The sequence below is a fragment of the Trichosurus vulpecula genome, chromosome 3 (assembly GCF_011100635.1).
Source record: "Trichosurus vulpecula isolate mTriVul1 chromosome 3, mTriVul1.pri, whole genome shotgun sequence".
Taxonomy (NCBI): Eukaryota; Metazoa; Chordata; class Mammalia; order Diprotodontia; family Phalangeridae; genus Trichosurus; species Trichosurus vulpecula.
In genome coordinates, this window is record NC_050575.1 from 414,079,755 (window position 1) to 414,223,933 (window position 144,179).

At 44.6% G+C, this 144,179-nt stretch overlaps 2 protein-coding genes across 2 annotated transcripts; both read left to right on the forward strand.

Annotated features, from left to right (window-relative positions):
- The first annotated feature begins 12,549 nt into the window (after positions 1 to 12,549).
- Positions 12,550 to 88,508, forward strand: NT5C1B (5'-nucleotidase, cytosolic IB). Its single transcript, XM_036750122.1, has 11 exons — positions 12,550 to 12,722; positions 14,078 to 14,177; positions 42,756 to 42,851; positions 43,158 to 43,346; positions 43,948 to 44,058; positions 46,262 to 46,582; positions 47,055 to 47,222; positions 61,589 to 61,718; positions 70,604 to 70,726; positions 81,759 to 81,943; positions 88,155 to 88,508. Exons 1-11 carry the CDS (start codon positions 12,550 to 12,552, stop codon positions 88,506 to 88,508), a joined length of 1,950 nt encoding a protein of 649 aa, XP_036606017.1.
- Positions 88,509 to 99,051: 10,543 nt separating this feature from the next.
- Positions 99,052 to 105,847, forward strand: LOC118844012 (retinol dehydrogenase 14-like). Its single transcript, XM_036751820.1, has 2 exons — positions 99,052 to 99,458; positions 104,895 to 105,847. Exons 1-2 carry the CDS (start codon positions 99,072 to 99,074, stop codon positions 105,510 to 105,512), a joined length of 1,005 nt encoding a protein of 334 aa, XP_036607715.1. The 5' UTR covers positions 99,052 to 99,071; the 3' UTR covers positions 105,513 to 105,847.
- The last annotated feature ends 38,332 nt before the right edge of the window (positions 105,848 to 144,179 follow it).

The following is a 144,179-nucleotide window of genomic DNA, read 5'->3' on the forward strand; positions in this document are numbered from 1 at the left end:
TCTGGGGCGTGGTGGAGGGCACTGGACTGGGAGCCCCAAGGCCTGGGAGTCCTAGCTCTGGCACTCTCCACCATTACGACCATTCTGGGCCTCAGTTTCCTCACCTGTCAAATGAAGACAAGATGACCTCTTCCAAGGTCTCTCTCAACTCTAATGATGCATGGGTATCTCTCATTTCATTCCTGCCGGAGCAAATTTAAAGATGCTGCCTTCCTTTCTCCCAGTGTCTTGCACTTTCCAGCATTGTGGACACAGATACCATTCCAAAGGGAGGTTCCACCTCAATTCAATTAATTCATTAACCATTTATTAGGCACCTATTATATACCCAACCCATCGAGTAGGGCAGAAAAATTTTAGATAAGACATGAAACTTAGCTGCTTGCAAAAGACGCCAACACAAACAGATAGAATACACAAGCAAATCCATTGCTTCTTCCACCTGTGAGGCCAGGGAGCGGGATTTGCTCCAACCTCCAGGGAGCCACGAAGAGAAAAGGGCTGGACCAGTGGGAAGAAGCCATTTGGACTTGGGCTCTCCTCCCTTCAGGGGTGTCCTCTCTTCTTCCATACAAAGAACGGATGGAGGCCTCACCAGGTAAAGTCCACAGGGATGGTTCTTCTTTGGTGTTTGCATCTCCAGTGTGGCAAAACATAGGCGTTTAATTAATGCTCACTGATTCACTGATGGAATGAAGCTGAATGGCCTTGACCAGGTGACGATTTAACTCAATTCCTTTTTCTTTGCAGGAATGCTCACTGGGCCTAAATCTTCAGAGATAACACTAGGGATTGTGTGGCCAACTCCGTTAAAATCTTACCCAGAAGCCTTTCCGTGGTGCTGAGGTGACTCAATGTTCTCGTGAGTTCTAGGAGCAGATCCCGAGGTTCTATCACCTGGGTTCTACCAAGCTGTAATTGCCTTCCTAGAATCAAGGCCATTTAGAGGTGGGAGGGAGATGGGGGACCAGCGAGGCCAGTTTATACCCCACCCCTAAAGTACTCCCCACAGCAAGAGAAGTGAGAGGTGGTGACCTGGTCTTTGAGCACTTCCAGTGAGGGGAAGCTATAGCTCCTGCCTGCCTCATCTGTAAAAGGGCAGGAGGTGAGGCTCATGACAGCCCCTGCCTTCCAGTTAAATAGTGTAATGTGCTCAGCACAGAGACTGGCACATAGTAGGTGTTATGTAAGTGTTAGTGATGACCATGGTACTTAGTGGTTAGTAAAAGTCACTGAGACAGTGTTTGAAGAACTTTCATTAACAAAAAGAGAAAAGACATTTTCTCTTCTCGGAGAGGCAGCAGGAGGAGGTGGCCGTGCAATCCCTTCCCAGGACAGGACAAGCACAGTGGTCTTGAGATATGAGTTTGCAGGACCCTGGGAACAGAGCAGGGTGATGCCGGAGACTCCTGTGGAGACTCCTGGTGATCTCACTTGGCAAGGGACCAGGAAACAACATATTAACGGCAGGGTCATCACTTGCCATGAAGCCATACTCTTCTTTCCCCTTACGACCAGGCTGTTGCAGGGTTATGGGGAAGGAGTGGGGGGGGGGGCTCCTATGCCCCTGGCCTCTGGGAACACTAACTCCCCAGAGTAGGGAGCCAAGACTCCACTGGAACTGGCAGGCAGCCAAAGTAGCCAGCTCCTTGGAAGTTTTTAATGCTGTATCTTTTAAAATTCCAACTTCATGTAGTCAATGCATTCTAAGCAGTAATATGAAGATGTTTTCATTTTGGGTCACACGAAGTTGACAAGGAGATAAGAAACTTAATGGGAAATGGTAGCGAATATCCATGAACTGGGATATATTAATGAACCTTTATGAGACTTTGCATTTTAAACCTTAGACCAAACTGAGATAGAAAACTGGTCCCAGGTGCACATGGGCAGGGACACGCTCACATTCTCATGAGGCTTCATTGGACTATTTAGGAGGGCCTGGGCCTGCCAGTGTCTTTGGGCTTGTCTACTATGGCAAAAATTATGGTTTCTTTTTAAAAGAGAGATTTGGGAGGGAAAGTTCTTGGGGAACTTCCAGACAAAAAGCACTGAGGTACAGAAGGGTCTGGAGATTGGACCACTGGAGGGTAAGTCCATTCAGGGTCTAGACTGGGAAAGAGAACTTGCAGGTCAAATCTGTGTTTCCTTCTCTCCAGTTTGGCCCAGGAAAGAGAGAACGAGCCTGTCTGCCTTGCCTCAAGGGCAGAGTTTGGGGGCAGGCACTGAAGAGAGACAGATTTCTACTCAGTGTATTTCAAAACAAACAAACTAAAAAGTTCCTAAAGTTTGAATCTGTCTGAGTGGAACAGACTGCCCTGGGAGGGGTGGGAGGTGGAGGCAGGGAGGGGGGTCTTCCTCAGCAGAGAGATCCTAGCAAAAGCAGGACAGCTCCTTGTCAGGTCCCCTGGAAGCTTCCTAGGTCTCTGCCAGTGCTGGCATCCTATGAAACAGAGACAGCCTGCTGACTGGGCAGCGTGAGAGTGTCACATGGCTGAAGAAGGCAGGGCACCTCCAAGCTGGAGTCTAAAGTCAGGCCTCCTGTCTGTGTATTCTGAATGCATGACTGCACCACAATGGATGGTGGCCAGCTGGGCAGTGGACAGGGCAATGGACCTGGAGTCCAAAGAACCAAGTTCCAATCCAGCCTCAGACACCAGTTAGCTGTGTGACCCTGGCCAAGTCCCTCTGCCTCTCCAAGCCTCCGTTTCCTCATCTGTAAAATGGGGATAGAAATGGCAGCTAGATCCCAGGGCTGCTGTGAGAATCGAATGAGTTAATACATGTCCATTTCTTTGCAAACACCAAAACAGCAGAGAAACGCCCGCTGTGATTACAGCTGAGATACAACGAGCATTTATTAATCACCTATGATATGCCAGATCCTATGCTGGGAACTGGGGTTGCATAGAAAAGCAAAAGGATGTCCTTGCTTATTGCCTAAGGGGAGACAGTACACAAACAAATTTATACAGGCAACAATGGGCAGGATAAAGCCAAGATAATGCGAGGAGGGGAAGGAAGGCACTGCCATGGAGGGGGGCCCAGAAAGGCTTCCTGTAGAAGGTGGGATTTTAGCTGGGACTGGAAGGACGCCAGGGTGGGCAGGAGCCATAGATGAGGAAGGGGAACCCTGGGCACAGGGCACAGCCATGCAGAAGGTGGGAGGCTGAGGAATCCTGGAAGGGGAGAACCTGGGGCTTCAAAACATCTGGACAAGCTATCTGGATTTTCCCAAAGCACATCCTGCTTCCTGAAATGCTAAAGTTGATATCAGTGAACACAGGAGCCCATTCTAGAGCAAGTCCTTTAAACCCCCTGTGGAGTGAACCATCACTTCAAGGAGGCTCCCTCTCCATCACCCCCCACATCCAGAAGATTTGGGTTAAAAGATGCCTCTGCATGCACTTCTTCCTGTCCCGGGGGCAGCCACTCAGTGGTCACGGCAACATCACTCGCAGAGCTGCCCAGGACAATGAGGAAGCTTCTTCATGACGTCCCTTGTGTCCTTGGGATGTTCTATCTCTGCTGCCAATCTCCAGATAGAGTCACCATCTGCTTCCCCCAAGTGTAGAGATGACCTCCAGTCTCTCATGACAGCTAAGGACAAGTTCTGCAAGGTCATACACAGATGGACGAACCTTGAATTTGTACTCAACAATGGACTGAAGTGGTTACTTGTCAGCCTGATAACAGGAACAGAGAGGTCTGGTGTCAGTCAGTTACTAAGCATTTATTAAGCAACTATTGTGTATAAGACGCTGTGCTAAGTGCTGAGGATACAAAAAGAGACAAAAGACAGTCTGTGCCCAGGAGGGGCTCTCAGCCTAGCCTTGTCTTCCCTGTATTCAAGAATAGAGAACCTCAAGACTCATCCAAACCAATGCCTATAGGCCAGTTCTGGTGATTCACATGGGCACAGACAACACTGCCAGGAGGTTCCAATGATGTCTTGGAAAAGAAACTGAAAATCACAGTGGTGTATTCCCCAGTGCTGCCCTTTAAAGGCAAAGGAAACAAGAAAACATGGATTTGGGAAGCTAGGAATGGATTGAGATGAGATTAGATTAGATCAGAAGACTCATCCTTCTGAGTTCAAATCTGGCCTCAGACACTTCCTGGCTGTGTGACCCTGGGCAAGTCACTTAAATGTTTGCCTCAGTTTCCTCATCTGTAAAATGATCTGAAGAAAAAAATAGAAAACTTCTCTAGTGTCTTTGCCAAGAAAACCACAAATGGGGTTACAAAGAGTAAGACATGACTGAATCGACTGAACAACAACTCTATTAAATATTATTATGCTAGGTATGAGTTTCAGGTTCAATCTAACTTCTGATAATTGTTCAGTACTAGGAGGAAGGAGGATCACAAAGCTTTATATCCAAGGACTGACCTCTTTCCCACCAAATGCCAGTTCCACAATGAACAGAGTAAAAGTATCAAAGAAACCCATTTGTGCAAAACAGAGATCAGAAAAAGTATGCATAGGAGAATACATGGCAGAGAATACAGGGTAGAGGGGTTCTCCCATTGGGAGGAAGGCAACTCAGTTCAACCAAGACAGAGAGACATCTTGCCCAAAAGGAAGTTTTCAGAAGTCTATGGGGTAGCAAGCTGCAGACAGGGGTATGATGGATACTGCCAGCTTCTCCAACATCAGTTTCTTCCCAGTCTTTTCCTTCAGCAACCTAAAATGGGATCTTCACCTTCCATCTTCTTTCTTGAAGCTGCAAGTCAGAAATACCCAAAGTCTAAAGACACTCAATAAGCCAAGGAACACTTGAAGGAGACTGAAGGGCGATCCTCTCTCTTCCTCTCACCAACTCCATTCCATCTCTTAGACAGGGATGGTGCATTACTCTCCCATTGGTATGGGGAAGTCCCATACCAATGAGTTTTGGGACTGGGGCTACACAAGAAATTATGCTTACTATCCAAGCCATACATGTTGATCTCAGAAACAGAATGTATGGAGACAAACTAAGGATCATAGGTCTCTCGAAAGAGCACAACAACAGACCTGAACAAGAGAATTGTTCTGAATTTCTGGACACAGAAAATGAAAAACCAATGGAATCCATTAATCAACTCCAGAATTTAAAAAATAAAAGGAAAAAAAAATACAACCCATGGTTAACTCCAAGACACGTAGTGGTTAAAAATATTTACATCAAGAAACAAGTTTTGTAAACAATCAGGAGAGAGACTTTCAAAGATAAAGGAAGGAAATTTGAATAACACATAGCATATGCCTAGTACGAGTTTGTTGATGGATTGTATCTTTATCTAATGAAAAATTATTTTTAAAATGCAAATAACCAGAAGTAAAATTTAAAATAGGACAGAAACAATAGTAGTGGGATGCTGTAGGATGGGCAGGTGCCATTGTGGCTGCCTGATTCCTCCCATCAAGGCCATCATGTGGCCACACAATACGGTGGCACCTATTTTCTGTCTCTGTTGTGTATACTCATTCATGAGCTCAGGTAAATCAAGAACAGAGACAGAAAGACTAATATATGGAGTTCAAAATGTCACAAAAGCCATCACTTCACCTACTGGAGCCAGCAGCCTCAGCCTGATTCCAGTGAGACGCCATCTCTAAGGAGCTGTCTGTGTGACCCAACACAGTAGGGACACCGGGTCCTGCAAGTAACGTTGGCTCTGTCCCACCCAAAAGCAAACTGAAGGGTAGGGGGACGGGACGTTTAATAGTCACATCTGAAGGCCTGAGGCTTCTGGTTTTAGAGGTTATGCTTTGGATCTTGCTGTATTTTCCCCGTAAACATCTCTTTCTAAAAGCTCATCAATACTACCGTTTCAGTTGATGGTAGAAAGTATTAACTGGCAATCAGTAGTAGGAGAATGCACCAGATGGGGGCTCATGCTCATAAGCAATACTAGAAGCCCCCCTCCCCACCAACACCCAGGGTCATGTCTTGAACCCTGTGAGTAGCAAGAGCTTTGCTCTGTGGACTTCAAAGTTGCTTGTCCTAGAAAAGCAAAATTAAGAGGCCCTGTCTCCCCGGGGTTCTCAATGATCAGTGTCCTGTGCCTCCCAAGCCAATGTCCCTTCCTGTCTCTGCCCTTACTCCTTCCCATCCAACTAAAAATCCAACAAATCTAAGACATTTGGTTCCCTTAGCCCCTGTTTCCAGTATCGGACCATTCTGGTTTTTAGCAGCTGGACTGGATAGCTGCTATCCCTTCCCATTGTATAATAATCAGGATAATCATAGCGGCCAGCATTGATATGGCTCTTTCATGTTGGCAAAGCTCGTGCAATCCTCACAGTATTATTCCCATTTCACAGTTGAGAAACCGAGGCACGTGGAGGTTATAAGTGACTTGTAAGCATCTGAGGCAGCATTTAACTCAACACTCCAGACTTCACCCTGCCCTCCATCCACTGTGCACTGAATTGCCTGCAATTCTCTGTTTTTTTTTCAAGCTCTGTTACTCTGGATCCCCTTTCCCAAGGTCTCCACCTCCCTGCTCTGACAATTCTTGGGTTTGCTGCAATGAGATAAGCAAGCCAGACTTCTAAAAAACCACCTCTCTCTCAGGTTGTGGGAGAAGCCTTTCCTTTGACCCTCTCTCTACCTGTCTCTGGCTGCTCCTATGGGAGCATTTTTCCTGGACTTGTGCATGTTTTTAAGTTTACATTATGCCTTCCTCTGATGAGCACTGCATGCCCTTCAAACCCAGATGTGGCCAGAGGAAAGAAAATGTCTGGCCCAAGCCTTGTTTCACAAAAACAAGCGCAGGCGGTGTTTATGCTGGACAACAAACTGAGTGTTTCAGTTTGGGTCTTACCAGTGGCCAGGGCAGTGCAATGAGTCACCTTGTCCCAGCTGAAGAGAGTGTGTATACACTTCCCTGTTTAAATTTCTGAAAGATGATGAGAGTGTGGGGGGGGAGACTCAGGAAGGAGCCTGACCAGCGCCCAGCGGGTAAGTGAGGACAACATAGGTTTTGGACGAGGGTACTGAGAACCTTGTGCGCTAGCAGATGAGTGGATGCCTCGGCCCTTTGTACAGAACCAGGACACTTGACGGACTGGGGATATCTCATCTATGATTGGTTGGTTTTCTCCATGGCAGTACCCCTTACTACTCCTCCTGATCCATAAATCACAGCTGTTTGCTCTCATTTTTGGAGATGAGGAAAGTAGAGACAGGAAAATCCTGTTCTGCAAGCTGGTTTTGAGTAAGCTGGTCTTGTGGTGGATAGAGAGCTGACCTCAGAGGCAGAAGCCCAGGTTCGAGTCCTGCTACTGACTGGTCCTGACTGTGGTAGCCTGGGCCAGTAACTGCCCTCAGGAAACTGTCTCAGATTCAGCTGCAGAGAAAGGGCCAGTCTGGTGGGAGGCAGAGGGAGCTTGCTTACTGGGAGCTCCCTTTATCCACGAAGCAGAGGTACAGAGTCTGCCTCCCCAAACACACACACACACACACACACACACACACACACACACACACACGCACACACATAAGCACAGAGTGAACAAGCTCTGATAGCAAACTCAAGTTATTGTCTCATGTTTCTTCAAAGAATCTGTCATCTTGTGAAAATTCCTGCAGACTCCAGCCGATCGACACCTTCTCAATGCCATGGATCTCTCACCTGTGTCCTCCCGTAGAGCGTGCACAGACAGTCCATGCAGTCTCCCTCCCCTATTGTGTGGCTCGTGAGGAAGCCCCAGGCTCCCCCCACATCCCACCAGGCCAGGCCACTGCTTTTCAGATCACGCTTCCCCTTCCACTATCATGCTCACAAGTCTTCACGGGAACCCGCCTGCTCGAGCCTGCCATGTGTCCCCAGTGCCCTTTGGATCACCCGCTACTTTGACTCTTGTTTGAACAAGAAAAATGGAACTAAATATTTCAAAGAAATACCAATGTGTGTGCATGGGAGGGTCTTCTCGAGTGATGAATGAGCTGTTATCACAGGGAGCCAAGTGGGAATTTGAAAAAGACTTCCAAGGAGACACATGGATTCAATTCAATGCATTTTCCCCCAGCAAGTACCACCTTCACAGCTGTGTGCTGGGAGCTGGAGGATGGGCAGAATGTGAGATCAGGCCTTGTGCAGCAGAAGGTCTGAGGCTGATTCTCTGGGCCATGTCCCCAGACCCCAGAGGACCTGGCCATGCATGGGAATGATGCTCAGCCCTGCCTCCCCTCCTAGACTTCCTTTTGTGTTAGCAGAGGCTTTCTCCTAAGCAGAGGCCACACAAACCAAGAAGGAAGGAGGCTGTGGCCTGATTTCTCAAAACTTCACATCCTTACGATGGGTCATCCACCCTTTGCTTGAGGCTTCAGGTATGGATTGGTCTAGCTCAGAGTCTTCACCTGGGGCATACAGATTCTCAGGGAGCCTAGGGATATATTTCAGGGGGTCCATTAACTTATATGGTAACCATATATATGTGTATAAATATTTGTACACATATGTATATCATATACATATGTGTGTATAAAAGTACACACATGTATATTTTTATTTCTGTATTGTTGGTTCCTTTTGTGGTCCTTTGTGTTTTATTTTATGTGATATGGAACCCAAAAACTTTCCCAGCCCTTCAAAGACGTCCAAGCCGCTAGAAAATGAAGAATCCCTGGACAAGATGGACACTGGGGCCCTCTCCAGATCTCAATCACTGTGATGCTCCAGATTCTAGGAAAGGAGGCTAGAAGGGAAGCTGGTGGGCACCAGGAGGCAAGCTGCTGAACAGTGGGAAGCAAGAGGCCACACATGATGGCCTGATGGCCACAGAGATGGGGACTCACAGCCAGACCGGGAGACTCAGACAACGTGATCCTTCTGGGCCTATTCCAGGTGGCAGGGGCAAGATGTCTGAAGTGACCAGATCTTTCTCTTGATGTGTGTGTCGGGGGGAGGGGGAGGCAAGGATAATAATGATTATGATCATGACAATAATAATGACTAATTAATCTATCAGCAAGCATTCGTCTATCAGCAAGCATATAGTACCTGTATACCAGGTACTGTGGTAAGTATGGGCTGATATTTGGCTGGGAGGTCCCCTCAGAAGGTGGTACTTGATGAAAAGAAAAGAAAAGAAAAGAAAAGACAAGAAAAGACAAGAAAAGAAAAGAAAAGAAAAACCTTCACCAAGAAGTTGAGAATGAGATGAAAATATCACTGACCAACCCCTATTTAAATATATAAATATATCATGCATGTGTGCACAAACACACTCACCAGGGCACATGGCATCAGAGCCTGGCTGACTGAGGGAAGGCCGAGGTTGACATCAGGAACACGTAGCCTCTCCATGTCTTGGGCACTGGGTGAGTCACTAACCCCTCTCCAAGACTCCAGCCAGCAGATGGCTTGTGACCACTAGCGCTAGAGGGAATATCCATATAGGGGCTGCCCTGTTTTGACAAAGGTTCTGATCTGCTGGTCCTTCAGATTTAGGTCACAGATACCCAAACACGGGGAGCTCACTCCCAATGGATGCGTTATATCCCATCTGGGGGCAGGTCTAACTGCTAAGATGCTTTTATTTGCATAGGGCTGAAATCTACCCCTTTGCAAATCCATCTAGGAATTGTAATTCTGCTTTCTGTGTCCAAACACAAAGAGTCTAATCCTCCTTTCCCATGATAGCCCTTCAAGACCTGAACACAGCTACAAGGCACCACCAAATCTCTTCTCCACCACCCTGATATGTGCAAACCATCCTCTTGTACCAAAAGAGCTGAGCCTGGGTGGGGCAGAAAGAGGAGGAGAGGCTTGCAAGGTAAGGGAGAGAATACCCAAAGACAGGAGAAGGTGGGAAAAGTCAAGTCAACAAGCAGTGATGGCAGAGAGGTCTGGCACAAAACTCCCCAGTTCTGCCAAACCCAGATAAAAATATCATTGGGCAAAAAATATGCCCCCAGATTTCTACCAGGAGCAAACTCTGCTCAGGCGGTACCCCTTCCTACAGCCCCTTCCTGGTCCCCGAAGCCTCCCCACCCAGGATGATTGCTGTCTTTCCTTCTAGAAACTTGTCTATCACTTTAAAATACTGTCTGTGTACCCACTTATGGACACTTGGATCTTCCTTTCTCTTCCTCCCCCTGCTCCGTTCCCCAAAGGCCAGATCCTGGAGGCCGGGGACGATTTCCTTCTTATCCTCTAGTCTTCATTTCACACTTCACCAATATTGGTAGCATTGATTTGTATGGTAGGGGATCAGAACCTAACACATTCTTGGCACGGCCCTCCCTGGCACACCTGTTGGTAATGGTCTCTGTCCCCTGCTTGGCAAAGGGAACCTGGTTTTGTGCCTCTCCAAGACAACTTATCTATCATATGATGCTGTGTGCCCTCTTTACCTGGGAGCTTTATGAGGGAGGACAAGAAATCCTTTTTCTCTAAATGGTGTATTCCCCTCTGGGCCTAGTACCGTACTGAGTATGTGAGAGATGCTGAAAATATCAATAAATGGTAGACTAGCCAGGAATGGAACAGAAGAGAGAGAAATCTGAGTGGGTGGTCATTATCACCTGAGGGGAGCACGAGGCTTCCCTGGAGGTCCCTTGGAGCTCTGACGGAAGGTGGACAGAAAACACTGTCTACCCCTCAATCAATTGATGGACCTTACCCCACCCTCTCTGCCCGAGGCCTTCTCCCATTTCTCCTATAAGAGCTCTTCCTTCTCCCACTCCCCATCTGCTATTACTCAGCCCTCTTCTTTCACTTGCCTCCTTCAGCCTTGTCTCACATGAAGAGGGGGCCTTTCTCCAATCAAATCCCTCAGCATAGGAGTCTGATCCTGCTCTGCCCTCCCCCCATCCCTCTGGCCTGCATCTCCTCAACCATCTCAACCTGCTCCTTTTATGCTTAACTCTCTCCCTACTTAAGGCCTCCCTCCAAGTGATGAACAATAAACACCCCACACTTGACCTCCAGCACCTCCAGCGGCCGAGGCCCTCAATCTCTTATGACCAAGCTCCTTGCAAAGGCCGTCTACACTAGGTGCCTCCGCTTATTTCCCTCTCATTCTGTCCTCATCATTCCACTGAAAATGCTCCTCCAAAGTCACCAGAGACCTCTTAATCATCACATCTCATGGGCTTTTCCCATTTCTCATCCTTCTGGACTTTTCGGAGGACTTTGACTCTCAATCACCCTGTTCTTGATATTCTCTCTCTCTCTCTCTCTCTCTCTCTCTCTCTCTCTCTCTCTCTCTCAATTTTCATAACATCACTTGCTTTTGGTTCTCCTGGGTCTCACTGACCTTTATCACTCTCCTTTTCTGATTCTTCATCCAGGTCATACCCTCTAACTAGGAGTAATGTCTTAAGCTTCTGCCTGGTGTTCAAAGCCCTTGATCCCCCGACACCCCTGCCCTACCCCACAATATATCTTTCCAGGCTTCTCATACCTCACACCTTATGCTCCTCTTGCCCACCCCCTACTCATTGATCCAGTAATTTAGCTAGAGAGCTAGAGCTAAGATATTATTCATCCAACTGCTTTATTTTACATATAAGGAAACAACCTCATAAAAGAACCTTCATAAAAGAAGCTTCTATTTCTGTAATGTGTTCAGCTTTGCAAGGTGCTTTTACATATACAAACATCCCTGAACTTGACAACAACCCTGTGAAGCAGCTGGTTTGGGCACCAGCTCCATCATTTTACAGATGAAGAAATTGAAGCGTAAATTAAGTGACAGTCACATGACCAGTGCATATCACAGGCAGGACTTAAATCAGTAATAGGAACATTGAGCACAGGAATGATTTGGGAGGAAGGGTAACACAGTTTGTGTGGGAGCATGTTGAGCTTAAGATGCCTACAGGACATCCACTTTGAGATGTCTAAAAGGCAGTTGGTGATTTTCGACTGAAATTTGGGAGATTAGGGCTAGATAAACAGGTGTGAGAATTATCTGCATAGAGATAAAAATTGAGTCCATGGGAGCTGTTGAGATCACCAAGTGTAACAGCGCAGAAAAGGAAGAGTCAGTCAATCAACATTCATTAACGTGTCTACTATGCACTGGGCTTGCTAAGTGCTGAGCGTAAAAAGACAGTGCCCTCCTCCCCTGGAGCCCACAGCCTATGGCAGCAGAGGGTGTGTGCACCACATGTGGTCAGAAGACTGGCTCCTCTTTGCAAGCATCACCAATTCCCTTAGCGAATCATTAACCAGTGTGGATTCCAGGCTCTTCACTCTCTCAATGGCCCTCCATGGCCTGTTCTCCTTCCCAAAACAGGGTGCTTGCAAGTGAACCCCACATTCCTGTGGTCACCTGACAAGGAAGAGTACAGAGGGCCCCTCCACTCCTAAGTCCCCAGGGTGACCCTGCATCACAGCAGGTTCCTGGCTGCCATCTCACACCATAAACCTTGGCTGGCTGGCAGGAACGAGCTGCTGCTCAGTCACACACCTCATACCACCATATACTAGAGAAGTTGGTCCTTCGGACCCAAGTGTCTGACTTTGGCCACTGCTCTACTGGATTCCATCTCAGCAGAGTCAGCTGAGCGGTCTTGCCTGGCTCTGACCACTCTAGTTGGTGCCATGCTCAGATTCCAGGAGTGTGCCCTCTACTATGAGATCCAAGAAAGTCCATCAGCAGGTGGTTATCGGGAGCTTGCCACGAAAGAAAAAACAAAAACTCCCAAACCACCCCTGCTCTCTAGCCGGGAGATGACACATCATCCCCAGGCACAGACGAAATATACCCAGTGCAGGTAGAAGATGATCTTGGAGGGAGGGAAGGCTCTGGATGGGTGGGAGGGGTGCATTGTATAAGGGAGGCAGGGTCCAGGCAGAATCTCTAGAGAAGCTTAGAGGCCAGAAGGCAGAAGGAAGGAGGGAGAGCATTCCTCATGGTGACATCTTACTTATTCAGCCTTCTCAGGAGGTTATGAATCACAGTTAGATGGTGCAGTGGATAGAGTGCCAGGCCCGAAGTCAGGAAGACTCTTCTTCTTGAGTTCAAATCCAGCCTCAGAGACTTAGTAGCTGTGTGACCCTTGGCGAGTCACTTCAACCTTTTTACCTCACCTGTAAAATGAGCTGGAGAAGGAAATGGTAAATTACTTTAGTATCTCTGCCAAGAAAACCCAAATGGGGTCATGGAGAATCAGACGGGACTGAAACAACTGAACAAGGACAAGTCACTGTGCATACATTGTCTCATGTGACCGTTTTTAAAAACCTGAGTCAGACATGGTAAGTGTTATTATCCCCATTCAACAGACGAGGGACTGAGGCTGAATCACACCATCAACCAGTGCCAGAGTTGGGGTGTGAGCCCGGGACCTCCAATGGCCAGTCCAGGGCTCCTTCCACTAGCTTGGACTTCCTCCCAAAGCTGAGGGTCTCTCCTCCTAGGCCCTCTCCTAACCAACAATCTACACAGCGCTGGCTTTAAGAAAGATTTGAAATTAGCACCCGATCACTGAGTTCTTGCCTGTGGTGACTTCCTGGGTATTGCTCTCGTCTGAGCCAGATCGGTCGGACACGGGAGAGGAAACAGTTCTTTTCAGGCTGGAGGAGAGAGCAGCCTAACACCTTGGGAAAAAACTGTGAAGAGCTGTTTTCATTAATGCCAGCAGGGCCTGATTTCATTGGGCTTCCATGGACTGCTTTCACATTTTACCAAGACATTGTCCAGATATAAATTGTTATGATGAGGAGCCACGGCAGGAGGGGAGAGGGAGGCAGACTCCAATTATAACTGAGGCACAAAGAAAATGATTTGCATATATTGGTGAAGGACGTACTAATAAAGACCGGTCTGGAACTTTTCTTTGCACGACGATTGACTTATCAGCCACAGCCACCAGAACAAAGCTGGAAATTACCTAATTGCGAGAAGCTGTGGATATTTGACTTGGCAAGAACCCCAGGCTTATCCCATTTATTTTTTTAAGAATCTGGCCCTGTGACTATTTAGAAATGTTTAATGAACGAACAGTAGAATGTAAACGGAACAAGCAGGGCCCTTTTCAAAGCCCGTGTTGCACAACATCGTCACTGTCGTGGTAACACAAATAAACTTGGAAAGAACCGGCCGCAGCCCAAGCCCCTTGGCCCTCAGGATGCTGGGAGCCCCAGCGCCTGGACAGCATCCTTGTCCCAGCCACTCTCACTCCATCTGTCCCCCCGGCACTTTCAAGGCTCTGAGGGCCTCAGGGAAGGTAAGATGGAAGGCATGATCCAGGTCGACCAATTCTCTGACCTTGGAAGGCCATCACTGGGGCCAACTATGGTCTGGGGACAGAAACATGAATCGGTGACTGAAATCAGAGAAGAAGCAAGAATGAAGTCTAGCCATGCAGTAATGTCCACACAGACACCTCAAAGAAGATGGAATAAACCTTAGAGGCTGTGAAGGCGAACCTCTTACTTGACAGAGAAAGGCCATCAGGGGGACTGTCATTGTTAACCGCTAGTGACTAGAGACCAATTCCATTTAATAACTCACTTCATTTTATGGAGATATTTACTTGGGAGGCATGGCCAGAACAAAGCACAAACACTCCCTTCTATCCCTTTAGAGGCACACTCTCCCCATCTGCCCTCACCATCAGCTCAGTTTCTGGTAGAAGGAGATTCAAAACTCAGTCTGGTCCCTGCAGCACTGGTCCCACCAAGTTCCATGACTGTCTCCTAAATCCTCACCTCATCTTCTCTGGCTGGGTTCCAGAAAGCCCTTTCTTCCTCAAGTTTGGTCCATACTCTTTGGGACATTGAGATGGGCTGGCTGTACAACCCAGCCTGAACTCCTGCTCCTGCATTTTTGTGGTTCATTTTCTTGGAATTTGGTTAGAATATCCTCCTTTCACCTGGAGAGACCAAGGACAGAGACCATTGGCCCAGATACATAGACTCAGAGGCAAGAAGGAACCATCGCTTCTGTCTCTCAGCAGATACTATGAGCCAAGAAGTCCAACAACCAAAAGGCCAGTTGAATGGCCTAAGGCAGAAAAGATGGTGGAAGCTGAACATACTTCCATAGACCAACCCATTCAATTCACCTTGTTGGCACCTGGAACCAGTTTTGGGATGTCTCCACTGCCCCACCACCATGACTCCTCCATGTGGGTGCAGGGCCCTGGCTGGGCAAGCAGATGGAGTCTGGGCCACACATCACATGCCTAGATGTGTAGGGCAAGTCACAGGATTGACCCTGGAAGGCACTGAATCCAAGCTGACCTTTTTACAGATGTGGAAATGGAGGCAAGAGATGGGAAGCAGCTCGCCCAGGATCCCCCAAGCAACATTTGAAAAGCCAAGGTTCACACCCAGATCTTCTGACTTTAAAACCACCCTATTTTGCTAAGCAGTCTTGAATCCTGGCTTCCTGGTTTGGTAGATGAACAAGCTTCTTGATGGTTAGGACCATTGTGGGCCATACTGCTAACTTTCTCTACCACAGCCCAAAAATCCCTCTGCCTTGGGAGTTTCCTCCAGCCTGGTGTTCACACATAGGATGGCCCTTTTCTTGTTGCAGCCCCTCTGCTTGGGGGCTCCTCCTCAGCCTCCCAGTGAAGGAGGATGCCCAGGCTAGCCCTGTCTCATTCTATGCCAGCTGGGCACCACTGTCAGGGACCTTGCTTTCCCTCCATATTTTCAGCTTCCTTTTATAGGCTTTCTTTGCCTCATTAGAATATAAACTTCTTGCACACAGAAGCTGTCTTTTTTTGCTTGTGTTTATATTCCCGGTAGTTAGCATAAGGCCTGGCACACAGTAAGCACTTAATAAATGCTTGTTTACTTAACTGACTGAGTGGTGGACTCTTCCTTACTGGACATCTCCAATGGAAGTATGGATGACTACTTGTCTTGTATGACGGACAACAGCCGTTCAGTCTGTAGCTCCTCTCCACCCTTTCAGCAGAGCCACTGGATTGGGGGAACAAGAGAAATGAGATGACAGAGAAAGTAAGAGTGGGGGTGAATGGTCTGCTCTCCATGAAGGGCTAGCTCTAGTCAGAAGAGGGTCCAGCTCTCTACCAGTGACCTCACACTCAAGACTGGTGGGTGGTGCCAACCCTCCTGAGCTCTAGTTCTCACAAGACCCTCCATTTTCTACTCTGGAATATAAATGAACCAAGAAAGCCTGATGTCACATCATCTGGACCTGAAGCTGATCCAGTGTCCCAAGGGAACCCAGCAGTTCTCACCTGGGGCTTCTCCAAGGAAGGCTCAAACTACATGGGCCCAAAGTCCATGGATGCGTTTTTGGATTAATAGCTTGATAACTGATTTTAAATATCATTGGTTTTCTTTGTAATCCATGTATTTTATTTTATGCACTTAAAAAGTATTATTCTGAAAGGGCAGCTAGGTAACACAGGGGATATAGCACAGGACTTAGAGTCAGGAAGATTCTTCTTTGTGAGTTCAAATCTGGCCTCAGACACTTAACAGCTGTGTGACACTGGGCAAGTCACTTCCCCTTGTTTGCTTCAGTTTCTTCATCTGTAAAAAGAGCTGGAGAAGGACCTGGCCAATCCCTCTAGTACTTTTATCAAGAAAACCTCAAAAGGGATCACGGAGAGGTGGACACAGCTGAAAATGACTGAACATCATTTTGAGAAGGTGTCCATAGACTTCATCATGCCAGAGGGGTCCATGACACAAGAAAAGTTTAGAACTCTTTGGTCTCTATATAATTTCTGTCTCAGGGAACCAGCAAGGTTTAGGAGAGGGGCAAGCTTGTGGGTGTTCCATTTATAAAACATATTTTATTATGTCTTGTATTCAATGATTACTAAATACTGTTTATAAATGATATATGCTTAGAGTTTTGCAAACATTTCAGTGCTATTTCAATGCTGGCAATTACTATTATTATTAGTAGTATTATTATGACTATGTTAAGAATATAAACACTCTGAAGCATTTCAACCCATGAGCCTGCTTCTGGGAGCATCTAACTACATTACACAAATCCTCTGACTGGTATGTGATAATGCAGTAGATACAGAGCAGGGTTAGCCAATGGTTGGGGGCTCAGAGCTAATTCTAACTGGGCTGATCTGTAAATTTACACACCCTTAGAGAGCAAGTGCCCTCACCTGGATCTCTAGTGAGATGCAGATTTGAGGAATTAAGGTTGTTAACTCTCTGATAATGATGATGATGATGACTATGAAGTTTTCCAAGGTGCCTTACATGTGTTTTCTCACTTGATCTTTACAATGACTCTGAATTAGAGACTGTTATTGTCTCTCTTTTGCAGATGAGGAAATTAAGGGTTGAAAGAGCTTAAGTGACTTACCCAGAGTCACCTAGTGAGTGTCCAAGGCAGGATTTGAATTCAGGTCTTCTCCATTCCAAATCCAGAGAGCCCCAGCCAACTTGGTGCTCCCACTCCCTGAGGCATAGGCAAACAGCCCAGTCAAGGCCATGTGATACATACTGGCCAGTAAGAGGCTATCAGTGCCACCTAATGGTCAAAGTTGCAGAGGGGATTTTCCTTCAGATTCAGGCTGGATTACAGTAGAGGGCCAGGAGGCTCCCTTCAGTCACTGACATGCTTTCTTTGGCTCCAGAAGGCAGAATTAGGAGGCTGGGGACAGGGGGAAAGTTGCAGGCAGAGAGACCTTCCCAAGGATTAGCTGCCCTACCTCCTGACACAGTCATTCCCCATTGCTGGAGGTCATGCTCTTCATACTGAAGAGTTCAGACAAAAGGTGATCCACTGGAGAAGAAAATGGCAAACACTTCCCTTATCTTTGCCATGTCAGGAGTATGGTGGCCCATGGACAGTAGCAGAAGACAGAAGGGCTCGGGTCCTCGGTGTCATGAAAAGTCAGACATGACTAAATAACAACAAAACTGAAGCAGAAACTCCCCAAGGAAGAGACAGAGATTCGACATTGAGGGTTTTGTTTTTTCCTCAAAGTTCTATCTTTGTATGGGGGCTCAGAGATGAGAGAGAGAAAGAGACAGAGACACAGAGACAGAGAGAGACAGGAGGGAGGGAGAGAGGGAGAGAGAGACGGAGACAGAGAGAGAGAGAGGGGGAGGCAGAGAGACAAAAATATAGACAGAGAGAGAGACAGAAACAGAAAGAGACACAGAAAGATACAGACAGAGAGACACAGAAAAACACAGAGACAGAGACAGACACACACATACAGAGAGAGAGAGAGAGAGAGCAAGAATTACACATTCTTTAATTCTACATCCCAGAGGGAAGAAGGGACCCATATCAAGAAACCTATATAAACAAGTCAGTTGTAGGGTGAGAGGCAAATAGGAGTAGCTGAAAAATGCTGACCACCACAATCCCCCTAACTACTTCTATAGAAGGAACTGTGGATAGTTAATTTGAGGAAGAAAAAAACGAAAGAGGAACATGATCACTGCCTCCAGGTATTTGAAGGACTACCACATGGAAGAGGAATTAGGCATTCTGTCTTCGGCTCCAGAGGGCAGAATTAGGAGGCTGGGGACAGGGGCAAAGTTGCAGCAGAGACACCTTCCCAAGGATTAGCTGCCCTACCTCCTGACACAGTCATTCCCCACTGCTGGAGGTCATGCTCTGACACACTGAAGAAGTTCAGGTTGGACTCAGTGGTCTCTGAGGTCCCTGCCACATCGAAGGTTCTATGAAAGGGGTTCACAACCTTGGTAAGAAAGCACTTACTCAACAAGAAATAGTGACCGGCAGGACATTTGAGGACCGTGATTTCTTTAAGAATCTGGATGCTGTACCATTTGGTACATATGTTTAGCATTGATATCATTGCATTGTTGGGGTACCTTTTGACGAGATGTAGTTTCCCTTGCTTATCACTTTTACCTAGGTCTATTTTTGCTTTTGTTTTGCCTGAGATCAGGATTGCTGCCCCGACCTTTTTTACTTCAGCTGAAATATAACAGATGCTGTTCCAGCCCCTTATTTTAACTCTCTGGGTCTCTGTTTCAAGTGTGTTTTTTGTAGAAAACATATTGTTGGATTCTGCTTTCTAATCCATCCTGTAGCTTCTGTCTTATGGGTGAGTCCATCCCATTCACACTCATAGTTGCAATTCCTAAGTCTGTATTCTATTTTCTTCCATTTAGCCTTCTTTTTCTCTTATTTTATCCTATCTCTCCTCCAAAATATTTTGCTTCTGACCCCTGCCTTCTTTTATCTGCCTTCCCTTTTATCATGTTCTCCTTTCTTTATCTCCTTCCCCTCCTACACCCCATTGGGTAACATAGATTCCCATTACCAACTGAATGTGTGTGTGTATTTCCCTCTTTTAAACCACTTTAGATATGAGTGAGATTCAAGCACTGTCTCCCCTCCTTTTCCCTTCCACTGCAAAAGTTCTTCCTTGCACCCCTATTTTATGTGAGATAATTTCCCCCATTCTTTTTCTCCCTTCCCCTTTCTCCCAGGGCATCCCTAGTTGTCATCTTTCCATTATGTTTTATATCATCCCAACATAATTGACTTACTCCCACATCCTCTTTTTATGTAGAATCCTAATTGTCCTAATAGTGATAAAGTTCTTAGAAGTTACATGTATCATCTTCCCATAGAGAAAGGTAAACAGTTTAACCCTAATGAGCCCCTCATGATTTCTCTCTCATGTTTAACTTTTTATGTTTCTCTGAGTCTTATGTTATGGAAAATTTCCTATTCAGCTCTAATCTTTTCATCAGGAATGCTTCAAAGTCCTCTATTTCACTAAAATATCCATTTTCCCTTGAAGAATTATACTAAGTTTTGCTTGGTACATGATTCCTTGTTGTAATTCCAGCTCTCTGGCCTTCTGGAATCTCATATTGCAAGTGCTCCACTCCTTCAACATGGTAGCTGCTAAATAGTGTGTGATCCTAACTGAAGTATGTTTTATCTCTTTGATCTGGGAACTCTGGAATTTGGCTATAACATTTCTGGGATTTTGGGAATCTTTTTTGGGTAGTGATTGGTGAATTCTTTTAATTTCTATTACCCTCTGGTTTGAAGATATGGGTCAGTTTTCCAGATAATTTCTTGAAATAGGATGTCATGGATTTCAAGTGACGTAATAATTCTTAAATTATTTCTCCTCAATCTATTTTCCAGGTCAATTGTTTTTTCAATGAGATATCTCACATTTTCTTCCATTTTCTCATTCTTTTGACTTTATTGTTTCTTGATTTCTCACAGGGACATTAGCTTCCACTTACCCAATTATAATTTTTAAATAATTATTTTCTCCAGTCAATTTTTGTATCTCTCTTTTTTTCATTTGGCCAATCCTGTTTTATAAGATGTTTTTCTTTTCAGTATTTTTGTGCCTCATTTACCAAGCTGTTAATTGTCTTTTCATATTTTTTTCCTTTGCTTTCATTTCTTTGTCTCTTTTTTCCTCTACCACTCCAATTTTGAAAATAGTTTTTAAGCTCTTCCAAGAATTCTTGTTGGGCTTGTGTCCAATTCATATTTTTCTTTAAGGCTTTGCATTTGTTTTGACTTCATTATCTTTTTCTCAGTTTGTATCTTCATCTTCCCTGTCATCATAATAGTTTTTATGGTCAGGTCAGATTCTTTCACTACTATTGTTGTTTGATCATTTTTCCATCATCTTTCTTGATTTTGAACTTTATGTTAAAGTTGGGCTCTTTTCCCATTGTGAGGAGAGTAGGGGTACTGTCTGTCTCAAGATTTAGACTTTTTCACACTTCTGTTTTCAGTGACAGTTCAGGGAATTTGGAAGTGTTCAGTGCTTCCAGTGTAGTGTGATCTGCGGAAAGATGTGGTTATTGCTCTCCTGGTATGTACTCTGATCCTTACCCAGGAAGGGACCCTAATCCCTTGGGATTGCAATTGATCCTGCTCTTCAGGGACCCCTCTCCCATGGGACTGGAAATGATTGAGGCCATTTTTTCAATCATATTTAGGGATAAGTGTATAGAAGCCAGAGACTTTTTTCCCATAGCCTGGGTCTTGGGGGTGGAGTGGGGTGGGGAGTGGGTTGAGATGAGAGGGATCTTGGAGCATTTCCAAGGCACTTGGTTCAGTCCATCTCCTAGATCCTTGCATGATACTGATCCCTAGAGAAGCCTAATGACTTTCTCTTCCAAATGTTTTTAGTAGTTTTAAAGTTAGTTCCAAGGGAAAAAAAGACATGGCAGAGGGAGGAAAAGAGTCACAAAGTGGTGATCAGCTCTGACAAAACACAGAGCTGGTCCCCAGAGGAGGCAGGCTGCTCCCTGTCAAATTGAATGTCAATGTCCAAGCAATGGGTACATCCTGCCCATGACTCACACACTGACAGGGTTTGCCAAAAAACACAATAAAAGAATGACCTGAAACTTTCACTGACTGGCTTCCTAAAATGCCCTGAAAATCTTTCTAATGAAGTATATGCATTTTTTGGATATCTGCTTTATATTTCACCAGAAGTGAGAACTGAGCATGATAATTCCATTATCAAAACTAATTTGAACCTGTCCATGGGTTGGTCATAACAACACAGAGCCTTAGCTTCTTTTGAGAACCAGATGTCAAAGAGACAAGAATGGAAAACAAATCAATCTTCTATGTGTTTTTTGAGGGATGCAATGAGGGGGATAGTCGAGGTTCTTGGTTTTTATTTCTTCTCTTTTCATAGACTAAACTAGGATTTGTGAAAAAAAAACTTGAAAAAAAACTCGAAAATACTCCTTGTCTCCCTCCTCAGTCCCCATTACGTATATAAATGTGCCAGAGTTCTGTTGACCCGTCAATGAATAATAAATGATAGACTGCTATAACTGCTCTTTGCTTCATGGCGGGATCTTAGGATCTTCCGGAAGTCCCTTTCCTTCATTGGACTCTGTTTCTTCCTTTGTACAACAAAGGGTTTGGACCAGAGGCTTTCCAAGTTTGCGGTCGTCTCCAGTACCCATGGTGTGACAGTCCAACAATCCATAGAACTCAACCTTTGACCAGGCTAGTCCAGGAAAATTAAGCTTTCTCTTCCCAACTCCTGCTGGGAACCATCAGTCTCCCTCACCACAGCTGTTGCTATGATATGGCTTCCTCTACAGGTGTCTTCTCTCCCCCTAAAGACTTAGGGAAGGTACTCCAGGACAGAGGCCATATTGTAGGTCCTCCTGCCCCTTGCCCCCAGTCATGCCCAGCACATAACCAACTCACAGTAAGAACTCAGTAAATATTGATCAAGTTAAATTCAACACATTCCAGCGCTATGGTCCTTTGACTCCAAACCTGAGATCTGAAACTAGATGATCTGACTTCATTGTACTCATACATTTGTTTAGGACTTAAAAATCTTCAAAGACATTTAGAGCCTCAAAATACCTTCCTATCAGCTCTATTTTATAGGTGAAGAAGCTGAACCCCAAAGAAGATCAGTGATTTTTCTGGGATCATGTCAGAGGCTAGATCTGAAGCCATCCACTGCCATAGTACTCTGTCCACGTAGATACCACAGTGCCTTATAGAAAGTGGATTGGAAAGGACCTGGCCACTTATGGAGAAGTGAAGCCTAGAAGAAAAGGGTGCTGAGCCAGGAGAAGTGAAGACTTGGAGTGAGGGAATGGAATCTGCTCCTAGTTCAAGGACTCTCTCCCATGGAAGAGGGATCAGGCTTTTCCTGCTTCCCACCAGATGACAGAACTTGGAGCCTTGGGCAGAAATTGCAGAGAGACAAATTGTTGGGGAAAATTTCCCAACGTGGAGAGCTGTCTAAAACGGGCTAGTGAGCAACATCTCACTTTAGGGCCTGAGCTGGTCTGTCAGAACATCATGGAGATGCTTGTCCAGGGACAGGCTGGACTTTGACAGCATGTAAAATTCCCTCCAACCTGTGATTCTAAGATTCAAGTTGGAGCCTGGTCAGACTCAAAACCAATTATCAAGCCCGTATCAATCACCTACTATGTGGCATGCACAGTGGATACAGAGACAAAAGGGAGATAACTCCTGACCTCTACAGGTTGACCTTTTACAGGTAAGTCAGTCTAGGAGATGTTTATAAAAATGCATGCGGGAGGGGGTGGTGGGAATGAGAATAAAGGAAATTGAGCAGGGCTTCTTGAAGGTACCCATGTTATTCCACTCCTCAAAATCATTTTGCGGCACCCCACAAAACATACATTACTGACTACGAAATCCAAAGCCCTTTGTTGTGGTTGAGTCATTTTAGTAGCGTCTGACGCTCCATGACCCGATCTAGGGTTTTCTTGGCAGAGGTACTGGTGTGATTTGCCATTTCCTTCTCCAGCTCATTTTACAGATGAGGAAACTGAGGCAAACAGGGTTAAGTGACTTGTCTAGGGTCACACAGATAGAAACTGAGGCTGGATTTGAATTCAGGTTCTTCTGACTCCAGGGCCAACGTTCTATCCACTGTGCTATCCAGCTGCCCTCAAAGCCCTTTGTGGGCTGACTTTGAGCTACCTTTCCAAACCATGAGAGCTCAGAGGTGGAAGGGACACTAGAGTGCTTTCTAGCTCCACCTGTACCTGATTAAGAATGGTCTCCACAAAGCCAACAAGCTGTGTAGCCTCTGCTCAGATGCTCTCAGCAATGGGGAGCCCACTATTTCTGCTCTTTTCTTTGTCTCTGCCTTCTGCTCTCTATCTCTCAGACTTGTCCTGACCTCTCTGGGCCTCTGATCAGAGCTCACCTCATGCTTGGAAAGGCTGCCACCTCATCTCCATCTTCTCCCTTTTCTATAAAGACTGAGCCTAGGGCCAGCGCCTCCAAGAAGCCTCCCCTGACCACCGCAGATGAAAGGGGTCTCTTCTTCCTTGGATCCCTCTGGTCTCTCTCTGCCTAGGCCTCTCCTTTGCACCCATTTCCTTCTGTTGTGCTGTAGCTATGGGTGTACTTACCTTCCTCTCAATGCATTGTAATCTTCTAGAAAGCAGGGCTTGGGTCTCTCACTGTGTCCTCTGGATCAAGCACCTCAGGACCTCCCACCTAGCAGGTGCTTCATAATAATCATGAAAAATCCTGTTGAACTTAACTGAATCATTTCTATATGAGGAGAGTAACCAGGGAATGCCCAGATCTGTTGGATTGAGGGGGAGCATCCCCTTCTCTCTTTAGAACTTCAGATTCAAAGGATCCTGGGTCATCCTTGTGACATATTTTGATGGTTTTAAATTTGATGAAAAACTCTTGCTCAAACAGCCCAACCCAGACACTTGTAAAATGCACAGCCATCTATAGGCAGTCTGTTGCCATGGAATCCTACGTGATGTCACAAATTTAGCATTCCAAGTACCATCAAGCTGGAGAAGAAATATACGATGGGTGTGGGAAGAAGCAAACATCTATTTAAACAAACCATCTTCAGCCTTTAGGAGATGAGTCAAGAGAGCATCTCAAAGAGGAAGAAGGTGAGTGTCCTAAGCAGGCAGGCTCCCAGGCCAGGGAGCCGCTGCTACCAGGGCCCAGTTATGGCCTTAGCCTTGGTTGCCTGTGGAAGGGGAGAGGGAGGAGGAAAGGAAGGAAGCAGCAAAGGACAGAGGACAGGGTGCAGACAGAGGCAGTTGTACGGCCATGCCAGGTCTCCCCAGACTTCTCTTCGTGAGCCTGACTGTGACAGGGTCTCTGGAGAGGAAGGATTCTCCAGCAGCATAACATGAGCTTAGGAAGGATTCTTGTCTCCTTGTGTAAAGGGGCCCAAAGTGTTTGAAACTTGGGGGCCCAGGGAAGACAAATTCAAATGGGGTCCTTTGCCTAAGGACCAAGGAGCCCAAGTAAGCCATGGCTAGACCCCAGGAGAAGTGGTGCTAGGAGGGCAGGGGCCACTGTGATCCAAGCAGCACCAGGACAAGCCCTACAGGCCAAGCACCAAGAAGGCTGAAGCTTTCTTTTGACAAGCCCTGGGAATAGTCAACCCAAGGGGTGACCCTGCCCACTGCCCTGGGGTCCAGAAACTCACAGATGACTCCTCTGGTAACTTACTCATCCTGGCTCACTCACTCATTCCTCCAGAAGCCTCTCTCAAGCAGGTGCTAAGCCCTTAAGTAAACTTCAAGAAGAAACCTTGGCTTGCTTCCCCCCTAGATAATAAAAGACTCGGGCTCACCCCCTTAAATGGGTGTTTCTACCAGCTCTGTTACTGTGTCTTCCACGATTATTGAATCATAGAATCATGGAATGTTAGGGGCAAGGAGGCTTCTAATATGGATGAAAAAGAAAAAAACTGAGGCCTACCCCAAAGAGGAAGTAATTCTCCAGAGTATTAATACATTTGTGGAGACAGAGATGCCTGAAAAAGCTGATCTCTGTCAAGGCCAAGGTAGGGAACAGTGATGGAGGAAAGGAACCCTGGAATGAGAGCAGCTAGGGCACCTGGGCCAAGCCTCTGTTGAAGCATCTGTACTGGGAGGCCGTTGGGCTGGAGCCCAGAATAAATAAAAGGGCTTTTGGTCTGGGTACTTAGACATTGGAGTAGCTGGTGTTCCAGATGATTGTCACAGGTTCATCTCGTTTCTTTAATCAGATTGTGACGTCCTTCAGGCAGGGCCCACTCCTACTTTTTTGTATCCCCAAGAGTGCCTAACACAAGGATAGGCACTCAATAAATATTTTTATAATTATTGAGTCAATGACAGATCATTCAACTTCCCCTTCCCTCCTCCACTCCAAAATATCACTTGTATTTTAATAATTCAGACAATTGTCTTAATTCTTCAAGATGAAATTCGCCATGGGTGACAGTCTGGGAGGCTGTATCTGACCAGACACAGACTTGGAGCCCGGTGGCCACTGTTCATGCAATGTCCCACCCCAAGCAGTCTGGTGTATAAGGATCACACATCATTTGAAAATTGAAGGGGAGATGAAATCACACTGGGGACTTATCCCCTGAGACTGATCAGGATGGGTCAGATGTCAGTGCAAGGCCCACTAAACCATGCATGATCATCCCTGCCAGTGTATAGTAATTTAGAAAACTACATATTAACATCATCTGTTTTGTTTTATTGATTTTGTTGAATATTTCCCAATTAACTTCAATCTGGTTTGGTTGGTATGTCTGACATCTCTGATCTAACTCACCATCTGTTATTGAGACATTCCAAAGAATCCTGGCTCTTTAGCAGTATCTGTGTGAGGTGGTGTGGGGTGGTCCTCACAAGGCACCCTATCCGTGTCTCCTAACTAGGCTGCAATGCACCTAAGGGCTAAGTACCCCTCTCCTGCCTCCGGCCCAACCCCCTAGATACATCAACATCCATTGAGGACAGATGAATGTAATTGGGGCCTCCTGGTGCCTTGACTTCTGCTCGCATTCAGGTTAGGCAAGTTTAACAAAGGACATCCCCTTCTCCTGAGAAGAGAGTAGCTGCCCTACTGGGGGAAGCAAAGAGAAGAAACCAAATACCAATTCTGTTTGCCAGAAGAGACGTTCTCCTGTTCACCAGCTAACTCCTTCCCTCCCAACCCAAAGCAGGACAATTCACCTCAAGATGTTCTCTGATGGGAATTTCCTTCATAGAAACGTTAATGGAGTCAGTCCTGTACGATCAGATAGACCAGTCAAAAGCAATAGGTAAACAGCTGCTTTCTCTTGTTCATTTACCAGGCAATTCTCATCAATAAAGAAAAACAAATTATTACTATTTATGAATCAAATTAGCAAACATTTCTAGGCACCTACCGTACTTCAGGAATTGTGCTCAGTTCTGGGGATACATGGAATGGGAGAAGGCAGCCCCTGCCTTTGAGGGGCTCATGGACTAACAGGGGAGACAACACACAAACAACAGGGTAGAAACAAGCCTTAGAAACAGGGCTGCCCACAGGGGATAGGGGAAAGATCTGCCAATTATCAATGATCAGGAACAACAGGTAAAATCCAATGACCTTGATGGGGTCTACCATTCCCATGAAGCCCTGCTCACTTTGGGGGCTTTCAAACAGAAATGCTCCAGCTCCTGCCCCGAAGCTGTCCTTGCCTCTGGTACTCCAAGGAGAAGATGAGCTCCCCCTCGGCTCTCTGTGCCTGATTTCCTTGGTATCTTTCCTTTAATTCAATATAATCATCATTTTGAAAGCCTTTACTCTTTCCTGACCCTATGGAGGCAAAACAGAAAACAGTTTCTGCCCTCAGGCAGCGGAGTTCACTAGGTGGAGACAACAACAATCCACAAAATGCAATCAACACAGAGTGTACCTAAGCCTGGAGAAACTGGAGAAGGCAAGAACAGGGTCCTGCCTTCAGGAAGCAGAGTCTAATGGGGGAGAGGATAGGTAAACAAGAGTGCATAAGCAAGATCTATACTGGGAGGTAAACAACAGGGAAAGCTCTGAGCAGAGAGTGCGCTGACCCAAGAAAGGCATCTTGCAGAAGGTGAGATTTGAGCTAAGCCTTGGAAGCTCAGATATTGAGATGAGGAGGGAGGATGTTCTGGGCATGTTGAGATGGGGTGGGGGTGTTGTGGGCACAGCAAGGGAAAGAGAGCACAGGGATGGAGGAAGGGATGCATGTGAGGAACTTGTGGAGGAGGCCAGCGTCCCTGAACTGAAAAGTCTGTGAGGGAAGAAGGGATAAGAAGGCTGGTGGGGCACAAACAGGCCAGGTTGTGAGGAGCTTTAGAAGCCAGGATTTTCTATTTGATTCTAGAGACAGTGTGTTTAACCACTGGCATTTGTTGAGAAATCTCTTTGGTAGCTGAATGGAGAGAGGCTTGCAGAGGGGGAACCGCAGGCAGGCAGAGCCCCCAGCAGACCATGAAAGTGGTCTAGGTAGGAGGCGATGATGCCTGCCCCAGGGTGGGGCACTGCCAGAGGAGAGAAGGGCACCCAGAGGAGAGGTACAGCTAAACAGATACACACATCAAAATATATTTTATATACATATAATGTGTGTGTGTGATATTTGTATCAGAGGAGGAAAGAGAGGCCACACAATCAATTAAAGGGATCCAGATTCCTTCCCAAAGGAGTTCGCTCCTACAGGAGCCTGAAGCTCTGGATTCTAGAAGGGAGAGATCAGGAAAGGGTCCATTGCAGGCCCAGGGAAAGCCCAGCCAAGGCAAGGACGTAGGTAGTCCAGTCTGGCTGGAAGGGGTAGAGCCCTATAAAGGAGTGATCTAGGACAAGCCTGGAAAGAGAGGCCGGAGTCAGGCTTGAGGTGACTGAGGAGCTACTGTGTCATCCTAGGACACACAGAGAGCCATTGGATGATCCTGAACAAAGTGTGAACATGGAACATGGTCAGACTTGGGTTTTCAGGAAATTATTCTGGCTGCTGCACAAACAGATGACAGATGGGAGAGTGAGGAGACTGGAAGCTGGAAAACCAATGAAGGTTGTGGTGGTAAGAGAGGTGAGGGGTGTTGAGGTGCTGGACATGTGAGTGGAGAGAAGGTGACAGGTACAAGAGAGGTTATGGAAGTAGAACTGATGAGATAGAGGTTGGGGATGGGAGGGAAGAGGAAAAGTCAAAAATGGAGACTCAGTAACCACAAGCTCTTCTTGACTCATTACAAAATAACTTCTGACTTCATCATTCCATCAAAACTGTTCTCTCCAAAGTTACCAGTGATCTCTTAGTTGCCCAGTCCAATGGTCTTTTCTCAGTCCTCATTCTCCTTGACCTCTCTGCAGCCATGGATACCATTGATCATTCTCTCTTCCTTTTTAATCTCTTCTGCCTAGGTTTTGGGGACAGCCCTCTCTCTCGGTTCTCCCTCAGATATTCTTCTGTCTCCTTGGCTGGATCCTCCTCTGGATTACATCCTCCAACCATAGGTTCCCATCAGGATTTTGTCTGGGCCCTCTTTCTCTTTCTCTCCATCCTACTTCATCCAGTGATCTCAGCAGCTCCCACGGATTTAATGACTGTCTTTATACTGATTCTCAAATCTACCTTCCATGCTCCAGTTTCTCTGCTGACCTCCAATCTCCCATCTCCAGCTGCCTTTAAGATATCTCAGACTGGATGTTCAGTAGACATCTGAAGCTCAGTATGTCCAAAATAGAACTCATGATCTTTCCCACTAAACCTTCCTCTCCCCTCTCTTCCCTGTTACTGTCGAGGGCACCCCCATCCTCTGATGCTCTCAGGCTCTCAGTCTCAAAATCTAGGAGTCATCCTGGACTGTCTTATGCCCCATATCCAAGCTGTGGGCAAAGTCTTTCAATTTTATTTCTGTGGCATCTCCCTAATCTGCCCCTTTCTCTCTTCTGACACTGCCACACATCATTGGTGCAGGCCTTCATTCCCTCATACCTGGATTAGAAGCAGTACCTTCCATGTTGGCCTTTTTTTTTATTATTATTTATTTTTTTTAATTTAAATTTATTTATTTAACATATTTGGTTTTCAGCATTGATTTTCACAACAGTTTGAATTACAAATTTTCTCCCCATTTCTACCCTCCCCCCCACTCCAAGATGGCTTATATTCTGGTTGCCCTGTTCCCCAGTCAGCCCTCCCCTCTATCACCCCCCTCCCCTCTCATCCCCTTTTCCCTTCCTTTTTTTGTAGGGCAAGATAAATTTCTATGCCCCCATTGCCTGTGTATCTTATTTTTTAGTTGCATGCAAAAACTTTTTTTTTTGTTTTTGAACATCTGTTTTTAAAACTTTGAGTTCCAAATTCTCTCCCTTCTTCCCTTCCCACCCACCCTCCCTAAGAAGTCAAGCACATCAACCTAGGCCACGAGTGTATCATTATGTATAACCCTTCCACAATACTCATGTTGTGAAAGGCTCATGTTGGCCTTTTAATGCTTCTTTTGAGCCTTGTATTTGATAGTCAACTTTTCTGTTTAGCTCTGGTCTTTTCATCAGGAGTACTTGAAAGTCTCCTATTTCATCGAACATTCATTTTTCCCCTTGAAGCATCTTATCCATTTTTGCTAGGTAGGTTATTCTTGATTGTAGTTCTAGCCCCCTTGCCTTCTGGACTATCATATGCCAAATCCTCTGCTCTTATAACATAGTAGCTATTAAATCTTGGCTGATCCTGACTGTAGTTCTACAGTATTTGAATGGTCTATTTCTGGCTTGTGAAGTATTTTCTCTTTGACCTGGATATTCTGGAATTTGGCTGTAATGTTGTTTGGTGTTTTCATTTTAGGATGTCTTTCAGGAGTTGATAGGTGGATGCTTTTAATTTCCACTTTACCCTCTGATTCTAAAATATCGAGGCATTTTCCTTCCTAATTTCTTGAAATATAATATCTAGGCTCTTTTTTATCATAGTTTTTCATAGGTAGTCCAAAATTCTTAAATTATCTCTCCTCAATCTATTTTTCAGGTCGATTGTTTTTCTGAAGAAATTTTTCATGTTTTCTTCTAATTTTTGAAACTTTGTTTTATTTTTTTCTTGATAGCACATGGAATCACTAGCTTTGACTTGCCTAATTCTTATTGTTAAGGAATTATTTCCATTAATAAGCCTTTATACCTCTTTATCCATTTGGCCAATTCTATTTTTAAAGGAGTCATTTTCATCAGTGAATTTCTAGACCTCATTTATCATGTAGCCAATTCTGTTTTTTAAGGCATTATCTTCTTCAGTATTTTTGTGCCTCTTTTATTGTCATTGCTCAGTCATTGTTCACTCTTCCTGAGGGCATTTGGGATTTTCTTGGCAAAGATACTGGAATGATCCATGATTTCTTTTTTCTGCTCATTTTACAGATGAGAAAACTGAGACAAACAGGGTTAAGTGATTTGCCCAGGGTGACACACCTAGTTAAGTGTCTGAGGCTGGATTTGAACTTACAAAGATGATTCTTCCTGACTCCAGGCCTGGCACTCTATCCCCTGTGCCACCTAGCCTCTTTTACCAAGTTGTTAATTGTTATTATATGATTTTCTTGCTTTGTTCTCATTTCTTTTTCCAAATTTTACTCTATCGTTCTTATTTAATTTTTTAAAATCTTTTTTTTGCTCTTTCTATACCTCTTCCACAAATTCCTTTTGGGTTTTTGTACAATTTTCATTTTTCTTTGAGGCTTTACTTGTAGCTATTTTCCCACTGATATCTTTTTCTGAATTTTTCTCTTTATCTTCTCTATAATCCTAATAACTTTTAATAATCAGGTTCTTTTTGTTGTTGTTGTTGTTGTTTTTATTTGCTGATTTTTCCAGCCTGTACCTTGACTTGGGCCTTTATGTTAAAGTTGGGCTCTGCTCACCTAGGGTGGAGGGATACAGCACCATCCCAAGCTTCAGGCTTTTTAACGCTGCTATTTTTCGAAGCTAATTCTGGGAATTTGGAAGTTTCTCTTGTTTCCAAGGTGGCATAATCTTAGACAAAGTATAATCATTGCTTTCCTGGTCTGTACCCTGGTTCTTAACCTGGGCTATTGCTTCTCAGAGCCCCTGCTTCTTTGTGACTACAAGCACTCCACTTTACCCTGGAACTAAAGTTTCTACTCTTCTTTCACCTTACACTCCTTTCAGTACCGTGTGGTCTATTGAATTGGCCTCTATTCTGTTCCTTGAATGAGACATTCAATCTTTTGACCCTGGAGCGTTTTCTCTAGTGATCCTCTAGTATTAGAATTCTCTCCTTCCTCATCTCTGCCTGCTGACTTCCCTGAATGCCAAGTTAAAACACCACCTTCTACTGGCTAAGAAATAGAGTGGTGGATCAGTGGAAAAGGTTAGGTACACAAGATGCAGTAGTCAATGACTATAGCAATCTACTTTTTGATAAACCCAAAGAGTCCAACTTCTGGGTTAAGAATTCACTATATCACAAAAACTCCTGGGAAAACTGGAAAACAGTATGGCAGAAACTGGGCATAGACTAATATCTTACACCATTTACCAAAATAAAGTCAAAATGGGTTCATGATTTAGGAATAAAGGCTGATACTATAAGCAATTTGGGAGAACAAGGAATAGTTTACCTGTCAGATTTATGGAGAAGGGAAGAATTTGTGACCAAACAAGAGATAGAGAGTGTTATGAAATGCAAAATGAATAACTTTGATTACATCAAATTGAAAAGTTTTTGTACAAACAAAGCTAATGCAACCAAGATTAGGAGGGAAGAGGAAAACTGGGAAAAAATATCTTTGCAACCAGTGTCTCTGATAAAGGCCTTGTTTCTAAAATATTCAGGGAACTGAGTCAAATTTATAAGAATACAAGTCATTCCCCAAATGACAAATGGTCAAAGAACAGGCAGTTTTCAGAGGAAGAAATTAAAGATATCTATAGTCATATAAAAATGCTCTAAATCACTGTTGATTAGAGAAATGCAAATCAAAATAATTCTTAGGTACCACATCTCTCCTGCCAGATTGGCTAACATGACAAAACAGGAAAATTATAAATGCTAGAGAAGATGTCGGGAAATTGGAACATTGTTACATTGTTGGTGGAGTTATGAACTGATCCAGTCATTCTTTTTTTAAATTATATTTATTTTTAGTTTACAACATTCAGTTCCACAGGTTTTTGAGTTCCAAAATTTCTCTCCCTCCCTCTCCTTCCCCCTCCCCCCTAAGATGGCATGTAATCCAATGTGGGTTCTAAATTTACCGTCACATTCAACTTATTTACATAATAGTCCAGTTGTAAAGAAGAATTATATCCGATGAAATGAATCATGAGAAAGAAGAAACGAAACCAGAAAAGAAGGAAAAAAAAGACAGTAAATAGTTTGCCTCCATCTGCATTCAGACTCCATAATTCCTCCTCTGAAATGTGCATAGCTTTTTCCATCATGAGTCTTTTGGGGCTGCCTTTGAACCTTGCATTGATGAGAAGAGCCAAATCTATCAAAATTAGTCCTTACAGATAGCATGTGTCTGTAATTGTGTATATTGATCTCCTGGTTCTGCTCCCCTCATTCAGGATCAGTTCATATAAGCCTTTCCAGATTACAATGAAGTCCATATCTTCCCCATTTCTTATAGCGCAATAGTATTCCATTACATTCATGTACCACAATTTGTTTAGCAATTCCCCAATTGATGGGCATCCTTTTGATTTCCAATTCTTTGCCATCACAAAAAGAGCTGCAATAAATATTTTTGCACATATGGATCTCTTTCCCACTTGTATGGTCTCTTTGGGATATAGCCCTAGAAACAGTATTGCTGCATCAAAGGGTATACACATTTTATAGCCCTTTGAGCATAGTTCCAAATTGCTCTCCAGAATGGATGGATCAGTTCACAACTTCACCAACAATATAACAATGTTCCAATTTTCCCACATCCTCTCCAACATTTATCATTTTCCTGTTTTGGCATGTTAGCCAATCTGACAGGAGAGATGTGGTACCTAATAATTGTTTTGATTTGCATTTCTCTAATCAATAGTGATTTAGAGCATTTTTTTCATATGACCACAGATATCTTTAATTTCTTCTTCAGAAAACTGCCTGTTCATATCCAGTAACCATTTCTCAATTGGGGAATGACTTGTATTCCTATAAATTTCATTCAGTTCCCTGTATATTTTAGGAACAAGGCCTTTATCAGAGACACTGGTTGTAAAGATTTTTTCCCAATTTTCTGCTTCCCTCCTAACCTTTGTTGCATTGGATTTGTTTATACCAAACTTTTCAATTTAATGTAGTCATAATTATCCATTTTCCATTTTGTAGCACTCTCTATCTCTTATTGGGTCATGAATTCTTCCCTTTCCCACAAATCTGACAAGTAAACTATTCCTTGCTCCCCCAAATTGCTTATATTATCAGCCTTCATTCCCAAATCATGAACCCATTTTGACTTTATTTTGGTATTCAGTGTAATATATTAGTCTATGCACAGTTTCCTTTACTATTTTCCATACTATTTTCCAGTGTTCCCAGTAGTTTTTGTCAAATGGTGAATTCTTAACCAAGGAGCTAGATTTTTTGGGTTTATTAAAGAGTAGATTGCTATAGTCAGTGACTGCTGTGTCTTATGTACCTAACCTATTCTACTGATCCACCACTCTGTTTCTTAGCCAGTACCAAGTAGTTTTGATGACTTCTGCTTTATAATACAGTTTAATATCTGGTATGGTTAAGCCACCTTCCCTAGCATTTCTTTTCATTAATTCCCTTGATATTCTGGACCTTTTGTTCTTCCAGATGAGTTTTGTTATTATTTTATCCAGCTCTGTAAAATAATTTCTGGTAGTTTGATTGGTATGGCACTTAATAAGCAAATTAGTTTAGATAAAATTGTCATTTTTATTATATTATCTTGGCCTAACCATGAACAACTAGTGTTTTTCCATTTATTTAGATCTGATTTTATTTGTGTGAAATGTGTTTCATAATTGTGTTTATATAGGCCCTGGGTTTGTCTTGGTAGGTAGACTCCCAAATATTTTATAGTGTCTAGAGTAACTTTAAATGGAATTTCTCTGTCTGTTGCTTGTTGGACTTTGTTAGTAATGTATAGGAATGCCAAGGATTTATGTGGGGTTGTTTTATATTCTGCAACTTTGCTAAAGTTGTTTATTATTTCGAGTAGTGTTTTCACTTGATTCTCTAGGATTCTCTAAGTAAACCATCATATCAACTTCAAAAAGTGACAATTTAGTTTCTCCTTTGCCTATTTGAATTCCTTCAATTTCTTTTTCTTATCTTATTGCTAAAGCTAACATTTCTAGTACCAAATTGAATAATAGGGGTGATACTGGACATCCTTTTTTCACCCCTAATCTTACTGGGAATGCATGTAGATTAACCCCATTGCATATAATGCTTGCTGATGGTTTTAGGTAGATGCTACTTATCATTTTAAGGAAGACTCTGTTTATTCCTATGTTTTCTAGTGTTTTTAATAGGAATGGGTGTTGTATCTTTTCAAAAGCTTTTTCTGCATCTATTTCTGCATCTCTGCTAGTTCTGTTGTTGATATGATCAATTATGCTGATAATTTTCCTAATATTGAACCAGTCATGCATTCCTGGAATAAATCTTACCTGGTCATAGTGCACTATTCTCATGATGAGTTGCTGTAATCTTTTTGCTTATATTTTATTTAAAATTTTTGCATCAATATTCATTAGTGAAATCGGTGTATAATTTTCTTTCTCTGTTTTGACTCTTCCTGGTTTGGGTATTAGTACCATATTTGTGTCATAAAAAGAATTTGGTAGGACTCCTTCATCTATTTTCCCAAATAGTCTATGAAGTATGGGAATTAATTGTTCTTTAAATGTTTGAGAGAATTCACATGTAAAACCATCTGGCTCTGGAGAATTTTTCCTGGGGAGTTCATTGATAGTTTGCTAAATTTCCTTTTCTGAGATGGGGTTATTTAGATATTTCACTACCTGTTCTGTTAGCCTGGGCAATTTTTATTTTTGTAAATATTCATCCATTTCCCTAAGGTTGTCAAATTTATGGGTATACAATTGGGCAAAATAATTTCTAATTATTGTTTCAATTTCCTCTTCATTGGAGGTGAATTCTCCCTTTTCATTTTTGATACTGGTAATTTGGTTTTCTTCTTTCTTTTTTTTTAATCAAATTGACCAAAGGTTTATCAATTTTATTGTTTTTTTTTCATACAATCAGCTCTTAGTTTTATTTATTAGTTCAATAGTCTTCTTGATTTCAATTTTATTAATCTCTCCTTTGGTTTTCAGTATTTCTAATTTGGTTTTTAATTGGGGATTTTCAATTTATTCTTTTTCTAGCTTCTTCAGTTGCATGCCCAATTCATTGATCTCCTTTTTCTCTATTTTATTCATGTAAGCATTTAGAGATATAAAACTTCCCCTAAGAACTGCTTTTGCTGCATTCCATAAGTTTTGGAATGTTTTCTCATTATTGTCATTTTCTTGAATGAAGTTATTGTTTCTATAATTTGTTCTTTGGTCCACTCATTCTTTAGAATTATATTGCTTAGTTTCCAATTAATTTTTAGTTTACCTTTCCATGGTCCTTTATTAAAATTTTATTGCATCATGACCTGAAAAGTATGAATTGACTATTTCTACCTTTCTCCACTGGATTGTGAGCATGGGTGGTATCAGCTGTTGTCTGTCCTGGTGTCAGCCACTTCCCCTAACTGTTTGATGGCACCTCTGGGTTCCTGGTGTTGACCCTTGCTGTCTCCCCCCCACCCCCGGGGTTCAGGAACTCCCACTGTTTGGCTACTGAAGCCCTACTTCTGGCTCCTCTATTTCAGGGTTTCTCCTGAGGGAGTATTATCTGGGTGTGGAAGGGAGGGATGAGGGTTGTTTTACCTGGTCATCATGCCTACTGGAAGTTCAAGAAGGTGAGTTTCAAATCTTTAGGCTATGGGCTGCAAGCCTCAGGAGTAGATGCTCTCACGGCTGCAGGTGCCACGCTACTGCCTCACATAGCTCCAACAGATGCCCATCCTGGGCTGGGAGGCCTGGGGATCACCACAAGTTTCATGCGCTGAGAGTTCTCTCAGCCTAGATCGCTGGCTGAGTTCCGCAGCTGCTTCAGTTTTGGTGTGATCTGATGCAGCTCCATATGCCAGGTGCTCCCCCAGCCTACAAATCTGTCCTGTCGACCCTGCAGATTCTCCTGGCTTGGAAATTTGCCACACTCAGTCTACTAGTGACTTCTAACTCTCAAATCTGTTCAGACTCACTTTTTTAGAGGTATCTGATAGAATTTGTGAGAGAGCTCAGGTTAGATATTGTTTTCACATGGCTATCTTGGCTCTGCCCCCAATCCGGCCATTCTGGAGAGCAATTTGGAACTATGCCCAAAGGGCTATAAAAATGTGCATACCCTTTGACCCAGCCTATATCCCAAAGAGATCACACAAGTGGGAAATGGACCAGTATGTACAAAAATATTTAGAGCAGCTCTTTTCGTGGTGATAAAGAACAGGCAATGAAGCAGATGTCCATCAATTGGGGAGTGGCTAAACAAACTATGGTCTATGAATGTAATGGAATACTATTGTGCTATAAGAAATGAGGAGCAATAGGCTTCATTATAACCCAGAAAGACTTATATGAACTGATGCTGAGTGAGGGAAGCAGAACCAGGAGAACATTATACACGATTACAGGCACACAGTATATGTAAGGACTAACTGATAGACTTGGCTCTTCTCATTAATGCAAGGTTCAAACACAGCTCCAAAAGACTAATGATGGAAAAAGCTATTCATATCCAGAGAAAGAATTATGGAGTCTGAATGCAGATTGAGGCAAACTATTTGCTCTCTTTTTTCCTTCTTTTTTGGATTCATTTCTTCTTTCTCATGATTCATTCCATTGGTTATAATTCTTCTCTACAACTTGACTATTATGTAAATAAGTTTAATGTGAAGGCATATGTAGAACCTATATTGGATTATATTCCATCTTGGGGGGGTGAGGATGGAGGAAAGGGAGGGAGAGAAAATTTGGAATTCAAAAACTTGTGGAACTGAGTGTTGAAAACTAAAAATAATTTTTTTAAAAAAGGAAAAAAAAATAAAACACCATCTTTTACAGGAATCCTTCCCCTATCCATCTTAATTCTAGTACCTTCCAAGGGACAGAACCAAGATGGTAGAATAAAGGCAGGGACTTTCCTGAGCTTTCCCAAATTTCCCTTCAAGTAACTTTGACCAGTGCCTCAAAACAAATTCTGGAGCAGCATAACCCAAAAAAGGATAGGGTGAAACAATTTTCTAGCTCAAGACAACCTAGAAGTTCAGCAAGAAAGGTCTGTGGCACTGGAGTGAAGAGTGAAGCTCAGTCTGGCACAGGCTAGCCAGCAGTAGGCCCTGGAGACAACTGAAATGGCTGTAAATCCCAGAGCTCTGAGGCCACAGATGGGAAGGGGTCAGACAATTGGTCAGAAGGAGATTGCAGAGGTCCCTTTGCAGGCACTGGAAGTGTGACTTTGTTGCATTACCCATGTGCGTATCTGGATCACAGTCTTGGATTGTAACACCAACATGAGGAGGGGCACTAGAATGCTAGAGATTGCAGCTGCTGGGAAGCAGGGACCTGGATTAAAGATTCAGGGCAAAAAAGACCACATGTAGCCACTCCCAGACCAGAGCAAATCAGGAAAACAGTGACCATACCTATCCTTAGATCTGAAGACCCTCAGCCCTTGCCCTGAAAGCAGTCGCACAAAAATCCTGAAACTTGGGACAGTGCCTCCTCCTCTCCAGGAGCAGAGCCCAACTTTAACATAAAGTTAAAAGTCAAGAAATAGTCTGGAAAAATGAGCAATCAAGAAGAAGAAGAACATAAGCATATAAAATTACTAGAGTGACAGGGGAAATCAAAACACAGACTCAGGAGAAGACAACAAAATCAAAACTGCTATATCAAAGCCTCAAAGAAAAAATGTGAATTGGTCTCAGGCCTGAAAAGAATTAGTAGAAGAGCTCAAAAAGGATTTTTAAAATCAAATAAGAGAGGTAGAGGGAAAATTGGTGGAAAATGAGAGTGATACAAGAAAATAGTGAGAAAAGAACCAACAACTTGGTAAAAGAGGCATAAAACATACTGAAGAAAATAACACCTTAAAAAACAGAATAGACCAAATGGTAAAAGAGAAACAAAAATCTACTGAAGAGAAGAACTCCTTCAAAAACAGAATTGGACACATGGAAAAAGATGTACAAAATTTCACTAAAGAAAATAACTCCTTAAAATGTAGAGGTGGCTAAGTCGAAAAAGATATGCAAAGCTCACTGAAGAAAATAGTTCCTTAACAATTAGAATTGGGCAAATGGAGGCTAATGACTATGCAAAACATCAAGAAACAATCAAACAGAATCAAAAGAATGAAAAAATAAAACAAAATATGAAATATCTCATTGGAAAAACAACTGACGTGGAAAATCGATCAAGGAGAGATCATATAAGAATTATTAGACTACCAGAAAGACATGATTTTAAAAAAGAGCCTAGACATCATCTGTCAAGAAATTATCAAGGAAAACTACTCCAATATTCTAGAACTAGAAAGTAAAATAGAAATTGAAAGAATCCACTCATCATTGAAAACTCTCAGGAATACTATAGTCAAATTCCTGAGCTCCCAAGTCAAGAAAAAAGTATTGCAAGTAACCAGAAAGAATTAGTTTAAATATCATGGAGAGACAGTCGGGATAACACAAGTTTTAGTAGCTTCTACATCAAGGGATCAGAGAGCATGAAATATGATATTCTGGAGGGCAAAGGACCTAGCCTAGTCAGAAACACTGAGTATTATCCTTCAGAGGACAAAATGGGTATCTAATGAAATAGAAGACTTTCAAGTGGTCCTGATGAGAAGACCAGAGCTGAATAAAAAAAATGACTTTCAAATAGAAGATCCAAGAGAAGCATAAAAAGGTAAACAGGCAAGAGAAATCATAAAGGATTCAATAAGGTTAAACTTTATATTCCTACCTGGGAGGATAATACTTGTAACTCCTAAGAATTTCATCATTATTAGGACAGTTAGAAAAATTATGTATAGACAGAGGGCACAGATCTAAATTGAATATGATGGGATAAAATTAAGGGGTTAGAAAAGGAAATGCACTGGAAGAAGGGGAAAGGAAGATGTAGAATGGGGCAAATTATTTTGCATAAAACAGGCATACAAAGAAGAGCTGTTATACTAGAGGGGGAGATGGACAAAGGTGAAGTGAAGTGCTTGAACCTCTTACTGGAATTGGCTCAAAGAGGAAGTAACACACCCATTTAGTTGCATACAGAAATCTCTTACCCTACAGGAAAGTAGGAGGGGAAGAGGATAAGAGAAGTGGGGTGGTGATAAAAGGGAGGGCAGATGGGGGGAAGCAGTAGTCAGAAACAAAACACTTTTGAGGACAGACATGGGGAAGGGAGAGAGACAGACAGACAGAGACAGACAGACAGAGACAGAGATAGAGAGTCAGACAGAGAAACAGAGCTGGGGAGAGGGAGAGGGAGAGACAGAGGGGGAGAGAGAAAGAGAGAGAGAGAGAGAGAGAGAGAGAGAGAGAGAGAGAGAGAGAGAGAGACAGCAAATTTCCCTGAAAGAGCCCTAATTTCTCAAACATATAGAGACCTGATTCAAATTTATAAAAATAAGAGCCATTGCTCAAATAATATGGTCAAAGGATATGGACAGGTAGTTTTCAGATGAAGTAATAAAAGCTATCTATAGTTTTATAAAAATTTTTCTAAATCATTATTAGAGAAATACAAATTAAAACAACTCTGAGGTACCACTCCATGCCTATCAGAATAGCTAATATGACAGAAAAGGAAAATGACAAATGTTGGCAGGGAAATGTCCCTGCCAACTACTGATCCAACTACTCTGTAGAATAATTGGGAACTATGCCCAAAGGGCTATGAAACTGTGCATACCTTTTGACCCAATAGCACTATTAGGTCTGTATCTCAAAGAGATGAAAGGAAAGGGGAAAGAACTTATATGTACAAACATCTTTATAGTCACTTTTTATGATGCCAAAGAATTGAAAATTGAGGGGATGCCCATCAATTGGAGGACAGCTAAATAAGTTGTGATGTATGATTGTGATGAGATACTATTGTACTATGGAAATGATGAGCAGGATGCTCTCAGAAAAACCTGGAAAGACTTACATGAACTGATACAAAGTGAAATGAGCAGAACCAGGAGAATATTGTACATTATAAAAGGAATATTGTACAATGATCAACTGTGAATGACTTAGCTATTTTTAGCAGTACAATGACCAGACAATTCCTAAGGACTTATGATGAAAATGCTATCCACATCCAGATTAAAAACTGATGGAGTCTGAATGCAGATCAAAGCCTACTTTTTCTTAATTTTATTTTTCTTGGTTTTTTGGGGCGGGAGGGTCTTTCTTTTTCAACATGACTAATATGGAAATACATTTTGCATAACCCAACATGTATAACCTATATCAAGTTGTTTGCCTTCTCAATGAGGGGTGAGAGGAAGAAAGGAAGGAGATAACTACTTGAATTTTAAAAAAAAATAATGTTAAAAAATGTTTTTACATGCAATTGGGAAAAACATTAAATAAATATATTTTTAAAAATTTTAATGCCTTCCCTCTGTTGTTTATTTCCTATAAAAAGCTTTCTTGTCCCTAGGTGTTTGCATGATGCCTCTCCCATCATGAGCTTCTCAAGGGCAGGAAGTGTTTTTTGCCTTTCCCTGTATCCCTGTGTCTGGTGCATATCAAGTATTTCATAACTGCTTACTAACTAACATAGTAGGAACCTAATAAATGTTGACTGACTGACTGGCATGGTTCAGTGCAAGCACTGCCTTGTACCCCTTGCATTTTCTGAGCCCCCTGCCCCAAACATTTAGTTTTAGCTCTCCCTCTTAAAGCACCTTGTATTGACCCATATTGTGTTATCTGAATCATGCTCTTTATCTTGATTGTGTATATGCTCATTTGTGTCCTTTTTGGTCTTCTCTCTTTAACGGAGGCACTGATCTTTGTCCTCATATCCTTGGCCCAAACAGGTGTTTCATAAATGCTTGTGGGTGGATTGCTTCCCACATCTTTTCTCTTCTCCATCCTTGGCTTTCAATACACAATAAAGATGGAAGCATCACTTATGTCTGATGGTCTTTGACCCATTGTGATATCCATCAGGGCTTCCCTGGGTTCCTTCAAGCTGTATAACTTGTGACCTGAGCATCACCAAAAGTGGGTGCAAGTAATCCTCATGGAATCATTAAGCTCCTAGTTTATGCTGGGGACAGTGTGAGCAGCTGGGGAAGCACACACAAAAGTGACATCATCTCTGACGAGAGCTTACATTTTAACAGACCACTCATCTGGTGGACCTCATCGCTGCTGTGGTCAGGAGATGAGTCACTGCTTCCAGATCCCTAAGCAGGGAAGCAACTACCACCACTCCTCCTCCTTCTACTCTTCCTTCTCCTCTTCCCCTTCTCTCTCTTCTCCTTTTTCAGCAAAGGGAAAAATGAATACAATAAAAATATAATTCTGGCTAGAGAAAAAAAATGAGATAGAATGAAGACTAAAGGGTCAAGACCACCTAGAACAAAGGTGGGGAACCTGCAGCCTCGAGGTCACATGTGGCCCTCTGGGTCCTCAAGTGTGACCCCTTGACTAAATCCAAACTTCATAAAATAAGAGGATTTGTTATGTAAACTTTGGATTCAGTCAAAGGGCCACACTTGAGGACCCAGAGGGCCACATGTGGCTGCGAGGACTCAGGGAGGCCACAGGTTCCTCACCCTTGGCCTCAAGTCAGGGAGACCTGAGTTTAAATCTGGCCTCAGACACTTAACTAGCTATGTGACCCTGATTAAGGCACCTACCCTCTGCCTCAGTTTCCTCAGCTGTAAAACAGGGACAATAACAACACCTACCACCCAGGTTGTTGTGAAGATCAAAAAATAAAACAATTGTAAAGCATTCAGCACAGTGGCCAGCACATAGTAGGAGCTATAAAGGTTAGCTATTAAGTTGAAATCCTCGCTCTGATAGTTGCTGGCTATTTGACCTCTCACTCCGCTTCTGTCTGCCTCAGCTTCTGCATTGCTAACATAGGGATCATCATCTCAGGGTTGTCATCAGGACATGGAGATATTGGTGAAGTGCCTTGCAAACGTTTAGGTGCTGTCTAAATGCTGCTTCATCCTGCTGGGATCCTGCCAGTTCTTAAGCCTCTCTGGCCCCAGCTCCTGCCCTCTGCTAAATGAAGGGGCTATGCCAGGAGACCCCAAGGGCCTTGGAGCTCCACAAAGCAGCATCACACAGGCAGTGGCTAGATCTGGAACAGAACCCCAGGCTGCACTCATTTGACCGAAGTGGTTTGGTTTGCTAAAGGATGTGGGTGGTTTTGTCCATTTATTCAAGCCCAGGTTTGACGACTTCAAGTCTGAACCAAATAAACTTCATTTGTCTCTTTTTTCTACATTAAGAGTGAAGGGGCCATGAAAGTTACCAGAGAAATCAGTGACTTGGACAAGAAGACCATGAGGGACGTGGAGAGAAGCAGCACTCGCCAGAGTGCGCAGGTGAGCCGACTGGCCTGGGGCTGCAGACGAGTCAGGTGTGAAGACATTAGGTAGGGGGAGGGAGGCTGCAAGGACAGGAGGACAGGGCTGGGCCCAGCTGCCCAGACAGGTTCTTAGGGGAGAAGTAGGAGCAGCACGTCCCTGCTCCCCCTTCAGTCCGCAGTCCCTAGATCCCAGGTAGGCCCACTGGAGACAACTCCAGGTCTGACGTGCTCAGCCTAGAGGAGGAGGCTGCCTTAGGGGGCCGATCGGGAGGGGGCAGGGCATCTGGCCATTGCAATGACCAATTTCTGCACAATCTTTCAGATGAGGCGTGCAGTCAACCCGATTCACTCACTAAGGCGTTGTTCGATGTGGTGTTTTTCGTCGTATAGACGCTGCCTTGGCCTGGGTGCTGTGGAGGGAGCATTGCTTCTTGGCCCCTTCCGCAGCCTGAGTATTTATTTATATGTGTGCCTGTTGTGGGAGCAGGGACATCAGGCCATCATAATCAGGGTGAGCAGAGAGCACACTACCCAATTTCCAAGGGAGCCAGAGGCATTGTGGTGGGGAGGGAAGGACACAGGGCAGAGCATATTGCCAGCAGGACCGGGGGCTGCCTGTTACACTTGGTCTTCCCCCTACCCCACCCCCACCAGGTTCACTCATATCAGAAGCTGAAAGTTAGGTTTGAACCCTCCTGACCACAGAGCAGACCAGCCGTCTTGTGCTGCTGTTTCTCATAGGGCATTGTTGGACATGCATTTGACCCTTGGCACCTGGTCCAGGAGAAGAAAAGACCCATGCTGGGCTGGGGTGGGGCGGCAGGGAGCCAGGGGGCTCTAGGCCACAAGGTTTCTTCGACTCTTGGTTCTGAACATCCTATTTCATGCCCCACCCTGGGCAGTGAATCTAGGTCCAGGAGGAATTGAGGATAGGGGTAGGGGGATAGAGGGCTATGGATGGGGGGGAGGTGGAGATGAGCAGATAGTCAGCAAGGAAGGGAAGGGTACAAGGGGGTACAGTTGTCCAAGCAAGGCTGGCTCATGGACAGGTTGTGTGTGTGGAGCAGCCAGGTAGTAGACAAATGCTCCTGCTTCTCATCTCTCCTCCACAGAGCATAACCCAGGAGTATGTCATGCTGAAAAACGACTCTCAGAAAAGCCTCCGGCAAAGCCGAACTTCACGGGTTTCTGTCACAGAGGATACCAAAGGCCGGAATGTGAGGGTATGAATGAGGAAAGGAGAAGGGATGAGGGGTAGAGGAGCGATGTGAACGCTGAGGGACACATGTTAGAACGTGGGAGACTAGGAGCCCAGGCCACCTGAGCAAGGGGAATGGGCAGAGACAGGAGAACTCATTGGGATCCTGGGATAAGGAGCCTGAGGGTCATTCACAACCAAAAGGCAGGAAACAAGCATCATTAAGTCCCCACTATGTGCCAGGCACTGTGCTAAGCATTTTATAAAAGTTATCTCATTGGTTCGTCACAACAGTCATGGAAGGTGGGTGCTGTTATCACCCCCATATTATGGACGAGGAAATGGAGAGAAGCAGAGGTTGCATGATTTGTCCAGGGTCACTCAGCTAGCAAGTGTCTGAAGCTGAATTTGAGCTTGGGGCTTCCTAAGGCCTTGCCCAGGGCCCTGGGCAGTCTGGCAGCCCCTAACTGCCCCCACCAAAGACCATCAGGTCTATGCACCCCTCAGGTCAGAGCCCCCCCCCCCCCCCCCCCCCCCCGCCTTCCTCTTCCCACCCCCTGCTGCCTCACCATCCCACTCTGGAGCATCTCTTCAGGCCCTTTGCTGGGGTCTTTTTGTTCTTGGTGTTTGTTTCAGCTACTGGTGGTGAAAGGTGGGGTCCAAGATGCTCAAGTGTCTTTGCTTAGGGTGGTGGGGGCATCAGTAATAAAAGACACAGCTGATTTGGCTTTTGTCTTTGATGCCAAGAGCCCAATCTCTGGCCCAGAGAGGGCAGAACAAGTGGCTCGTGGGGAGCCACTCCCAACCTAAGGAAGGCAATAGATAGGAAGAAGCCATCAACTGACCCGCAGTGATGGGCCCAGGGGAGTGGTGGCATTGGCCACTAAGAAGCCTGCTGGGTCGGACTGGGGAGGACAGGTGGACGTCCCAGGAGGGGACAAGGGCAGGCAAGAGAATGGAACCTGCCACAGCTAGGCCGGGATGCTCACTGGACAGGAGGGTCACACGTGCTGAGAAAGGTCGACAGAGACCAGGGCACTTTGTTAAGAGCAAGTCATCTTGGAGGAAGCTGATTTCCTGGTCTGATGAGAACACGAGTGAAAAAAGATGAGGAAAAGGCCCAAAGAAAACACTGGGCATCCTTGGAGCAGGACCAAGAGGCAAGGGGCGCAGCTGGTATTTCCATTGCCCTTTACAGATGACGATTTCATCAGATCCCATCTGTAGAGGTCCATGTTTAGAGCACCAGCCCCAGAGTCAGGAAGACCTCAGTTTAAATCCAGCTTCAGGCACTTACTAGGTGTGGAACCTGTCTGCCTCAGTTTCCTTATCTGTAAACTGGTGATAACAATAGCACCTGCATCCCAGGGTTTTTGTGAGGTCCAGAGGAGAACGTTGATGAGGCCCTCTGCAGGCCTTAAAATGCCATAGAGATGTCAGCGACGATTATCACTGCTACTGCTATGACAGACGATCGCCACAGGCCTGGGCAGTGAAGTCCATCAGTCCAAGTTACTACCATGTTACAAATGAGGAAATGGGCCGAAAGAAACAGAGACACACTCAGCATCCTGCCAGCAGTGCCAGGCTGGGGGGGGCAGGGCCTCAGAGTCTCAAAGGCCACATTTGGAGCACGAAGATTTACTGGCTTCAAAGCTCCCCCTACCTCTCTCTCTCTCCCTCTGTCTGTCTCTATTACACACATGCACACGCACACGCACATGCACACCACACACATACATATACACGCACACACACATACCACACACATGCACACACACCACACACATACATACACATGCACATACACACCACACACACGCGCACACACATGCACACACACACCACACATGCACACGTACCTGCACACACACACGCACACGCATACAGCACTACATAGGGTTGTCTTATCCACAGACTGGGTGTCCTCAGTAATACACCTTACTCCAGAAGAAGGTTAGAAATGAGGGGTGCAGGTTTGGGGGTAGGGGATAGGAGTGGCACATATAAGGCTGTGAACATTCTGCCAATGAATGAGGCATCATCAGATTGAATCAGGAATGTTACATCTGGGAGCCTGTAAGGGCACCATGTTCTGTGCTCAGGGGAGTGTGTGCTGAGTCAGGGACTGAGGCTGTGCACAGATGTGCTTGTGTTGGGGGAGGAGGAAGAAGAGGGGCCTCAGGTCAGGATGCATCACTAACTCAGCCCATTGCTCCTGTCTCCAGCAGTCCAACACCAGTATGACTTCTCGAGTCTCCTTCGTGGAGCCTGGAGAGAAGCCATCTCATCCTTCTTCGCCTGCTATACAGACCCCTGAGAAAGCACCCACCCCTCCCCGGGAGCCAGAACAGCCTGCCACGCCACCTCCAACTCCACCCCCACCCCCAACCCCTCCTCCAACTCCATCTCCAAGCTCAGAGGTGTTTAAGGCCTGGTCATCCCTGGAATGGAAGAGCTCGAAGTCCTCACTCACCCTAAACTCCAAGGACACAAGTGAAGACACCGATGAGGATGTTTCCAACTGGACTCCCGGCAGACCCAGGCCAGTAAGCACCATTTACTTCCTGCTTCCCCAGCTTCCAGTGTTTGGTGTATGCCTTGGCCCTCCCCTTCCCCTCTGCAGCCAGCCAGACTCTGACACCCTGGTTTATTTTCTTCCTCCAAACTCTGACTCCCCCTTCTCCTCTCATCCTTCACCCTCCTTCATGTGTCCCTTTGTCCATCCTCTCTACTTGCCCCCTCATTGCTCCTCCCTTCCTCCACCAGCCCTGTCTATCCCTCCATCTTTCCACTTGTCTCCACTGATCCATTTACCCCCCATTCGTCTTTCCTTCCCTTATCTGCAATCAACCATATTCCATCCATCCAACCAACCAACCCACCAAGAGCTGTCCCTTCCCCTATCCTATACCATTCTGCATTTTATTCCCCTCTTCAGGTGTGTCTTTCTGTCTGTCCCACATTTCTTCCTCTAGAAATTCCTGACCCACACATCTTTCTGTCCACCCCTTCCTGCAGCCCAAACCTAAGAATGCTATCACCATTGCTGTCTCTTCCCGGGCACTCTTCAATATGGAGGAAGACAGTAAAATCTTTGAGAAGGAAGGACTGGAGAAGTACATGGCGTACCAGATCACCAATGAGAATGTCATTCTGAGACCTGGACCCGCCTTTGGCTTTGTGAAGGTACCAGTCTAAGGGCAACCTGAGAAAAGCCTGAGCCAAATACTTGGCACTCTCTAGGCTTGTGTCTTCCTCTGCTCAATGAGGGGGTGAGGTTTGATGATCTCTTGGGGCCCTTCCTGGTCTGATAGTCTATGGCCATGAGACTCTCCACCATCCACTCACCCCAGCCTAGATCAAGTAGATCTGAAAGTTTTCAGCACAGAGATGAGTGAAGCCAGGGGAGCTGACGTGATCCCCAAAAGAACAACAGAGAAGGTGAAAGTAAAAACAACCAGGGACATTGGGAAAGTCTCAGTTAAGAAGTGGTGCCTTGAACTGTGCTTGTAAGTAAACTAGGGATTCTATTAGGAGAGGAGGCAAGGAGGGAGTGCACTCTAGACACTGGGGCCGCTCTTGAGAAGACATGGGAGGTGGTAAATTGAATATTGTGTATGGGAAGCATCCAGCAGCCCAGTCTGATGCAAACATATACTATGGAAACTCTTATGGAAATGCAAATAATATGAAATGTGACTGAAAAGATAAATGGATATTAGACTTTGTGGGGGGGGACGAGCATTTATTTAGTGCCTGCTGTGTACCAGGCACTGTGCTAAGCACCGCACAAATGTTATCACCTTGGATCCTCACAGCAGCCCTGAGAAGTGGGTGCTATTATTATCCCCATTTGACAGATGAGAGGGGCAGACAGAGGTTAAGTGATTTGCCCAAGATCACAGAGAGAATAAATATCTGAGGTTGGATTCGAATTCATATCTTCCAGATTCTGGGCCCAATGCTCATTTTGGTGGAGTTTGGGAAGGCTTTAAATGCAGCAATGGGAAGTTTGATAATAGGGAACCATCAAAGTCTTTTGAGTAGGAGAGTGACATCATGAAATCTTCATTTTAATAATATCAATTTGGCAAGACTGTGGAGAGAGACTAGACGAGTAGGAAAACCAGTTAGAAGTTGATTGCAATAGTGTAGGATGAGAGGGGATGAGGGCCTGACCTAGGATCATGGTTATGAGAGTAGAGAGAAGGGAGCAAATGGATGGACAGGACTTGGTTTGGTGGATGAAGGGAGAGTAGGAAAGAATCTTTATTTGTCTTTTGCATGTGTTGATTTTAGATGACAGCATGTTATCCAAGTGCAGTTATTCCATAATCAGTTTTAAAATACGGTCCTGGAGGTTGGGAGAGGGCCTGAGGCTTAATAAATGGGTTTAAGAATCATCTGCTTAGTGATGAGAGAAAGTAGAGAGAGGAGGGAAAAGAACTCAGGACAGAGCCTTGGTGAGCACCCACAGATGGGGGTCATGATATGGGTGAGAAACCCACAAAGGGGCCTGAGAAAAAGAAGTCATTCAGGAGAACCAGGAGAGATCAGTGTTACAGAAGCCAAAAAGGAGAGTGTCCAAAGGAAGGGAGTGGTCGATGGTGTCAAAGCTACAGAGAAGTCAAGGTCAAGAACCTGATGAGAAAAGGAGGCCACTGAACTGCATAGTTAAGAGATCACTGGTACCATGAAGAGAGTAGTTTCACTTGAGTGATGGAGCAAAGGACCAAAAGTGAGTGAGATCTCTGGAGGTGCAGGTTCTGACTGACAACAAGCTTTCCAAGGGTGTGCGCTATATAAGTGGATCTGGCCTATGGAAGTTTTTAAGGATGGGTAAGACCTGACTGTAGGGAGTGGGGAAAGGGCCACCCAAGAGGGAGAGGGGGGAATAAAAAAGGGCAGCAACTGGGGTCAAAAACACCAATAGAAGGGTTCACTTTACCAGGTCTTCACTAAAGGAAAAGAGAATAATGGATAATGCGAAAGGATTGTGACTGGTGGGACGAGAGAGACTTCTTGTAGTAGCTAATTTTGGAGATATACACACAGTCTTCTCTGTCCTTGATTTTGTTTAGATTTTAAAAAAAATTATATCCCAGCATACTTTTGAGTCACCAGCAATGACCTTGGAAAGATTTTAGAGACAGGGAGAGACAATGAAATATGTGCATAAAGTTCTTTGCTAATGATCAGTGCTAGGATATATTAGGAAGGCAGAATTTATGATTTCAAAGAGAATCTCATATGTGCCTAAAAGGTCCGGAACCGCAGGATATAAGGAATTCTCTAGGCAGAAGGCAGGAGAACTAAAGCACGTATTTACACTCCACAGTAACAATCCCACAAACCAGCGTCCCCATTTTGATATTTTCATCAAAAGCTTCCAGGCCCAATAAGTCCGCCTCACAAGGGTAACCAGTAGGCCACAGAGAAGCGAGATGGTATAAGGCAAAATCGTATACATGCTTCCCCTCTACGGTAAGAAGATTACCCACTAGCCTCCAGTCAGCTCTGCTACCAGCAGCTCAGCTTCGGCTGTAGGCGTCTCTGGCTCCAACCGGAAAAGGAAAGGAGGATCTTCAAGCTGTCCTCTCCCCTCTTATAGAGTTTTTGACATCATCAAGCGCCGCCTGAACGACCAGGGCCGATTGGTTCTTGACTTTGCCCCTCCCCCAGCGTAGACCACGTTAACACACCTCCCCTCAGCCAGCCCTATGACTCATCACACAGGAAGCTCTGGTCCTGCCCCGGAAGAGCAAGCCCCAGCGTCCAGGGAAGCTCAACGAGGCAAGCTGAGTCATTCAAAGAAAACAAAGTCCATTCTGGCTACATAGGAACACTTAGAATAGTGTTGGGGTAGTCAAGTACAACATAAGGCAGAAAGGCAAAAAATAAATAAATAAATTCAACTTTTTTTTAAGTTGGGAGGGATCATGAAAATTATAAGCCAATAACCTTGGCTCAGATTCCTGGGGGGGGGGGATGGAATTATAGAGTATATTATTAAAAGGATGGTCACTTTAGGCTGGGAGAGCGCCGAGCGCAATGGTCCACTCCCAATCATGGCAAAGTGGGAGCAGGCCCAGCGGTTTGAATAACCAGTGGCGGTGGTGATTACCAAACCTCTCAGCTCAGGACTCTTTCAGAGCTGGATGAGAGAAGCAGAGGGCCTGTGGCAGCAGCAGCAGCTACTCTTGGGGCTATCAACCCACAGAATAAATGTTTGAAAGCCACCTACTTGAACTTTCAGGAGAAATGATGGCAGAGTAAGCCATAAATACCATCACCACCCTCCCCTTTGTTCACCTTGAAAAACCCAGAGAATATTGCCCCAGGAAAAAATCCTGAAATAAGGGAGCCAGTAGAAGGGTACAGCAGTCTTTTAGCTCAGAAAGCTAGGGAGACAGGTCCCTCTTGCTGTAGTGAAAGGGGGTCACTGCAGAATGGGAGGAGTACCAGCAAGCTCTACCTCAGCAGGCCAGCAGGAGATTCTGAGCCTCAGGAGTGGAGCTGGCAAGTGCAAACACCAAGACCCCAACTATGCCTCTGCACAGCCAGGGGAATTGGCAGACACCAGCGTAGATGATGGCTGAGGACACCTGTGCTATACTGCAGCCCTAGGAGAAGAGACCTCCAGTAGCCAGACCACCTGTCTCCCACACCTCATGCTGTGAGCTTCAGTGTAATGCTGGGGAAACTCAGAACTTCACAGGGCCATGATCCTTGAAACACACCGGCCAGCTCCAGCTCAGCACCAGGTGAGCAGCAGCATTATATAGCTTCTAGCTGACAGAACCAGGGGACACAGGACACAAAGCCAGTATCCAGGCCCTTAGCTCCCAGCATAAGAAGCTTGGGACAGAGCCCCCTTTTCCCCAGAAGCAGAGATCCACTTTAAAAGCTAAGAAAAAACAATCACAATGAAGAAGCAAACTAGAAAAGCAAAGACCATAGAATCTTACTATGGGGACAGGGAAGATCAAAATAAAAATTCAGATGAGGACAGCATTGACTGAAGCCTCAAAAGGGAATATGAACTGGTCTCAAGCCAAAAAAGCATTCTTGGAAAAGCTCAAGAAGAATTTTAGAAGCCAAATTAGAGAGATAAAAGAAAAATTGACCAACTCTATTAAAAAATAAAATGGACAAAATGGGAAAAAAATTCACTGATGAGTACAGATCTTTAAAAAGTAAAATTGGAAAAATGAATAAGAAGGTACAGAATCTAATGGGAGAAAATAACTCCTTAAAAAGTAAAATTGGCCAAATGGAAAAGGAGGTACTGAAGATAACTGAAGAAAACAATTCATTAAAGATTAGAATTGGGTGAGTAGAAGCTAATGACTCCATGAGGCATCAAGAATCAGTCAAACAAAATCTAAAGAATGCAAAAATAGAAGAAAATGTAAAATATCTCGTTGGAAAAACAACTGATCTATAAAATAGATCCAGGAGAGATAGCCTAAGAATTATTGGTCTACTGGAAAGCCATGATGAAAAAAAAGAGCCTGGACAGTATTTTCAAAGAAATCATCAAGGAAAACTGCCCCAACGTCCTAGAACCAGAGGGTAAAGTAGTCATTGAAAGAATCCTCCGATCACCTCCTGAAAGAGATCCAAAATTGAATAGTCCAGGGAATATTGTAGGCAAATTCCAGAATTATCAGGTCAAGGGGAAAATGCTGCAGGAAGCCAGAAAGAAACAATTCAAATATTGTAGAACTATGGTCAGGATCACACAGGACTGTGCAGCTACTACATTAAAAAACTGGAGGGATTGCAATATGATATTCAGTAAGGCAAAGGAGCTTAGACTAAAACCAAGAATCAACTACCAAGCAAATCTGAGTATAATCTTTCAGGCAAGGAGATGGCTATTCAATGAAATAAGGGGCTTCCAGACCCTCCTGATGAAAAGGCCAGAGCTCAATGGAAAATTTAATCTTCAAATAAAAGACTCAAGAGAGGCATAGAAAGGTAAACAGGGGGAAAAAACTTGTTATTCAATAAGGGCAAGTTGTTTACATCCCTATATGGGAGGATGATACTTGTTAATCTTGAGAATGATATATTTATTACAACATTTAAAAGGGATATACATAGACAGAGGGTGTGGGTATAAATGAACTGAGGTGATGATAAAAAAAAATACTAATTAAGGGATCCAAAGGGATTGTAATGAGAGAAGAGCTAAGGAGGAGACAGAAAAAGGTAAACATCACATGAAGAGGCACAAAATCATATTATAGTGGAGGGAAAGAAGGGAGGGAGAAGAGCATTGTTTGAGCTATACCCTCATCAGATTAGCTTCAAAGAGTGAATAACATACTATTTTAAGTATAGAAATCTAACCTGCACTACAGGCAGTAGTAGAGGAAAGGGGAAAGAAAAGGGGGGGTGGTTAGAAGTGAGGGAAGAAATAGTGAAGAAAAAAGGGAAAGGTAAAGGAGGGGGATTAATAGGAAGGGAAAACTGAGGGAGGCGGTGGTCAAATGCAAAACTCTTTTAAGGAGGGGAAAGGAGAAAGGAGAAATAAAAGCATAAGTGGGGGGATAGGATGGAGAAAAAGACAGAGATAGTAATCATAACTGTGAATGTGAATGGGATGAACTCTCCCATAAAACAGAGGCAGATAGCAGAATGAATTAAAAACCATAATCCTACAGTATGTTGTTTACAAGAAACACATTTGAAACAAGGGGATACACACAGGGTAAAGGTAAAAGGCTGGAATAGAATATATTATGCTTCAGCTGAAATAAAACAGCAGGGATAGGAACCCTAAAAGCAAAGCAAAGATAGATTTAATTTAAAGAGATAAAGAAGGAAACTATATTCTGCTAAAAGGACCATAGACAATGAAGTAATATCATTACTTAACATATATGCACCAAGTGGTATAGCATCCAAATTCTTAGAGGAGAAGTTAAGAGAGTTACAGGAAGAAATAGACCACAAAATTATACTAATGGAGGGCCTCAATCTCCTTCTCTCTCCACTTGATAAATGTAAGTTCAAAATAAACAAGAAAGAAGTTAAGGAGCTGAATAGAATTTTAGAAAAGGTAGATATGGGGGGTAGAGCCAAGATGGCAGCTGGAAAGCAGTAACTGGCCTAAAGCTCTCCCCCAGGACCCTCCAAAAACCTATAAAAATGGCTCTGAACAAATTCTAGAACTGAAGAACCCATGAAATAGCAGAGGGAAGCAGGGCTCCAGCCCAGGACAGCCTAGATGGTTGCTGGTAGGGTCTATCACACAGAGCTGGAAGAGCAGTGGGGCAGAGGCCAGCATGGGCTGTACCCAGACCAACCAGACCAGGAGCTGGGTGGAACAGGCCCTAGTGCCCTGAATCAGTGAGCTGTGGCAGTTACCAGACTTCTCAATCCAAAAACACCAAAGACGACAGAGAAGGTTAGTGGGAAAAAAACTGGGGACAGAGTAAAAGGAGTTCGCATTTTGGCCACTGCCCTGGGGGCAACAGAGGTGGTACAGCTACTGAACTACAGCTCCAGTTGCTTCCAGCCCCAGGCCCACCTGGTGGGAGGAATTAAGTGGCAGATCAGAGCAGCAGTGCAGAGCCTGCTCAGATCTGAGTCGCGTCCAGCTTGGCGGTTCTTGGGGGAAGAGGAGCACTAGGGTTGCAGAGTTTGCTGTGTAGAAATAGCTCTGTAAACAACAGTGTAGCCCCTCAAGCTTGGGACAAAGTACTCTCTACTCTATAAGCAGTCATACCCCGACGAAAAACTCAAGGGTCAAGTAGTTGGCTGGGAACATGGCCAGGCAGCAAAAATGGACTCAGATTCAGACTCAGACTTTGGAATCTTTCTTTGGTAACAAAGAAGACCAAAACATACATCCAGGAAAAGTCAACAAAATCAAAGAGCCTACATCAAAAGCCTCCAAGAAAAACATGAACTGGTCTCAGGCCATGGAAGAGTTCAAAAAGGATTTGAAAAAGCAAGTTAGAGAAGTAGAGGAAAAATTGGGAAGAGAAATGAGAGTGATGTGGGGAAACCATGAAAAACAAGACAATGACTTGCTAAAGGAGACCCAAAAATACTGAAGAAAATAACATCTTAAAAAACAGACTAACTCAAATGATAAAAGAGCTCCAAAAAGCCAATGAGGAGAAGAATGCCTTGAAAGGCAGAATTAGCCAAATGGAAAAGGAGGTCCAAAAGACCACTGAAGAAAATACTACCTTAAAAATTAGATTGGAGCAAGTGGAAGCTAGTGACTTTATGAGAAATCAAGATATTATAAAACAGAACCAAAGGAATGAAAAAAACGGAAGACAATGTGAAATGTCTCATTGGAAAAACCACTGACCTGGAAAATAGATCCAGGAGAGATAATTTAAAAATTATTGGACTACCTGAAAGCCATGATCAAAAAAACAGCCTAGATATCATCTTTCAAGAAATTATCAAGGAGAATTGCCCTGATATTCTAGAGCCAAAGGGTAAAATAGAAATTGAAAGAATTCACCAATTGCCTCCATGAAAATGATCCCAAAGAGAAAACTTTTAGGAACATTGTTACCAAATTCCAGAGCTCCCAGATCAAGGAGAAAATATTGCAAGCAGCCAGAAAAAAAAAACAATTTGAGTATTGTGGAAACACAATCAGGATAACACAAGATCTAGCACCTTCTATATTAAGGGATCGGAGGGCTTGGAATATGATATTCTGGAGGTCAATGGAGCTAAAATTAAAACAAAGAATCACTTACCCAGCAAAACTGAGTATCATGCTCCAAGGCAAAATATGGATTTTTCAATAAAATAGAGGACTTTCAAGTTTTCTCAGTGAAAAGACCAGAGTTGAATAGAAAATTTGACTTTCAAACACAAGAATCAAGAGAAGCATGAAAAGGTAAACAAGAAAGAGAAATCATAAGGGACTTACTAAAGTTGAACTGTTTTGTTTACATTCCTACATGGAAAGATGATGTGTATAATTACTGAGACCTCAGTATTAGGGTAGCTGAAGGGAATATACATACATATACATATATATATGGACAGAGGGCACAGGGTAAGTTGAATATGAAGGGATGATATCTAAAAAAATAAAATCAAATTAAGGGATGAGAGAGGAGTATATTGAGAGAGGAAGAAAGGGAGAGATAGAATGGGGTAAATTATCTTGCATAACAGTGGCAAGAAAAAGCAGTTCTGTAGGAAGGGAAGAGGGAGCAGGTGAGGGCGAATGAGTCAATCTTGCTCTCATGGAAATTGACCTGAGGAGGAAGTAACATGCACACTCAGTTGGGTATCTTACCCCACAGGAAAGAATGAGGAAGGAGATAATAAATGGGGGATGATAGAAGGGAGGGCAGATGGGAGAGGAAGTAATCAAAAACAAACACTTTTGAAAAGGGACAGGGTCAAGGGAGAAAACTGAATAAAGGGGGATAGGACAGGAAGGAGCAAAATATAGTTAGTCTTTCACAACCTGAGTATTGTGGAAGGGTTTTACATAATGATACACATGTGGCCTATGTTGAAGTGCTTGCCTTCTTGGGGAGGGTGGGTGGGGAAGGAAGAGGGGAGAGAATTTGGAACTCAAAGTTTTAAAAGCAGGTGTTCAAAAAAAAAGTTTTTCCATGCAACTAAGAAATAAAATATACAGTTAATGGGGCATAGAAATCTATCTTGCCCTACAAGAAAGTAAGGGAAAAGGGATTGGGGGGGAGTGGGGTGACAGAAGGGAGGGTTGACTGGGGAATGGGGCAATCAGAATATATGCCATCTTGGAGTGAGAGGAGGGTAGAAATGGGGAGAAAATTTGTAATTCAAACTCCTGTGAAAATCAAGGCTGAAAACTAAAAATATTATATAAAATTGTTCCAAAAAAAAGAAAAAAAAAGAAAAGGTAGATATCATAGACTTCTGGAGAAAAGTAATGGGGATAAAAAGGAAAATACCTTTTTTCTCAGTGATACATGACACATACACAACAACTAACCATGTACTAGGGCATAAAAAACTCACAATCCAGTGTAGAAAGGCAGAAATAGTCAATGCATCCTTTTCAGAGCATGATGTAATAAAAATTATTTGTAATAAAGGACCATTGAAAGATAGACTAAAAATTAATTGGAAACTAAATGATATAATCCTACATAATGAGTGGGTCAGAAACCAAATCATAGAAATAATCAATAACATCATTCAAGAGAATGACAATAATGAGACAACATACCAAAATTTATGGGATGCAGTGAAAGTGGTTCTTAAGGGAAGTTTTATATATCTGAATGCTTACATGAATAAAATAGATAAAAAGGAGATTAATGAATTGGGAATGCAACCGAAAAAGCTAGAAAAAGGACAAATTGAGAATCCTAGATTAAATACCGAATTAGAAATACTGAAAATCAAAGGAGAGAGTAATAAAATTGAAATCAAGAAAACTACTGAACTAATAAATAAAACTAAGAGTTGGTTTTATGAAAAAACAATAAAATTGATAAACCTTTGATCAATTTGATTAAAAAAAGAAAGAATAAAACCAAATTATCAGTATCAAAAAATGAAAAGGATGAATTCACCTCCAATGAAGAGAAAATTAAAACAATAATTAGGAATTATTTTGCCCAATTTTATGCCCATAAATTTGACAATCTTAGTGAAATGGATGAATATCTGCAAAGAGTGATTACTTAGTTTCTTCTTTGCCACTTCTAATTCCTTTAATTTCTTTTTCTTCTTTTATTCCTAAAGCTAGCATTTCTAGTACTAAATTGAATAATAAGGGTGATAATGGACATCCTTGCCCATAAACTGCCCAGATTAACAGGAGAGGAAGTAAAATACTTAAATAACTCCATATCAGAAAAAGAAATTGAGCAAGCCATCAATGAACTCCCTAGGAAAAAAATCTCCAGGGCCAGATGGTTTCACATGTGAATTCTATCAAATATTTAAAGAACAACTAATCCCCATACTTTATAGACTATTTGGGAAAATAGGTGAAGAAGGGGTCCTACCAAATTAGTTTTATGAAACAAATATGGTACTAATACCCAAACCAGGAAGAGTCAAAACAGAGAAAATTATAGACAAATTTCCCTAATGAATAAAGATGCAAAAATTTTAAATAAAATATTAGCAAAAAGATTACCACAACTGATCATGAGAATAATAAAGTATGACCAGGTAGAATTTATTCCAGGAATGCAAGGCTGATTCAATATTAGGAAAACTATCAGCATAATTGATCATATCAACAACAAAACTAACAGAAGCCATACGATTACCTCAATAGATGCAGAAAAAGCTTTTGACAAAATACAAAACCCATTCATATTAAAACACTAGAAAGCATAGGAATAAGTAGAGTCTTCTTTAAGATGATAAGTAGCATCTACCTAAAACCCTCAGCAAGCATTATATGTAATGGCGATAAGCTAGATGCTTTACCAATAAGATCAGGGGTGAAACAAGGATCTCCATTATCACCCCCATTATTCAATTTAGTACTAGAAATGCTAGCTATAGCAATAAAAGAAGAAAAAGAAATTGAAGGAATTAGAAGAGGCAAAGAAGAAACAGTTATCACTCTTTGCAGATGATATGATGATTTACTTAGAGAATTCTAGAGAATCAACTAAAAGAACTACTTGAAATTATTTATTAATTAGCAAAGTTGTAGGATATAAAATAAACCCACATAAATCCTCGGCATTCATATATATTACTGACAAAGCCCAACAGCAAGAGATAAAAAGAAAAGTTCCAGTGCAGACACTATAAAATATGTGGGAGCCTACCTGCCAAAACAAACCCAGGGACTATATGAACACAATTACAAAACACTTCATACAAATAAAGTCAGATCTAAGTGATTGGAAAAACATGATTTGCTCATGATTAGGCTGAGCTAATATAATAAAAATGACAATTTTACCTAAATTAATCTATTTATTTAGTTTCATACCAATAAACTACCAAAAAATTACTTTGTAGAGCTAGATAAAATAGTAACAAAATTCATCTGGAAGAACTAAAGGTCCAGAATATTAAGGGAATTAATGAAAAGAAATGCTAGGGAAGGTGGCCTAGCAATACCAGATATTAACCTGTATTAAAGCAGCAATCATCAAAACTACCTGGTACTGGCTAAGAAATAGAGTGGTAGATCAGTGGAATAGGTTAGGTACACAAGATACAGTAGTCAATGACTAAAATTATCTACTCTTTGATAAACCCAAAGAATCCAACTTCTGGGATAAGAACTCACTATTTCACAAAAACTGCTGGGAAAAGTAGCAAATACTATGGCAGAAACTGGGCAGAGACCAATATCTTACACTGTATACCGAGTCAAAATCGATTCACAATTTAGAAAGCTGACACTATAAGCAACTTGGGAGAGCAAGGAATAGTTTACCTGTCAGATTTATGGAGAAGGGAAAAATTTGTGACCAAACAAGAGATAGAGAGTGTTATGAAATGCAAAATAAATAACTTTGATTACATTAAATTGAAAATGTTTTGTACAAACAAAGCCAATGCAACCAAGATTAGGAGGGAAGAAGAAAGTTGGGAAAGAATTTTTACAACCAGTGTCTCTGATAAAGGCTTCATCTCTACAATATACAGGGAACTGAGTCAAATTTATAAGAATACAAGTCATACCCCAAATGACAAATGGTCGAATGAAATGAACAGGCAATTTTCAGAGGACAAAATTAAAGGCATCTATAGTAACATGAAAAAAAATGCTCTAAATCACTACTGATTAGAGAAATGCAAATAAAAACAACTCTTAGGTACCACATCTCACCTGTCACATTGGCTAACATGACAAAACAGGAAAATGATAAATGGTGGAGAAGATGTGGGAAAACTGGAACACTATTGTATTGTTGGTGGAGCTGTGAACTGATCCACCCATTCTGGAGAGCAATTTGAAACTATGCCCAAAGGGCTATGAAGATGTGCATACCCTTTGATCCAGCAATGCCACTTCTAGGGCTGTATCCTAAAGAGATAATACAAATGGGAAAAGGACCCATATGTACAAAAATATTTATAGCGGCTCTTTTTGTCGTGGCAAAGAATTGGTAATCAGGGAGATGCCCATTAATTGGGGAATGGCTAAAGAAGTTGTGGTATATGAATGTAATGGAATACTATTGTGCTTTAAGAAATGGGGACCAGATAGATTTCATAATAACCTGGAAAGACGTATATGAACTGATGATGAGTGAGGGGAGCAGAACCAGGAGAACACTGTACACAATTACAGGCACATTGTATCTGTGATAACTAACTAATAGATTTAGCTCCTCTCAGCATTGCAAAGTTCTAAGACAACTCCAAAAGACTCATGATGGAAAAAGCTATGCACATCCAGAGAATGAATTACGGAGTCTGAATGCAGATGGAAGCAAACTATTTGCTCTCTTTTTATTTTATTTTCTTGTTTGCTTCTTCTTTCTTACGGTTCATTTCATTGGTTATAATTGTTCTTTACAACTTAACTATTGTGAAAATATGTTTAATGTGAAGGTACATGTAGAACCTTTATCAGATTACATGCCATCTTGGGTGGGGAGGGGGGAGGAGAGGAAGTGGGAGAAAATTTGGAATGCAAAAACTTCTGTAACTGAATGTTGTAAACTAAAAATAAATTTAAAAGGAAAAAAAAAGATGGTTACTGTAGGTTTCAAAAAGGAAGAAGTGATCACAAAAATCTATCATGTCTTCATCAATAGCAGGCTATGACAGATTATAAGGTTACTGTATAAATTAGTAAGTAAGCAATATTGTTTACCTGGGTTTTTGCAAAGCTAACGTCTCTCATTCTGCTCCTCTGGATCAGATAAAAAGATGGGTGCCACCTAACAGCACAGTCTGGTAAACTCAGAACTGCATGAGCAGACCCATTCCCTTCATTGTCAAACACATAGCCTGATAGCCAGCCTAGGCATTGATGTGTGGGTAGTTATGTGAAAGGAGGCCCCCAGCAAAATGTGGCAAGAAGCAGCAATGGCCTCTGGCATGTCTGACATTCTTATCTTTGCCTTGGGAGAGATGGCATGGTCATCTAATTGGCAGATGGCTCAAAGGAAGAATGAGTAGCTAGTTAATCAGATGATTGAGCTGGATCCAGAAAGATTTTGACAGAAGAGAACAATGGGCCAAACAGAGTAAGACTCACTTTAATAGAGACAGAAACAGCAAATTTCACAAGTATATAGGTGGGCAGAAGTTGCTGGAGAGAGACTCATCTGAAAACTAAGAGGATGATGATGATGATGGTGGTGGTGGTGGTGGTGATGATGAGAATGATGATGCTGGTTGTAGTGATGATGACAATTACAATGATAACGTTCATGATGGTGGTGATGATAATGGGGATGATGATTACTATATAGAGGGCTTTAAGGTTTGCAAAATGCTTTGTATGTATCATCTCATTTGATCCTCACAATCACCCTGTGAAGTAAGTGCTGTTACTATCCTCATTTTATATAAATATATGTATGTATGTATGTATATAAGAAAACAGGCTCAGTGAAATGAAGTGACTAGCCAGGGTAGAACTGTTATTCAATGTCAGGATTTGAACTCTCTTCATCAGCTTCAGGTCTGGCCCTTCCATCCACTGTATCACCTAGCAACTATAAAGGCTTTAAATATTGTTCAGTATTAGGACATGCTGAATGAACTGGGGATATTTAGCCTGTAGACATAGGTAAACTTAGGAAAGACATAATAGCTGTGTCAAATTATTGGGAAGCCTGAAGACACTTTAGACTTGTTTCCACTTGGCCCTAGAAGGCAAAACTTAGCCACAGAGAGTCGTTGTGCAGAGGCCATTTTAGGTTTTACATCAAGCCTACAGTTAGAGCTGCCCCAAAGGGAAAGGGATTGTCTATCTCAGAAGGCTTTGCTACCCAGGAATTCTTTGGGCAGGCGTGAGATGAGCCCTTGTCAAGTATATCATGAAGGGGGCTATTGTTCACATGCCAGCTGGAGGAAAGCACTTTTGAGGTATAATTCTGTAACTCATGTGTGCTAGAGAGTCAAGATTGAAGTCCAGGCCTGCTGTGACCCCATGCCCAGGGCTCTCTGGGTGACCCCCCATTCACTCTGGAAGTTCCTTGCCTAAGATCCTGGGGATAGTTTTTAGTGATAGAGCTGGGACCACAGCCCATCTACCTCTCAGTCCAGTGGATTTTTTCCCCACTGTACCACAGCTACCTGCCCCAGAGGACATCTCATCTCTGACCCATTCTGGCTCAGTGCCTCTCAGTACCTCCAGACAACATCATTGGAGGGAAGGGATTTTCTCACCTGGGATTTATTTATACTAGGGCAGTCACAGGCCCATTCCCTGACACCTACTCCCCCACAAAAGCAAATGTTTCCCACCTGTTTGTGATTTTTTTTTGACTAAAAGAGGTAGCCAAGGAGCCCAAGAAGCAGGTTTGGCCAGGTAGATGGGCCTGCTGTTCCCCTTCCTTGTCAGTGGCTGATCTCTGGGCCTACCAGGCTGACATATACACCTTGATGTTTGTAACCTACAGGCCCTGCAGAATGTCAATGCCAGACTGCGTAGTCTTTATCCCAGTGAACAGGACTTGTTTGATATTGTGCTGATGACTAATAACCATGCCCAAGTGGGGGTGAGGCTCATAAACAGCATCAATCACCATGGTAAGTAAGTCAAATAAACACCACGTGGAGGATGTGTCTGTGGCCCAGGCCGGGGGGGCTGGGGGACTCTGCTGCCTGTGACCTGACTGAATGCAGCCCCTTTGATGCGGACACACGGGCTGCACGGCAAGTGTTTATTTGCAAATGTCAGAACAAGAGCCGCCATGTGGGTTTCCAACTGCAGCAACAAGGCTTGGCCCAAAGCTCTGGACTTAAGCTGTCAAGTGTGAATTTCAAGGTCTTAATCCCAGGTCCTGCAATATATTTCTGTTTTCTGTTTTGTTTTGTTTTGTTTTAAACTTCTGAACTTGACATCAAGGAACTGTCAATCAAGAAGCATTCTTTCTATGATCAAACAATTTATTCACCAGTAAAACATGTTAAACTTGTTAAATATTTAACTACGTTCACCTCTTTTTTCCCACCCTTAGCAACTAGAATTTTAGAATCTCAGAGTTGGAAGTGACCTCAAATATCATCTAGCCCAACCCCTACCTAAAATTCAAATCTCTTCTAAAGTATGACTGACCAATAGTCATCCAGCCTCCCCTAGGGAACACCTAGTGAAAGAAACACTACTAAACCTGTATTTCCTTTCTCCTTCTCTTTAGCTCCTTTTGTCTTCTAAACCACCCCCCATACACACAGACACACACACACACACACACAGACACACACACACACACACATACACACACACACAGACACACACAGACACAGACACACACACACACACACACACCCCGAGTCCCATACCCTTATTTTAGATGGGACATTCTATTAATTAAATTCCACTGAAAAGTGTCATCATTGAGTTTAAATAATGCTTTGAAGAATCAAGGAAATGACCTTGATGTCTTTCTTTCTGCTTTAGGCAGGGACTAGGGAATAATATTAATGCCCTCTTTTTGACTCAGCCTATTGGCAAAAATTGAGTATAAGTCACTCAACCATTTGCTTGCTTTGATACAAAGGAAAAAAAAACACCCCCCCCCAAAAAATCTCTTGTCTTCTCTGCAAGTAATTCGTGCCCAATCAAAATTGCAGACTCATGAACCATAGTGTGGGAAGGGATCCCCAAGGCCATTTGCTGACTCTCACTCCTGAGTAGAAAGCCCCTCTGCAACATCCCCACTGAGTACTTCTCCAGACTTTGCTTGTAGACCTCTGGCGATGAGAGTCCACTCCCTATGGAGACAGATCAGTTCACCTTCGGCACAGCCTTCACTGTTAGGAAGTGTTTCCTTATGCCAAAAGACCAAATTGACCTTTGTGAAGCTTCTACTCCTTCCTCCTCATCTCTCCCTTTGAAGCCAAGCAGAGTAAGTGCTCTGCAATATCTTCTACCTGACAGCCCTTCAGATACTTGAAGACAGTTTGAATATCTCCTTCCCCTGCACCTCCTCTAGAGAAAACACTAGGGTTTCTCCAGTGGATCTTCATAGGGCATGGGGTCCAGTGTCCCATAATTCTGGTCACAACAGTCAACGAATTCTACGTAGTTTGTCATGATCCTCCCATAAGACTGCAAGTAGTCAGCCAAAGTCCCACTGGAAGAACAAGAGAAGTGATGGAGACAGACTGGAAGAGTCTAACTCAGGCCAGTACAAGCCCTTCCTCTACAACACACCAGACAAATGGTCATTCCTCCAGGACAGAGAATCTTCTATGTGCAGAAGAAGTGCTTCCTACATTTGTATAGCTTTAATTATTAGGAAGCATTCCCTGATACAGGAAGATGCTGCTGGAAGTGATACATAATAAAATAAGGATTTTGCAATGAAGGTTCTATACATACAGCCCTGCCAGATTCACTTTGCCCTTTTGTTCTTACCCCCAGGATCCAAGCTATTCCAAGGGTGTGTGTACATAGTGAGGAACTGAGAGCAGCCTCATCACCTTAGACAATCATGGCTCCTTGGTGGTTTTCTTGAGTAAAGTGTCCAAAAGGATTTGAGAGGATGCAGGCTGAGAGCCAGGGACTATACAAGAATTAAAGTTATTTGCTAACCCCAGGTCAGATAGCTGGTTGGGTCCAGGGATGCCCAGGATCATTGAAAGAAAAATTATCAAAAGAGCTTTAGCATGCATGTGCTGACTCCTTGGCTGGGTACAAACTGTAATGGCTTTAGGTTATGTGGACTAAAAGAGCTTCAGTCCTTCCGGTGTGGGAGAGGTTTACCAGCAGGTGGTAGCAGAAAGCAGCAGATGGACTGACTTGGCTGAAGACCATCAGATGCAGCAAGAAGCAACTCAGCAAGTACCCCACACAGCTAGAGACCAGCAAAGGTAATCAGCAGAGATGTGATACGCAAGAGCAAGAACATGATCCAAGAATACTGGCAGGGTCAGAGATGCATGGTGCTCCAGCCCTGCATGTACACTGGCCACATGTGCTCTATAATGCACGTCCCTGGACAGATAGCCAACCACAAGTGTTCCCTTCTGAGGGCATACCAGGAACACAGTCCTGGTGCAGGAATCAATTCGACAGTTACTGAATAAAGAACATCCAATAAACTTGCTGTGAGCAAGGCCCATTGCTAGGTGCTTTGGAGACAAAAGAGAGAGAACCACGCTGACTCTGTTGATGAGAGTAAAGAACATGAGATGTTCAGTTGGTTAATGTAGCCCAGGATGGTGCTAGTGTTTGGGGCTGCAAATGCGGAGAATCCTTTTTCAGGTTACAAAGCACTTTCACATCCACTGAATAATGTGACCTCATGACAGCTACTAAAGGAATGTAAGTCACAAATTATTTCTATTCTTCATAAGAAGAAAGCTCAGATTGGCTCACTAGTCATTCCCAGGCCACACAACTTACAGGTGGGAGAGCCAGTCCTTGAACAGACATCAGGCCTTTGCCCTTTCCACAACAGCAGGGAACCTTTTTGTATGGGATGGCTTGTATTGACATTGAGAGTCACACAGATTGGTTTCTCACTGATGTAAAAAAAATCCAACTTTACTTATTTTGGGAGGTCCTTGCTAGAAAGAGTTTCATCAGTGCATGAAGTTTAAATGGACTGGCAAGCAACACATCACCTAAGGGAACTGACAATAAGTGTCCGTGTATGTTTCTGTGTGTGTGTGTGTGTGTCCATGTCTATCTGCATGTGTGTGAGTATCTATGTATGTGTGTATTTATCTGCATCTGTGTGTATATTTGTGTGTCTATGTATGTCTGTGTGTCTGTGTATATGAGTGTTTCTGCATGTGTCTGTATGTATGTGTCTCAGCATACCTATATGTATATATCTGTATGTCTGTGTTTACATGTGTCTGTGTATGTATTTGTGTCTGTGTATCTATGTCTACATGCGTATAGGTGTGTCTCTCTGTGTCTGTATGTGTGAATGTTTCTGTGTGCATCTATATGTGTGTGTCTGTGTTCCCACCTTTAATGGACTGAAACACTCTAATGGTCAATAGTGAATTTCATGCCAAAAGGATTCAGGAAGAAAAAGTTTGATGCTTCATGGTTTCCTGAGCTCAGTCATTGGGAAGCGAGGCAGGTCCAATAAATGCTGCAAAGAGATACATTGAGAACATGCAGTGGGGAGCAGCAGGAAAGGGGGAGGGAAGAGAAGAAGCATTTAAACGCTGACTATGTGCCGGGTACTGTGCTAAGAGGTTTTTAATAAATATTCTCTAATTCAATCCTTACAACACCATTGGGAGATGGGTACTATTTTTATCCCATCTTAAATTTGAGGAAATGAGGCAGTCATAGGTCCAGTGATTTGCGCAGGGTCACCCAACTAGGAAGTGTCTGAGGCCACATCTGAACTCAGGTCTTCCAGACTCCAGGCCCAGTGTTCTAACCACTGGGCCACCAGCTGCCTCTGGGAAGAAACAACTTCTTAATAGTGGAAACTGTCCAGAATTGGAATGTGCTTTCTGATGAGGTGGTGTTCCTTTCTTCAGGTCTTCAAGTAGATTCTGAACAGCTGGCATGTATTGCAGGGCATTTCTTTCCAGTATTAGTTGGAATAGATAGTGACTACAGTTCCCTAACAATCAAATTCTAGGGTTCTGTGGGGTCAATTTTGTCTTGCCAGGCATTCCGGTAAGTGCTGGAAATACAAAGAAAAGCAAAAACAAAACAAAACAAAACAGTCTGTGTTCTCTAAGGAGCTTATAGTCTAACGGGGGAGACAACATACAAACATGATATACAAGCAAGCTAGAGGATCATCTCAGAGGAAGGCATTAGGGTCATGGGGTTTGGCATGAGATGAAACTGTAGCTGAGACCTGGAGAAAGCCAGGGAAGCCCAGAGGTGAAGATGAAAAGCAAGAGTATCCTAGGCCAGTGCCCAGCTGGAGAAGAGGCACTGGGTCAGTGAATGAGACAGGTGTGAGTGGTGAACAGCCAGGAAACTGATGACTGGATCATCTCCCAGGGGAAGGTGGGGAAGAAGCTGTAACAAAGATGACTAGTGAAAAGTCATTGAATGGGAATTAGAATATCTGGTTTCAAAAACTGGATCTGCAGCTCCCTATCTGTCTGACCTCGACAAGTCCTAACCTCCTTGGGCTTGAGAATATACTAGGGACAGAAATTTTTTTCACTAACAGGGAAATGCAGGGAAAGAGAGAAGGCAGCAGGAGGTTCTTCAGCTCTAAAGCTGCCTGGTTCTGCATTTCTCAAGGCAGTCCATCAAAGAGACACTCAGGAGGTTTTCTAGATTATAATGAGTGCCTGGAGTGGCGCTGGGAGTCAGCAGACAGGTGCAGGCAGAGTGGCCAGAACAAACACTCCACCTGAGGAACTAAGATCCCCAGGTCAAAGGCACCCACACACACTGGCAGCCCTGTGGTCCTGGGCAAGTCCTTTAAGCCCTTTTCATAATTATTGGAGCCCCACTCTACCCATGAAGCTGACTATGGATAAGTCACTTCCCTTTCTTGAGTTTTGGCATCCTCAACTTGAAAATGGCAACAACAGAACCTACCTTCTCTAAATCATAATGTTAATCTAACCCATTTGAACAAATATTAAGCATTTGTTGTATACATGTCACTATGCTGTGCTCTGACAAGAGAGGAAACAAAAGAGGTCCCACCCCCAAGGAACTTTACTCTATCAGGGTGGGAAAGGGTGAATTACAACATAGACACAAGGAAGATACAAGTAATTTTGAGAGAGAATGAGAGACACAGACAGAGGAAGAGACAGAGGAAGGCAGAGACAGTAAGAGAGAGATAAAAAGAGACACAGGAATGGAAAGAGGGGGTGAATGAAGGAGGGAGGAGAGAAGAAAGCATAGGAAATCAGGAAAGATCTCATGGGTGGTAGCTGAGCTGTAGCTTGAAGGAAACTAGGTATCGTAGACATAAGAGAGACCACTTGTGCAAAGGCAAAGAACAGGAAATACAGTGTGACTGGGGTACAACTAGATGGCTAGTCTGACTGGAATGGAGAGTTTGTGTGGGTGTGACATAAAATAAGCCTAGAAAATAGGTGGGAAGTCAAATTGTGGATGGCTCTGAAGGTTAGGCTGAAGGGTGTGCATTTGACTAGAGGCAATTGGGAATTGTTCAAGATCTGCTGTGAAGGGAGGTGAAGGAGCTAAAACATTTGATCTTTCTGAGCCACTATTTATTTCCTTGTTTAAAAGAAAAAGAGAGAGGAAGTAGACTTCTAACTTATCTTCCAACTTTAAATTCCAACATTTCTAAGATCAAATGAGCTAATATATAGTAAGTGTCCCACAGGGTTCTGTCCTGGGCCCTCTTCTCCCTCAACCCTACTTCACTTGGTGATCTCATCAATTCCCATGGATTTAATTACCATCTTTATGCTGATGAGGCAGCTAAGTGGAAGAGTACACTGGAGTCAGGAAGCCCTGAGTTAAAATCTGGTCTTAGACACTTACCAGTTGTGTGACCCTGGGCAAGTCACTTTACCCTGTTTGCCTCAGTTTCCTCATCTGTAAAATGAGCTGGAGAAAGAAATGGCAAACCACTCCAGTATCTTTGCAAAGAACCCAAATGGGGTCATGAAGAGCTGGACACAACTGAAACTGAGCAACAATTCATGCTGATGAGTCTTAAATCTACTTGTCCGACCCTAAGCTCTCTGGTGATCTCTATTTTTAATTTCGCTCTGCTAATCAGATATCTCAAACTGGATGTCCCATAGACATCTTAAACTCCACATGTCCAAAACAGAACTCAGGATCCTTCCCCTTAAACCCACCCTCCCACCCCCCTACTTTCCCTGCTACTGTAGAAGGTACCCCCCTACTTCCTCCCGTCCCTCAGTCTCCCAACCTAGGAGTCATCCTGGCTCCCTCATTTTCTCTCACCTACTCCCCCCCATATCTAATCTATCGCCTGTTGATTTCACCTCTGTAGCATTTCTCTAACATACCCCCTTCTTTCCTCTGACCCTACCCCCTGCAGACCCTCATTACCTCACACCTGGAATACTGCTGTAGCTGCTGAGAGTCTTCCTGCCCCAAATCTTTCCCCACTCCAGTACATCCTCCATGCAGCCACCAAAGTGATTTTCCTAAAGTGCAAATCTGACTATGTCATCCTCCCCCTCGATCCCACCTGCCAACTCAAGTGGCTCCCTACCATCTTCAGGATTACATTCGAAATCCTCTCGTGTTCAGAGTCTTTCATGACCTTACACACACACACACACACACACACACACACACACTTACACTTTTCTAAGCTTCTTACACCTGATGGATCCCCATGTACTCTTCAAACCAGTCATAATGCCCTCCTTGCTGTTTCTCCGACAAGACACTCCCAACTCTGGGAATATTTTTCAGGCTATCCTTCGTGCCTAGAATATTCCTCCTCCTCCTCCTCCTCCCCCACTCCTAGCTTCCCTGGCTTCTTTCAAGACCTAGATAAAATCCCATCTTCTATAAGAAACCTTCTCAATCCACCTTGGTTCTAATGTCCTCCCTTTGCTAAGTATTTCCAAGTTACCCTATCTATAGCTTGATTACACAGAGCTGTTTGCCTGTTGACTCCTCCTTCAGATTATGAGTTCCTTGAGGGATGGGACTGTCTTTTGGCATTCTTTGAATCCACAGCTGTTGGCATGGTGCTTGGCATATTGTAGGCACTTAATAAATCTTTGTTGATTGATTGGTTGAATATAAGTGATTACTATCATTATTATTTGTACATAGATGCTTCTTGATTGGTTGGGTCCATTGATTCTCAGATACCATGAAGGCAGCTTTAAAGATCCGATTTATTAAATTAACACTTCTTCTGGGTAACAGACTTTTCAAGTACATGTTGTTGTTGTATTGTTGAGTCATGTCTGACTCTTTGTGACCCTATTTGGGGTTTTCTTGTCAAAGACACTGGAATGCTTTGCCATTTCCTTCTCCAGTTCATTTTTCAGATGAGGAACTGAGGCAAACAGGGTTAAGTGACTCGTCTAGGGTCACACAGATAGTCAGTTTCTCAGGCCAGATTTGAATTCAGGAAGATGAGTCTTCCTAATTCCAGGAATGGCACTCTATCCGCTGCTTCATCTAGCTGCCCTTTCAAGCATGTAGTGTAGTGATATTTTTTTTAGGTTTTTGTTTTTTGTGCAGGGGGGAAGGCAGGGCAATCGGGGTTAAGTGACTTTGCCCAAGGTCACACAGCTAATAAGTGCGTCAAGTGTCTGAGGCTGGATTTGAACTCAGTTTCTCCTGACTCCAGGGCCGGTGCTCTGCACCACCTCACTGCCCCTCTTATGCTATTTTTAACACCAAAGAATCAATTGAAGCGCTTTGCTTGTTAAGCAGAAGAACACAACAGAGGCCTCTATCTATGCACAAGGATTGTACCTCCTCATGCTCTCATTTCCGTCACATGTAGGAAGATGATACTTTCCACTATAGTTGATTCTAAAACCAGAATGACACTCACTCTCTTTTTTCCCATGAAATCATAGTGGGTATAACTTCTACTACACTTTTCAATTTTGAAAGTACAGTATTTTATTCACTGAGGCAGTGACTCAACAAGCATCGCTTAAGCACCTACTCTGTGCCAAGCCCCGGGGATACAAAGAAAGGCAAAAATAATCCCTGCTCTCAGAGAGCTTCCAATCTAATGGGGGAGACCACATGCAAAGAACTACCTACAGGTCAATCGGAGATAATCAACAGAGGGAAGGACAGTACTGGTCCTAAGGAACATTGGGGAAAGGCTTCTGACAGAAGGGGAGATTTGAGCTCAGATCTGAAGAAATCCAAAGCAGTCAGGAGACAGATGAAGAGGGACGACATTCCAGGCATGGAAGCAGCCGGAGAAAGTCCTTGGGGCTGGAAGATGGATATTAACTTATTCTCACTTCAGAGGTAAGGACACAGTCACACGTCCATGGTCACCAAAAAAGTAATTGTCCCAAGCAGGATCTGAACCTCAATTTCTCCTGGCTTCAAGTATGACCTTCTCTGCAGTCTGCCAAGGAGTCTTTCTGAAAATAACTGACTCATTCAGTCCTACCACTCACTTGCCAGTCTACTGAGGTTCATTGCTGTCCCATAAGTTTGTAAATTCAAATCAATTCAACATCAGTTAAGGTCCATTGTGTGAAAGGACCTTCACTTAGGACTGAGGATACAAAGATACAAGATTCCCTCTTCCTCAGAGATGATGAACAAATTGCAGCCCAGGCTCACAGAAGCCCAGAACATACTGTGGGTTTTATGACTAAATGACCTCAGCCCCGAATCTATGAAACCTTCGCAGTATTTATCATGAAAAACCTACAAGAATCCTCTGAAGAACGAATCTTAAAATCATAGAGCCAAAGTATAAGCAGTCCTTCCCATAGGTGACGTTGCTTACGTATCAGCTGGATTTGTGTGTGTTCCCTTCTATAACGGTGGTTTTCTTGTCTGTTCATAGGCTTATTAATTGATCGCTTCTGCCTGACTGGTGGAGAAAGCCCTATTGGCTATCTAAAGACGTATCTTACAAACCTGTATCTTTCTGCAGATTCTGATAAGGTACAAGAAGCCATAGAAGAAGGTATGGGTCTGTCGTTTGTTTTATTCTTTAATACTCCTCATCAATTAATTGAGACATTTACTTCAGTGTTCAAATGTAGAGATAGGTACTAGACCTATAATTTCATTGGAATGTAGACATCCCTGGTGAAGTAACTCCCTCCCCCAATGCAGGTTAACATTTCTCTGCAATTCACAGTCTCAGAAAATGCTGAGAGGCTTGACTTGTCCAGGGTCAGACAACTGGTACACACTGAAGGCAGGAGAACAGAACTCTTCCTGGCTCGGAGGTTCTCTCTCTTTTCTCCACACCAAACTGTACTACCCCTCTTTGAGTCATTTTTCCTTTTTTTGGCTAAGCAGCCACTATAGCTTCCAGATGACCTCCAGGACTCCGTGTTCTATCTTCTGGGTCGGTGTTTGCACCCCATGAGCCCTACCCCCAAGTGACTCCCTACCATCCACCCCACATGCAGTCACTCATCTGTAAATCAAATTGTCTGTTTCCCCCACCTCTTTCCCAAAGGAAAAACACTCATTCCAAGAAGAAACAACTCAAAGAAATGATTGATGCAGCTCAACCTTTAGTGACTCCCTGTCATCCCTGAGATAAAGTCCAAACTCCTCAGGCTGCCATTCAAGGTCCTCTGTAATCTGACTCCAATCCCCATTTCCAAGCCATATCACTTCTACAGCAGGCTCTTCACATGAAACTGTGGCTTCATCCAGGCTGGTCTACCCATCATCGCTGGGTTTGTGGTGTTCTAACCTTTCTTCCTTGTTCCTGCCCTTCTCTATGCCTCTTTCCCAGCCTTTATCAATTCTACTTCCATTCAATTAAATTTTTCAAGCTTTATAAAGAGTGTCCAGTACATACAAGGCCCTATACCGGGATGAAAAGTAATACCTCCTGACCCTCAAGGAGTTTGATGTTTGGGGGAAGAAGAGGAGAGGGAAGCGAATACCAAAAAGTCCAACATCCATAACCATAATGGGGCCAAAGGCCTCTTCCTTCTTTAAGTGATCTCTGCTCACTTCAGCCTATTGATCCCTAAATCCTATTGCTGGATCTTAGGACTTAGAGCTGGAAGAGACCTCAGGGATCATGTGATTCAACCAGTTCATTTTATGTGTATTAGAGAATAAATGCAGTGACCCCTAATCCACTGAGTACAAAGGATCCAACTAGTCAACTTGGTGAGATTGTGAAATATTATAGACAAGTACAAAGACCAATGAAGTATTTCAAATTTGTTCCTTTCAACCTTGGAGGAGTTCCACATGCCCCCAACACTGCAATAATGGACAACCTGGACAGAAAACTGATCCTTTCTTGTCTTGTTAACTCTCTTTTTACAGGTCTCTTACCTCTCCCCTTTCTCCCCCCACAACCCATGCTGACAGGTTTTTGATTTATTAATCCATGTCTGACCCACATTAACTAGCATCGGGCTTTGCCCAGAGATGTACAATAACTACTGGTAGATTACTTGACGTATAGACACAGTCTGACCCAAAGATATAGAATTAAGAGAGCCATGTACAGAGGCATGTAGAGGGGAGCTATGTGCAAGGCCCTGGGTTATGCGTCACAGGAGAAACAGAAAAGAAGATATAGCCTTTGTTGTCAGAGAGCCCACAAGCTAGAAGGGGGAATAAGACAAGAAGTCTACGAGGCCACAGAGGGAACAAAGACATACAATAAGTGCTCAGAATAATCAGGACTCAACAAAGATAAAGATATCCAAGGTGGCACCAATAAGGGAATCTAATTCAATTGAAAGAGTGTATGTGCCTACCAGGCCAGGCACTGGGCCAGGTGCCAGAAGTAAGCCTCCTGGGGGGCTGGAAGAGAGTAAGGCTTGTGGAAAGGGCTGCAGAAGGGGCCCCAAACCCTGCTCCACTCATCTCTAGGATCTAACTCTATGGCACATGGAAGGTTAGATGGAACGTGGAAAGGAAAGGGACCTATATGGTCAGGAAGATGGGGCTCTCATACAGACTGAGATGAGTCCCTTTTAGTCTAGAAACAATAACTTTTGATGGGGAAGTGACCAATGTTTGTTCAAGATCATGAAGCGTCCTAATAAAATGAAAATAACTATTTCATCCAAATCGACCCATAGGAGGCACTTCATAAACATTTATCAACTGACAATAAGCATTTATGAAGTCACTATTAAGTGTCAGGCACTGTGCTGGTTGCTGTGGATACTTAATGCTCAGAAATCTTGGATCTCACTGACTCGAGTTTCCTATAATGGCACAGTTCACAGCCCCATCCAGGTCTGCCCATCCTCCCAAGGAGACCACCAATGGTCCATCCAGCACACTGGGGGCTTTCCTTGCTTTCTCCCAACATTTTAAGAATGCCAGTGGAGAGCCTGAACTTCCACCTATCATTTCTAACATTCACCATGTGACCAGCCCATTCTTTCTTTCTGTCATACAATTCCTGGCTCACATTCTTTACTCTTGTGCTTTGGAGCTGGTTATATGTTGCATCCTGAATGAATGAAAGCTGATTGAGTCTACTAAAAAGTTTTGTTACAGAATCTCAACTAGGCTCTCACTACATCAAGGCAATATTTTTTATACATCTCTGATGCACTGTCCCATTTATCACAGCAGCTCTTCCAAACCTTTTCATCTCTCCCTAAACTTCCCATGACTCCTTTCAGCTGAGAACCTTGCCTCATATTTCACTAAAAAAATTAGACAATTCACAGTTTCCTCTCCTCCCCTTCTCCTCACCTTACATCACTTGATTACCATTGCCTCCTATCTCTTCTTGCATTGTTGTTTCACATGAAAACATAGTATTTACCAAGGCAAACCTCTCTGCATGCACAAGTGATCCCAATCCGTCCTGTCCTCTCCTCTCACAGATTTCTCCACTATCATCCTCACTTTTTCACTTATCTTCAATGCTTGATTTTTTTCCTTGTCTACCTGCTGCTTCTCTATTCCTTACATATATGTTCATGATTCAGCAATTCTCAAAAAACTCTGACTTGATATGTCTATCCTTGGTCTCTGGGCCCTACATCTCTCCTTCCTTTCAGGGCTAAAGTCCTTGAGAAGGTCATTTACAAATGGTGCCTCCATTTCCTTTCCTCTCATCCTCTTAATTCAGTAAAGTCTGTCTCCCCTTTTCCCTCCCCCTCCCCCTCTTCCCCCTCCTCCTCCCCCTCCTCCTTTTCCTCTTCCTCCTTTGTATTCTGGTTATTAAGACTCCTAAATATTTTTTTCTTTTTCATTCTTAATATTATATTTTTCTCAATTTCATATAAAAACAATTTTGCCAATTATTTTCTTTTAATTTTGAGTTCCTCCTTGAGTACAGCAGCATCAGTGCAGATCAATCGTGGTGGAGTGGGCGACCCGCACAGGGCCATATGGGAGTGGGCTCTTCTCGGCCTTTTGTTCTCCCTTCTGACACAACCACCAGCCAGGAGGATGGCTATGCCTTCTCAAGGCTCTGTCCTTCTTCCAAGACAGAGCATAGTGGAAGAAGAGGAAGGAATGATCTCTGGGCTCCTAACAGCCAGGTCTCAGGTATCAGTAACATTCAAGGATGTAGCTGTAGACTTCACTAAGGAAGAATGGTGAGAACCGGGACCTTCTCAAAAAGACCTGTACAGGGAAGTGATGTTGGAGAACTATAAGAACCTAATTTCCCTGGAAGTTCCAATTTCCAAACCAGATGTTATCTACCATTTGGAACAAGGAGAAGCACCAGGGATGTCAGAAAGAAAAGTCCCAAGGGGCTTCTCTCCTGATGAGGAGAAACTTGAACAACCTGAAATCAACGCATCAGCATAGAAGCTGGACATTTTTATAGAAGTATCATCCAAGGAAAAGTTCATGTTGGATAATCTCTGGGGCCCCATGTTGGGAGAAGCCAGGGAGTATGATTTCAGGACAAAAGGACATTACAGGAAAGGAAATTAATTCACAGGACAAGTTCCAGTAAAGCAGGAAGCCATGAATATAAATTTGGGAAGAGCTTTGATCAAGAGTCGGCCCTTTTTCCTCAACAGAGACTTCCTATAGGAAATAGTCCCCCAAAATGTGATGACTATGGAAAGAGTTCCAGTGAACAGTTATACCTAGTTAAATGCAATAGAATCTCCTCAGCAAAGAAGCTTTCTAAGTACAATGAATGTGAGACATCTTTTAGCTATAATACAGACCTTATTCAAAACCATGGACTCCATTCTGGAGAGAAAACTTTTGTGTGCAACAAATGTGGGAAGACCTTCAGTCAAGACCTTACTGAGCACCAGAGAATCCATACTGGAGAGAAACCCCATATATGCAATGAATGTGGAAAGGCTTTCAGACAGAGCACACAACTTACTGTACATCAGAGAATTCATACTGGAGAAAAACCCCACAAATGTGACAAATGTGAGAAATCCTTTATCCAGAGAATACAAATTACTGTACATCAGAGAAGTCATACTGGAGAGAAGCCTTATATGTGTAGTGAATGTGGAAAAGCCTTCAGATGAAGTACACAGCTTGCTGTACATCAAAGAATTCATACTGGAGAGAAATCCCACAAATGTAATGAATGAGGAAAGGCCTTTATCTGGAACACAGAACTTACTGCACATCAAAGAATTCATATTGGAGAACACCCCCACAAATGTAATGAATGTGTGAAGGTCTTCATATGTAGGACATAGCTCACTGTACATCAAAGAACTCACACTTGTGAAAAACCCTACATATGTAATGAATGTGGGAAAGTCTTCATCCAGAGCATACAACTTACTGTACATCAGAGAATTTATACAGTAGAAAAACCTTATGCATGTAATGAATGTGGGAAAGCCTTTAAACACAACTCATCCCTTACTTCCCATCTCAAAACTCATACTCAAAAGGAACCACATAAATGGAGCCAACAACATGATCATCATCAACGAAATCCTACAAGTAAGAAACCCCTTAAAATAACAAAAGTGGTAAAGCTTTCAACCATAGCCCACCCTTAATCATCAGAAAATTCACACTGGAGAGAAGTCTTGTGAAGCTCAAACCCCTCATCCCAACAGTACTTCAGTAAATCCATGGGCTCATCAGTGTGTGTACTCTACAGCAGGTTGCAGCCAAAACACACCTCACTCTGTGCACCTCTTGTCCATGTTCATCCTGACAAGTCTAACAAAATTGTTCCGTCAAAATTTTCCAGTTAGCACATGTAGTAGCATCTTCTGTTCTTACCTTGATCTTGCTGTGGTATCTGACGTTATTGTACACCTCTCTATGTAGATTCTCCTTCCTGAATTTCAAAAGGGGCATGCTTCCAATTATCCAACAATCTCTTCGATTTCTCCTCCGCCTCCTTAATTAGTTCCTCATCTGCTTCTAGACAGCTTAAGGAAGTTATTTCCCAAAGTTCTGTTCTTGGTCCTCTTCAATTTCTTCTTTTTTTTGCCTTAGCAATATTATTTATTTCCATGCCTACAACTGTACAAACTGTAGTGATTCCCTGGATCATTATCTCTAGCCCTTAGCTCCTTCCCAAGCTCCAGACCCACACGATGATTCCATCATCGTGTCCCACCATCATTTCAAACCCTACATGTCCAAAGCTGCACTTTTTTCTGGCCTCTGTCCCTAAACCTTCTCTTTCTTTTGGTACATGTATTTGTCATTGGTGCCACCATTCTCCTCACTTTGCTGCATTTGAAACTTTGGTTTTATGTTTGCTTCTTCCCTCTCCCTCACCTCACATACCCCCTTACTATTTTAGTTTATTTCACTTATTCATTTTTCATTTAACAAATATTCATTTAGCTCATTCTGTAAGCAGAGAACTTGGCAAGTCTATGCTTAAAAACAGCGCTATAATGATATGTTTTGCCTATAATCTTAACAGTCTCGTAGGCAGTAGAACACTATCTGTATTATAACTTGTGCATTCTTTTATGGTGTTCCTACCCTTACCATCCTAATACAGGCCTTCCCTGCATTCTCCACCTACCTGGAACAATACAACAACATACTAAGAATTCTTTCCTTCTCTATTCTATTGACCCTCTAATTCAACCTTTACAAGGTTGCCATTTTCACACATAGATCTGATGTCATGCTTCTACTCTAAAATCTCCAATGGTTCTCAAGAGCCCACAGAGAACAACTGAAACTCTCACACCTCCTATACAACATACCCATACTCCACAGGTAGCCACTTAGACACAATTGCTGTTCCAGCCTTGTCTCATACTATCCTACTTCATGCACTCTTTGCTCCAGACAAACCAGGTGATTTGTTCCCTGAATACACATTTTCTGTTCATACCATTCCCTATGCTTCGATTGTTTTTCAGTCACTCGAATTCTATCCATCCTTCAAATCCAACTCAAATGCTCCTTTTTGAAGTCTTCCATGACCCTGTGTTCTCCATCCCCAGATCTTACATAGCATTTTGTGCCTAATAGAATGCATATTATTTTAAATTCTATTTCTCTGGACGTGTCATCTCTGTCTTGTGAGTTTCATGATGGCAAAGACTGTTGTATGTAAAAGTTTTTCTCCCTAGGACCTATCACAGTGTCCTTCACACAGAAGATGATTATTGAAATGAACTTAAATGAGGTGATGATGTGAAAACTTTTATTTAACATGTTTAATCTGAGAAAAGATCAAGAAAATCCTATTATAGAAAGACTTTATAAAATGGTTCATTGGGTGCTTAAGGCCCTTGCTCTTGTACTAAACTGATTCTTGACCTTTTGTTTTTAATACTCCAAAAGTCCTGCCTCCCTTGTACTCTACCTTCTGCCTTCTAGAGCTAATTTTCCTTCAATGCATCTTAATAAGGATATTTTTTTGTCCATGTAGCTAAATGAAACCCCAATTCTGTAACTTTCCCAAGAAACTTATTTATTGGCTCAGATAAATTTATAATTAGTAAAGTTTAGGTAAGATGCTATCTTAGGGATCACGTAAGCCAACCACTTACTTTATAGATTAAGAAACTGAGGCCCAGAGAGGGATAAGTAATTTGCCCATGATACTGAGTGGCAGTGCATGTAAATGACATAATGCATGTGAAGTCCTATGTAAAGTTTAAAGGTATAAAGGTTTTAAATAATTCTTAGACTTGAGTATGCTTCATGTAAGTAATCTTGGTAAGAGTTCTTTGTTTTCTTCCTGACTACTCACCAAAGTGAAGGCCAAATTCAACCCTGGAAAAATCACCAGGATAGACGAGGTGCTGAAGAGATCGGGCAGAGCAAACCGTAGAGCCCTGAATCACTGAGCTGTGGCAGCTACCAGACATCTCAACCCACAAATGCCAAAGACAACTTAGCAGATCAGTGGGAAAAATGCTGGATTGGGGTGAGAGGAATGCACTACCAGCCCCAGCCCCAGGGCAACAGAGGTGCTGCAGTGTGGTGGCTGCAGCAGCAGGAAACTCCAGCAGCTGCTTCCAGAGCTCCAGTTGCAGCTGCTTCAGGCCCCAGACCCAACTGGTGGGAGGAGTCAAGTGGTGGATCAGAGCTGAAGTGCAGGGAGCACTTTGCTGGTGTAGAGGCAGGGTTCTCTTGCTTTGCACTGCTTGGATCTGGATCTCGGTCCTGGTTGGCAATTCTTTGGGGAAGAGGAATGCCAGTATGCAGAGCTTGCTGTGTAGAAGTAGCTCCGAAAACAGCAGCGCAATGGCCCTGAAGCTTGGGACAAAGCACTCATCATTCTGAAGGCAGTCATACCCTGAATAAAACCTCAAGGGTCAAGTAGTTGGCTGGGAACATGGCCAGGCAGTGGAAGACTCAGACTATTGAAACTTTTTTTTTTAGTGACAAAGGAGATCAAAATATACAGACAAAAGAAGTCGACAAAGTCAAAGAGCCCACATCAAAAGACTCCAAGAAAAATACGAATTGATCTCAGGCCATGGAAGAGCTCAAAAAGGATTTGGAAAAGCAAGTAAGAGAAGTAAAGGAAAAATTGGGAAAAGAAATAAGAGTGATGTGAGAAAACCATGAAAAACAAGTCAATGACTTGCTAAAGGAGATCCCAAAAAATACTGAATAAAATAACACTTTAAAAAATAGACTAACTCAAATGACAAAAGCCAATGAGGAGAAGAATGCCTTGAAAGGCAGAATTAGCCAAATGGAAAAGGAAGTCCAAAAGACCACTGAAGAAAATACTACCTTAAAAATTGAAATGGAGCAAGTGGAAGCTAGTGACTTTATGAGAAATCAACAAATTATAAAACGGAAACAAAAGAATAAAAAAATGGAAGACAATGTGGGATATCTCATTGGAAAAACCATTGACATGGAGAATAGATCCAGGAGAGACAACTTAAAAATTATCGCACTACCTGAAAGCCACGATAAAAAAAAAAAGCTTAGACATCATCTTTCAAGAAATTATCAAGGAAAACTGCCCTGATATTCTAGAACCAGAGGGTAAAATAAAAATTAAAAGAATCCACTGATCACCTCTTGAAAAAGATCCCAAGAAGAAACCTCCTAGGAAGATTATAGCCAAATTCCAGACTTCCTAGGTCAAGGAGAAAATATTGCAAGCAGCCAGAAAGAAACAATTCGAGTATTGTGGAAACACAATCAGGATAATACAAGATCTAACAGCTTCTACATTAAGGGATTGAAGGGCTTGGAATATGATATTCTGGAGGTCAATGGACCCAGGGTTAAAACCAAGAATCACCTACCCAGTAAAATTGAGTATAACACTCCAGGAAAAAATATGTATTTTCAATAAAGTAGAGGACTTTCAAGTACTCTTGAAAAAGAAAAGACCAGAGCTGAACAGAAAATTTGACTTTCAAATACAAGAATCAAGAGAAGCATGAAAATGTAAACAGGAAAGAGAAATCATAAGGGACTTACTAAAGTTGAACTGTTTAGGTTACATTCCTACATGGAAAGACAATATCTGTAACTCATGAAACCTTTCTAAGTATAAGGGTAGTTGAAGGGAAGTATGATATATATATATATATATATATATATATATATATATACATACACATATATATATGTATATGTATATATGTATATGTATATGTATACACACACACATACATACATATATATATATATAGACAAAGGGCACAGGGTGAGTTGAATGTGAAGGGATGATATCTAAAAATAAATAAATAAATGCAATTAAGGGGCGAGAGAGAAATATATTGGGAGAATGAGAAAGGGAGAGATAGAATGGGGTATATTATCTCACATAAAAGTGGCAAGAAAAAGCAGTTCTATTGGAAGGGAAGAGGGACAGGTGAAAGGGAATGAATGAATCTTTCTGTCATCGGACTTGACTTAAGGATGAAATAACATACACACTCAACTGGGTATCTTACCCTACTGGAAAGCAGCAGGGAAGGGGATAAGAGAGAGGGGATGATAGAAGGGAAGACAGAGCAAGGAAGGAGGTAGTTAAAAACAAACACTTTTGAAAAGGGCCAGGGTCAAGGGATAAAATTGAATAAAGGGGGACAGGATAGGATGGAGGGAAATATAGTTAGTCTTTCACAACATGACTATTATGGAAGTGTTTTGCATAATGATACATGTGTGGCCTATGTTGAATTGCTTGCCTTCTCAAGGAGGGTGGGTGGGGAGGGAAGAATGGAGAAATTTGGAACTCAAAGTTCTAAAAACAAATGCTAAAAAAAGTTGTTCTTTATATGCAACTGGGAAATAAGATATACAACCAATGGGGTATAGAAATCTCTCTTGCCCTACAAGAAAGTAAGGGGAAAGAGGATAAGGGGGAAGTGGGGTGACAGAAGGGAGGGCAGACTGAGGAAAAGGGCAATCAGAATATATGCCATCTTGGGGTGTGGAGAGGGCAGAAATGGGGAGAAAATTTGTAACTCAAAATTTTGTGAAAATCAATGTTGAAAACTAAAAAATATTAAATAAAGAAATAAAGAAAACTCAAAAAAAAGAAAGAACTCATCAGTGATGCCCTCAATCTCTATACACATGACCTGCACCAAGATTTGGTATGGATGGGACACTAGGCTTCCAAGTCAGTGGTCACTAGTGTTCTCTCAGATACCTTTCTCTGTATTAATAAGCCTTTAAATGGATTTCCATGCCTTTGGTATCTTTCATTCCTCCAGATAACTTTTACATCAGTCATTCAACACACCTACAATTACATAGTCTCCAGCAAGAATTTCCTCCATATAAACCTGGTTCTATCATCTATATTTGTTACAGTTCAGTTGCTTTACCCATCCCTAATACATCCAGGATGAAATAGAAGAGCCTTTGGCCTTTAAAGTCCTTTACAGCTTGTCTTCTTCCTACCTTTCCAGGCTTCTTACACCCAACTCCCCTCCATTTACTTGGCCCTCTCTGTCACCACTAGCTTATGGGCTGCTTTCTGCACAGGACCCTCCACTTCCCCTTTCCCAAGCCTCAATGTTCTTTCCTTTCATGTCTGTCTGTACTTCTTCTGCTTCTTTCAAGACTCAGCTCAAAGACCACCTCCTGTGGGAAACTGTCCAGTCTTCCAGGGAACAGCCTCTTCCTCCGAAATTACCTCCTGCCTGCTTTGAATCTTGTTGGTACCTGGTTATTTACATGTTTTCTCCCCATCAAACTGCAAGCTCTTCGAGGGCAGGGAATGTTTTTACCTCTCTTTGTATCCCTGGCACTTAGCACAGTGCCTGCCCCAGAGTAAGTATTTAATTAATGCTTATTCCTTATGGGGAGCAGGGGATGGACAATGAGAGATGCCGAAAGAGAAGAAAAGACTGCGAATGAAACATTTACATGCACGTTCAGCAGAGGGTGCAGGGGGCCTAGGAAAGCGGGAAACATTATCAGGGTAAATTGGACAAATATTTTTAAATTATCAGTAGTGCTTTAACAGAAATTCATGCTTTAGTGTAGGATACTCTTTTCCGGTTATTCTTTGTACATGAGAATGTTCACATTTCCTGATGTTGCACAATAAAAAAGGGTTTAAGCAAAGGAGGGGGGCGGAGGTGGCAGAGGTGCTGAGGCGGCGCTAACAGAGCCGGGCCGTGTGTTTGCAGGGATTGCCGCAGCTACGATGTACTTGGGGAACAAAGACTTGCCATTCTCAGATACGCAGCTCCGAGTGGCCTTCGATGGCGACGCTCTCCTTTTTTCCAACGACTTTGACAAGAATGCCAATGCAAAAGCACCGGACAAGTCTGCCCAGCAAGAACTGTTTAGCAAGGACAAGCCTCTTGCCCAGGTATTGCGAACAGTTCTTTCTTAGAGACGTGGAACGTTAGTCATAGAAAAGACCCCACAAATCATCTAATCCAAACCCCCTGTTTTACTGGTAGGGAAAGTAATTCAATTTGACCATACTCATGTTTACGATTCATGCTTGGGCTCCTCGCTGAAATCTCCTTTTCCATGCTCATAAAATCACATAATTTCAGCATTTTAAAAGGAACCTCCATGGCCCTCAAGGACAATGCACACCCTGAAAAGGTTCCTCTCTGTAATATCCTAGAGAAGAAGTCATTCAGCCTTTGCTTGAAGGCCTCCAGAGAAGGGGAACCATTGCCTCTTAGGTCAGCCCATATTAGGAAGTTTAACCTCCATTGGTCCCTTTGCAACCTCCCCTCCTTGTTCCTGGTGCTTCTGGAGACACAGAACAAGGCTGGTCTCCCTTCCATGTGAGAGCCTTTCAAACATATGACTTTGCAGGTCCTTGCTCTCTTTTCCAGGTTCAACACACCAACTTCCTTCAGCTGATCTGTATATAGCACGGACAGAAGGACCTCCAAAACTTTTGTTCTTCCTTATTTACTTTTATCATCTATAAAAAGTACTTATAACTGGTTTTATTTTAAACTTTATTTTTGCTAGTTCCTTTTTAAACTGTTTTCAATGATCAATTATAATAAGAGCAAAAGAAAGTGACTAGAATATCCATACCCTTTGATTCAGACATCCCAGTGCTAGGCATATACCTCAAGAAGGGAAAGATAAAAATAAAGATTCCATATATATCAAAATATTTATAGTAGTAGCAAACAACTGGGAATAAAGCAGATGGCCATCTATTATTGAAAAATGGATAGACCCATAATGGTATGTGAAAGGAATGAAAATATTACTAAAATGTAAGGAAGGATGACTATAAAGAATTCAGAGAAGCATTGGGAGCCTTACATGAACCGATAAAGAGTGAAGTAAATGAAACTGAGAAAAGAATATACACAGTGGCTACCAACATGGAAACAGAAGAACAGCAACACAAAACAGAAGTGAATGGCACATCATCATAAAGCCCAAACTTGGACCCTACAGAGAGACAGCTTCAAGCCCCACCCTCCTTTTTGGAGTCCCTGTGGATGTGGAATAAAACACTGTCAGACTTGGTGATGAGTGGGTCAGTTTTGCTCAGCTAGTTTCTCTCTCTCTCTTTCTCTCTCTCTCTCTCCCCCTCTCTCTTTCCCTCCCTCTCCCTCTTCCTCTCTGTCTTCCTTTCCTCCTTACTTCCTTCTTTTCTTTTCCTTCCTTCCTTCCTCCCTCCCTCCTCTCTCTCTCTCTCTCTCTCTCTCTCTCTCTCTCTCTCTCTCTCTCTCACTCTCTCTCTCTCTCTCTCTCTCTCTCTCTCTCTCTCTCTCTCTCTCTCTCTCTCTCTCTCTCTCTCTCTATCTCTCTCTCTCTCTCTCTCTCTCTCTCTCTCTCTCGTTTTCCTTCCTTCCTTCCTTCCTTCTTTTTCTTCCTGTTATAAGAAAATAACTTTTTGGAAAGGGGAGAAATAGGCATATATTGGAAAGTCAATATTTTGTTGAAAACAAATACAGATAAAAACATACAGTTTTTACCTCCTCTCAGTCCATGCTGTTGTCCCCCGAAATCCCATACTCTTAGGCTATCCTATGGGACTCTTCCTGTTCAGCTGTATCTGGGATCTTATCAATTAGATGTCCCCTCAACTGATGCAGATGCTGACCCATCTCTGCCAGTTCATCCCATGTGACTTTACCTATAGACCCTCCTATAAGTACTCCACAAGGGTCTGCCCACTGTGCTGGAGGCCTTCCTTGCTGTCTTGTGATGGCATGAGATCCCCTCTTTATAGTAACTGAATTCCTTGAAGACCAAGTTTCATTTTATATCTAAGGTGCCTGTTCCAAACCCTCATCTTGATGAGGAAGTTAAGCCTGGATTCTCAGAGGCTGAGCCCACTGAGGGCAAGCTCAGGCAGGCTCTTGGCTCAACACTTCAGGGTCCTGTGCATTCCTTCGAGCCTGGAGGCCATTTCTCAGGAGTTCCTGCTTTTCCCTTCCTCCACCTAAAACCTATCCTTTTCCGCACTGATCTACACACTCAGGATAAGGGAGCCCTTCTCCTGGTCAAGTATAGCACCTTTCCTTGGGCTCCCAGTCAGAACACATTCCATCTCCAGGAAAATTCCTCTATTAATGTTCACTCCACTTTGTTCAGCTTTCATTTCTTCCAGTCTGCTGATTCCTTCCCTGCTGCCTATGACAATGCTCTCACTTGACCCTGTCTTCCTCTCGAGCCTGTTCTTTCATTGCCAAACTCCTGAAAACATGATCGTCTCTTGTTGTCGTGACTTCAATAGCCACGTACTTCTCAGCCCCTTCTCTCCTTTGCTATCTGGTTACTGACCTTTCCCCTCTATTAAAATCCCTCTCTCAAAAGCTAGTAATGATTCCCAAACTGCTAGTCTTTTCTCAATATGAATTCCCATTAACCTCAATAACTTCTTATATTGTTGATCACCCCCCTCTACCTGGACATTCTCACTCCTTCTGACATCCATGATACATACTTCTTCTCCATCTCCTTTGCCGAAACATCATCCAGCTCCCACTCCCCATTAAATGCAGGTGTCCTCCCCCAACATTGTTCTGGACCCTTTTCTCCTTCTACCCTCCACACCTTCATTATCTCATCAACCTCATGGCTTTTATTATTACCTCCCAAATCCATACATCCCGCTCTAGTCCCATATTTCCAGCTGATTGTGCCAAAATGTCCTGCCAGCACTTGAAACTCAACACCAAATACAACACATCATCTTTCCACCTAAATCAGACTGTCCCAACTTCCCTGTGTTATGGCAGGCTCTCAGGTGCTCTCATCAACATTATTCCAAGAGTTGGCCCTCCTATTTCTAGGTTCTTACAAAGGATCAGAAAATGAAAGAATATTAAAGTCAGAAGGGACCACAACTGTCATCTGGTCCAAACCACCCGGAAAGGAATCTGTATTCTCACCTAATTGACAAGTGGTTCTCCTGAATCTGTTTGATGATCCACAATGTGGGGGAACCTCCCTGCTGAAAGCAGCCCACTCCACTGCTGGTCACCTCTAATTGTTAGGAAGCCTTCCCCTGACATGCCCCCTCCACCCTGACAGCAAGAATCCACTGCTCTCTTTCCAGGTCCATCTATCGCTCCTGGTTCTGCCCAGGGCAGCCACCAAACAAATCAAATCTAATCCTTCCACATGGCAGCCATCTTCCCCCTACCTACCTCAACCGCCTTGTCTTTTCTTCTCCAAGATAAATTCACTCAGTTGGGTCCACTGGTCCTCATATGACATGTACTGTAGACCATCCTCTAGACATTCTCCAGATTATCAAGGATGTGGTTTTTTTTTAATGAATGGAACACAATATTCCAGATGTGGTCTGATTGATCAGGACAGAATAAAGAGGAATTAATACCTCTTTATTTTTGGAAACCATGCCTCCTCAAAAAGACATATAATTCAAGATACCCAACAGGCCATTGGAGATGAGAGATAAGAAGTCAGGAGAAAGATTGAAGTTGGATAAATAGATTTGAGAACTATCTGCAGAGATGACCCAACGGTCATCATTCAATAATCTATGGGAGCTGACCATACCACCAAAGGAAATCACAGAGAAATAGAAGAGGTCCAAGGACAGAGTAGGCAGAGGGAGATGGGGTTTGTATAGTCAGTTAGGGGTTCAGAATCACTGTGAAAGGAGTCTCCTTACTGGAAGCTCCCTACACAATAAAATCATAGGTTAGTAACAAAATAAAATTTAAAAAAAAAGGAAGAAGAAGCAACATAACACTAGAATCTTGTGCCTTTCACTTCTCTCTCAGCTCACCCTCCAGTAACATAGAACAAGCTGAGTCTCTGTTCCACATGACAGAATTTCAAGTGCTTGAAGCCAATTCTCATGCCTTACTTTTCATGTCTTCCAGGCTTCGTGCAGCCACTCTCATGTGTAATCTTCTTACCTTGGCATATTCACCAATCTAGTCATGCTCCTCTAGACTCATTCCATCTTGTCATTGTCCTTCCAAGAAGTTGATGAGCAGTGTGCTGGTCATTGTGCTCTGTGTGTGCTCTGACTGAGGTATATTTCTCATCTTGGACACAATGGACAGATTCATACAGCCTATGATTACAAGAGCTTTCCAGGCCTCCGTGTTGAACTGCTGGCCCATATTAGGTTTGCAAGCCATTAAAGTTTCCAGATTTTTTCCAAACAATTGTAAGATTTTATATTTACCCCTATATCTTCTTTTAACTACTCTTTGAGTCAATATCCTGTCCTATCAAGATTTTCTTTTATTCTACCTCTCTCATTCAATGAGTTAGCTGCCTCTGTTTCTTCAACATTTGTATCTCCAGCAGATGTCTGAAGAGCTGAAACTCTTGGTCACCTCCACACTGTGCTTGTGATGTTTCCTGAATGATACATCTATTTCGTCTTTTTGCCCTGGTGCTTTCTCCTGCATTCTAATAACATTATTATTTCTTTTTCTGTCCCTGTTGTTATTCACCCAGATTTTCCTTGGGTCATTTCCACTCTTTTATTCCTGCCTGTCCTCACACAAAGATCTCTACTGAAAAGTGAAATGCCACCCTAAGCCCTCCACTCCCACCAGCACCATTAATTTACTTGACATGCTGCTTTTGAAAAGGAGCTGGATAATCTGGATTATCTGACTAAGCGTTAGGGACATTTAGGAGGATGCTTGTTAGCCGTGTCCTAACTTCCTGACATATCTTTTAGACAAATCACCATCTATTTCAGAGTCCAACTTCCCTCCTTGAGTTGGGTTTCATAGTTGCCCATGAGGTCAACTTCTGTAGAAACACTTCTTGGGCCAAGGCAAGGCCTGGCTCCTTTCTTCTCTCTTCTCTGCTCTGTGTTTGAGGTATCCTTCTTGATATTTTCCTTCCTCCATGGCAGCCCCTTGCTAGGGCTTCTCATTTCACAACAGTACACGGGCACATTTCTCCCTTCTCTCTGCTCTGTGTGAAAGCATTCCTGCCAGACTTGATCACTCGTGCTCTTGTGCTCCAGCCAACCTTCATCCTTGGGTTTGGGGCCAGGCACAAAAACCCAGACCCATTCCCAGATGCTTCCTCTTAGAGAGCTGTCTGCTTCCCAAGTTTGCCATTGCCTTGAATCAGGAGCATATGTCCCTGAAAGCCTCTGTTCTTCCCCAAGACCTCATCATCTTTGGCACTGCTTCCTACATAATGCCTTCTACCAGTAGGATTTGTGCCTACAAGAATCACCTCAAGAAGCCACTGGGCCAGACAGGTCTGGAGGTCTGCACATACAGCCCAGGTGACAACATGCCTCTGCTGCACTTAGGAAGATGATGAAGAGCTGCGAAGTCATCCCTCAGCAAGTAAGCGCCAGCTACCAAGAGCCATCTCTTCCTTCTAACCCTCCCCAGGTGAGCCCTTCTTATTCAAGGACTCCTGTGCATTCAAATCACCCTTTTCACCCAGAGGATCCTGCTCCAAGGGGCATTTCTTGTTCCTTGGGTAGTCTGATCATCAGGCTAGATGCCCTCTGTGCCCATATAAGGGCTTTTGTCTTCTGTATTACGGGTCCCTGGATGGGGCTTCATTCCCTGGGCTGGGCTAGACTGGGCTGGAAGCTGCTTGAGGTCTTAGGCACAAAATCCCTGGAGGGGAAGTCTGTTTCTGACATGAAGGATCAAGATGAGCACAGTCCACAAAAAGGAGAGGGAAGGAAAGGAGGGAGAGACAGAGAGAAGTCCATGTGCCTGGAACTCAGGCTATGTAAAGGGGAGATAAGATTACAGCCAGAAGGGAGAGGGCATGGAAAGCCAGGGTCTGGGGTCTATACATCACAAGTGGGAGGGAAGGAGTCACAAAGTAAGAGGAAACATTCATCTCACACAGGGGACTGTGAGATCTGGAGGCCTTGTCCATGAGGCCCAGTGGTTCTGAGCCTCTGATTCATCCTCTTTCTCATCACCACGGGAGGGAGGAAATATGGGGGAAATCAAGGCACAGAGAGATCCAGCAGGCTACTCTACACAGAACCAGGAGCCCTGTATATCTAACCTATGAACAAAAGCCAGGTCTGATATCTGCGAATGGAGCCTAGGACTTCCCGAATTCTTCCAAATGCCCTTCATTATTGCTGTCTGTTCCATTCCCAGGGTCCCTTGAAACAATTCCTAGAAGACTTAGGGCGGCTGCAAAAGAAGTTTTATGCCAAAGATGAGAGGCTGCTCTGTCCCATCAGGACCTACCTCATCACAGCCAGGAGTGCTGCCAGCTCTGGGGCCCGAGTGCTCAAGATGCTCCGCACCTGGGGCCTTGAAATCGATGAAGCACTCTTCCTGGCCGGGGCCCCCAAGGGGCCCATCTTGGTCAAAATACGGCCCCACATCTTCTTTGATGACCACATGTTCCACATCAAGGGAGTGCAGAAGTTTGGCACCATCGTAGCCAGCGTACCCTTCCCCAACCATCGCAGAAGTAGCATAAGTCAGGAATGGGAGAAGAAATAAAAGTGGAATGTTACTCACATGGCCTCCTGGCTTGTTCTTAAGAAGTATAGTCACTGTGAGAGGGAAGCAGGAAGAGAGCATGAGGATAGAAGAGAGAGGAGTAGGGGAGAGAGGGAGGAGAGAAAGGCGGGGGTGGGGGGCGCAAGGACAGAGAGTGACAGAGATGGGGGGAGACTCTGAGAGAGAGACAGAGACAGAGAGAGAAGAGGAACAGAGACAGAGAGACAGATCTCTTTGGGTGCAGATGACAGTTCATGATAAGGAAGCCCTTTTTAATGCAATAGGGGTTTGAGACATGCTGGGACAAAGGTAGAAGCATTTCCCTATTAGCCTATGAATGAATAGGGAACGTAAAACTCTTTCAACCATAAGGCAGATGAGGAATGGCCAGGAATTATTAAAGGGACACATGTCATCTGCAAGGAAGGTGGCCGGATTTCAGGAGCTGATCAGCAGCAGTGGGAAGAGCGTCCCTCCACCCACCCAGGATTTCATGGGGGTGGGGTCAGAGAAGCTCCAAGATCTCACAAGGGAGGGGGTCAGAGAGGCTCCAGGATCTCACAGGGGAGGTGGGCAGAGAAGCTCCAGGATCTCATGGCAGGGGGGTCAGAGAAACTCCAAGATCTCATGGAGGTGGGGATCAGAGAAGCGCTGGAGCAGAAGTGAAGGGAGACAGTGAAAGGAGGGCTGAGGAGAGTTGAGGAAGTCCCCCTAAATGTATGCTCTTTTTCCAGCTTCCCCTCCCCACCCCAGCCAAAGAATGTGCTAGGATCTTCCCTCCTCACCTCCTTCCTGTCTCCTGATTTGCTGCTTCAAGGCAAAGGCTGGGGGTGTGGGTCACTAAAAATAGACACACATTTAAATTAAGGCCAAGGGCCAAACCTTGGCCCAAATGTGAGGACTTTTCTGTCTGAAGGCTCTGACAGAGAGCCGATTATACTTGTCACTTTTTGTCAGATACAAGCTTCATAAAGAAGCAGAAGAGGTAACAGCCTGGAGCTGAGGGCCAGCACCGTGATCACCCCCAGGGCAAACTCTAGCTCCCTATTGTCAGGGGCAGCTGAGAATGATGCCTGTTGTCTCTCTCATTAGACAGTGAGCTTCTCAAGATCAGAGACAGCCTTTTACTTTTCTTTGCATCCCCAGTGCTCAGCACAAGGCTTGGCACACAGTAGGTGTTCAATAAATATATACTGACTGACTCATTCAACTTGTAAAGAGAAAGAAGGTGAGGTGGAGAGTGGCCGGAGGACAGATCACACCCTAATGCCCCTCTCTCTGCCCCCACCGGCTTTCAGGGAGTAGGTCAGAAAGGCCTGGGAAGGGTTCAGCTCTGCTCCTATACAGCAGAGAGAGAAGAAAGGCTATAATCCTTTCTGGACAACCCAACACAGTGACACCTGCCAGTGTTACATTCACAGAAGTAGAAGCACCTCCCTCCAGGAAAACTGAGTGTCTCTGCTGTCCCTGCTAATGAGGCCTTCATTAATTCAGACCACCTATCAAGCCCCCACCATCTGCAAATCTAGTTCTGACAGAGACCCCATATTCAAGGGTATTGGGAACAGACAGGGCCAGATCTTCACTCTAGCACTGATGATACAGGTGTAAGGGGGTGGCCAAGCAATTTAAATACTGGTGCCCAGAGTTCTTGACAGAATCAATCAAAGCTACAAAGAAGGCGTGAAAAAGTCCTGAAACTATTTGAGAGGAGTGAAGAACTTGGATCACCGGATTGGAACAGAATGTCTTGGGATGGGCTGAAAGAACCAGATCCACCTCTGGGCCTACAGATAACCCAGCAAGACAGTATGGAATTCCATATTGCAGGAGCAGGCCAGGCTAGTGGCAGAGCTGCTCCTGCCAAGCCCCTGCAGAGGGACGGCTTGGGTTTGGGGAAGAAGGGAGCATATCAAATTGGGCTCATGAGTTTCAGAGCTAGGAATCCTAGAGACCCTCAAGGTCACCTCTAGAACCCTGAGAAGAGAAGTCATTACTTCTCCTGGGGAACCAACGGCTAATGTCGATGGGAGTAGGGAGAGTGAATCAGGTAATTACACACAGACAAATGACCTATGTACAAAGAAAATCAGATCTGCTACTCTAAGACATTTAAAAAGGAAGATACTACCTTCACCAAGGAGTTTCATGGGGAATTTCATGTAGGAAGTGGGACTGAGAGGTCTGTAAAGAAGGAAAGTACTTCAAAAGATGGAGAGGAGAGGAACAGTTAAGACTCAACAATCCGGCTAGCAGCTGCTGTGGGGGTGTAAAACCAACAACAACCAGCTCACAGAATGCTGCAAGCCCAAGTTCTTTTGATCTGCTTTACTAAGAAAAGCAACTTAACAATCTTACTTTAATCCAACATACAAATATCATTCACTCAGCTCAGGGGGAAAAGCCAGCACCCTGAGCTTCAGAGAAAACAAAAATAAATTACAAACATCAACAGACCAAAACAATTCATAGTTACCAAGAAAACCATCAAAATCTGAGTTCAGCCCTTAGAGCGGCTGCCCAGAGTCCCGCACCACCAGGAGTGAGAGCCTTAAGCAAAGGGCTCTGTCTTCCCTTTTTGTGCACTCTTTAGCCGTCATTGTCATCTGAGGGACCAGAACTTAAGCTCTTTCTATTGGCTCTGGAGTTAGTGCCTCCCTTCATTGGCCCCACTTGGAGCCCCACCTTAGTTACCAATTCACACCCACATAGGCTTAGCACCCAATAAGACTCAATCAAAGGCGCTGCATTAATCAAAGGAAACAAAGGCCAAACTCTTCAAGGATCCCCAATACATGTGGCCTGAAGACTCAATCCAATCCCACAGTTGGACACTGTGTCATGCTGGCCTACAGAGAAGCCCTTGTTCTGGGCCAGAAATAACACGTGCACTGAGGACTGTGTATAAAGCAGACATGAGGAAAGCTTAAAGTAATTTTGACGGGGCTGGGAGAGAGACAGAGAAAGCCGGGCTCGAGCAATGGGATCCCTAAGGCCTCCCCTTGTCAGCCGTCTGTGGCTCTGGGGCGGCCCCTGCCCTCAAGCAGCTTAGAATCACACACGGCATGGTCACTGAGAAGGAAACATGACACAAAATACCTCCTAATGTACTGGAGATAGCATCAAGGAAGGCTCCTCAAAGGTCATGAGACCTGAGCCAAGCATTCTAAGGGGTGAAAGACAGGGAAGAAGGCTCAAGGCACATGAAAGAGTAGGCACAAAGGTGTGGAGGTGACAGATAGTGATCAGGCCATTCTGCCTGGAGCACAGAGAGAGTTGTTGTCCCTGTGCTGGGAAGATGGGCAGCAGACAGGGCAGGGATGAGACTGGAGCCCATGGCAGAGCCCTGAGTAAAAGGTGAAGGTGGCCTGAACTAAAACAGGAGGGACTGTGAGAGGTGTGGGGGAAGGGGAAGAAGACTTAGCAATGGGGGAGCTAAACAGGGCCAGGGCGAAGGTGATGAGGACAGTGGCACAGAGGCAGGAAGAGGGAAGCCAGGGGGAGTGGGAGGCTTGGCGTAAAGAGAACAGCTTCTGTTCTGGACCTGGACAGAAACACAGAAAGACCCACAGACATAAAGTTTGGGCCAAGCTCTGGGGATGCACAAGCAATCAAGGCATTCCCTGCCTCACAGGCAAAGGGCAAGGAAGTAGAGGCACAGCAGAAGGGGGTAGAGGTTGCCAGGAGACAGCAGGAAAGGGGAGCATAGGTCTGGGCCCTAGCAAAATAAATAAGCAAGATTTCAGCCATCAGGGCCTGAGGGGGAGCCCAGCTTACTAGGCAGAGGGCAGGAGATGCTTGAAGGCCCATCATCATCTGTAAGGGGCCCTTCCTGGTCCCCTCCTCCTCCACAGGCACCTTGCTTGTGAGACTGCCTCCCATTACCCTGCTTGTATCTTGTAGGTCTCCTCCATTAGAATGGGAGTAACTTGAGGGCAGACACTCTGATCTTCCTCTGTGTCCCCAGCTCTTAGAACCAGGTCTCAACCGTATAAATGGCTAATACATGTTTGCTATCTGAATGAACAGATACCCAGTGCAAGTAGAGAAGACTTGGCAAGGACCGGGCTAGGGAGACACAGAGAAGTCTGAGACAACTGTCATTCAAGTGGATTTATTGAGCTGGTAGTTGGACATGTAAAGGGCAGCTGAGGAGTACAGTGGCTAGAGCTCCAGGTGTGGAGTCAGAAACACTCCTCTTCTTGAGTTCAAATCCAGCCTCAGACACTAACAACTAGCTGTGTGACCCCGGGCTAGTCAATTGACCCTGTTTGCCTCAGTTTCCTCATCTGTAAAATGAGCTGGAGAAGGAAATGACAAACCACTCCAGTATCTCTGCCAACAAAACTTTAAATGGCGGCACTTAGAATTGGACATGACTGAAAAACGAACAAACAACAACAAAATTGACTGATTCTTGACATGGCAGCTGTGGCCATGTCTGACCCCCATACAGAGATGAAAATATAATAGCTAAAAGAATTATGGCATCTCCTAAATGTACATTTAAATACACCTATTTCTTAGCATGACACAAAACTTTTATAAAAACTCTCCTTGTATTACAGCAAGGAGAAATTGCAAACCACTATAAAAAGGCAAAAATAGTAAATACATACTCTATTGACCATAATGCAACAAAAACAGCAATTAAAATTAAAAGACAGAGACCTAAACAGAAGCAACAATGAATTCCTAAGTAATGAGTGGTTGAAAGAATAAATTATAGAAACAATTAATAATCACGAGACAGAAAATGACAATGATGAAACAACATACTAAAATTTCTGGGATGCAGCTAATGCAGTCCTCATGGGGAAAGTTATAACCCTATAAACAAGAACAAACAGAAAAAGAGAGTTAATGAGGAGAATATACATCCCAAGATCAATTCTATGTCTTGGTACCTCTTGTTTCCTTCATAACTCTTCTGAGGTGCCATCTACAGGAAGCCTTTCTTGAACCCCTTCCTCCCCCCCACTTACCTTTTATTTGTTTCACATATATTTGTGTACATGTTGTCATCCTTGATAGAATGAGAGCAGTGACTATCCCATTTTGGTCTTTGTCCCCCAGAGCCTAACCGGGTGCCTGGTATCCTTAATTAAATACTTGCTGATTCACTTATTAAGGTAGGGGATATTCCAGGGTCAGCTGTCAATAAGTTAAGTACCTGTCACCTGTACCTTAAGTACCTGTCAAATGTTTTCCCCATTCTTTCTTTTATATCCCGTTTCAAAAAGCTTACAGTCTAAGGGGGAGACAACACGAAAACATTGGTTTAGGAACAGAGCATCTGCAGGGTAAGCTGGAGACAATCTCAGAAGAATTGACAAAAGGCTATGCTTTAGCTAGGGAGAGAAAGAAGCCAGGGAAGCAGGAAGGAGAGAGGAGCAGGGAGAGGAAGGAGTCATGGAAGAGAGCCAGAAAAGATGTCGCCATTGGGGGGGCTGAGGGTCGTGTTCAAAGAGCAGCAAAGAGGCCAACTTTACCAGATCCCAAAGACACAGGGATCAGTGAGGGGTAAGAGAACCAGAAAGCTAAGGAAGCCTGGGCTGGGAAGGGCTTTAAAGTGAACCAGAGGATTTTACATTTGATCCTGGAGATAACAGGGAGCCACTGGAATTTATTGAACAGGAGAAGTAGCGAGGTCACATTGGACCTTCAGATCAGTGTGACAGTTGAGTGGACAAAGGATGGGTCTGAGGAGGGAACTGAGTCAGGGAGACCAATTATAAGGCTAGAATTGCAATAGTCCAGAGTGCCAAGAAGAGTTGTCCTTTGCAAGAAGGGGCATACTTAATTGACATGCATTCTACAACCCCTCAATGGACTAGAAGCTTCCTAGAGGCCCCAGTACTTAGTTCTATGTCAGTCACAAAGTAGAGGTTTAATTAATAAATGTTTATTGATTGATTTGAATGATTAAGGCAGTTTTTAATCATTACTTTGTTTTGTCTTTGTATCCCCAGTGACTTGCACACTGGGCAAATGACAAAAATTGGATTGAATTTGACTGGATTAACAATTTGAGTGGTGTTGAGTCCTTTACAACTCTACAATCTTCTTGGATTGTGTTTTCATTAAATTCTATTGAAGCCATTTGTTTTTATATCACCTTTGTTTCTAAAGAAATCTCTCTCCCTCCTCTTCCCCTATCAAGACAGCCATTTCTTGTGATAGTTAATAAAACATAAAATTTTTAAAAACTAACGAATTCATTAATGGAATCTGACAGAATACACAATGTTGAACATGTATCATTTTGGTTTTTGTTCTTGGGGTTTTTGGTAGATGGTTAGGCTTAGATTTGCAGTCAGTCAAGAAGTAATTATTAAGTGCTTACTATGTCCCAAACACTTCATCAAACCCTGGAGCTACAAAGAAAAAAAAAGGTGGGAGGTCTCTTTCTACAAGGATCATAAATCCAAATGGGAGAGATGACATTCAAATAATGATGGATATCCAAGCTACATACCAAGTAAGGTACAGGAAAGGAATCTCAGGGGAAAGGCAGGAGGCACCTAGCAAGGGCAGGGCTGAGAATAGGAAGGGTCTGCAAGAGCCTTCTTGCACAAGGTGGAGGATGAAGGACATCATCCCAGGTTTGAGGAAGGGCCGCTGGAAATTCAAGGAGTCGGGAGATAGAGATTTTCAAGGAAGAGCCAGGAGGCCAGGATCATAATGTGTGTTGGGGGGAGAGAAAGAAAGGTGAGAGAAAACTGGAATGGCAGGAAGGGGCCAGGCTGTGAAGGATCTGTCATTTTATGAAGAAGATTGTCTTCTGCAATGAATGGGGATGATGTCCTGTTATTCAAATCTTCCTGTTTGGAAGGTCTTTCTCTGGGCTACTTACAAAATGTGGTTTTTGTTATCAAAATTATGATTGTAGCTTTTGATTTGTTTTGTTGTATCCTTGGACCTGGTTGCAATTTGTAATGAGTAATGAGATTTGTGATTGTTTCATGTTCTCTTGAGAGACCCAGAGTCCTCGTTAACTCTGCACAGCCTGTCCTCAAGGCCAGTCACTTTGATTTGTACAGAATTCATATGTTGTCTTAATGTGGTTTAATTTTATACCCAACTTTTCTATGCTCCAGTGTTTTTCCGTCCCAAATCTGTTGTTTTTCTCTGTGTTTCTAGCTCTTTATAGAAATGCCTGTCAGCCCATTCCCTTCCTCCTGCCAACACTGCTAGCTATCAGTATTTTAACATGTGCTAAATGATTCATAAATACTGTCTCACTTGATCGTCACAACAACCCTGGGAGGTAGGTACTCCTATTATGCCCATTTTACAGATGGGGAAACCTAAGCAAACAGAGGTTAAGTGCCTTGCCCAGGGTCACACAGCTTATGTCTGAGGCAGGATTTGAATTCAGGTCTTCCTGACTCCAGGCCAGCTCTTCGAACTGCTCCACCTAGCTATATCTGGTTTGAATCGTGGAGTAAGTAGGGTTCAGGACAAGCCATCATTGTTGTGGGGGGGAGTGGTCCCTACAGCTGACCCTGAGCTTTAAGGTGCAAATTTTCTTTTGCTCACTTCACTGAATACTTGCCATGGGCTGGGGGTGAGGGCATTAAAAGGGGAGGCTCAGTACTAGCAGTCTGTTTTGTTTTTCTTGTGTAGCAGTTCTGTCTTCTTTTGTGGATTCAGCTACAAGTACTATAGATATTTCCCTTTGTAAAGTTATTCCAAATATTTTCATAATCCTTCTTTGCAAGGCATTTAAATCTCCAAGATAAACTCTGCTGCTTCAAGAACCTATAGAAGGAAGGCAGGCCCAGGGCTAAGGGACTATTTCCACCTCTGGAGGGAACAGAGTCTAGTCTTCTGTTAGGAGTCTTCCTCTGCTCCATAGTACTGCTTTTCTCTTTCTGTTTTGGAGATATCTTCTCCTCGGTGCCTAGATTTTCTCCACCTCTTCTTGTGAGCACCAGTGAGCATTTAATTGGCTACACTCAATAGACTAACCTTGGTTGAGGTGGCAATGACGAATAATTGACAAGTCCTTCATAGAAGGACACAGCTGATCGGCAGATGTCCAGTTACAAGTAGCCACACACTGGCCAGCTGCTTCAAGAAAACAACTCCTTTGCCTCCTCCATAGCCAGGAAAGCAGATCAGAACTGGTCCAGGAGTGACGGCAACTCAGTCTCCATCCATGTTGGATGAAGGGTGTTTAGCCATCACTTAACAGCCTCTGAGGCACATTCCCAGGACAGTAACACTGAGGCACTAAGCAAATTTTACCCACTATGGTAATCCCATTTTTATCACCAATTGCCTTTTAAACCATATAAACCAGCTTCTCTCTCTCTTTTCACTTCTAATCTGGGCTGTAGGTAAAGATTATTTCTCTTCTACAAGGCTTTGTAGATCAGGAACATCCATCAATTTATTGGGCAGAACAGGGTTCTGGATGCAAAGTGTACAAAACTTTTTGATCTTAGGGTCAGCTGCTTTATTCTTTTCTGTCTTATTTGTTGTTGTTGCTGGGTGTGTTTCGTAGAAGTGCCATTTTAGTTTTTATGTTCTGCCATTTAGTACTTTTAGTTGGTCTTATTTTCCTGTCATTAATGAATATTCTATAGGTTTTGGTTTATTCAGCCAGATGGATGCTTGCCCTCTCCATCTACAAATGAGTGAGTTTAGAAGTTTCATCATTTTGCATGCTAGGAAGTAAGAAACATTGAAAATGAGAGCCATACTTACAACTCACATCTTGACCTCTGAGAGGCTACTAGATCACGGGGGTGACCTCACATTCCTCCCTATGTACGTTTAATTTCCAGAAGGATTCAGAAACTTCACCACAAACATCTGACGTAAGGATGTTTGGCCTGATACTACTGAGGCTACATCTGTTCTTAGTATAAACAGAGGACTTACAACTCCAAGGATTTCCACAAAAGACTCTTAAATGTTGTAACTTCAAAAATCTCCAATTTAGCCTGGAAAGGATATGCATAATACACATACATAGAAAAGTGTCTGGTTTTATAAAGTATATTTAGCATCCTCTTCTCCATAGTACCTAGCACAATGCCATGGACACAGTGGGTGCTCCATAAACATTTGTTCATTAATAATTCATTCCATTAGTCATAATTCTTTACAACTTGACTACTGTGTAAATAAGTTCAGTGAGAAGTTATATGTAGAAGATGTATTGGATCCCATGCCATCTTGGGGAGGGAGGGGAGGAGGGAAGAAAATCTGGAACTCAAAAGTATGTGGAACTGAGTGCTGTAAACTAAAAATAAAAAAAAAATCTTAATTATTAAAAAAATAAGTACCTTTTAGGTAAATGTACTAATACAACATCTGGTGAGCATTTTCCCTTAAGAAGCTTATTAAGAGTAGGAGACAACAAGGAAATGACCATGTACATGTAAGGTATGTAGAGAGTAAGCGAAAGGTAATCAGGGACATCAGGTGAGACAGGGAAAGGCCTCCTGCAGAAGGTGGGATTTGCACTAAGTTAGGCAGGCAGCCAAAGAACACAAGAGAGGAAAGGGAAGGGCAGATTATTCTTCACACGGGACAGCCAATGCAAAAGCCCAGAGTGGAGAGATTGGGTGTTGGGTTCAAAGACCTACCAGGAGGTCATGTTGCCCAAGTACATTGAGGGGGGGAGGGGTAAAGTTTGAGAAAACTAAAAAGGAAGGGGTCAGGTCAGGAAGATGCCCCACAGAATAAGGGCAGGGTCGCTGGGGCTCACTGAGCAGGTGAGGGTCAGGGTCAGGCCTAGGCCTCAGTAGAATCACTTTGGCAATGGCGTGAAGGATGGATGGATGGAGTAAGGAGAGACTTCAGCTAAGGGAGACCAGTTAGAAGGCTTCTGTAGCATTTCAGGCAACAGGTGATGAGGACCTGACGTAGGATTATAAAATGGAGAGAATCGACATAAAGGAGACAAGACGTGGTCAGGCACTGGATATGTTGGATGAGGTGGAACAAGCATAGGAGGCTAACAAAAAGATGGTAGGCCTGGGGCAAGTGGGAGGGCGATGGTGCCCTCAACAGTGGGAGGGCTGGAGGGAGAAAGATAAAGAGCGCAGCCTGGGAGGTCTATGGGCCCTCTGGTTCAAGACGTCCAAGAGGCCATCTGAAATGAGGCCGGTGCCTCCCAAAAGCACTGCGGTTGGATGGATAGGTCTGGGAATCACTTGCATAGCCATGATAACTGAACCTACGTGATTCGAGCTAACGAGAACACAGCACGAGACAGTATGCACTTGTGCAGTCGTGTCCAGCTCTTCGTGATCCCCTCTGGGGTCTTCTTGGCAAAGATCCAGGGGCGGTTTGCCTTTTCCTTCTTCAGCTCCTTTTAAAGATGAGGAGACAGATGTATACATTATTAACTCGCCCAAGGTCACACGGCTGAGCGCTCAAGGTCACACGGGTGAGCGTCCGGGGCCACATCTGAACTCGGATCTTCCTGACTCTGTGCACTGGGCCGCCTACCTACCCTCCCGAGGCCAGGCTCCGCCCCCACGCGCTCCGCAAACTACAAGTCCCAGAGGCCGGGTGAGCGCATGCGCAGTCGGCGCCTGAGTGATGGCGCTGCTGTACTCGGCTGTGCTGGCGGCAGCCCTAGGCGGAGGACTGTGGCTGGCGGCGCGCCGCTACCTGAGGCCCTTGAGTGGGGTCGCGGCCGGCGTCATGCGCGGCAAGACGGTCATCGTGACTGGCGCCAACACGGGCCTGGGCCGGGCCACGGCGGCCGAGCTGCTGCGCCGGGGGGCCCGCGTCATCCTCGCCTGCCGTGACCGGGGGCGCGCCGAGCAGGCCGCTGCGGAGCTCCTCCGGGAGCAGGAGCAGGCCCGGGCCCAGGCCCAGGTGCCGCCCGCAGCTGAAGGGGGCCCCGCCGGTGAGCTGATCGTTAAGGAGCTGGACCTGGCGTCGCTGCGCTCCGTGCGCGCCTTCTGTCAAGAGGTGCTGCAGGTGAGCGGAGCATGCGCAGTGGGGCGGGGGCTGCAGCCTCCTGTGCTGGAGTGGGGTGGGTGGGTGGGTCGCTGGTGGGAAGAGCATGCGCAGTGATGGGGGCTCGCAGGTGAGCGGGGCGTGCGCAGGGGAGCGGTGGCCGCAGCCCCCCAGGTGGAGGGGTGGGTGGGGCCCGCAGGTGAGGGGCAAGGCTACTACCCGTGCCTCACTCATCTTTATCCCCTCCCAAGTGCCAGGGCCGGGAAGGCTCCCATCATTCGATGGTTGGCTTGGAAAACTCTAGGGAGCCAGTCCCCAGTGAGGTGTCGGACAGAAATCCACCCACAGGAACGATCGGCACTTCTCTCTGTGACCCACAAAACCCAGCCAGAAGAGATGGGAAGGGTAATACTATTGAAAATGACCACGGAAGGCACTGTCGACTTGGGAATCTGACCCCCAGAACGCTGCAATCTAACTACGCAGATAGAGTCCTAAACAAGTCATGGCCCATGGCTGGGCCGAGTCCACCCTGGGTGTCCCAGAAGCTTTTAAACTATCAAAGTGTAAGATTGCCCGAGCTAACGGCATATCTAAACTGATGCACACATTCTGTGCCACACCAGTTAGACTATGGCAGGGTTACTTTCTGGATGTCCACAAAATTAGAACAAGGTTTGTCAGGAAGATGAAGAGGTCAAGAATCTCAGGGGAAATCCCGGGGAGGAAGGCTGACAGCACCATATTTAAGTCTATGATGATAGATGCCAAAACAGTGATCCTCAGAACAATTTGGTTCTTGGTAAGAGATAAGGAAGGTGCACACCCTGCAGAAACCAGCCAACACAGCAGAAGCCCAGTGTTTGCTAAGCTGGGCTAAGAACTGCTGTTGGGCAAACCCTTTGGAAAGGCTGGGAGAGCTGCCTGGCAGAATCCAGGTAGTGACCAGGACAAGATCTCCACCATTGTGTGGCTTAGAGGGGCAGGAGGGGCAACGTGAACAAGTCAGAGAAGCAAGGAAGACATTTACTTTTAGATCTCTCTATAGGAGAGGAGTTCATGACCAACCAAGGGACAGAGAGTCAAGGAAACAAGCGTTTATTAAGTGCCTACTATGTGCCAGGATCACAGGAGATAAAATAGACAATTTTGATAACACAAAATGTAAGTTTGTGCATAAACAAAGCCAATGCCCCTAACTTTAGGAGGGGATTGATAACCGGGGGAAGTACCTGCAGCAATTTTCTCTGATAAAGGTCTCTTTTCCAAGGTATGTAAAGTAAGAGCCATTCTACAGTTGATAAATGGTCAGAGAAGAAGCACAGGCAGTTTTGTTTTTAAGGAAGATATCTAAACTATCAGTAGCCATTTGGAAAAAAAATGCTCCAAATCATTAATAATTAATAGTGAAAGCTCCACCCCTCAGACAAGTCTGATAAAAAAGAAAACGACCCATAATGAAGGCGTTGTGGGGAACAGAAATACTGGCTCATGCCACATTCTGGAAAGCAGTTGGAAGCGTGCCCATCAGGCTCCAGATCTGTTCATCCCCTCTGACACAGTGGTATAATAAGATTATTAATAATTAACTTTTGTGTCTTGTTGGAGTTTGCTTTTTGTACACATGTGATCCCCATAACAGATAAACTAGGAGCAGCTCTGATCACTATTCCCATTTTACACTTGAGGAAACTGAGGCAAGGAGGAGAAAAGTGACTCACTCAAGGTCACAGAGCTAATAAGTATTTGAGGCAAGATTTGAACCAAGTCTTCCTGACTCTGAGTCCAGTGTTTTAACCTCTGTACCACCCACTACACTGTCACTGCGAGGCTTATAACCCAAAAAGTAAAGAAAAGGAAAAAGATACAGAAAGGGAAATAGGTCCACACGCACAGAAGCGTTTAGAGCAGCTTTCCTGTAGTGGACAAGGGGCATTCTCACTTCTCAGAATGGTGGATGAGTCAAATGCAGCACTGCCAGGCCTTAAGTCATAATAAAGGGAAAGAGAAACCTGGGAAAACTTGGTGATCTGGGCCAGTGAAGGAAGCAGGAGTGGGAGCAGGAGAGCAGTTTCACCCAGAACAGCAACCCTGGAAAGACCAAAGATTTGGAAGGACTTCAGTGCTCTGATCAGTGCAATGACTCATGGTGATGAAGCGGCCGATAGGCCACACATTTGTTATGAGGGGCTTGTTTTTATTCCTTCCTCCCCCAAAAAATGGAGAAGGAAATGAAGAAATGTCAAATTTTTGTCAACTGAAGAATTTGCAATTAAAAATGCCTTTGGAATACCTTCCAGAGGGTGAGTAAAAAGTGCTCCTTTCATACTCCAAATTCCAATGTCTTTGCGAATATTATAAGAAAAATAAGACTCAGGGATTCCAGGAAACAACTGACATTGCCCCCTGTTAATTGTGACAAGTAGGGGTGGCACTTTTCACATTTTCCTTCAATTCTCATAAAACCAGCATGGCCCAGTGGTGGAAGAAGACCACTGATCCCCAGTGAGAGGGAGTCCAGAGTCTCTCCAGACACTGTTGTCCACTTTGGGAGAGCTCATTCCTAAGACCTTCCTTATGTGGAGCCCATTGGTCGGAGCTGGGCTCTCTGGGGCCATCTCAGGACAAGTCTGGCCTCACTCTCTGATGCCTTCACAGGGAGCCTCCCCTGTCCAGAACATCCTCTCGGAGTTTTTTCTTCACAGTACTCCTAGTTCTTCATCATGCTGATTGTCCAGTCATGGACTTTCTCTAGCATCGTAATAACCTGCTTATTATGAAGGTCCCAAAATTGAACCTGCCCTCCAGATGTGCTCAGAGCAGTGCAGTGAGACCTGGCTGTCTTCTGCCCAGATGCTGGGCCTCCAACACAGTCTAGGTTCAGAATGACCTCTGCTGGACCACAAGCTTGCAGTAAGACACCCAGATCATCTCTGCCTCACCCCCCCACCAAAGGTGACCTGGTGTCCAACCAGGTCTTCTAGCACATGGGAAAGGAATGACCACATGTTTTTAAACCAGACCTGGGGGATCACTGTATAGGAAATTCTCAGTAAGGGAGCTCCTGGAAGCATTGAGATCCCTCTGATTGCATCCCTCTGCCCACAGCTGAAGCTCATGCCTTTTGGAGGGAATAAGCAGGAGGAGCCAAATGGTTTTGACCCCCACCTCCTGAATGTGCAATTACCCAGTGTAGAGATCCCCCTCACCCCTTCTCCCTTCTCTCCAGACTGATGCTTGTAGCTTTGGGAACTTTTCACTGCCCCCTCACTGAGAGGCAGTGCCATGTAGTATGGCAGTCTTCACCACCCCTTTACGCTCCTCAGAATAATTGAGGGAACTCCCCGCCCAAGAGCTTTTGTTTATATTCAGTTACTTTTTTCAGTTGTGTCACTATGTGACACCATTTGGGCTCTTCTTGGTAGAGGTAATGGAGTGGTTTGCCATTTCCTTCTCCAGCTCATTTTACAGATGAAAAAATTGAGGCAAACAGGGCTAAGTGACTTGCCCAGGGTCACATAGTAAGTGTCCGAGGCCAAATTTGAACTCAGATGAGTCTTCTTGATGCCAGGCCCAGGGCCCTAACCATTGCAGCACCTAGCTGCCCCCTTAAATTGCTTATATCTAGCTATGATTGCCACATTATAAATTAAAATATTCTACTACTATTATGAAAATAATTTTGACCTCAAAAGAAATGTCCTTCAAAGCAACAAGGCCAGAATCTATCCTGCCTCTGACACATAGGCTACGTCACTCTGGGCAGATTTCCTGACCTCTCAGTGCCCCAGGCAGCTTCAGGGACATTGGAAAAGGGAGTTTCCTTACTGGGAGCTCCCTAGACCAATGAAATAACAGGATTTGCTCCCCATCCTCACCCCCCAACAACCAACTGACCATTTTTTTAAAGGCCCCCCCTATCCTCTGCCCAGAATCTAAGCATCTTAGTTTGTTGGGGCTATAGCAAGTCCTGAAAGGAATGTTAGTGCACTATAGTCAGTTGTGGTAGTTTATCAGGCTTCCTCCTATCAATCAGCCAGATTTATTAGACTTTTTCAGGGCCAGACTGTGTGGCAGGACTGGAGATACAAGACAAGTGCATTCAGGGCCTGGGAAACCACCTGTGCAAAGGCCTGGAGGTAGGAGAGGGAACAGCTAATGGTCTAGGTTGACTGCAGTGGAGAGTGGCAGACTTCTTAGAAGTCCCAGCTTTTTTCAAATTGAGTTCAATCACTACCTCCTACAAGAAGTTTTTACTGTTCCCCCTCCCTGTCCCTGCTCCCCAAAATTAACTTGTATTTCTCCCTACTTTTTCCACATGCTTCTATGTATACATGTTGCCCCACCCTCTAGAACATCAGGTCCTCAAGGGCAGACCAGAGCTGCTTTTCTGGTGTTTTTACATTCCCAGCACTAACTGCAGGGCTTTATAAATGCTTCTGGATCAATGGAGAGATTTGGTAGGATTCTGGACAGTACTGTTGAGGAGCAGAGTGCCATTGGGATACAGAACAGGCCTGAGGTCGGGAGCCCAATTAGGAGGCAACGGAAGGAGTGAGGTCAGAGGCAGTGAGGGCTGGACTGTGATAAGTGAGAAATGTTACAGGGGTAGAATCGACAAACCTGTGGGCTTAGAGGGAGCGGGACAAGGCAGGGAGAAGTCTCTGAGAGGACAGAGAGAAGGCTCGGCAAGCAATATCATGAGTTCCATCGGGATGGTGAGTTTGAAACTCCTCAGGCTTATCCGATGACGGCAGCAGAGGGCTGCTCTGGCCAGAGAGTTTCCTGCTGACTCAGTAAGTAGGTCAGGAAGTCATAAACTTAGAGATGATCATCAAACCTATGGTAATGGAAGAGACTGGGGGAGAGACAGAGCCCTTCCCCTGTCCCCCAGCCACCCTGAAGGGACCCACAGTGTCTGAGGAGGAGCAGACAGGTGGAAGGAGGCAGAAACCCAGGGGAGTTGAGTCACCAGCCACAGAGAGGTCACCCCAAGTTAGGAGCTGCAGCAGTTCACAAAGCATCCCCTACATCCTAGAAGGAATGAGGAGCCACCTCAGTGGAGGAGAACCCACACTAATGGAATCCCAGGATCTTGAGCATTGCTGTGTGGCCATAGGAAGACCACAATAATTAGAGGGTTCGTTCAAAGACGTTTTAGAAGCTGGGCCTGTTGGTGTGAGATGGATGAGGAAAAGCCCCAAAGTCACAAGTCGGATTCTGTTTCTAAGGCCTGTGCTGGCTGATTGCCTGGGGTATCCAGCATGTTTTTCTGGGCTTCCTGTTTGCAGGATGGTTTCATTGGGCAGAAAGTGCTAAAGATTGTGGCTAACCTCTGGGTGAAAAGGGAGACCTTGGGTTTGAAACTCAGATAGGCAGCTGCTACATTGACATTCTTTGGGTCAGGGGTCAGTCGGGATAAAGTCTTCATCCAACCTTTTCTCTTTGCGTTTCCAGGAGGAGCCCCGACTGGATGTCTTGATCAATAATGCAGGGGTCTTCCGTTGCCCATACATGAAGACAGAAGATGGCTTTGAGATGCAGTTTGGGGTGAATCACCTGGGCCACTTCTTGCTTACTAACCTGCTTCTTGACCGCCTTAAAGAATCGGCCCCCAGCAGGATTGTGGTGGTTTCTTCCAAACTTTACAAATATGGAGAAATCAACTTTGAAGATTTGAATAGTGAGCTAAAATATAATAAAAGTTTCTGTTATAGTCAGAGCAAGTTGGCAAATATTCTCTTTACCAGAGAATTAGCCCGCCGCCTAGAAGGCACAAATGTAACTGTAAATGTGCTTCATCCTGGGATTGTCCGAACCGATCTGGGGAGGCATATAAACATACCCCTACTGGCCAAGCCACTTTTCAATCTAGCGTCATGGGCCTTTCTCAAAACCCCTGAAGAAGGAGCTCAAACCTCAGTCTACCTGGCCTCATCCCCAGAAGTAGAGGGTGTGTCAGGAAAGTACTTTGGAGATTGTAAAGAGGAGGACCTCCTGCCCAAAGCCATGGATGACTCTGTGGCAAGAAAACTGTGGGATATCAGTGAAGCAATGGTGGGCATAATGAAGTAGCTCTGGGGACTCTGAGGAGGAGAGTCAGTGGTTGCTGCAGTGCAAGCCAGGGCTTCTCTCAGGGATGGGCCTGTTGGGACTGGGATACTAAGTATGTTGCATAGTCCTCTTGATGTGAAAAAATAAATAAATCATTGAAACCTTAAAAGGCTCCACTGCTAAAAAAAACCCCGGTCTGAATGCTCATAGATTAGCAGCTGTTTGTTAAGCTTTTAGCCGAGCATGTACTTGAACTAAGAACTGGGCAGTTGTGGCACTGCCAGGGGTCCCTGGTGCTAAGGAGCACCCCGCTGGGGTGGAACCCAGAATTGTTAGAGTAAACACTGTTGACCAAACTTGGTGTTGTGTGCTTTCTGGATGATAAACTTCCCTCACCAGTGCTGAGCTCCCAGCTTCTAAATGGCCACCCTAGTAAGGTGACAAGTACCATTGATCCCCATGCCCCTGGAGAAAGAAATTGAGGCCTGGAGGGTCCTTGGGGTTTTCTCTACCTCCCCATGCTGCTGCTTTGCTCTCACTTTAGAGCCCAGGTCATTTCATAGGACCAGCAGCTTCAAAGGCCTTACTTCATTTTTTAAATGACTATTTTTTTTGTTTTCTGCCATCTCATAAAAGTGCAAAGAATTCAGTGAAAATAGTACAGCTTGCAATGCACCCACTCTCCTTGTCGCTTTTGTCGAGGGTGAGAGCAGCTGCTGCTTTGAAGTCCATTTTTAAGGTCTTTCTCGGCCTAAACTCTCCGAGCATGGGGGGATCCTAGCAGATCATAAATCACAGCTGCTTTCTGTCCAGCCTGGACATGGTGCTTTGTAATCCAGGACTGTAGCATCCCAGGTGTGGCCATGCAGGTGTGGTCAGCATGGCTGCATCCTGTGCTCTCCGACTTCTTCAGAAAAAAACGTTAATCCTACAAAGGAGTCTGCAGAGCTTAGCAATATGGACAGGAAATCAGCTTGAATGTAACATGGGAAAATCGGAGCTAATAAATCTGTCCTACACCTCGACTTCATTAAAAGGGGCTCTTTATTTCAAGGAATGCCATCTTTTCTGCATTTGGATACATGATGCCTTTCAGTGGATTCAGGTCTTTTCCCCCCAGAGTTGAGCTTTTTGAGTGGGGAAAAATGTTCTTTGTGGCAGTGTTATAAAGTGGGGGCTGTTAATTTAGTAATGATGAAAAATGAAGCACTCATCTGGGAAACACTAAGGTCAACTGAGCTGCCATTTGGAAGACATCCTTCCCACTTTCGTGTTGGATGAAACAGGAGGCGTTGTAATGGCTACAGTGTGATGAGCAGCGTGCCTGGCCTGCTCAGAGTTGTGAATTCTCTCCTTTCTCCTTTCCATTGCATGTCTTTAGACTATTTACAGAAGGAATGAAAATTATGAATGAGATGGCTTTTGCTTTTTGCCATCAGCCCTAGTTAGAGGTGGCTGGAGAGGTGAAGAGAACTGTTTTCCTAGGTATCCAAGTTGGGCAGTTATACTTTCTTCTGGGTATTTTCTTTAAAGTGGGCTTTTACTGGGTGATTGAGTTCCTTGACAATACCTCGGACCATATAATAAAATAATTGGATTGTCAACATTGGAGGGGCTACAAACAGCATGTCATTTGTATGATGGGGTAGCCATCAGATAGATTGTGCTGGCATTGGTTCAGGTGGTATGTAATACTGTGAAGACAGTGGAGCCCTTCTATGAAGTCATCCAGAACAGTCCAAAAAGCAGAAGTAAGCCAGAAAACTTTGTTGGGCAAAGAACTCACAAACCCCATGCACTTTTTGGGCGAGGCTACCATTAGACCCCTTCCTTGATTTAGAATCATGAACCAGCAACTAGTGTGCTTGCTTTGGATACAAAACCAATAGAACAAAGAGCACAGGACCTGGTAGAAAACTTACTTATGGAACCACCAACCAGCTGGGGAACCTTGCACAAGCCTCTTAACCTTTCTAAGCCTCTTTGCTTCTTTGTGAAACAAGATTAGACTTCATTTCTAACACCCCTTAGAATGTTCAGATTGAATGATTTCATGGCCACTGGGGCTACTGACCACAATGAGAAATAGTAGCTGCCAGGAAGGAGGGCCAAGCAGCCCTAAAGAATACAATCTACCCTGAGAATATCACAGGACAATTTAATAAAAGTAATAACTAGCATTTATATACTGCTTTAGGGTTTGCAAAGATTCTCTCATTTGATATAACCTTGGAATATAGGCACTGTTTTTTATCCCTACTTTACAATTAAAGAAATGGAGGTAGACAGAAGTCAAATGACTTGCCCAAGGTAACACAATGTCTGGACTTGGACTTAAACTCAGGTGTTCCTGACTCTGGCTCTAGAGTTCTGGCTTCTTTACCATCTTAACTGCCTTAGAATTATGACGCCACTCAAGGTATCAGGATGAGGTAGGTTTAGTGTCTCCTATACCGGAGGCAGTGGAGCTTATGACATGCTTTGGAATATTTTCAACAAAAATGTTGGATATGAAGTTTCAATACATCCTCAGGTATCTGGAAAATTCACTGGTGGAGGAATCACATCATTCCTTGATGTCAGTAAATAAGGTACTGCTCACTCACTATGCTGTGCGATAATACAGTCCGTGCAGGTGGAGGGGGTCAGGGAGCAGGGGAAGGAAGGGGAGGACGGACAGAAATGGACTTAAATCGCCTTCATCCCGAGCGCTCAGGAATGCCCGGCTTTCTCACTACTCCAGGCCCTAAATGGATTTACCTACAAGCAGAGTCTGTGCAAAGGCCAGGGAATATATGATTGACAGCCTCAGTCCTGGGAACAGCCACATCTTTCAAAAAAGATGCAAGCAGGTTCATACCGTAGTGGTTCTCGTAAGCCAGACAGCTCAGCCCCTGTTCTTTCTGTATGATCGCTACTATGGAGGAAGCTGTTTGCTGGAAGACGCAGGAAGCCTGGACAGCATGGTTTGGTTTGTTTGGTTTGTTTTTTGTTTTGTTTTTAATCTGTCTCCAACTAGAGTTTTGGTGTAAGGAGCAGCAGCTATCTTCCCCCAGCCCCTTGTCCTACCAACCTGCTGTGCCTGGCTAGAGATCTGAAAACCTGCATTTGAATATTTAATTGATTCCAAATGTCCTTGGAACACTCAAATTGGAGCGTGTTCGTAATCACCCTTTAGGACGCTGCCTCCCAGGCAGCCTCAGATGTTACAACAGGGAGGGGGATCTTGTTAGTTGTAGGTAACATGAAAGGAAGGAGTTTAATCTTAGCAGGAAGAAAGACTGAATTGATTTCCGTGTGATTAAAAGGGCTTTCAGTCAAATGTGTCCTCAGTAGTAATAGCCTTCACTTAACAGAAAGATAGGTCAGTAAGCTGAGGACCTGGGCTTTTCTCCCCTCAGAGGCCTTTCAGCAGCACCCATCACAGACCATGGATGATGTGAAGAAGCCGGGGAGGCGCCTGTGCCCCTGAAAGGGCCTTGTTCGCTCCCTAGTCAGCGTCAAGAGGCAGGCTTTGAACCCAAGACTGTTTGACCAAGTCCAGCTCTCTCTCTCCAAGGTGATGCTGCTGCTATCCAGGCAGATACACTGCCTAAGAGCCAAATTTCTATATAACAAGGAGGTCTAGTGCATTTGCATCTTGCTTCTGCCTCACCCTTCTGGTGTGGCCTAGGCATGGCCACTCCCCTCCCCCTGCCCCTAAATTCCTTCTCTGAGAATCAAGGGAAGACCCAACAGCCCCGTCTCATTCTGAGACTTCCACTTCCCCAAATTCTGCAGTGCACTCGGGCGATAGGGGTCCCAACACACAGAGTGGAAGCTTGTCGGGAGGGCAGAGTGAACTTGTTCGGAGACCTGTGGACGGTTCTGCTGAACAGACTTTTAGCAACATTTTGGACTAAGAGAAAGTCATCTCCCCGCTGTTCCTAAAAAACAGAACTTCCTCCCCTACCTAGATGTCTGTACCAGTTAAAGTCACCACTGGCTCCAAGTCCTTTGGCCCCTTCTCCCTTACATGGTACTGAATGTCACCTCCTTTACCAGGGAGCACTGTGCTCTTCTCACAGCCGAACCACCCCTGGACTGCCCCCTCACCTCTCCTCAAAGGCGAGCCTTCATAAATGGCTGTTGAATTATCGTCTTAAAGACTTGAACATGAAGATATACTTTGTTTTAGGCCTCCAGCTCTGCTACAGAAAACGCATGCCAGCACCCAATGTCTAAGCTGGAAACTAAGACATACAGCCAGGTGGCCCAGCCTGGAGTCAGGAAGATGAGCTCAGATCCAGCCTCAGACACCCACTAGCTACATGACCCAGGCCCAGCTACTTCACTACTGCCTGCCTCGGTTTCCTACTCTGTAAAATGGGAATCATAATGGTACCTGCTTCACAGTATTGTTGTAAGGAATAAGTGAATATTTGTGAAGTGCTTAGCGTGAGCCTGGCACACAGTAATTACTGTATAAGTGTTAGGTGGTGTTATTGGTAGGGCCTAGCAAGATTTAATGACACAGCCAAGGTCACTCAAGCACAAAGGAGTAGGGCAGATTCAAACCCAAATCATTGGATTATTGCTTTGGATGGTGGCCTGCATCCCCAGTTAACCTAGAGACCAAGCCATCACCAGGAGTAACGGCTGCAGTGGTGTCAGCAAGAGTAACAGCTGACATTTACATAGCATCTTTTGGACTGGACTTGTGATTTCACTGATCGTGGAACTCTGCGACTTCTCCCGGACGGAAGAGGGGAAGGAGCTTGTCCGGGGCGGCAGCCAAGGTGTGCCGTAGGTGGGCCTTCCAGACTGCAGAAGAGGCTGCACCTTTAAAGCATCTCATGGGGCTTCACAAAGAATGTGCATCTTATTTGATTTCCACAATAGCCCTCTAGGGTATTTTATAAGAAGTTGTGCCTTGCCTAAAGTTATGCAGGTAGTGAGGTACCTGGGAGTCAGGAGGCCCTGGGTTCAGCTCCTCCATCAGACACTTATGAGCTGTACAACCTGGAAAAAGTCGCTTCAACTCTGTGCCTCAGTTTCCTCACTTGTAAAATGAGAGGTTGGATTCAATGGCTTCTAAGGTCCCTCCTAGCTTTAAGTGCTTCATTCGCTAATACTAAGTGTTCTAGGCAGGATCTGTACCACCACCACCACCACCCCACCACCCCCAGGTCTCCGGGACTCCAGGGAGTTCTGCAGACACTCAGCTACACTGTCATCAGCAGCTTATGGCTCTTTTAGATTGGCCCCCAATTAAAGCGGCTGGGTCAATGGAGGAGCGGAATGCCCTGTTATTGGTTCATAATTATCTGTGTGTGTTCATGCACGAGTCCATTCGTGCAGGAAAACACACAATGGTCATTTTAGATGGAATGTTTGCCCCGACATGCTGCCGTGAATTAGGGAAGTGCCGGACCCTGGGAAATGGGCAGCCTTGGTGTTTTGTGAAAAAGCAGAACCCCTTTCTGTGGCCCATCCATGAAAGGACCGGAAGCAGCTTCATGTCGGAGGTGTTGGGCCGGAGCATTCTGTTGACAGAAGCCGATTCTGCCCAGGGGTTTTGTGTTAATGTAATCAAACACTTCAGAGTCGGAGGCAGCCCTGGAGAGCCCCAGTCCACCCACCTCAGAGTTTATCTTTAGCTCATCTGGAAGAGTTTATTTTAAACATTGAACATTGTTTGCTGCTGTTGAAATGAAAGTGAGAGGGTCGCCAGCTTTCTTCCAGGGCCATCTGGCTGCCTTGGTGATGGAGCGTGGGCTTGAATCCGTGTAACCCCGGGTGGGGGAGCTCTCGCCTGGGTGTGGGTCATGCAGCTGGCTTGGCTGCACTTGAAAGAGCTCCCACAAGGCTATCAGAGCCACAGGATGGGGAGATGATGGGCTGGGGGGAGGGAGAAGGGGAGAGGGTTGGCTGACAAGGGCTGTGGGGGCCTTTGTAAAGAGGATGGAGGCAGCAGCAGGAGAGAAGGGCAGGGAGGGCGGAATGTTCCAACACCTTCCTCACCAGCCTGTGCCGGGCCACCTGGGATCCATCCAGAAGGGGCAGCGAGTGGGATGGAGATGCACTGGAAGTATCCTTGAGGAGACTGACCCAGGCTTTTTAAAGAGATGCACAAATCTCAACGAAGAAGGATGCAAAAGAACTCTACTTCTTCAGCACACTCAGGCTTGCACAGGGCTTTCCAGACTTTCTCTCCCAAGAACCCTGGGAAGCAGGCATTTCAAAGGTCATCATCTCTATTCTGCAGAGTAAGAGACTGAGACCCCTGCCCAGGATTCTAAGAATAGCTGGCATTTCCTATAGCACTTTAAGGACTGTAGGCGCTTTATAATTACTATCTTATCCGATCCTCAGAACCACCCTGGGAGGTGGGTACTATGATTGTCCCCACTTTAGAGATGAGGAAACTGAGGCAGATGGAGGTTCCTGATGCCCGGTGCTCTGTTCACCCTGCCTAGCTCAGAGTGGTGCGTGTACTCTGGATAAATAATGCTTCCTGTTACATGGCTGTTCTGTGTCTAACGCGATGGGAACCCAACTCCCTCCACCAGTCTGGGATGCCTCCCACGTGCTGTTTGCACAGCAGTTGGAGGGGATCGGAGATCCTTACCTGATCAATGACTCCCAGACTTGGAGGATGAGAGTACAGGTGTGAAAAGAGTGGACTTTTCCAAAGCAGACCCGGAACCTTGGTGTGCAGGACAAGGACTCTCCACCCCACTGTGAGATGTTGTTTACATTTTGCGGGTTAGAAAACTGAGGCTCCAGGCATAAAGGGAGCTGTCCCAGGTCACACGGCTTCTAACTAACAGGGCCAGGAATCAAACCCAAGCCTGGTGACTCTGGATCCAGGATTCTGACACCTCGACCCCAGCTCCTGGATCCTAACGCAGGAAGCAAGCATTTATTAAGCACTTACTGTGTGCCTGACGCTGTGCTGAGGACTCAGATGAAGACCCGGGAGGAGTGGGTGCACAGGCCTTTTGAAGGCTGACTATTGACCATGTTTCCTAAGTGGCCAATAGTTTCTAAAGGTCTGTTCTGTATTGTCCTTGTTAATGAGGGTCAGGGCAGCTAGGTGGCGCCATAGTGCACAGAGTGCCTGGCTCGGATTTGGCAGCGGACCCTCACTGTATGATTCTGGCCAAGTCACTTAACCCTGTGTGCCTCAGTTTCCTCATCTGTCAAATGGACTGGAGAAGGAAATGGCAAACCACTCCAGTTTCTCTGCCAAGAAAACCCCAAATGGGCTCCCAAAGAATCGGACGCGACTGAAAAATGACTGAATGACAGCGGAGGCCAAGGTTCCTGCCTCAATCTGATTTGAGTTCTTCCTTGCAATCTCTTCCATCAGAGCTGATGCTCATGAATTCGTCCAACAACCATTCAATGAGTCCCTGGCAATGAGCCACCTTTCTTTCCCCCTTTCCCAAATCAAAATCACCACTGTTACAGTGAAGGGTAAAATCATTGACTCTACTCAGAGGCTCCCCCAATCCCTCTGAGTTTATCCTAGGCTCCCCAAAGCCAAGGTTTCTTTCCTGGACCACCTCTCCCAGCTCCCTCCCTCACCCAGGCCCCTCCTCTTCTCTTCCTCGCCATTCTACTGGGCTCTCAGAAAGCCCCTGTTCTCTTGCTGTGGCTGTGGGCCCTGGGCTCTCCCCTCAGAAATGGCATTGTATATACTTTGTATATTAAGTGGTCGATGTGCACATGTGGTCTCCTCCCTCTCCTCCTTCCTCAGAATATAAGCTCTGTGAGGACAGGAATTGGTTCATTCTGCTTTGCAACTGTCCAGAGCATGTAGCAGAGTGCTGTTCACACAGGAATTTAATAAAGAGCCAATTTACTGAGGATGTTATCTTACTTGGTCTCTGGTATTCTCTAGCTCCTCGCTGAATTTCAAGTCTTCTCACACCTTAAACCAGGCCTGCACAGCATATGGCCAGCATAAAGGATTTTGGGCTGTGAGAGAAAAATGGAAAGGATGTGAAAGAAAGATACAATGAGGGCATCGTACATGCCTTCCACTTGTCAGTATTGTATCCCTCAGGTGAGGGTGAGTCACCGCTGTGGCACTGTCCTGTTTGTCATGTGACCCTCGGTAACTGACCATCCTCTGTCTAATCTGAGAAGAGACATTTCATGATAAATAAACATCTTAAGTAATAAGTGTAATTAATTGATATTAATTGAAATTTCCCCTTTTCAATATGGTTTATTTGCCTAATAGTTTAATCCTTAATTATACCTTTATTTGAAAAGTGAGCCGCTAAAAGCCTATCTGCAGCCTGGGGCGGGGGTGGTGGAGGGGGGATCTGCCTTAAACCCTCCTGCCTCCCCAGGTCCTCTTAGATTGCCTCCACTGGCCTCCCTCCATCTCTCAGCTCTGGGCACTCTCCCTGGCCGTCCTCCATGGCTGGTGCTCTCCTACCTGTCTCTGCCTCCAGGCTATAGGAAGCCTCTCCCAACCCCTCTGAATTCCAGAGCCTTGCCCTGGTGATTATCTCCAATTCAGCCTATTTACATCTAGTTTGTACACAGTTGTTTGCATATCATCTTCCCCCATTAGACCAGAGCCACCCAACGACAGGCACTTTCTTTGCACTCCCAGCACTCAGCACTGTGCCTGGCATATAGTAGATGCTTCATAAATGCCAGTTGTATAAATCACGTTCCTTCTCTGGGCCTCAGTTTCCCCCACTGAAAAATGAAGAGACTTCACTGGGTGAGCTCCCAAGTCTCTTCCAGCCTGAGGCCTGGGATGCTGGAATGTCACAGAGCTAGTAGGTGGCAGAGCTGGGGTTCAAGCTCTCGTTTCAGGGTGACCTCAGAGCAGTCATTTCCCTCTTCTGAGCCACAATCTCCTCCCCTATTAAATGAGAGTGTCTGGCCAGATGAGCCCTCAGATCGTTCTCGGCTCCAACACTGTGAGAGTCCAAGTCCCCTGCAGATGACTTCAGTGATTGCCCTGTAGATTACTGCTATGTTCTCATAGCTTTTGGAGCCAGTTTGCTGAGTTCTTTCCTCCCACAATCCCAATACACTAAGTAATGGAAGCATTACCGCCCCATTATACAGAGACAGTAGCAGAGTCTCCCAGAGAGGAAAGGATTTGTTTATGGCCACAGCTGAATAAGCATCTGCAGCAGGATCTGAAGGCAAGTCCTGACACCAGGCCCATAACCCCCCACCATCCCTCCCTGCTCCTCCCCCATGCTCCGTGCTCCCTGATTACTAATGCCCACACCGACATTCCAATTGCCATGGCTAATCGTCATTACTTAGCATCGGTTTTGCAATAGATTGAGTACTCAGATAGTTGGGCATATGCTAAATAACGTTTCATCGGCTGTCCTTGAAGGCCCCGTGCTGGCCAGGAACAGATAAATCATCGTGGCTCCTGTCCCAGAAACATATTTCTCCTGTGATTGGTGGGAGGAAAACTAGGAAAGCAGAGACACAGAGAGAAGGTCAATAATTTCAAAAACACTGAAGATGACTCAAGGACGAGAAGATTTGAGAAAGGCCATGGGACTTGGCAGCGAGGGACAAGGTGCCTAAAGAGGGTTTGACATAAGGGGAAAACCTCTTAATGATTTTGTTGTTGCAGTTGAGTTATTCTTCAGTCATGTCCAATCCTTTCTGACCCCATGTGGGCTTTTCTTGGGAAAGACACTGGAGGGGTTTACCATTTCTTCCTCCAGCTCATTTTACAGATGAGGAAACTGAGACAATCAGGGTTAAGTGACTTGCCCAGGGTCACACAGTTGGTAAGTATCTATGGCTAGATTTGAATTCAGGTCTTCCTGACTCCAGGCCTGGTGCTCTGTGCACTGTGCCACCTAGCTGCCCTGACTCTAGCCTCCCAAAACTAAAATGGACTCCTCTTTGAAAGGGAGTGAGCTCTGAGTTCTTGGAGGATTTCAAGCAAAGGACAATTTGTCAGGAATATTGGAATGAGTTGGGCGAGAGGACGTATTCCAGCCCTAAGATTCTATGGTGCTACTTTAGGCACAGGAGAGATGATGTGGCCCTGGGATACACCTTCTTGCTTGGAGGTTCTGTGACCTGGATGGATGGAAAGTATAGAGAACCTTAAAGTAGGCACCCTAGAGTTTGTATAGCTCCACTGAATTCAAGCTGAAGGGAAAGGAGAGACGCTCCAGAACAAATCCTTCACTTTGCAAAAGCAAGAAAAGGAAAAGAATTGGTGGGCTCAGAGTTAGGGACATGGATTCAAATCCTGCCTCTCTGACCCTCATCTATAAAAGGATAAGCTTGTTGTGCATGTCTTCCAATCTTCCAGCTCTACATGCAGACCCTATGATTTCAAGGAAGTCACAAAACTATTAAGAAGCAGTCTGGATTTGAACCCAAAGCCTCTGATTTCCAAAGCCATATCCAACATTCTTTCTTCCATGCCAGTCTTCCAGTTTTCATTGGCATGTAACAATGTATCATGACTCTTCTCTCATAAGTGTCCTTTGTGGAACAGGTGTTGTTTTGTAAGAAATTGCAGCATTCGAGTAGGTCTATTTAGAAAGAAAGGAAGGAAGGAAGGAAAGAAAGAAAGAGAAAGAAAGAAAGAAAGAAAGAAAGAAAGAAAGGAAGGAAGGAAGGAAGGAAGAAAGGAAGAAAGGAAGGAAGGAAGAAAGGAAGAAAGGAAGAAAGGAAGAAAGGAAGAAAGAAAGAAAGGAAGAAAGGAAGAAAGGAAGAAAGGAAGAAAGAAAGAAAAAGAGTGAAGGAAGGAAGCAAGGAAGAAAATGATAGCTTCCTCAGGCCACCCTATATAGTTTTTCTGTCAACACAATTGAATAGAAAAGATTTCTGCTTAATATCTCTAACTGTAAATTACCAGGGTGGTTAAAGGAACCCGTTCCCAATGCAGCCCACTGGTTCCGTGCCAGAGGGAGAGAGGTCATATTTCATTGAGATCGGAGAAATTTCCCAAACAATGGAGATGTCTGAGTTATATCATAATGCAGTGATCAAAAGAAACATGTTTGAGGGCTCAGATACCCCGGGCAAACCCGCACCTCCTCCTGAAACCCAGAGACTTTAACTCTCCAACATCTGCAGGGAGTCCAAAGAGATTAGAAATGCCCTGTTATGAAAACAGACTAATTAAAGACTTCAAATACCGAGAATAGTTTTCTCCCTATGTAACGTGCCCAACTGATAACACAGCTTGACATCTCTCATATTATTTCACTTTTCAAAAAATTTCAATTGGGGGAGAGATAACACAGAAAGTTTCTGGGTTTCTTTCTTTTTAAAATAATAAAAATCAAACCTGAAGTTAGCTTTCAAATGCATAGTCTTATCATATTGGTTTTATTAACACAAATAGCTAACGGAATCATGTTTCCATGCTACAGATATTGTCTTTCTTCCCCCCTCCCCACCCTCTGTACTTCAGGGTTTGGTGTGCATGTAAGAAGTTCAGGATATGGCGTGATAGGGCTTTAAAATGTGTAAAGTACTTCCCTTACATGATCTCATTGGAGTCCCACGTCTGCCCCAGGAGGGAAGGACAATACGGATTGTTTTCCCCACCGTATGGAAGAGGCTGCCAGGACTCAGAAAAGGCAGTTACTTTCCTAGCCTAATACAATAATTACCAGAAGTAGGATTTGAACCCAGGTCATCCTCCAGCACTGTTTCTAACAAAGAAATGTTTCCTTATTAGGAAATCACTTTGCAAAATTATATTGTCTTTCTACCCCCCCAAGAAAATATAAATGCAACTTCAATAGAACCATACTTGTTTGGACTTGGCTAATTGGGAATTTGTACTAATTTGAACCAAATTTTACCTTGGGTGTTCTTCCACAATTAAGCAAAGTAATATTGTAAGCAGGATTGAAAGAAACATGTTTGTATTAAGAAGGTATGAAAAAACAGTTCCTAAAAGAATTGCAGACTATTAATAACCATATAAAATAATTCTCCAAATGACTAATAACAAGAAAATTTAAAAAAAACAAAACAGTCTTAAAGTTTTACCTCACACCCTGTAAGTTGGTAAAGATGACAATACAATGAATAGTCAATGTTGGAAGGGTTCTGGGAAGACGTACACTGATGCATTGTTGGAGCTGTGAATCACTGTAACTGTTTTGGAAAGCAATTTGGAACTTTGCAAATAAATTGGCTAAAATGTCTATACCTTTTAACCCAGAAATTCTGCTACTAGGCTTATGGCACAAGGAGGTCATTGATAAGAAGAAAATCCCCATATACAGGAAAAATATTTGTAGCAACAATTTTTGTAGTAGAAAAGAATTGGAAACAAAATAGATGTCCATTGATTGGTGAATGACTGAATAAGCTGTGCCCCATGAACATGCTGTAAGAAATGGTGGATGTGATGAATGCAGAGAAGCCCAAAGAAGACATATATGAACTGATGCAGAGTGAAGTCAGCAGAGCCAAGAAAACAGCTACACCATGACTGTAACCATGTGGATGAAAAGAACAATCACAAAGCAGCAAAAAATGAATGTTACAATGTTGCCAAGAACAAGCTTTTCCCCAAAGAAGAAATGCGGATAGAAGCCCCCACACCCTTGGCAAAGGTGGGAGGAGATCCACCAGGGTGGCAGATTTTCAGTCTTTTTTCAATGCATTAATTAGTGTTGCTACTTTTGTTGCTGTTTTCTCTTCTTCCTGGGGAAATGGCCCAAGAGACCACAGGACTAAATCACGACCCAAACAAGAGGTTGTTTGAGCCTCACAAATCCTGTGAAAGCATTAGCACCATATTAACCCCATCTGACAGATGAGGACGTTCGCTTGGGCTGCCCAAGATGAATTGAGCTGCTGCTTGTCTCAGCTTGTAAAGTAATAATGGCCATAATGGTGGCAATCATTGCTTTGGTGCTCGGAAGTGGGAAGAGCACTTTCTCCCCGCTTTCTCTGCTCTTCACAGCCACCCCGTGGGGTAGGCAGGTGCTACAACTGTCCGTATTTTACAGAGGGGGAAACTGAGGCTAAGAAAGGTGTGCCTAGCATCACCGGCTGCTGGTGTCTGCGATAGACTTGGAGTCCGGTCCTGCCCTAATTCCCAGCACCAAGCTGCCAGGTGCTGCTGATGCCTCTTGGAAACCCCTGAACCTGCTCCCCGGGACCTCACAGAGAAAGGACCGGGCCCTTCTGTGATGCACTGGCCACATAGAATCTATTTTAATTTCGATGTCAGGCTGTGGGAATAGAGACAAATGTTGTATCATCCTAGCTCCTTTGCCCCAGCGTGCGCATAAAGCAGGAGCTTAATAAATGTTTTTATTTATTTGTCCAAGTAAATAAATGGATGAATGAATGAAGACAAAAGGTGGGTAGTAGGGACAGAAAGGAAGCACAAGATCCTGAGTCAGAAGACATGAGTTCAAATCCTGATCCCAAAATTGCTGTATTATCTTGTGGAAGTCATTTACCCTCTTTTGGTCTCAGTTTCCTAATTTGTAAAATAGGGATAATGATGCTTGTACTACACAATAATCAATAAACATTTATTAAGCACTTACTGTGTGCCAGGCACTGTGCTAAGCCCAACGGATACAAAAAGAGGCAAAAGACTATCTCTACCCTCAAGGAGCTTATAATCTAAAGAGGGAGACAAAAAGCAATCAAATATGCATGAAGCAAACTCTGTACGGGATAAATAGGATTAAGAGAGAAGTCCCTGAGGAGGCTTCAGGATTTTAGTTGACACTTAGGAAATCAGTGAAGCCCTTAGAGGAGAGAGAGCAGTCCAGGCATGAGTATATACATACATAGATACAAGTATATATGTATACCAGCAGCTACTGCAATAACCCAGGAGGGATACACACTTATACCTGGAATGCTCTCTCTCTTGGACTATATGAAAATATGTGTATATGTATGTATATGTGTGTGTGTGTGTGTGTGTGTGTGTGTGTGTAATGGAGAGAAAAAGAGAAGGAGAGAGACAGAGAGAGACACAGAGAGAGATAGAAAAGGAGGGAGAGAGACAGAGACAGAGAAAAGGAGGGAGAGACAGAGACAGAGACAGAGACAGAGAGACAGAAAAGGAGGGAGAGAGACAGACAGAGAGAGACAGAGACAGAGAGAAGGAGAGAGAGAGAGACAGAGACACACACACATACACGTGCACATAACAGGGCAGGGTGGGGGGGAGAGAGGGAGGGAAGGAGAGAGAGAGAGAGAGAGAGAGAGAGAGAGAGAGAGAGAGAGAGAGAGAGAGAGAGAGAGAGAGAGAGAGAATTGTAATAGTCCAGGCATGGGGTCTTTGGCTAAGAATTAGAGAAAAGTAGCAGATTTGATGAAGAGGTATTTTTACTGGGAGTAAAACAATTAGCAATTAAATTATAAGTCAGCCCTGGCCCACCCACCCCACTTAGCTAATCATGTTTAAGTCTCTATCAAACATGGGATTTGCCATTTCACACAGTGTGGCAGACTGGACAGAAATCTGGGCTGGCCCTGGGCCGCTGACCCAGTTCAGTCCCTTCCTTGCTTTGAGACCTTGGACAGGTCACTTCCCTCTCTGGGTCTCATTTTTCTATCTCTACAAAGGAAATTGCTGTAGTTACCCACATGGAGGCATTCCAGGCCAGGCACCACAAAGGCAATTGAGGGAAATACCTTGAGGTGGGTGGAAGGGGTCTTCCAGGCATCCCACCTCCAGGGCAGAATGGCTCCCAATTCCAATTTCTGCCCTAACCCTATAATCTAGCGACACCGACCTCCTTCCTCTCATTTCCTTGCTCACAACACTCCATCTCCAAACCGAGCATTTGCAGTGGCCATCCCCCAGGCCTGGAAAGCTCTCCCTCATCTTCTTGGCCTCTTGGCTCTCCTGGCTTCTTGAGGTATTAGCTCGAACCTCAAACCCTCCCTTCTCCCAGAGGCTTTTTCCCATGCTCCCCACTAGTGCCCCCTCTCATGGCAGCCAGTACCTTCTCTCTGTTGATTATCTCCAATTACCCTACTTATCCTATCTTATTTGAATGGAGCTGTTTGCATGTCATCTCCCCATTAGATTGTGAGCCCCTACAGAGTAGGGCCTTTCTTTGTATTCCCAGCACAGTGCCTGACACATAATAGGCAACTAATAAATGCTTGTTGACTGGTTGTTGCCTTGTCTATGACTAAGCCTGATCCAGATGGAGAAAGGATACCTGCTTCTTTGGGGAAGGGGGCTTCAGGCACTCATGGGTGGTGGGAGACCATTCCCTCCAAATGCAGCCAGAGCAGGGTCCTTGTAACCCTGCCCCACAGCCCCCTAGGAAATAAATTATGCCCGAAGTCAAGAGAAAGAGTTAAGAAGTTATTTATTAACATCATTAGTCATCTAAATTCTTGTAAGGAGTAAGAGCCAAGCCCCACAGGTCAGCCACTCCATGTTTCCGAAACACTTCCACTGTTCTCTAAACACCCGCCCCTTGATTTATGGCTGTGCTCTGGCCTCTGCGGGGCCTCCTGATGCAGCACGTACTGCCCCCCACACAGGGACTGTGGCCTTCTACACAGCTCCGCTGGACTTCAGGGCAGCAGGTGACCTCTGCTGCAAGCGGAGAGCCTCCAATTAATTGGGAAGGGTCTCAGGGAGCCCTTCTCCCTCCCCAGCCCCCCCCCCCCCAGCCCCTTTGTGTTTTCTGAGGATTTCTTGGCAGTGATTCCTTTTGCCCCTAGGGATTCCTTTCCTGAGTAGGATGACAGGATCATAGATTCAGAGCTGGAAAGGACCATGTTGGGGTGGGGGGGGGGTTGCCTCTTGCTTAACCACTTACTTGACAGTTGAGGAAACTGAGTCTGAGAGATGTTAAGGTGATTGACCAAAGCCATAGCATCGATGAACAGTAGAGATGGAATTTGAACCCAGGTCGTTTGAATCTAGAGTTCTTTCCACTTTGACAGGTCACCTCCCACATTTTTTCTTGATGGTCTTGTTGCCAGTCTTATCACCATTAGTAACATTGCTATTCTTGTGCATCATCATCATCATCATCATCATCCACTCATATTCGTGTAGCCACTTAAAGCTGACAGAACCCTGGTGGTGGGTGGGGGGGGTAAGGGTGGCATCAGGATCCCCACTCTACGTCTAAAGAAAAGGAAAGACCAGAAGGGGGAGCTCATACCTGTAGCCCCTCCTACTATGGGGGCGCTGAGCCCCAGAATGCAGAGCTGCAGCCAGGCCATTGGTTGGCATCAATATGACAGGCCATGGGGACGTCCTTTCAGCCGCAAGATCAGCAAACCCATGAGGACAATAAATTAGGGAATCATGATCCCTGCTTCGGGGGGCTGTGCTTGTGTAGAGGCACCCAGCTCATACCAGAAGGAGAAACTGAGCAGAGACTTTTCTGACTCCAAGCCCCATGCTCTCTCCTCTCCACTACTCTGCCTCTTTTACAGATCATCTGGTCCAATCCACTGGTTTTACTGATGAAGAGACAGACCTAGTGAGGGAATGGGAGTAATGATCAGTCCTTCCACTCCGCTCTGACTGTGGAAGAAAGTCCAACCTTCCATTAGCAGGAGTTGGCACCTGGAAAGCCATGTTGACATTGGTCCAACTCTCTAAATACTTACAGATTACCTACTGTGTGTGGGCCTGGGCTTAGCCTTACTGGTATGGCTCCTGTTCTCATGGCGCTCAGAGTCTGGGTCTCAGGAATGAGAACAAGGACAACATCTAGTACTTGAATGTGTGGTAGGAGACTCTGCGCCTTCTCCGTTATGAACCCTCCCCCTCAGGGCAGATGAAAATCCATCCACACCTTCCCACCCTGTGGAACCTCGAACCATGACCTCTTGCTCTAGGCTGTCCCTCCTTTGGGCCTTTGTCCACTCCACAGGGACCAGTGTAGCATGCAGGCTGCCCATCTGCTGTCTCAGAGAGTAAGGGTAGTGCTCCTAAGTGTGTAACAACCCACTCTCCAAGGAGAAAAATACACACACACACACACACACACTTCAGTTTAGTATTAACACTTTTTGTCATCCCTTACAATCAATGAAACAACCAGCTAAACCCTGTGTTTGCTGATTTCGGAGGTGGTAAATACACTGAAAACTGAAAACTGAACACTTGGCTCTCCACACAGCCTTTGTGAGCTGCTCCAGCCTGCCCTGCTGAGACAACACACTGCTTTTTTTTCTGATTATTTAAGGGCATGAAAAACAAACTCTGTGGAGCTCTCCCGAGGGCAGATGGGCCTGGGTAAAGGATGAGCTGAAGCACCTGGTGAGGGAGGGCTCAAGTAACTGGGAAGAGGCACAGAGGGCATTGGGGTTGACTCTGAAGAGGAGGTACGGTTTGGTGAGGAGAACTGAGGGTGTGTGTGTGTGTGTGTGCATGTGTGTATGTGTCCGTGTATATATGTATGTGTGTTTGTATATGTGTATGTGTGTGCATGTGTGAGTGTGTATGTATATGTGTGTATGTATATGTGTTTATATGTATATGTGTATGTGTGTGCCTGTGTATATGTATATACGTGTGTGAGTGTATGTTCGTATATGTGTATATGTGTATATGTTTGTGACTATGTATATATGTGTATATGAGTGTGTGTGCTTGTGTATGTGAGTGTGTGTATGTTTGTGTGTTAACACATGCCCCTACTGTTCTTGTACTTGGAGGGCAGGGGTGTGGTACCCTGCAGTCCAGGATGAACATTCTCACACTCAGATACTCTGAACTCCTGTTTGTCAACATCCAAACCACAATTCCCACTGCTACCACCTGCTTCCTCACTCCCATCCCTCTCAGCCCTCCCACCCCAAAGTTTCATCCTGACTCCTCCCAGGCCCTTCCACGGTACCCTCTGCAATGCCTGTTCCTTAGTTAACAAACTTCCCTTCATTTTAAATCTATTCCTCTCACCTTCCCTCCACCTCCCAGCTCTTACCTGGCTCACCCCATGACACCATGACCTCCCTGGCCTCCCTCCCCAGGACTGACTGCCCCTTCTCTCCCTCTCCTGGGCTCATTGGCTGATTCCAAGGAGTTAGAATACTCCTTGCTCCCCGTGTCCCTTCCTGGCTCTCCCTTCCTCCTTCATTTAGCAACCTCTCTTCCTTTGAAGTTCATGCTCTTCCTATCTACTCCCCAATCAGAATCCTGGTAGGCATCGTCTACGGGCCTCCAGGTCACTCCCCTCCCTTCCCCCACGAGATCAGCCCTGGTCCCAGTCTTTCTCTCCTTCCCAACTCCTGCCCTCATCCTAGGGGCATATACAGGAGATAACCTTTATATTAACTAAACTTTATACCAACTAAAATCCTACCTTTCCCAGGAAGCTTTCACTATCCTTCTTAGTTGTAATATTTTCCCTCCATTAATTATTTCCTATTTATCCTGGATATAGCTTGTTGTATATATATTTGTTTTTGTGTTGTCTCCCCTATTATATTGTAAGCTCCTTAAGGGCAGGGATTGTTGTTTTGCCTTTCTGTTTATCCCCTGGGCTTAGCACAGTGCCTGGTATAGAGTAGGTGCTTAATAAATGTATATTTATTAATTTTGTATGTGTGTTGGAGTGGGGAATATAGTGAGTCACAGAATCACAGAAATTTTGTTTTAGACTCAATGAACATTTATTAAATGCCTCTGAACATTAGGCTAGGCTCTGGGGGTATAAAGACAAAGTGAACCAGGCTCTGCCCTTAAGGAGCTTCCCTTCCATTAGGAGGTGAAGCAACCTTCCCAAATGAAAGCACATAAAAGGTAGGCTTAGCAATGAAGCTTCCTGGAGACAGACAGCAGATGGCCTTGAATGCCAGCAAGAGGAATCTAAACTCCAACCTGTCAGCCATGGGGAGCATCTGAGAGTTCCTGTCTGAGAGGGGACGAGGAGAAAGAAGATGCTGGGGTAGTGTGAGCATGTGACTAGGACTCTAAGGTTTTCATGAAGGCTCAGGACCGCTGAGAGCAGATCACACAGCTATAGAATGGTGGACCTAGAAGGGACCCTCTCATCTGAGCCTCTTTTTAAAAAGGGGGAAACTGAGGCCAGGAGAGAAGAGACTTTTCCAGGGTTGCACAGGCACATCACCCTGGTCTGCTCATCCCACACCCTATGGTGATTCCAGTGAGCCCGGACCCAGGTCATCACGGTCGTCCCGCCGGGCTGGGTGGTGGCGCCTGGACCCAGGTCATCATCTCAGCCATGCTGCTGGGTGGTCCTCGAAGGACATGGACATCACAGACACCACCTCCCAGAGCATGGCAGGTGTCAGCTTTTGAGCCCCTCCCAGACAGCTCACAGCTCTTCTCTCATCTCTCTCGGCCAAAACGCTGTCCCTTGTCTCCTCCTCCTCTTCCTCTCCCCAGCTGCCTTCCAGCATGGCCCATAGGCACATCCTGGCCTCCATGCCATCACCACCCTCTCCCTTCTGATCTGACCATCGCCAAGAGGGTGCTGGAGAGGACCAGGATATGGGGGTGGGGAGCAGGTGAGACACAGGCAGGACACTAACCATCAAGGGAAGAGGTAGAAGAATCAGAGCAAGGGAGGCCATGAGAGAGATGCACCATTGGGCTGATCACATGGCAAAGGTGGGTGGGGGGGCTGCGGCCCGCAGGTTCCTCTTTGGTGTGTACAGCGAAAGGAGAGACCCCCCTGAGGTGACCCTTTGGGGGGGCATGGCTGGGCTGCTCTTTGCCTCTTTGGAAGGGACATCCCTACTTATGAGATCACAGAGCCCTCCGAACAGTGAGGGCATTTATCTGTTCAATCTATTTAGAAGCTTCTAGGTGGAGCAATCGATAGCCTGGCAGTCAGGAAGACCTGAGTTCAAATCCAGCCTCATTCTAGCTGTGTCATCCTGGGCAAGTCACTTAACCTCTGTTTGCCTCAATTTCCTCAACTGTAAAATGAGGATAGTAAGAGCCCCTGCCTCCAGGGTTGTTTTGAGGATCAAACAGGATAACAGTGTAAAGCACTTAGCGCTGTGCCTTTCACCCAGTCGGCACTGTATGAGGTTAGCATTGTTATTCAGTGGGGTGTATCCCCACCCCACCCTAGAGGGAGAGGCATATGGAGGATGGATGGGGGCCAGAGGGGGTTAAGATGGCCTCCTTGGAAGGCAGCTTCTAACACAGCCAGTCTAACAGGGAGAGAGCAAGCAAACAAATATATACAAAGCAAGCTGTATACAGGATAAGTGGGGAGTAATTATCAGAGGGAAGGTGCTGGATTCAAGAAGCGTTGGGAGAGGCTTCCTGTAGAAGCATGATTAGACCTGCACTTTAGGAAAATCCCTCTGGTAGCTGAATGGAGGATGGACAGGAGTGGGGAGAGACCCCAGGCAGGCAGACCCCCCAGCAGCTACTACCACGGTCCAGGTGTGAGAGGATGGAGGTCTGCCCCAGGGTGGGGGCAGGGGCAGAGAAGAAGAGGGGGCACATCTGAGAGATGCTACCAAGGTGAAGTAAAAAGACCTTGGCACCATGTTAGATATGGAGGGGGTGAGAGATGGTGAAGAGTCAGCGGTGACTTCCAGGCTGTGAGCCGAGCGACAAGGAGGATGATGCTGCTCTCAGCAGTTGTGGGGGGGTGTCACTTCATGTCCATGAGCCTCATTTCCTCATGTGTGAAATGAAGAAGAGAACTAAATGATCTTGAAGGTTCCCCTCAACTATGACATTCTTTGTTCTCTGTTCTAACCAAATCCCTTTTACATCAGACATTCTGCCATCTAAGATCCCTCCTGGCTCTGACATTCTCTGTTCCATGTTCAAAGTTTGCTCCCAGCTCTGACATGCTGTGCTCTGTATTCTAAGGTTCTGAGGCATTCTTTGTTCTGTCTAAGGTCCCTTCTACATTAGACACTTCATGATCTAACGCCTTTCCCAGCCCTGACATTCTGATTCCAGGGAAAGGTTACTTCAAAGCATTTGTGTGCTGGGGAAAGGTCTTCTCAGCCTCAGGATGCAAACTCACTTTTTTCCCCTTTCCTGCTCTTGGAAATTAAAACGGACCATGGAAAAGAATCAGGAAAAATGTGCAAGAAGAAAGGGCCATTTTTTTTTAAAGAAATACCATCTCTGTTATAGATCATGCCCAGAACTCTAACTGGCTCCCATCCTATCTCCTTGGCTTTTGTGTGCTGGGCACTGTTCTAGGCCCTAGGGGGCATACAATGAATATGATATGGGCAAGAGGTAAAAATCATACTTTGGGTAACAAAATTAGCAAAATGTTCATAGACTGTATCATTTTAGAGCTCGAAGAAGCCTTAGAAATAATCTGATCTGGGGCACCGAGGTGGTGCAGCGGTTAGAGCGCCAGCCCTGAAACCAGGAGGATCAGAGTTCAAATTCAGCCTCCGACATTTACTAGCTGTGTGACCCTGGGCAAGTCACTTAACCCCCATTTCCTCCAAAAAGTTAAAATAAATAATCAGGTCCATTTCACAATGAGGAATCTGAGCTCTAGGGGTAGAAAGTGGTTTTAGAAAGTCCCAGAATTTCAGAGGCTTCAGAGTGACTCAGATCTGAGCCCAGCTGCCCTCACACCTGGCCTCTTATCTCTCCGCTTGGTGCCCCAAAATCCATGGGGAGCTAATGAAGGTTTGTAGGCAAGAGGTGACCTGGGCATAGCGGGCCTCTGGAAAGCTTAGTTGGACCTCCGTCTGTACAAGGAAGATTGTAAAGGGGAAGCAAAGGTGGGAGCACGGTGGGCACAGGCTGGCCCAGCGATCCAGGGGCGGGTGATGGGGCCGACTTTTAAAACAACTCTGAACTCCAGGGGATGAAGGGCAGTCTCCTCTGAGTCCCAGGGAGCTCCCTGCCTAGAAGGCCAAGGTCCCTGGAGAATGAAGGGACAGACGTATTCATTTCCACCCAATACATTACTCCCATTCTGATTGGGCGGCCAGCGAAACGCCCTCCCCAGACTAAATGTGGGTGATATCGCTGAGTACCCGCCGCGGTCCCACCCTGAAAGATGAGAGCCCTGACCAACAGCCATGAGGCTCTGCAAACCTTCCTGAGCCCTAGGACCCCCGAAGAGCACGCGCCCTTGCAGTGAGCCCTGCTCCCCCCGCCCCCGCCCCCGCCCCGCCCTGCGCAGCCCCAGATACTCACCTGGGGACCACATTAATGAGGGCGAGCCTTGGGCACTGACCTAGCCGGCCCATGGCTCTCCCCACAGCTCTCCAGCTTGTTCTCGGAGCAGAGGAGGCATCGAAGTGCGATGCAAAGAAGGCTGGCTTGGGGTCAGAGGCTGTGGGACTAAATCCCCGCTCTGCTTCTGGCCACCAGGTCAGCCTGGCCACGTCTCTTCTCCCTCAGCCTGTTTCCTCACCTATGAAATCAAGGACTTGGGTTAGAAGATCTCCTAGATGCCTTTTAGTTCTGACAGTATATCTGTCTGCTTTTTGTAAATGACTTTGATGGTAATTCAGCCGCGCGCTCTTTCCTTGGGAGGCTGAATAATGTAGGAAGCAATAGCCAGAGTTTATATAGCCCGTTAGGGTCTGCGGAGTGCTTTACAAATATTATCTCATTGATCCCAGCAACCCCGATGGGAGGTAGGTGCTATTATTAACCCCACTTTTCTGGTGAGTAATCCCAGACAGACAGAGGTCTTGTGACTTGCTTAGGGTGACACAGCCTGTAAGCGAGGCTGGATTTGGACTCAGATTTTCCTTACCCCAAGCCCAGCCCCCAGTGTCCTGTGGGACCCCGCTAGCTGCCTCTGGACCTGTAGAGCGCTGGACTTCAAGTCAGGAAGATCCGAGTTCCAATCCACCTCAGACACTTACTAGTAATTTGTAGAAGTTAAAAATAGGCAAATTTGTGCTAGGGTTCCAGGGAAAACTTCCTCCCAATGAGAGCCACCCCCAAGTAGCCAGGGCTGCTTTGAGAGGGGCTGGGCACTCCCTCCCTGGAGGAGTTAAGCAGAGGCTAGTGATCACTCATGAGAAATGGTGTCAAGAGGATATTCCCTTTGAGCTCCCTTCCAGCTGACAAAATCTGTGATTCTGTGGCCGCTGCATGATTTTGGTTAGGTCACTTCATTGTCAAGGCCTCAGTTTCTCCACCTGTAAAACCAATGAGTTAAATTTGCTGACCTCTCTGGTCCTATCCAGCTCACAATCTGATGAAAGTTCTCATTTGTGGTGTAACCCTCCTTCCTTTTAGAGGTTAGATGAACTGTTCAGGATCGCATAGGGAGAAAACCGGAAAACATGGATTTGAACCCAGGTCTGAGGACAGTATTCTAGCCCGTCAGTATGTCCTGAAGTCAGACCATACAGTTCACTTGCTTCAGGCACACAGGAACACTTAATGATAGCTATAATAGGGTGTAGTGCTTGGAAGGCTGGATGTAGAGGCAGGAGAGAACTGGGTTCATGTCCAGTCTCAGACTCTTACAGTTGCCTCCTCTTGAAAAGTAAGAAGGCACATCAGACCCTGGAACTCCTATTTTTTGTGTGTAGACCCCAAGCCCCGAAACTGGATGAGCAAGTGTTTGGGAAGAGAGGCCAAGATTTAGGTGCCACAGTGCCAGAAATGTAAAACAAACAAGCAATTGGAGCTCGAGACAAGATGACAGAGGCAGCCTTGGGCAGGGGAGAGAGAGAGAAAGACAGAGAGAGAGAGAAAAAGACACACACAGAGAGAAAGACAGAGAGAGAGAGAAGAAGGAGGAGGAGGAGAAGGAGGAGGAGAGCAGAGAGGAGAAGAGAAGAGGAGAGAGGAGAGAAGAGAGGAGAGAGGGAGGGAGACAGAGAGAGGGAGAAGAAGGAGGAGGAGGAGGAGGAGGAGGAGGAGGAGGAGGAGGATAAGGAGGAGGAGAAGGAGGAGGAGAGCAGAGAGGAGAAGAGAAGAGGAGAGAGGAGAGAAGAGAGGAGAGAGGGAGGGAGACAGAGAGAGGGAGACAGAGACAGACAGATAAAGACAGAGAAAGGAGGGAGAGAATTTGGAGCCTCCAGGACTTAGAGGGGCATCTTACCTCTGTCTCTTCCTGTGTTCGTGGTTCTGTACAAATACCTTCCCTTCTGTAGAAAGAGAGAGGTGACCCATGTGACCATCTTTGGCCCTGATATGTTGTGATTCTTAGAAAAGAAATTAATGGTTTTTGGAATTGTTTCTCCATCTCACTGATGATCAGCGCATGGACTCGATGCTCACGTAGCTTTGGGCTGGGTAAGAGTCGGGCACAGTGAGCCTTCTGGGTCTGAGCCCACATGCCCAAAGCTCAGCCGCTGCTCACAGGATAACCATGGTCTTCTGAACATGGAACAGGATGATTCCTGAATGATGGGGTGCAGACATTCATTAATTCAACCCTCATTTATTGAATACGACCAGTTCTGTTCTAATGCTTGTTTTGAAAATGAAGATTTGTTCCAACACTTGATATATTTGGAGCTATCTGAGCATAACACGAGCTTCCACATTTGCTTATGTGCGATTTCATTTCTGAGAAACAGCGAGAAGGCAGAAGATTGTAAAGTCAATCAGTAAGTGAAAAGATCTTTCACATCCATTGAATAGGCTTCAGGTGGGGCTTCAGGTGTGGCCAATAAAGGGAGGTGTGATTAGAGAGAGGCCCACACCCTTTAACTAATTAAGTGTGAGATCCCAGGCCAGTTACAAACTAGTTAGCTAGTTTGAGAGAAACCCTCAGGGCCCTAATGGGATTTGCTAAAACTAGAGCCAATGGTATGTGCCTGAGCTCTAGTCAATCAGATGATGGCTAACGACTGTATAAAAAAAGGGAACAGAGCTTGGAAAGAGCAGAAGCTGAAGGAACCCAGAAATGGAAGGTTAGAAGTAAGAAGCTGAGAAACTGAAGGCTGTGGACTGAGAGCGCAGGATTCAGAAACCAAGGGCCAGCTTCCAGGGCATGCAGAGAGGAGAGTGCTGAACACGCAAGAGGGAGTTTTGGAACTTGGAGTTATCGAGGAGAGATTGCAGAGCAGGGACTTAGGACTTGTGAGTGATCTTTTTATAGGAGAGCCCTAGCATTGAGGGGAAACACAAGTAAGGTCTGACTTGCTGCTATAATATTTTGTTGTAACCTCCTTATCACTATAGTGAGGTGGGCTTATTGGTTTTGGAAAGTTGTTGCCATGATATCGAATTAGGGGCACTGGTCCTTGGGTCTGATCCTTTGGAGTCTAAATAAAAGTTATATTTCCTCTGCCTTCTACCTAGAGAATTCATTATATCCTGCAATTCCAAACCATTCAGGCATGCTCAGGGTCCTCTTCAAGGTCATGAATTTTGCCTTAATGATATATCAAGACCTCACTGCTTTACAATAACCCACAAGCTGCCACCCTTCTGATGACCACTTCTGCAAGCAAATTTCTGTTCTTTGTCAATGTCAAGGGCCAGATTCCTTGTGTATCGTCTGGTGTAGCGGGAGCTGTGGGCAGAGGGCTGGTCCACCATCCTCACGCTCTCCCCTCCGCCTGCTGCCCTGGTCCCCGGTTCCTTCCAGGAGGTGCTGCCTGCCAAGGTCATCCTTCTGTCCACAACTCCACCTGCTCACACACAGCAACTGACTTTTTCTGCCCGATCCCATGGGAACCACCAGGCAAGAGCCCCGGGCTCTGAGTGCTGCAACTAGTTGCTGTAGCATTTATTGTGTTTTTAAGGCACTTAGCATGTATAACAACAGTAACATTAAAAAACTTAAAAATAATAATATTAATAGCTAACATTTCTATAATGCTTATTTTGTACCAAGCACTGTCCTAAGAACTTTACAATGATCTTATTTGATCCTTGGAATAACTCTGGGAAGTAGGCGTTATCATGACTCCCATTTTACAGCAGCAGAAATTGAGGCAAACAGGATCACCCAGCTAGTAAATGTCTGAAGCTGCATTTGAACTCAGGTCTTTCTGATTCCAGGCCAGGCATTTTTTGCACTGCGGTGCCACCTAACTGTACAAAACAGCTACTGTTTTTATTATCACCCTCCTGTCTTTTTCTGTCACTGACATGTTTGAGTATTGTGCCCCTGACTCCATAGTCCCTGCGGTTTCTATTGAACAATTTTGCATAATGGTAGTGATGTTTAGGGAAGCATATGCCATATCATAGCAGAACTGACGGTACCTACTAAGTGCCAGGTATTGCTGAAGGCTCCAGGGAAAGACAAAAGCAAGTCTCTGCCCTCAAGGATCTTACATTCTACTAGTGGTAGTGTTGCACTGAAAAAAAAGCGAGGGAGACCCGGATATAAATTTAGATGTGGATTTATTCAAGCACGGGCCTGTTCGGAGTAATTACTCAAATCGAACAGCCCTGAGTTGGGGAAGAGAAAGATTATTTAAAGGGAAAGAACACAATTAGATTTCCGTGGAGATGGGGATACAAACAGTGGGACAAGCTGAGGCAGGATTATTACCGTGGAGAAGGGAACACAAACAGTGGTGTCCGTGGAGATGGGAGTAAAAACAGTAGGGTGAGCTGGGGCAAGATGGAGAAACTGAAAGGGGGGGTAGGGCATAACAGTAGGGGAAGCTTTCCAGAGGGGCACTTGAGCTAAATCTTCAGGAAAGCTGGATTCTAATAGGAGGCAGTGAAGAGAGAGGGCATACCAGGCATGGGGGACAGCCTGCACAAAGCGCTGGAGGTAGGAGATGGATGCCATGTCTTGGAGACACCACAGAAGCCAGTTTGACTGGAATGTGGTGGACACGAGAATAGTGAACGCTCGTCCTAGGAAGGGATGCAGAAGCCAGACCCTGGAAGCTTTTAGATGTCAACCAGGGAAGTCTGGAGTCTATCCCACCTAAGGGAGTAGGTTCAATATTCTGTGGAGACAGTGATGTCACGGTCAGGACACACATATGGATGCTGTTACCTGTCACCTGTGTGACCCTAAGTGCCTTCCGCCTTCAGTCCCTCACAAGTGCAATGGGGGCTTAGAATAGAGGATCACCAGGAACTATTCTAGCTTCAAATTTCTGTCTTCTCAAGTCTCCCAAGGACCATTTCAAATGCCAGTTTCTCCAGAAAGACTTGCACAAGACCCTAGGTCACAATGGTGCCTGGTTTATCCGTTGGCAGCCTGGCTTACTGGATTGAGAGCCAGGCTGGGTGATGCTGGGGAAGCCACCCAAGCTATCGGTGTTTCAGACAACTCTGAAGGCTGTAAGTTACTTAGGGAGAAGATACCTGCATTGGTAGAAGGTGTTTCCATCTAGGAGTTTCCTATGCCAATAGTCCAATCCAAAAAGCGTGTCTGCATAATAAATATGTGTTAACTGGCTGTAATGAGGATGTATCTCACACTTTCAATATCCTCACTGAATTAGATTATTCTTCCCTATTTACTCCTGATAGAATTTTAACACCATTGGTTGAAGGATCTAAGAGTATTTAATCTGGAGAAGAAAAGACTAGAGGAAAGGGAGGATGATAGCTGCTTTTAGGCATTTGTGAAGGTTGGACTCTTTTTGCTTGTCCCCAGATGCCAGAACCAGGAGCATCTTGGGGAGGTTCTAAGAAGGAAGACCCTGGGCTGGTGGGCAATGATGCCAGAGCGGCCCCAAAGTGCAGAGAGCAAGCAGCCTTAAGCTCGCTCTTCCTCCGCCTCTCAGGGTGTGATCCTCAATCTTTCAAAATGGTTTTTCTTTTCCCTGCTGTTGTCACTTCCCTGACTTTGCCTCAGTTCATGCAAGCCTTCTCAGGTTTCTTTGAAATTCTCCCCTTTATCATTTCTTATAGAGAAATCATATCACATCACATCCATACACTGTAATTTGATTAGCTACTTCCAGCCTGATGACCACCACCTCAGTGACCCTGGCCTCCTGACAGGTGGAACAAGGGATAGAGCACTAGGTCTGGGGTCAAGAAGACCAGAGTTCAAATCCAGCCTCAGACTTTCCCTTGCTCTGTACCTTTAAGCAAGACGCTTCACTGCTGCCGCCCTCAGTTTCCTCAAATATAAAATGAAGACAATAATAACACCAACCTCCTGGGGGTTCTGTGAGGATCAAATGGAGTAATATTTATAAAGTACTTAGCACAGTGCCTGGCACACAGTAGGTGCTTAATAAATGCTCATTCTCTTCCCATTCTTTGGCTAGTCCTCGCACAATATACTTCATCTCCCAACTCCTAAATCTTTGATCCCATCATCCTTATTAACTTTCTAACAATCAGAACTATTTGAGAGAGGAATGATCTGCCTCAGACCCATAGATTTAGAGCTGGAAATGACCTCAAAGGCCATCTAGTCAACCCCTCATTTTAGAGATGAGGAGATTAGTCTTGAATTTTGTTCTATGAGACATGATAAAAGGGGTAGTTACAAGGAAACTTCTGTGTATCATATATCTATCTGTCCATCCATCATTCTATCATCTATCTATCTATCTATCTATCTATCTATCTATCTATCTATCCATCTATCTATCTCTATTTACATACAAGTCTTCCCAGGAAATGAAGAGATGCCTGGCCTGGGAGCCCTCTTTAAATGGAGGCTTTGGGAGGAGACATGTGCTTTGTGATCCAGTGACATTGGCCTCCTGGCTGATCCTCCTACAAGATACTCCATCTCCATATTCGAGGGATATTCTCTGGCTGTGCCCCCTGCCTGGAATGCCATCCCTCCTTGTCTCTGCCTCCTGGCCTCCCTGGTTTCCTTCAAGTCCCAGCTAAAATCTTGTCTTCTCCAAGAAGCCTTTCCCAGGCCTCCTTAATGCTAGTGCCTTTCCTCCATTATGTACAATTTACCGGGTACTTAATAAATGTTTATTGACTGATTTACTATGTGCTTGGCCCTGTAATGAATGATAGGGATTGAAAAATAAGAGTGGTGAGGATTGAGCCCATGCCTGGATTATCTAAGAAAGATGCACCCCTGTGGGAGATGCCACAGACCTGCTTCTGGCAGAAAGGAGAATGGAAGCAGCTGTGGGCATTCTTCACTGGTCTCCTATGTGGATGGGCTTATCCTCTTTCCACAGGCTTCATAGTCAGAACTGCCAACATCTTTAAAATGTCCTGCCTAGGACATGGAAGCTCCAGAAAGGGACCTTCCCCAGTCACTGAGGGGGGCCTCAGGAAGGGAGGAGGAACAGGGGGTCAGTGTGGAGAGTGAGATCAGGGCTTCTCTTTTTGCCAGGAAGTGGCTCAGGGTGGGGAGCGGAGCCGAGGGGACAATTCACACAAGAACAACATTTTAAGGACAAAGAGATGTAAAAGCCGTAAGAACTTTCATCAGTGCCCAAGGAAGCATGCCACCCCTCCTGATGGAGATGCCAGGCTCAGGGCACAGAAGAGGAGAGATGCTCATGGGCATGGCCAACGTGGGAGTTCATTTTCCCTGACAACACATCTTGGTTAAGAAGTTTCCTCCTTCCCACCCAGCGGTGAGGAAGAAATGAGAAGGAAAGGAAATAAAGCTTCTTAATTTAAAAAAAATAAAATAAACTTTACATTCTAAAAGGGTGATACACAGAGCTTGACACAATACTCAGATGTGTTCTGACCAGGGTCCAGGGAGGCTATGGGTGCAGTGGCTAGAGCCCTGGGCCTTCTGAGTTCAGATCCAGCTCCAGACACTTCCTAGTTGTGTGACTCTGGGCAAGCCCCTTAATATCTGTTTGCCTCAGTTTCCTTAACTGTAAAATAGGTATAATAATGGCATGCCCCTCCCAGGGCTGTTGTGTGGATACAATGAAATAATATGAGTCAAGTACTTGGCGCACAGTAGGCACTAGCTATTATTATCAAGCACAGTCTATCACCTCCTTAGTCCTTGGTCACTGTGCATTGCTTACTAAAGACTATGACAGCACTGGCTTTTAGCTATCTCATCACACTGCCAGAAGACCCTGGTAACCCCAGGTCTTTCTAAGATGGACCGTTGCCTACCCATTCCTGGCCCGTCTTAGACTTACATGCAAATATACAACTTAACAATTATTTCTATTAAATTCCATCCTATTAAATCAATGTTCTTGCTTAAAACTGTCAGGCGGTATCTCAGTTCTCCCTCCCAGTTTGCTGAACTCTGAAAATACGTGTCTCTATACAAGTCACTGATAAGAATCACAAATTGTACAAAATCAAGCACACACCCCTTGGCCCTCTGGAAAACTCCTTCCGAGATGACATCAGGTCATGTACAGCTCCTCTTTGGATCCCTGTAATGGTATTAGCTCAAGTCAAAGCCTGCCCACCATTGCCAAAAGGATAACGTTAGAGATGCTACTGAATACTTGGCTCAAATCTAGATGTGACTGACCTGCGGTGTGCTCAGGTCCCAGTCACCTAATACTCTCTCAGAAAAGAAAATGAGGTGGTACTGGAACGGGCAATTCCGGATCAAGCCAGGCTGGGTCGTAGTGAGCGAGCCTTCTTTAATCTTGATTTCCAGCTTACCTAAGAAGTTGGAGAATTTTGCCAAGAATCCAAGTGAAGCTCATTAGCCCATAGTTTGAAGACTCCTTCTCTTCCCCCTTTTCTCGCCCCCTTCTCCAATCCTCTGGTACTTTGACCACTTTCTTCCAACTCTCAAGCATCGTTGACAAAGACTGATGGGTGCCCTATACCAGCTCTTTTATGGGAGGATACAATTTCTCTCGGTTTCAACTTGTCCCAGGGAACTAAGTGTTCTCTTATTGTATCCTTAGTTACTGTGGATATTAACTAGCAATTTGGCATTTGTGTTTTGTCTTTTCCTGTCCAAAATCTATCTGAATTAAGATAAGAGTGAAAGCTCTGTTATCCTAGCCACACCCAGCAGGGGTCTTATCCACTCCTTTGTTATTCATCTTTTCCCAATATGCTTTGTTAAAAGCCCCTTTCACTCTCCTTGGCTTTCCTCACCAGCTCCTGAGCTTTCACCCATGGGATACTATTCTTCCAGAATAATCTGCTTCTTCTTCCATTCTATGACCTTCCAAGATCTTCCATCTTCTGTGTCAGCCTTTTAGAAATATTAATTATTTGTTGAGTTCCCTGTGCTTCCACATCAGTACCTTTGGCTGATCCCTCTCCCACCCCCCAATCATAATCACTTCTCTTACTGCTTACAAAAATACTTTCTTGCTCATCTCTTGTCTGTTCTGGGCTGACTTCTAATAGAATTGTAACCAATAAGATTCTACGTGTTCTTTACTGGAAATCCTTGAAGTTCATTCTCTCCCTATGTGAGATACATGCCTAGATGATACCTTTTCTCTCTTTCTCTGATACACATTTTAAGAGGGAGTGGGCATTTCTTTTCAAGGTTCCCATCACTTCCACCTCAGCAGCCCAGTTCCTCCTTGCTGGTGTTAATCAGGTTTGGTACAGATTCCCTCCCAATGGTTCTTCTACACTTTGTAGGATGATATTGTCATTAAAGAAAGTCAAGTAGTTAATGTTTTAGTTAGAGAGAACTCTAGATGTCTGGATCCTTGAAGTCCCTGTCACTACTCATCCTCCATGCCAGATAGAACCAGAGAGAGCACACCGTCTACTTCCTCTCTCTGTCTACATGGCTTTTGATGGACTTTGAGGAAATGCTGCTACTTTTTCTCTCCACTGATCTTCTCCTCTGGGAACTTTGGTTTTCTATTCTTTAAGAGGCAAGGCCACAAATGTTTATTAAGCAATTCCTGTGTGCTCGGCACTGGGCTAAACCCTACAGAAACACATGTAAGCAACAAATAGCCCCTGCTTTCAAGACACTTAGATGCTTAAAGGACAAAGACAACATGTACAGGAAGTTGGAGGGGCAGGAGGGAGGATCCTGATGGGACCATGGTGATGGAGCTTAGGATGGCTCTCGTGGGCCCCTCCCCAACATGGAGGCCCCAGGAAGGATTCACCAATGGTGGAAGAGATGTTCCAGGGGGAGAAGGCCCCAGGAACTGAGAGAACATGGGATGATAGGCCCTGCCCAGTTTTCCTCTCAAGGGAGCTGTGGATATTCAACAAGATGGTGGCTGTGAAGGCCCACAGGGTGTCACAATGCCCATTCTTTCAATTCTTTGAGAATGGTTGATTTATAACCACGTGAGCCCCGTCTACTACCCTCAGTCACAGCCCCTCTAGCTATCAAACTTAGCCCATCCTCTTTGAACATGACTGGGCCTTGCCCTCTCCTGGCACAGACACCTTTGCCCCTCTCCTCCCACCTGAGACGAGTCATGAAAGAGGATAAGAGTAGAGGGAGCCATTATCAATGACAATCCCCCCACCTCGTGAAGAGGGATGAAAATACCTTTTAATTTTACCAAAGAAGAGCTCATAGGCAGTGACCATTTCTTGTCTTCAGCATCAAAGGGTCAGTGAAGCCTAGGAGAGAGCAGACAGAAAGAAAACCTGAATTCACATCCCACCTCTGACCCAGGCCTGTTGGATGACTATGGACAAGCCATTTCCCTTCTCAGTGCTGGGCTGAGGTGGGGATGGTGCCCACTAGCATTGTTGGAGGGTGTTTCCTCCCCTGGGAGTTCTCCATTCCAATGACATCCTAATCCAACATCTACTGCTAAATATCAGAAGAAAACATAAGAGAGAGACAGCTATTGACCAAGGGGGTAATGGTGGCGTGTTTGATTCCCTGGAATGTTGGCCGAAAGCAGCCCCCAGAACTTGAAGGGGGCTGCTCTGATCTCCTTGCTCTGGCCGTTTCTTCAGGCTCAGAGCTGCCCCTGCCTCTGAACAAAAGAGATTTCAGCTGTCACATTTGACAGAGACTTGAACTGTTCTCCTTCCTAACTTGGCCAGCTTTCTGGGTGTGCTGCTTTGCATCAAATCCACCCCCACCCCCCTTTTCCTTAGATGATTGGTAGAGATTAAATATCCTGAAATCATATCAATGGAAAAAAGTTAATAGAAATGTTAATCCAAATACAAGTTTAACAGTTGCCAGCCTTTGAAATGAGAGGAAGGCTGTCTGCCCACTGGGATACCAAGGCCTAAGTGCAGGTGTTAATTAGCCCCTGGGAGAAGCCCCTGACACCTTGTGACTGGGGTAGTACCCCACTTTAGAATTACAGTTTAAAACACCATTGTTAAAAATAATAATTAGGAACATATTATATTAAAGATTAGAGAGACCTTAGAACAGAGGCTACAGACTGTCAAACCTGGGGTGGGGGTCTTCCTAGTTCCCTATCCTCCTCATGATTTAAATGAGAAACTGAGGCATGGAGGAGTGAGCTGACTTATCCAAGAATATAGTTTCAGAGCCAGGACTAGGACCTAAGAGATAGACATTTCTCCCAAGCCTTTGTTTTCCACTGAAGATCCCAGAGTGGAGAGAAATGGAGTTTGCACCCAGGTTTTTCCCCAGGTGACACAGATCGGTCCACCCTGAAGACCTCCTCTGTGGCCTCATAGGCCATGGATAGGTCCTGGGCTCACTGAGAGCACCAGCTGTCTCCTTTCTACAAATGAGGGAAAGACTTTGAAGCTCAGCCCTCTAAGGGCCTACTGAAGGCAACCGTGGCAAGTTTTTGAGGCAGTAAACATGGGCAGGAGTCCAGAAAGGTCTAAGCTGTGGGGAGGGACCATAGAACATAGAAGAGGGACTGTCCAGAGCTGGAAGAAATATTGGCATAGTCGGCAGAGAGCGTCAAAGCTGAGAAGGACCCTAGACCACAGCTCAGAGAATGTTAACAGAACACAGCAGGGACCGTGAGAGCAGGCACTAGCAGCCTTAGGACCAGTGGCCTCCCATTATGGTGACAGATGCCTGGATTTGGAGTGGGAGGCATTGTGTCCAGATTCAGGCCTGGCCGCTCACTGGTCCATGTTGTAACCCACCTCATTTTCCTTATTGGTACGCTGCAGGGGCTGGATCAGATGACCCCAAGGTCTTTTCCTGTCCTGAATCTCTGACTCCATGAACGTGGGATGCCAGAGTCAGGAGGAGCCACAGAGACCCTCGAGGCCAACACCCTCATTTTACACATGATTGAACTGAGGCTCAGAGAGGTTGGGATTTTTTGACCATTATTCATTTTTTTACCCAGCTAGTAGGAGGACAGAGACAAGTGAGCTCACTCCTCCATGCTTCAGTTTCCTATTTGTAATATGAGGGGAATAGGGAGCTAGAAGGAACCCCACTCCAAGTTTTGACAGCCTGTAGTCTCTGTTCTAAGGCCTCTCCAGTCTCTGTTCCTAATTATTATTATTTTTTTAAAATAATATTTTAAATCATAATTCTAAGGAGGGGTACTACTCGTCACAAGACATTGGGAACTTCTCCCAGGGACTGATTAAGACCTGAATCTCCTTACTCCCTTAATTTCATCCATGGAGCTAAACCCTTATCCACCATTGTGCTCCCCCGCTTTCTACACCCAGCCTCAGTAGCTCGGAAGGGAAGGAAGGGAGCCCAGATCCAAACCACGGTCCGAAGAACTGAGTTTCAATGGTAGGCTTTGGGTGCCCTCTGCTGGTAGAGTTTCACCCTGTTCCCCTCCCGGGCTTCTGGCTGGATTAACTCTATAAATAGACCCATGATTTATTAAGCAGATTTGAGGCTCATTTGGGGCCCTGAGCTATTATTGATCTATCCCCCAAATAAAAAAAGGGTTTGAGGCCTGACTTCTCCAAGGGCACCTGGAGTCATTTACAGAGCTCCAAGCACTCTACACATCCCGAGCCCAGCCTGAATTGTTGGCTAGAGCTCTCCCCAGCCAGAAGATGCCAAGTCCTTCCTATACATCAGGCGAACTTTTGTAACTCAAGCAAAATAATCATCATTCTCCCCCCACTGCTCTCCCCGCAGTGCAGGCGGCCGGGTTTCGGAGAGGATACACAATACCTTGTTATAAACCGTGTAATGTTTTTTAAAAGTATCTATCTGACAGCTTTGGCTCAGGCCCGATCCTCTATCTAGATTACTTCAATATGTCGCAGGCGGATCGCGCTACAGCGTCCATGGTTTCCACGCCAAGGATTTCTGTCTTGTCCAACCTTCCCATCTGGAAGCAATGAGCCTAATATTCTTGCTCTCCCCCCATGAAAGCCATGTCACAAAAAGTAGCAGTCTCAGGAACTGCTATATCCCCCAAAGACGCATTCGAGCTACATCGAGTCTCTGAGCTCTATCCCAAGTCATTGAAGCACAATTTTCTCCCTGCTATCCCCATAAGACCCATAATGTGGGGAAGAGCCTACAAGTGATCTGACAACCGTTTATAGTTTAATCCTCTTCTTGACATCTCAAGGGATATAGTTTAAAACATGGTGGGGGAAAAGGAAGTTCTTTCTGGGGAAGTAAGTCCATTTGTGGAAGAAGGAGCAATCTCTGTGAAAGGGGCCTCCTGTTTCTGGAGGGACCACCACCCCAGAAGCAAATCCTGGAAACCTTGGCTACATGGGGCCAGGGTGCCCACTACCTCCCTCTCAGGGGGTGCTTAGCTTCCCAAAGAGTGGCATGTCCTGAGCACTCAGCAGCCTGTGAGCTGGCAGGGACACCTTTCCTAGGAAAGTACAGGGGACCTCATTTATTCACAGATAATGAGGTAGCGCCTGCCCATGCTGGATGCCCCACCCTGGGATGGGCCATTCAAACAAGGCTGGGACAGGGATTTCCCTGCCAGAGGAGGCATCAGTCTAACAGAGATGGTGTGGGCACTTGAGAAACGAGAACACAATTCAAATTCAGATCCATCCATGATTAAGTATAGAATGTCAAAGGACATCAGAGGAATTGAGAAAGAGTAAAGAAATCATCATGCGTTAGCCTCAATAGAGACTAAACTGAGATTGAGAGGAAGACACAGGAATTGTAGAGGTTTAGCCTGGAGGAGAGAAGACTTAATGGTTAAAGACAGCTGTGATTAGACATTGAAGGATCACGACGTACAAGAGAGATGGGGCTGGCCCCAAAACCCAAAAATGTAGGAATAGGAATTGATGGCATCTAAGGTCCCTTTTAGCTTCAAATCTGTGATGCCCCATCATCCTGACTGATTCATTATTAGAGGTAGAGACAGACAGAGACAGAGAAAGACAGAGAAAGAGAGAGAGAGAGAGAGAGAGAGAGAGAGAGAGAGAGAGAGAGAGAGAGAGAGAGAGAGAGAGAGAGAGAGAGGGAGGGAGGGAGGAGAGAAAGAGAGAGAGATTTCTGTATAGAAGACTCCTTCTGGCTCCAAGATTAGGTGAATCTCTGGATCTGTCAAATATGAGAAAGTCTGGCCTGGTAGGGCTTTTTGACAGTCATCTTTTGAGTGGTAGGCCCCAAACTGCCTTTTTTCCTGTGGTGGGTCTGTCTGCCCATATCAATTATTTTGTTTTCTTTTCTTTTTAAATTTATTTAGTATTTCATTTTCCCCAATTACATGTAAAAACAATTTTTAACATTCATTTTTAAAACTTTGAGTCCCAAATTCTCTCATTGACAAGGCAAGTAATTCAATATAGGTTATACACATGTAGTCATGCAAAACATATTTCCATATTAGTCATGTTGCGAAAGAAAACATAGACCAAAAAAAAAAACCAACCTCGAGAAAAATAAAGTAAGTAAAAAAGTATGCTTCGATATGCATCCAGATCGTTCTTTGGGGATGGATAGCATTTTTCATCATAAGTCTTTCAGAGTTGTCTCAGGTGATTGTATTGCTGAGAAGAGCTAAGTCACCCACAGCTGATCATCCTCAATATTGCTGTTACTTTGTACACAGTACATTTCACTTTGTACCAGCTCATGTAAGTCCAGGTTTTTCTGAGGGCATCCTGCCCATCATTTCTTATAGCACCATAGTATTCTATCACAATCATACAACACAATTTGTTCAGCCATTCCCCAATTGATGGGCATCTTCCCAATTTTCAACTCTCTGCCAGCAGAAAAGAGCTGCTAGAAATATTTTTGTACATTAGATCCTTTTTCCTTTTGTTTTTTTTTTTATCTCTTTTGGGATACGGATCTAGTAGTGGTATTGCTGGGTCAAAGGGCATACATGGTTTTATAGTACTTTGGGCATAGTTCCAAATTACTCTACAGAATGGTGGAATCAGTTCACAACTCCACCAACAGTGCATTAATATCTCATTTTCCCCACATCCCCTCCAACATTTGTCATTCTCCTTTTCTGTCCTATTAACCAATCCAATAGGGGTGAGGTGGCAACTCAGAATGGTTCCAGTTTGCAGTCCTCCAATAAGTAACAATTTAAAGCACCTTCTCAGGCAGCTATCAATAGCTTTGGTTACTTCATCTGAAAACTGTTCGTATTTCTTTATCATTTGTCAATTGGGGAATGTCCTAGTTTTTAATAATTTGACTCAGTTCTCTACATATTTGAGAAATGAGGCCTTTGTCAGAGAAAATTGCTTCAAAAATTTTTACAGTTATGATTGCTAAATGTGTTTCCCTCCATCCCATCCCCACCTCTGTTTATTCCATTATCTCTCCATTCATCCTGTTCCTCCTCAAAAGTCTTTTGCTTCTGACTACCCCCTCCTCAAATCTGCCCTCCTGTCTATCACCACCACCACCCTTACCTTATCCCCTTCCCTTCCTACTTTCCTATAGGATAAGATAGATTTCAATACCCAATTGAGTGTGCATATTATTCCCTCTTTGAGCCAATTGTGATGAGACTAAGGTAAATTCATTCCTCTTCACCCTCCATGCCCCACCCATCTTCCCCTTCACTGCATAAGCTTTTATGTGAGATCATTTATCCCATCCTACCCCTGCCTTTCCCTTTCTCCCAGTGCATTCCACTTTCTCACCTCTTAATTTTAATTTCTAGATATGGTCCCTTCATATTCAACTCACACCTGTGGCCTCTGTCTAGATATACTCCTTCTAACTGCCCTACTAATGAGAACTTTTTTATTATGAGTTACAAGTATCATCTTCCCATGTAGGAATGTAAACAGTTTAACTTTATTAGGTCCCTTATGATTTCTCTTTTCCATTTACCTTTTTATGGTTCTCTTGAGTCTTGTATTTGAAAGTCAAATTTCCTATTCAGCTCTGGTCTTTTCATCAAGAATTTTTGAAAGTCCTCTATTTCATTGAACATTCATTTTCCCCCTGGAGGATTATACTCAGTTTTACTGGGTAGGTGATTCTTGGTTTTAAACCTAACTCCTTTGCCCTCTGGAATATCATATTCCAAGCCCTCTAATCCTTTAATGTAAAAGTTGCTAAATCTTGTGTTATCTTGGTTGTGGCTCTGCAATACTTTAATTATTTCTTTCTGGCTGCTTGCAATAATTTCTCCTTGATCTGAAAGCTCTAGAGTTTGGCTATAATATTCCTGGGAATTTTCATTTTGAGATGTCTTTCAGGAGGTATTTGGTGGTTTATTTTAATTTCTATTTTACCCTCTGGTTCTAGAATATCAGGGCAGCTGGTAATTTCTTGAAAGATGATGTCAAGGCTCTTTGTTTAATCATGGCTTTCAGGTAGTACAATAATTTTTAAACTATCTCTCCTGGATCTATTTTCCAGGTCAGTTGTTTTCCCAATAAGATATTTCATGTTGTCTTCTATTTTTTTAAAAAAATACTTTTGGTTTTGCTTTGTTGTTTCTTGATTTCTCATAAAGTCATTAGCTTTCATTTGCCCAATTCTAATTCTTTAAGGAATTTTGTTTTCAGTAGGCTTTTGTACCTCCATTTCTATTTGGCCAATTCTACTTTTTAAGGAGCTTTTTCTTAAGTGAATTTTTGTGCTCTTTTTCCATTTGGCCAATTTTGCTTTTCAAGGCATTGTTTTCCTCATCAGTTTTCTG

Bases quoted from the DNA above. Each gene is read 5' to 3' on its own strand.
- NT5C1B (XM_036750122.1), top strand. From the start codon at position 12,550: ATGCTCAGATTCCAGGAGTGTGCCCTCTACTATGAGATCCAAGAAAGT. The intron at 14,178-42,755 runs GTAAGATGGAAG...TTCTACATTAAG, and splicing joins CTCTGAGGGCCTCAGGGAAG to AGTGAAGGGGCCATGAAAGT. The intron at 46,583-47,054 runs GTAAGCACCATT...CCCTTCCTGCAG, and splicing joins CTCCCGGCAGACCCAGGCCA to CCCAAACCTAAGAATGCTAT.
- LOC118844012 (XM_036751820.1), top strand. From the start codon at position 99,072: ATGGCGCTGCTGTACTCGGCTGTGCTGGCGGCAGCCCTAGGCGGAGGA. The intron at 99,459-104,894 runs GTGAGCGGAGCA...TTGCGTTTCCAG, and splicing joins TCTGTCAAGAGGTGCTGCAG to GAGGAGCCCCGACTGGATGT.